The sequence below is a fragment of the Mauremys mutica genome, chromosome 6 (assembly GCF_020497125.1).
Source record: "Mauremys mutica isolate MM-2020 ecotype Southern chromosome 6, ASM2049712v1, whole genome shotgun sequence".
Lineage (NCBI taxonomy): Eukaryota > Metazoa > Chordata > Testudines > Geoemydidae > Mauremys > Mauremys mutica.
In genome coordinates, this window is record NC_059077.1 from 33,816,619 (window position 1) to 33,960,797 (window position 144,179).

The 144,179-nt window shown below is 44.5% G+C and overlaps 1 long non-coding RNA gene across 1 annotated transcript; it reads right to left on the reverse strand.

Annotated features, from left to right (window-relative positions):
- Positions 1-24,578: 24,578 nt before the first annotated feature.
- Positions 24,579-73,867, reverse strand: LOC123372293. Its single transcript, XR_006580192.1, has 3 exons — positions 73,787-73,867; positions 66,167-66,224; positions 24,579-25,434 (listed from the first exon to the last, which is right to left on the reverse strand). It is a non-coding gene; the product is annotated as an uncharacterized LOC123372293 (long non-coding RNA).
- Between the last annotated feature and the right edge of the window lie 70,312 nt (positions 73,868-144,179).

Consider the following 144,179-nt stretch of genomic DNA (forward strand, 5'->3'; position numbering starts at 1 on the left):
TTGTAGCTGGTGGCATATCACCTATTAAGTACATGGTTTTTAAAGGTAGCCTGACCTCTAGCACAATGTGCTGTATTTAAATGTTATGACCAGATTGTACCTAAAAGGCACTGGCCCACAATGGGTCCCTGGTTGTCCCAGGTGCACAAAGGAAACAAGAACACTGCACTCTCCGTCAGACAGATATAGTCTGCTCCACACTCTGCAGCTGGTTCTGCTGGCTGGTGCAAACAGGGAGTGGGCTCCTGCTCCTGACTCTCTCACACTTTCGTGGAGCTCTGGGTTGCTCTCCTGGAGGTGGTAGGACAAAGCAGTCCCTGCACTAGGAAGAGTGCAGAGACAGATTGTGCTGCCTTTGGGGCAGGAGTTTCAAGTAAGGAATCAAGCACTATTTTGACCTTAATTAACTAAAGCTCGATTCTGCCATCCTTACACGGCAGGTCAAATTCAACCCTGGCATAACTTGGCAGAATTAAATAAAGGTATGTCCACTGGCACCAGAGCTGAAGTTGGCCCAGCAGCTTTACGTATTACCTTAGTTAAAAGCACGCTTTACACTTCTGCAATTCTACTTCCAAAAACACAGATACAGGTCTTGTAGGCATCTTCTGCTTTTCCAAACCTTGAACTGCTTTGAGCCTCAGGAGAAGCATTTACCCAATCCTTCCTCCAGCTCAGGCAAAAGAAAGGGAGGATCCACAGTTTCCCAGATACACACACAGGGTTTGTTTGTTTGTTTTATTTCTGCTAAGAGTTTACTACATTTTCAAGGACCAGGCATATTGTTAAAGGCAATGTTGTGTTCATGTAACTTTTTGTCTTCAACTGAACTGTCTCCAGTAATGTCAACTATGTATTCTTTGTAATCAGCGACTGTGAAGGTTCTTGTGTGATATGTATCAGGGAGACAGCTCACTCCACACTACATTCTATCCCTGTCTCAGCCGAGCTGCTGTACACAGTTAGGCAGTCTTGGCTTCAAAACCACTTCCCTAATAATGTCATTGGAAAGAGTGCGCATTTTTTGCCTTTGTCTTAGACCCAAAGGTTGTTTCATTTAAATAAATCATAGAGTTTGTGCCATAATTAACACATTCTTCCTCCTGTGATTGAAGCTGTCTGAAATGAAAAGCAGGGGGTAGGATATTGGGTTTTTTACACTCCCTCCAGTATGATGAAATGGCAAGATGGTTAAGTGTATGTTAACAAGGTAGACTCCACGGGTCCACATGATAGAGGGTGCCCTGAAATCCTTCCCACAGCAACATGCTGGTACTCTTCAGGAGCCCTCTGGTACTCTCCCTCAGCAGCATCCTTCATTCTGAATTCTCATGCAACCATGCATACTGGGGTATATTGCATCCCACAGTGCACTGCACCAGATGCTGCAAACATTGCAGATGGAGGCTGGATGAATGCAGGTGGGAAGGGAGGGAGGAAGTGAGTTGATGTGACCAAGGGAAGGAGGGAGGAAAAGAAATAGAAAGAAACAGATGGTGGGGGGAAATGAAGTGGTAGTAGGTCTGGAGACAGATATATAGGTGAGAAGAAAAAGTGGGAGAGATACATAGGAAGAGTAAAGATGTAGTAAATGGGAAGAGAATACCAGCAAGGGGGAGGAGAGAAGATGAATGGCACTAAAATAAAGTAGCAGAAGAAAAAGGGAAGAGAGAAGGTAAAGAAAAATCAAGAGAAGAATGTTCAGAGTAGTGAATTTTATTATAGGGTTCCATGCTCCAGCTTATATTATACGGGTGCCTCTCAAGGCCAGGATTTAGAGATTTAAAATATATTGCTGACTTGGGGCACATGGCGAAAAAGAAGTGTGCCTTAATATTCTTACCAGTTGCACTAATATACCTATAATTCTGCCCTAGAGTACAGCACACAAATAAATGGTTCAAAGCTTGCTGTGCTGGACTCGATACATTCCCAGAGAATGGAACGGTGGCTGATATACAAAATATTTCCTCCTGGAGTGATGCCATGGAAAGGTTAACTACCGTGCACATACCACCAGTAACAGTGCACAAGTTGCAACTTGTATTTTTAATACACTCCTGAACATTTGCTTCCTGATCACTGCAAGGCTGGAGTCACATTCTGAGCACTGTTTGAATAAGCCAATTAACCAACTGGAAAAGCAGTATCTTTTTCCTAAGGGAAAGGGAGTTTTATTTCTAATCTACAAAAAAGATTTAAAAATGAAAATAAATGACTATTCCATTATGGGGAAGAATGCAAGACCGTGATTGACCTAGTGAACTCATGTTTCCTTTGATGCACCATGCTACTTAGAATACATAATAGGGACGTGTGGCCCCAGTTCAGCAAAGCACGTGTATACATTTAAGCACAGGTTTAAGTCCAGTGAATGGAGCTTAGGCACATACTTTAGTGCTTGGCTGAATTGGGGCAATAATGCGCATCTTCCATTGAGAAGGCTTTAAAAAACCCAAAGGGCCAAATTCATCCCAGGTGTAAGCTGATCTAGCTGTATACAGTGTTGGAGCAGTGGTTGCAGGAGCAGCCCACTCTGCAGCAGACGCTAAAGATCAGCTCAGGAGAGAAGGGATGGGTGTGATGGGCATATGGTTCTGGAAGATGCCGGCAGTCTTGGACCATCTTTGCTGAATATTGGTGCACTGTGGTTCAAAAATGAACGAGCCAGTAGCTATTACTGGGGAGGAGGGATAGCTCAGTGGTTTGAGCACTGGCCTGCTAAACCTAGAGTTATGAGCTCAATCCTTGAGGGGGGCCATTTGGGGATTAGTCCTGCTTTGAGCAGGGGGTTAGACTAGATGATCTCCTGAGGTCCCTTCCAACCCTAATGATTAATTAAAGCTCTTTGTAAAATCAATCACAGCAAGGTTATGCAGAGTCTTGCATAAACTTCAAGAGATCCTGTGCACTAAACATATTTTTAAGCCTTGGTCTAAGTAGTATCAGTGTAAGTGAAATCAACTCCATTTGCTATGATGGCCTGTCACTTTCTTAATGTGCAACTGGCAGAGATTCCATAAGAAGAAAATCATATTTACTTTAAAACTTAAACTAGTTATATTAAAGTAACCATATTGGTAATCCTGCTTGATAAACCTCTAGATGAAAGTCTAATTGGCATTCTAATTGCCTGTTCTTTCCCTCAGTGTTCATATGGGATAAAATACAGTGAAATCAATACTAAAATGAGATTTTTTTAGGGGATTTTCTGTTGACAGTATTGCCTGTAAACATTAACTCATTATTTATCTATCCCAAGGAATGGTATGCATTGGAAGACAATCGGTTTGCAATGGAATGTGACCTTGGCTAGTCTACAACAGTTAAAAAATGCCAACCCTCTGACGTTATATTGGTTTGACAGAAGGGCAAACTAACCAACTATTAACTATATACATTGAAATAGTTTGAGAAAAGCTTCTAATCCTTAAAATGACTGCAGTTCATTTCTGTGTTTTCCATTTAGAAGTACTAATAATAGTTTGTCATCCAAGGACCTTCTCCAAAACATTTCAGAAACTTTAGTTGAAGTCTCACAACATTCCTATGAGATACATATTATTATGGCAATTCTACAGCTCAGTTTTAATTGAGCTGATCAAATCACATATTGAGTCAGTGGCAGAACTGGGAATAGAATGGAGGAGCCTTGACTCCAAATCCCATGCTCTAATCAATAAACTACCCAGCTTAACTCAAACCAGGTACATTAAATGGTGAAACAACCAGAGAGTTTGCCTTGCCCTTATCACTTAGATCTTGGCTTATCACTTAGATCATCATTATATTGGTTTGATCAGCCAACCAAAACGCAAATCCTCAGCTGGTTTTCAACAGCCATCACCTCATTCAGGATGTTATGAGTTGTCCTTACCTCTGGATACGCAGGCTTTCCTGGCCTCCACTAGATTATGCAGTCAGTCATGATTGGCTGATGTAGATTTCTGGGGTGGGAATGTAAATCTAAATACATCCTTTGCAGAGTATTTTAGAAAGCCTCATGTTTTGAAATATCAACTTGCTTTTTCCTGGCAGATATGGGGTAATCTGATATTGTCAGGAGGCTGTGTGAAGTTTAAAGACAGCTTTCATGGATCAGCATTACACACAAGAAAAATTCCCATATGCTTATTCTGTTCCCAGTACAGAGGAAGAATGGAGGCCTTTCCCCTAAAACCCTACCTTATTGGCTGCTTTTGAATGCTGAACATCTATCTAATCATTAGATTTAGTAGTGGCCATGATGCTCCATCAAGATATCTCAAAGCTACTTGATATCCATATTTTTCAAGAAATTAGCTGAGCTATAGTGAATCTTTTCACAGTCTGTAGATTCATGCTCAGAAGCTAACCACAGGCAGAGCCATCCCTAGCTATTCTGGGGCCCTATGAAGCCCCCCCTTGGGGGGGCAGGGGGCCCCAGGCCTCTGTGGGGGGGGCAGGTGAGGAGTGAGCCCCAGGCCTCCATGGGGGGATGGGGGTGGGGAGCAGGCCCCAGGCCTCTGCAGCGGGGGGGGGCAGCGCTGGCTTGGGGGGGCAGGGGAGAACCACCACCCAGCACTCACCAGCTGCACGGCTGGGGCCAGGTCACTGCACTCTCGCCATCAGCGAGTGCAGCCCCAGCCCTGCTGCAGAGCTCAGGGGAGTGGGGGCGGGGCTGGGCAGGGGCGGGAAGAGGTGGGGCTGGGGCAGGGAAGGGGCGGGGTGCAGCATGGGCGGGGGCCCTGGGGAAGAGCCGGAGCTGGGGCTGGAGCAGCATGCAGCTGCGCAGAGCACCAGGAAATTTCCTGGTGCCCTACGCAACTGCGTACTTTGCGTATGTGTAAGGACGGTCCTGACCACAGGTACTCACATAGTCATTGCCAAGCTACCATCACATTATCTCCTAAGTATAGTATCTTCCATTCTTGTAACAGGGAACTTATCTTTCATCTCCCCCTTCTAGATATATCAGTTGCCTCTCTACACTATAACTTAACTGCGGTAATGACGTGAGTTGTGTCCATACAGAACCTGGCTCATTCTCTATTAGTAACTATGAGAGCTAATCTTGTGTAGACCTCACCAGCACTATTGGCTGCCACCGGGCTGTCTTCCTATAACAAAGTAATAACACTTATTTTGCTGTGTAGGCAGAATCCCCTAACTGTGCCTATCCTGGCCAATCTTCCTTCCTTCCAGCTCTCAGTGATGTCAAATATCTCATGACCCAAGTAACATCACCTCACGCACTATTAGTGCTGCCCCAGTGAGCATATAGACTGGATGCTACCCTCTTGGGGAGTCAGTACGGAACAGCTGCCCACAATGCCCTGCTGCAAACACGTTTAGGCAGTGCGCTAAGTGGTGGATGCACAAACAATTGGCATATGGTTGTGTTGTGGAAAAGGCTGCCGTATCAACACAACTTGGTGATGGTTGTTATAACTGGGTCAAATGGGGGTGTCATGACCTAGTTATAAAAATACAGTTGTACTTCCAGCATAGATAGGGCCTGAGGCAACACTTCTAATTTAGAAATAACATTAAAATGCAGCTGCTTAATAGTTTCAAGAATGTTTAATTAGCCAAATATAATTTATTCAGTCATGCATATGTGGATTGGTACTCTCCCACTATGGCCAATAATGGTCCTTTATAGTGAGGGTTCAGCTACATGTGTAGACATAGCAACTTTAGGAATAGTGTCTGTGGTCATTTTACACTTCAGAAGTGGGACCTGTTGTTGGCAATCAAACCTTTGGGCCTAAAACCATATTCAGGTATTTCAGGGGTTCCCAAACTTGGTTCGTGGCTTGTTCAGGGTAAGCCCTTGGTGAGCCACAAGACGCTTTATTTACCTGAGTATCCGCAGGTACAGCTGCTCGCAGTTCCCAGCAGCTGTGGCTCTCCGTTCCCAGCCAATGAGAGCTGCGAGAAGTGGTGGCCTGGCCCGCGCCGCTTCTCACAGCTCCCATTGGCCAGGAACAGCGAATTGCAGCCACAGGAGCTGCGAGTGGCCGTACCTGCGGACGCTCAGGTAAACAAAGTATCTCGCGGCCCACCAGGGGCTTACCGTGAACAAGCGGCAAACCAAGTTTGGGAATCTCTGAGGTACTTGATTTTCAAAAGTGCTGAGCACCCAACAGGTCCCACTGATTGAATGGAGGCTGTCATGTGCTCCGCACTTTTGGAAGTCTGACAGGTGCCCAACTATGGATTTAGGAGCCTAACGTTAGGTTCCTATCTTTGGAAAACTAGGCCCTGGTAATCCATGCCTTGCAAATTGTGATTTTCTACATGTAATCATGACTTTGCTGCTTATGTTTAGTAGTTTTGAAATTATTCTCCTTTAATGCAGAGTAGAGATCAATCAACAATACATAAATGTCTTTGTGAAACATCAATCCTTTTGGGGGATTTTACAGCCATGTATCTTTTTTGATTGTTTGTTTGTTTAAGCAAGTACATGTAGGTGGGGAGTTATCATATCTTATATATGAGGACTCACCCCAGGCCAGAACAAAATATATTACACTTTTCTTTAATTTTTGAATACCTAAGAGACTCCTGGGTATTAAGAGCAATTATTTTTTCATCACTGCTGGAACAAACAGTCTTTCTCCTATTTTATTATTTTGGCTTCCTTCATTTCTGTTTTTCTCTTTTTGAAATCATGCCCCAGGGGCTACAGTTGTATAGATATGTTTGTAGAAGATTATAATTGAGAGACACTCCCTCATAAGGGACAGTATTATGAACATAGGAATTTGTAGATGTGCCCTGGAGGCAGGGGTAGGGAACACCGTATGACCGTGTGCAGCAGTTCACCAGAGATGCTCTCCAGTTTGTTTTATTAAAGTTTTATTCTTTTCTCATTCACTGGTTTGTTATTTAATGAACCCCCAAGATCGTTACAACAGTAATTACTTATTGCACACTGGGCCACTTAGAACCTGAATCTTCATTTTCTTAATTTCAATGGCTCTATAAAAGCCTAAAAATCAGCTTCCTGCGGCAGTTTGTGCTTCACTATGTCATTTCGTATTCCACATATAAACCTATCTATTCTTGTAATAAGGAGTCACTTAGGTCTCCAGACATGATTGAGTTTTAAGCATTAAATCATTCACATATGCATCAACTGGTTCAAACTGTCCTTGACTGCACAGAAAAAAAACCCAAACAATAAGCATTTCTCAGAAGAATTATTTTTCTGGGGAAAAGCTATAATACTTATCAAATTTGTCTATCATCTGTACCCAAGCTGCTTCTTTTTTTACATATATATAGAATATCAAGGGACCTTAGGAGGTCATCTAGTCCAACCCCTTGCTCAAAGCAGGACCAATCCCCAGACAGATTTTTGCCCCAAATCCCTAAATGGCCCCGCAACAATTGAACTCACAATGCTGGGTTTAAGCAGGCCAATGCTCAAACCACTGAGATATCCCTCCCCCCTTCTACTGCCTCCCTTGTGAAAGCATCATATGCCTGCAAAATTGAGGGGGCCTCACACAGGGAAATATTGATGCACTTTAGGTATCTCCTGCAGGCCCCACAACAAAGAGGAACATTTAAAGTTGTTGTTTAAACTGGTGTGATTTTTCTGCAAGGTCTTCTTGCAAATCCAGTGGACTTGGAGAAAATAATTGCTTCAATATAACTTCTGGCTCCATGTAATGTTTAATGAGCAGGCAGGAGGCTGTAGAAGTGTTGGTTGTAGAAGGGACATTACACTTATTCACCGCAGAAACACTCAGGCCAGGATTCAGCAAAGCACTTACGTATGTGCCTAACTTTACTGACCTGCCTAAATCACACTGAAATCTCACTGAAGTCAACAGGATTTAGGCTCATGCTTAAGTGCTTGCTGACTTGGGACCTCAGATCAGATTGAGACTGCTAAAGTTTCTGGAAATAGCTAGTGCCTGATTCTGCACTGTAGTCATTTACAATGAACAGACATGGAAAGTGAACTCTCTCACTCCAAGAGACGGCTTCTGGAAGACAGGCAGGGTTGAGATGCATGGGAGAGAGGGGGGCTGTTTGGAGAAGCTTGGATATCTCCTGCTTCTGCTGAACCTCTTTTGTTTGGATTTTAGCATTAAATACGCTCAAAGAACTGCTCACAAAAATAGCCATGAACTAACAAAAAAATGTTCAGCCAATAATTTGAACATTGAATGAGATAGTGAAAATAATTATCTATTCATGGACAACTTATAAACAGTAAAAAGTGAAATTCACAGAATAAATAATTTGTTACCAATTATTTGCCCAGCTTTTGTCTCTGTTATGGAACCCTTATGGTTGTCTATTCCGTCCAGACAAGTTTCTCTCTAAATGCAATCTGACCTTGAAGTATACAAACTAATGGCAACTGTTATGCAAAAGCTAACATAGACACACTGGGTGGAGTGTCACCGACAAAACAAACGAGGGGCCGTTACTAAACTAACAATTTTAGCTCTTATTCTCATGGGAAACCGGGTTTAGTAATTCTTCATTAATATATATATATTAAACTACATATTGTTTGTTTATGTTTCTCTTTCAGTTGCACATGAGAAATCGTTACAGGTTAATCCAGCTGAAATAGTGTTTCATCCTCACTCAGATTCAGGCTTTCTTAGGAATGGGTTATTTTATTAAAAGTCAAGAAACAAGTGGAAGTGTCTTACACTGTGGCTCCCAGACAGACAATCTAAATCTCAAGCAGCTGCCATCAGAAACCAAAACATACAATGTACAGGTTACCTTTACTGGAATTAAAACATTGTCAAAGAACATTTCAGCTATTTAGATATCTGTCCTCGTTCTGTCTCTCAAGGACTAAAACTGCACTGGCTACAGTAGCAACACATACAGAGGTGCTGATTGAAGAAATAACTATACGGTCACTGTAGTGCCCTATCTGCCCATAAACTTATGTCTCCAAATTATTGGGAGTTGCTTGATGGCAAAAGTTCCTTAAACATCAATGGGAGACTACATCCCATGTAAAGAGGCAAAACATGGGTTATATTGTGCTCCCTTGATCTGAGTGCAGAGGAGAAGTTCTGCTCAATGATTTTCCTCCTCCTGCACTGAAGGGGGTGTCTGCTGTCTCTGTGACACCATCCTTCCCAGGCCCTGCAGAGGGCACCCCTGAGTGAGTCCACTGAGTGCTGTGGAAATTATGAAAAGGAGCACATGATGGGCAATCACAGGCTCTGGTAGAGCTGTGCTGACATGAATGCAAGGGAAAACAGCAAGGCGCTTTGAAACAGGGCAGCAGCACAGAGCTTCCACAGCAATGGCACTATGCCTCCTGCGGATCTATCACCATCTGTGCAGATGTGTGGGATTTGGGAGCTAAATCTTCTGCTTCTTCCAAGGGGGAGGAGGTTGGGCAAACTTCAGGAACAACTGAATTTGGAATTTTCCTCTTGTGGATTTTCCTGCATGAGGGAGTGATCTGGGCCATTTCCTTGTGCTTAAACAGCTCTTATTTTAGCCTTTTACTGTACAAATGCACAGAATTCTGAAAGGAAACATAAAATGTCTTGGAAAGTCAATTTGAGAGATGCATTCTTGAAACCTTTCTTTTCAGTATGTAAATCCAGAGCAATGCTTCTGATTTCAATGGAGTTATTTCAGATTTATACCCGTGTAACAGAACAAGATGTGGCAGATAAAATGCTGCTTTATAATATTTCCCATACAATTTTCAGCTACATTTAAATTATTCCATTGGTTAGCTCAAAAGGATGGCTGTTTTTCAGTGAAGCATCACTCTGTAAATGTTTTCTTTGTTAAACAGCAATACCAGCATTCATCCTGTTCTCTGGGAATGTGGGACTGACAGGTGTTAGGGTTCAAAGATCAGAAAACAATAGTGTTAACTTTGGAATGGACATGGGTTCCTGACCTACAGTGTGATGAGTGGAAAATTCACTCATCAAAGCCCTGGGAAATTAAACACTCCCCATTCTTATGGCTCTTTCATACTGTATTAGTTTTCCTTCATAAGGGTCACTTACCATTGCTGGTTTGTAGTTTAAAACAGAACTAAAGGGTCTGCAGTTGGTATAGCATCATGTGCCTTACTCTGCATGTGCTTCATCTGAACAGAACAGTTCAGATTCTAAACGGCTGACATCCTGAAGGGCTGTATTGATAAACTGGGAGACATGAGGGGTTTTTAGTCAGTCTCCATTAAGATAATACATGTGCTTTTCTAATCTTGTTCTTTTTGGGGGGTTTATGGCCATCTGTATGTACTTGTGCAGTGAAATCCTGCCTCACGATATCAGGAATATTATTGCGCATTGTGGCCCAATGCTCAAAAATGGCTATTCCTTACACTAGAATGACAATAATAAGCCAGTGCCCTCAATGTAAGATTGACATTGCCAGGCATTTATAAAATCCGTCTTACTTTTATGCACAATATTTGCCCTTTAGTTCTTCCACTTTTTCTATATAAGTGTTCATTACATGTTATTTGTACATTCCAGTGCGACAACTCCAGGCATCTCATTTGGCTTTCCCTTTAAGTACAACCTGTATTTATCCACAAATAGTGCTTTTGTTCATAAAGACTGTAATTTACTCACCAGCATTTATTTCTGTTGGTGGAGTTTTTCTTTGATTTACCATTGTGATTGCTTCATCAAACTCACCCCTACACATGACTGAGGCTGAGATCTGAGAATGTGGGTGTACACAGGCAGAGGTCCCACCCTGCTCCAACGGGAGCATTCACACAGTGTATATAGTCCAAACTTGCTTTCTTCCTGGGGCATGCCTTTATTTGTAACTCAAGCAACAATGATAAAACAAAGCTCAGGCAGAGCTTTCTCCCCAAACTTGGGTAGGGCTTTCCTGCAGCACCTGCTCTGTCTGTCCCAGTCTCTCACTGTGGCCTGGTCTACACTACATGGTTAGGCCAATGCAAAGCGGTGTACATAAACCTACCTGTGGAAGTGTCTTCACTTAAATTTGGCTCCTGCCAGTGTAAGTGCCCTGCCACACTGACTTAATAACACCACCTGCCCGAGTGATGTAGAGTCAGGGTTGATGTAATTAGGTTGATGCAGCATCACTGTAGACACTATTACCTGTGTTAACTGTTACTGGCCTTCCGGAGCTGTCCCACAATTCCCCACACTGAGCGCTCTGGTCACAGTTGGGAACTCCACTGCCCAGGACTCAGGTAAACAGAAGCTGCCCCACCCTTCTAAAGCCCTGCAAAATTTTGAAATTCCTTGTCCTGGTTGCCTGGTGAACATACCTAGCAGCTCTCCATTGTTGTGTGCAACTGCACAGCTGACTATGCTGGCGGAGTACCTGTCTGGAGTACACAGGAGGTATTGATCTCCTGGGCCTGTGTGGAGATGAGATTGTACAGGCACAGCTCTGATCCAGCCATAGATATGTGGACATCTACAAGCAGACTGCTCAGGGGATGCAGGAGAAGGGCTACAACAGGGATGAGCAGCAGTGCCACACGAAAGCCAAGGAGCTGCAGCAGGTATACCAGAAGGCCAACAATTGATCTGGTGTGCAGTCACAGACCTGCCGCTTTTACAAAGAGCTGCATGCCATCCTTAGCAGAGACCCCACGACCAACTCCAACATCATCATGAATACTTCTGAGAAGCCCGAGTCACAGGCCCCTGCCATGAATGGCAAGAAGGAGGTGGTGGATGAAGAAAAGGAGGAGGACAGGCAACTGGGAGCTCCAGCTGCGCAGCAAGCCAGGACCTGTTTTTGACTCTAACGCAGTCCAGCCCGTCCTGACAGTTGAGCACAGGCAAGCCTGATGCAGGGGAAGGAGCCTATGGTAAGTGTGCTATTTACTTTGAAATTATAAGGATGGTACCCCCAAAAGTAGCAGGACACATCTTTTGATTTGCTCATTTTTAACTAGGCTAGAAGAGGTATTGGAACAACCAAATGAGGCAGAGTGCTGTCTGCTTTTCATTCCCTTCTAGAGTTAGGCAGTGGGACCCAGGAGGAGGAGTTTGTTTATGTGCATCGGGAGGTCCTGTGAATCCTCCGTAAAGATCTCGAGGAAACTTTCATGGAGATGCTCTGCATCCTCTGCTGAAGGTTTCTGAGGACAGCTGCTTTATTTCTACTTCCTCGATAGAACACTTTCCCACGCTCCTCAGCGATTACTTTAGCAGGCACCATTGCAATACACACGCTAGCAGCATATGGGCCTGGGCAGTATTGAATTGCCAGCAGCAGCTGTGCTCTTTCTGCCTCTATTACCCTCAGGAGAGAGATATCAGCTAAAATCACCACTGCCTGTGGGAAATGGTGCCAGTATTCAGATCCATTGCCCTATAAAACTAGTATCATGCAAGCGAACTGTTCCCTCCTCATGTCCTAAACTTCTGGAGGGCCACACTCATTATGGCTGGTGCTGTGACTGGCGCGATGCTGTATCAATCCCAAGGAGAGGTGAGAATGTGGTGCTTACTACTTTTGGGGAGCAAGGAGAATGAATTCAGCATCTTCAGTTTCTATTTCTGTCATGAATACGCTGACAATGGTACCTCTGTGTGTTGTATCTGCCGCTGCTGCCATAGCGGCCTTCAGGGTTCTCCCCACTCCCTCCACCTCTGTGGAATGCCTGAGCCAGATACGGAGGAGAAAGAAAAGGACTGAAAACCAGTGCTGCATCAGAGAATGATCACAGGGCCTGGAGGATCACCCTTGCAAACAGTATGGACAAACAGAGCCATCTCTAGCGTGCGGCCAGTTGGGGCGACCTCCCACGTCCCACGCTTTGGGGGGGCCTGCGCTTTGTGAGGAGGCAGGCGCCTTGCAGGAAGGTGAGGTGGGAGACAGACGGGCAAGTGGGGTGAGGAGGCGAATAGGGAGGTGAGCGGCAGGCGGGGGGGGTAGGGAGGAGCCCCCCTACCAACCTGCCCCTCCCCCCAGTGCCTCCTGCCTGCCGATCAGTGCCTCCCCTTTCCTCTCATTGCCTACTGCCTGCCATGGATCACTTTCACTGCATCTGGAGGCGCTGGGCGGGAGGGGAGAGAAGCGAGGGCACAGTGTGCTTGGGAGAGGGGGTGGAACTGGGTAGGGAAGAGAGGGGGTGGGGGCAGGAAACAGTGGGAGGGGGTGAGAAGAAGCAGGGCAGGAGTGGGGTCTTGGGGGAAGGGGTGGAGTGGAGGTGGGGCCTGGGAAGAGCCAGCGGGAGCACCTCCCAGCAGATAGAATCTTGGCGCCTATGTCCCAGGTCCCGCACCGCCCAGGGATGGCTCTGTGGACAAGGATAGAATGGAGAGAAGAAAGACACAGGAAAAGGAGAGGGACATGCAGCAAGAGATGCTTGTGATTTTCAGGCAGCAAACAGAGATGCTGCAGACTCTGGTAGTCCTGCAGGTTCAACAATCCCACACTTGTTTCCCTCTGCAGCCCACAGAAAAATCTATATTGTGACCTCTCTACCCTCACCTCAACATTCCATATGATCAGGGCCAGTGCATTACCCCTACCACTCCACCTGGGAGTATAGTAAAGAAAATAACAGCTACACATACACCAACCATGTCTTTCACAGGTTAGTGTATATGTATCTGAAATGGAAATTACTATTTTCATCTTCATAAGTTCTGTTCCCTTAATTTATTACATTTTATTAAGTTCTAAATGTATTTTTTTATTTGCCTGGTTCATGTTAGAGAATTAAATTCTATTTTTTGGAACATAATTCATTTTAATTAGTTCTCAACATATGCTGTCTGGTGATGAGCAGGTCTGATTGCGATCAATTTCTTGTCACTGCATTGTGTCACAGCACCTATAACGTCATTCACAAACAATAGTAATAGCTTCATGAACAATGTTATATTCCTGCATACACAGCAATCACTACAAGAGTTAGTCCAGGCCACACAAGAGATAGGTCAGGTAGAGTATACCATAGTAACACACACAACTGTGGCTCACTATTAAAATGGTCTTTCAAAGCCTCCCTGAGCTGTATGCTCCTTATTGAGATCTTCTTATAGCCCTCTTAACTGGCTGTTCCAATACAGCAGACAGCCACTCCACCTCCACCCTCCAACCTGATGGAAACTTTTCCACCTTCGCTTCACAGATATTATGCAGGACAGAGTGGGCAGCTATAACCATTAGGATATTTTTCTCAATCTTGTAAGCAAACAACACCAGCAACCCTTCAAATGACCAGCGGCACAGTCAACTGTTATTGTGAACCTGCTGAGACTGTAGTTGAAGCAATCCTTGGTACTTGAGGTGACCAGTGTACGGCTTCATGAGCCATGGGAGCAAGGAGTACGCAGGGTGACCCAGGATCACTACTGGCACTTCAACTTTCCCAATGATAATCCACTGGTCAGTAAAGAAAGTCCTTGCTTGCAGCTTTCTGAACAGTCCTGTGTTCTTAAAGATGTGTGTGTCTCATGCACCTTCCCTGACCAGTGCACACTGATGCTGGTAAAGCATCCCCAGTGATCCGCCAGTGCTTGTATAACCATAGAAAAGTAGACCTTTCTGTTGATGTACTCTATGACAAGATGGTCTGGTGCTAAAATAGCTATATGCGTGCCATCTATTACCCCACCATTGTTCAGGAACCCCATCACTGCAAAAGCATCCACTATGTCATGCACATTACCCAGAGTCATTGTTCTCCATAGCAGGAGGCAATGAATGGCCCTGCACACTTGCATCACAATGGCCCCTGTGGTGGATTTCCCTGACTCCAAAATTATTCCCTTCTGACTGGTAGCAATCTGACACTGCAAGTTGCCACAGTGCAATCACCACTCACTTCTCAACTGTCAATGCAGCTCTCATTTTGGTGTCCCTGCAAAAAAGAATGGGGCGAGCTCTGCACACAGATCCAGGAATGTGGCCATGCACATCTGAAAGTTCTGCAGCCACTGTTCATCATCCTAAACCTGCATGACTATGTGATCCCACCAGTCAGTGCTTGTTTCTCAGGCCCAGAACTGGCACTCCACCATATCCAGCTGCTCAACAAACACCAACAACAACCTTGGCTTGTTTCTTTCCATGCCCCACAGCAATCTAGCCTCCAAGGAATTGTCATGTTCCTTCTGGGTCCACAAATACTGCTGTAAGGTCACTGTGTCTCAGGGTGAGGGCAGCCCCTTCAGTGGCATCAGGGAATCGGCACTCACGCCGGATTAGTTTATCAGGCACTCTGGCTTGAAGCTGAGCAAGAAATAGCCCGGGCCTCCTGGATGAGGGCTGAGCAAGTACACAGTCCATAGCTCTGGCCTTCAGGGTGAGGGCTGAGCCAAACAGTCCGTAGCTCTGGCCTCCTAGCCTAAAGGTTAGTGCTCACCCAGTCCCGAGTGCAAGGCCAGGGGTCGGAGGACCCAGGTCCATGCTGCTCCACACTGGGTCCCAATCCACAGCCCTATAAACAACAGATGACCCTGTCATGGGGTTGTCAGGGAAATGTAGGTTCTCTTCCTCACCTCCCGGCAACACAACAGGACCAATGTCTCATTTCCCTGGACTATATCCTACTGGCATCTGCTGGGGCTGCTGTACAGCCAGTGAGGCCTGGTTCCCAGACTCCTTGCCAGGCGGCCCCTTCTGCACTCCCTCTTCGGGTTTCCAGTCTCCCAGGCAGCAGTTAGCCTTCTCTCCATGCTGGCTTGGGAGAGTTGTCATCCTCCACAGCCAGTCGTGGGATCCGCTGGTGGTTCTGCTCCCGGGGAAGGACGTCTGGCTCCTTCCCTGGTCCAGCCCCAAATGAGCTGCAGGGCCCTGCTGTTATACTTCCTGTCTTGCCCCTGCCCTTCCTGCAAGGGAGATGGGGCAGGGTTAGCTGAGCCCAACAAGGCAAGTTAACCCTCTCTGCATTGGAATGAGGCCACTCCACCTCATTACAACTGCAGGATCTGGTGCCCCATACTTGCAATGCTCATGACAACAGTGCAGAGCAGTACAGACTCCATGCTGGAGGGATGCACAGGTTTGTGAGACTGTGAAAAGAAGGTGTGAAATATTATGGGCTGCAGGTAAAATTATGGGATCATAGAATCTCAGGGTTGGAAGGGACCTCAAGAGGTCATCTAGTCCAACCCCCGAGAACACCATATTATGGGAAGTTGACTCCATGCTCCCAGTCACCCCTGCATGACTTGTTTTGGCCCATCAGGCATTGCAAGAACTTCCCAAAAGACCCTGCGCTGAAGGTGGTGAGTTGCACAGTGGGATACCTACTCATGGTGCACTGCATTCTGCACTGATGCAAGAGGATGCACACAGCCGACACAAGGAGCCAAGTATGCACACACACAAGCAATTTAACAACAATGGCGGCTGTGTGCCGACCTAACTTGGGTCAACATAATTTTGTAGTGGCTTGTGTCTCAGAGAAATACTTAAACGCCTCTCACACCCTAGTTGGAGCTAATAAGATCCATCTCCCAGCATGAGATAGCAGTAGTTACTCTGCATTTTTATGCAGGATTCTAGCACCCGAGCAAGGATGGGCTATACAAAGAGGCCCATCATTCTTAGGGTACTAGAAACTGCCACCCATTTACAGAAGAATGTTGAAAAAACTGGAAGGTGATCAAAAAAGAGCTCCAAGAATGACCTGAGGTCTGGAAAACCTTCCTTACAGTGAAAGACTTAAGGAGCTCCGTTCGGAAAGTTAGGAAATGACCATATCATGATCTATATGTATCTACAAAGGGAGAATACATCTGATAACAAAGAGACCTTTAATCCATCAGCCAAAGGCATAAACAATATCTAATGACTGAAAGTTGAAACTAGAACTGGAGATAACATGCACAATGTATAAAAGTATGCAGTAGATTCTCCATCACCTGGAACCTTTAGATCAAAATTAGTTGTCTCTCTAAAATACATACACTAGTTCTATCAGAAGTTATGGGCTTAATGTGGGGATTACTGGGTAAAATGCCTTGGCCTGTGTTATGCAGGATAGCCTAGAAAAACATAATAGTTCTTTCTGGCCTTTGAAATGAAGGTTGGTCTACACCCAACCTGTCAGAGCTGCCATTCTGGAATATCACACAAACAATATAAAGTCCTTACTTTACTCCAGGTTCTCTCTCTAGCAGTTAATGTTCCATTGCTTATCACACTCACCAGTCACTAGTTTAACAACATATCCAGGCTACAAGGAGTAAGGAACAGAATTACAGAGCGAATAAGACTTGTACTGAAGACTTAATATAGACCCAGTTCTAGACTTAATATAGACCCAGTTCTTTCTGGCTACTCACCACTCTCAGCACTGGAAGACAGAAGTCACCATGCTAATGTGAGGCCCATGCTTCCCATAAAGGAACCCTCTCCGAGCAAGTGCAGTCCCTTCCTTTCACATGAAACAGGGGTGAAAAGTGAGTGCTTACAGAGGATGCTGAGGTGATTAAATAGTAAGCCGAGTTCTTAGTTATCAGCTGAGATGCACTTAGGCTTATCTTAGTCCTTTGTAATGTTATTCCAACAACACTGATGGGGGGGGGGCGAGGGGGTTAAATGCTGTGGGACAGGTCCAGGCCTTGTGTCCAGAAAGGTTGTCTCACGACGTATGGCAGACTGCTGCATGTGTGGGTGCGCACATGTACGTGTGTGTTGGGGTGAAGGGGGAGTGGTGCACTGACACTGCTGCTGTGGGGTTAATTCCTTTCTCCAAAAAGTATTTTTTTTTAAACCAAATATCACCAACAGCTGTCCTGTGAGCAGAAGCCCCCGGTTCAGCCATACTTTATTCTGTGGCAGGAAGATGCAGTGCCAACAACACTCAGAGCTGTTGCATAAAATGGTAGATGTTCTCCTGTCCAGGAGGAAATACTCCTGACACGAGAAATTGCTTCCATTAAAAAGTCTGGTTATTTCACATTAAGTTTTAATTTAACAAAACAATTACCCATTTTCTTCAGAGAAGGAGAACATGTTATAGGAATAAAGAATCTCTATAACCATTAACTTTGGCCCCAGTAAAGAAGAAGTCAGATTTATTTTCCATGAACCGTGCCTGCCAGACTTTTTTCCTTGTTCCATTCTACTGGTTTCCATCAGGTCACTCTTGCAATAATTCAACCACAAAAAAAAATTAAAAAGAAAAAGTAATTGAAATGTCAATGTACAAACACAAGAGAGAAAAACATCAGACTTAGGGCTAAAATTCTGTCCTTAAACCATTCAATGTAGGTACTGCAGAAATAGAGTTCTAAGACTCCTGCAATAAGCAAGGAAAAATATGGTAGTTTTAAAGATAATTTATTCCTTTATGTCCTGGCATAAGCCTGGCACAACCCCACTGTAGTCAACAGAGCTGCATAGAAGAGAGGTAATTTAAGACTGATACTTTGGGCCAAACTTTTCTCTGAACACCCTTGATTTTATGGCTTGATGTCAGATCACTAATCCGCTAACAGCATTTTAACACAGTCTTTTGCCTTTTATTTATTTATTTGTTTTGATGGATGAGGGAAAAGGTCCAAGAATATTGCATCAGTGAAGCTGCTGCAGAGTATCTTGGGAATGTGTGTTATAGATACACACCCCAACATATAGAGTAAATATGGGCCCAAACCGGATGGGAAACAAGGGAAGAGTCTGAAAATTCCTCAGAAGGAGGCAGATTGGGGGAAGCAAGAGGGAAGTGGAAAACAAAACAAAATTGACCCCAATACACAAACTGGGCCAGATTCTGCCTTCAGGGGTGTGTGCGCACATGCAGGCAGGTTTAATTCAGCATCCTAGGTGGCGCATCATAACTCATTATAGCTCTACACAGAGTCCGTTTGACTTCAGTGGGCTCTGGATCAGGCTCTAGTCTACGTGGTTGCCAGAGGGCACTTTTGAAAGCACTCCTCGGGGCTGTGTTGCAGCTGACAGGCTGCTCAGTGACGTCTGTGTGCCTTTGCACTATACAATCTCTGACAGTGCGGTAGTTGCCCCATGTCACCTGGAAGAGTAATTCCATTACACTTACAGCTGTGAATGAAAGAGATTTGCGAAGGTACGTTTATTTTGCTCTGATTTTAACATCTCATTTGTATATGAGTGCGGGGGAGGCACAGCTGTTATTGTCAAAGCAGTGCATGGGAGTACAGTTTGGCCCCAAGAGTGAGAGACAATGAGGAAATGGCACAGAAATCGCCACACACTTTACACTTACTCTTGCACCCAAACTACCAGTATGGAGCTGGTACCTGAATTAAGAAATGCTGGAACCTCTGGACAAGCGAATAATGCCCTAGGGCAGGGGCAGGCAAACTTTTTGGCCTGAGGGCCGCATCAGGTTTTGTAAATTGTATGGAGGGCCAGTTAGGGGAGGGGGTGGTGGCCACACCTCCTATCTGCCCCCCCCCACCCCGGACTCCTGCCCCAACCAACCCCCCCGTTCCCTGATGGCCCCTCCGGGACCCTTGCCCGACCACGCACCCCCATCCCTGTCCCCTGACCGCCCCCGGACCTCCACCGCTCCATCCAACCCCTCCTCTCACTCCTGACTGCCCCCTAGGGACCCCTGCCCCATCCAACCATCCCTTTTCCCTGCCCCCTGACTGCCCCTGGAACCTCTGCCCCTGACTGCCCCCTGCCGCGCCATCCAACCCCCACTCCTTCCTGACTGCCCCCTGGAACCCCTGCCCCAATTCAACCCCCTGTTCCCCCCCGACCACCATCCACACCCCCTCCCCCTGATCACAACCCCAAACTCCCCTGCCCTCTATCCAACGCCCCCTGCTCCCTGTCCCCTTACCGCACTGCCTGGAGCACCGGTGGCTGGCGGTGCTACAGCCGCGCAGCCCGGCTGGAGCCAAGTAACGCTGCCGCCACTGCCACCACACAGCACAGAGCACCGGGTCAGGCCAGGCTCTGCAGCTGCGCTGCCCCAGGAGCTCACAGCCCTGCCGCCCAGAGCATTGTGCCAGCAGTGGAGCGAGTGAGCTGAGTCTGCGGGGGGTGGGGGGACAGCAGGGGAGGGGCCAGGGGTGAGCTTCCTGGGCCAGGAGCTCAGGGGCCGGGCAGGACAGTCCTGCAGGCTGGAGGTGGCCCGCGGGCCATAGTTTGCCCACCCCTGCCCTAGGGTCCAACAATGCAAATGAAACCACAGAGGGGAAGTTAGTGTCAATTAGCATAAAGCAGCATGCCTGCTGTGGAAGGTGGTAGGTGGATACAGCAGTGATGAAACTTGTGATATGAGTTTTCTTAGTTCAGTGGTCACCAACCAGTTGATTGCGATCAACTGGTTGATCCTGGAGACTCTTCCAGTTGATTGCAGTCTCTGGCGGTGTAGTGGTGCTGCCGCTAAAGCAGGCTCCCTGCCTGCCCCAGCCCCATGCTGCTCCCAGAAGCAGCTAGCATGCCCCTGCGGCCCCAGGGGAGAAGGCACTTACCTCAGGAGGCTCCCGGTTGGCGGTGCAGTGGAGTTAAGGTGCTGCTCCTGCCTTCAAGCACCACACCTGCAGCTCCCGTTGGCCAGGAACAGGGAACTGTGGCCAATGGGAGCTGTGGGGCTGATACCTGCAGAGAGGAGCAGCGCGCGGAGCCACATGCCCCCCCGCAGGGGCGCGTTGGCCCCCTCCAGGAGCAGTGTGGGGCTGGGGCAGGCAGGGACCCTGCCTTAGCCCCGCTGCACCGCAAACCGGGAGCCACCTGAGGTAAGTGCCGCCTGGTGGGACCCTATACCCCAACCCTCTGTCCCCTCCCGGAGCCAGCACTCCTGCACCCCAACACTTTGCCCCAGCCTGGAGCCCACTCCTGCACCCAAACTCCCTGCCCCAGGCTCAGACCAGAGCCCCCTCCTGCACCCAAACTCCCTCCCACAGCTTGCACCCCTCACTCCTTCCTGCACCCCACTCCCTATCCCAGGCTCAGCCCAGAGCTCCCTCCCACATTGCAAACCCCTCAGCCCCAGCCCAGAGACTGCATCCCTTCCCGAACCCCAACCCCCTGCCCAAGTCTGGTGAAAGTGAGTGACGGTTGGGGAGAGCGAGCGAGTGACAGAGAGAGCGGGGAAATGGAATGAGTGGGGTGGGGCTTCAGGGAAGGGGCGGGACCTCGGGGAAGGGGTGGGGTAGATCCTGGGTTGCCCTTAAATTCAAAAAGTGTTCTTGGGCGTAAAAAGGTTGGAAACCACTGCCTTGGTTGATAAGTTGCAGAATTCAGCCTCACGTCTCCTATCTCAGATGCACATTGCCCTCAGCCATGGGCATGTTTGTACCAATTTCAGTTTGTTTTGTTCAGTTCTGTCTGTTCCTGTGGTTCATTTGTAGTTCCTCTGAAGAGAACATTAACAAAAACCAATGAGAAAAAATGTTTTGCTTTCTGAAAATGCTGTGGGTGAGCACAACTCAATTGTCAACTGCTGGTTTGTTTTGCCATGACGTGGTGTATGGCTAGACATACATATGGCTACAGTTGAGGCCAGCTTTGCCTCATTCTTGTTATTATTCAACTCTCTTTCGAGTTTTGCAAATGATTGGCAGGACACTACACTAGAGGGCTTTTGGGGCATTCTGGTGTAACAAATATTTATTTCCTCTCCCCTTCCAGCTTCTGTCCTGCAAACACACACACACAGAGGATGTGCCCACACCTATATTCCTAAACAGAGGCACCAACTTTCTGCTTTCCCTGGAGGTGCTCCATGCCTGCTCCCACTCTGCTCCTTCCCCCAAGGCCCCACCCTCACTCTGCCTCTTCCTGCCTCACCCTGCCCCTTCCCCCGAGGCTCTGCCCCACCTCTTTCCGCCCCTGCTCTGCCCCCTCCCCCAAGCACACCCTGTCCTCACTCCGCCTCTTCTCACCCCTGCTCCACCCTCCAGCTGATTGGTGGTGGGCAGGAGGTGCTGGAGGGGAGGGGAAGGAGCTGATCGGTGGGGCCTGCCAAACAGCTGATCAGCGCGTGGTTGGTGGGTGCTGAGCACCCACTATTTTTTTTCAGTGGGTGCTCCAGCTCAGGAGCATCCATGCAGTCGGTGCCTATGTTCCTAAATATTTCATAGTTCATTAAATTTGATGGGATTCTTTACCCCCCAAATAATGACACCTTTCTGTCCAGTTCATGCTGGTCAGGTCACATCACAAAAAAACCATCTGTGACAGAATTCATGGGCATTACCTGGTCTCCAGGAAACAAGGGGTTAAATCAAGCCCAGCTTTCCCCACCTCATGAACAGGCGCTCAAGACTAAGATTGCTGTTTGGGAGGCAAAGGGAGAGAATGCCTTTAGGAAGTCAGGGCGCCACACCTGGAGGCCATGGGACTGGGTTGAACCCCAGGGTACAAAAGGGATTCTACAAAAAGTGGAAACCTGGACATATTGCTAAGAAGGAGTACAAAAGAATATCACAAGCATGCAGGGACAAAAATCAAAACGGCTAAGGCACAAAATGAGTTACACCTAGCAAGGGACATAAAAGAAAATAAGAAGTTCTTTAAATACATTAGGCGTAAGAGAAATATGAAGGAAAGCTTAGGTCCTCTACCTAGTGGGGAAGGAGCGCTAATAACTGATGACAGCAAGAAGGCTGAGGTGTTCACAGCCTATTTTGCTTCAGTGTTCACTAAAAAGATTAATGGTGAGCAGATACTCAGCAGAACCAATATTAACAAGGGGGAAGGAATGCAAATCAAAATAGGGAAGGAACAAATTAAAGAACATTTAGAAAAGGAAGATATATTCAAGACAGCAAGACCTGATGAAATTAATTCTAGGGTGCTTAAGGAATTAACTGAAGCAATCTCAGAAGGGTTAGCAATTATCTTTGAGAACTCCTGATGGCCCCAGAAGTCTGGAGAAGGGCAAATACAGTACATATCTTGCATAAGGCGAACAAAGAGTACCAAGGGAATTACAGACCAGTCAGCCTAATTTTGATACCTGGAAAGGTACTGGAAGAAATTAACAACATAGTCTGTTCATCTATGTAGTGGGGCCACAGAGGAAAAGTTTGCTAATGTACATGGAGATGTGTGAGGGACCTGCCTCTGGAATCCTCCATAGTGATCTCTAGGAAACTTTCCTGTAGGTATTCTGCCAAAGGTTCCTTGGGAGAGCTATCTTGTTTCTCTCCCCACTGTAGAAATCTTTGCCGCGCCACCTAGCAATTATTTCTGCAGAGACTAGAGCGGCACACAAGTGAGTGGCATACAGAGCTGGTCTGAAGCCACACGTATGCAGGAGATGCACCCTTGCATCCTCCGTTACCCTTAGGAGTGAGATATCAGGTTCAATTACCCTAGCCTATGGGAAAGGATATCAACATTCAGAATAGGCCCCCTAGCTGCTTATAGTAACCTGCTTTGCAACCCACCCGTTGTCCCCTCCTGCCCTTTCCCCCCATTGCCTACGAACTCACCATAATTGGAACTCATGGTGACCTGTGTGCTAGCCAAAGGGCAGTGAGAAAAAGGTGTGCGTAACTTTTGTGATTCTTGGCTGTGAGCGCCCTCACAATACTTTCTCTGTTCATTGTTTCTTTGCCTTCTGCAGATGTGCCCTTGAGAACACACTCCTCCACATCGGCAGAGTGCCTATATCCGATAAGGTGGTGACTCAGGAGGAGAAAGGAGGGTCTGTTTTGCGAGGTGCTGCAGTCAACAAATGCAGCAGAGAGCAAACAAGAGCATGGCGGGAGACAATAAATGCAAGACTGCAGCGGGATAGCCAAGAAAGGACATAGGGTTAGGGGCAGATGATAAAGCTCCTTGAGGACCAGAGATGTTGAAGTCCCTCATTGGCCTGTAATCCCAGCAAATCTGTGCCCAACTCCCCCTCCAGCCACTACAGAACTCCAGACCCTGCCCTCCCAAAATACCCCCACCACGTTCATTGTGTGTTCTGGGTCCCTCACACTACGTGCACTCCACACCTGGGAACTGGTTTCCCAATGAAAGCTGGAGTTACACCCAGCTGTGAGAGCCCTAACCACGAGACAGTTCTTCTTTGTCATGCCTCCTGTCTGACCAAAAGTTTGGGTTTTATCCTGTTATTAAACTTGAGTCTTTGAAATTAAATGAGTCTTTATTTGTGAAATACATACATACATACATACATACATTGCTCAGTCCTAACACTGAAACACATTGGCTACAGATAGGACTATTTGCTCCTTGCAATTAATGCTCAAGACGCAAGCACATCAGGGGTAATTCATGGTGGCAAGTAAACATTGCTTAGCTGAATGCATCACATAAAGACACATTACTAGGAATCACTGTCAAAATGCTCCTTCAAAGCCTCCCTGATTCAAATAGCCTCCCTCTGCACACTTCTAATTGCCCTTGTACTTGGCTGCTGAAAATCAGCAGCCAGCTGATCAGCCTCAGCATCCCACTCCTGGGGAAACTTTTCCTCCTTCGATTTGCAAATATTATGGAGTGTATAGCAGACCACAATGACCATCAGAATATTTTCCTCATTGAGGTTTAACAGGCCAAAAAGACAGTGCTAGCATCCTTTTAATCAGCCAAAGGCACAGTCAATGATCATTTTGGCACCTGCTGAGCCTGTGGTTAAAGTGCTCCTTGCTACTGTCTAGGTTCCCGGTGCAACGCTTCATGAGCCAGGGGAGCTAGGGATACGGGGGTGGGGTCTCCAAGGATCACTATGGGCACTTGCATATCTCCCCTGGAATCTTCTGGTCTGGAAAGAAAGTCCCAGTGTGCAGCTTTCTATACAGTCCAGTGTTCCAAAATATGTGTGCGTCACGCACCTTCCCTGACCACCCTGCATAGATGTTAGCGAAACATGCCTGGTGATCGACTAGAGCTTGCAAGACCATGGAGAAGTAGCCCTTTCGACTGATGTACTCCATCATAAGGTGGTCGGGGGCCAAAATAGAGATATGCGTTCCCTCCATCGCCCGGCTGCTGTTAGGGAATCCCATTGCCTCAAAGTTATAAATTATTTCCTGCGCGTTACTAGAGTCAAGTCCTTCGTAGCAGAAGGCGATTAATGGCCCTGCACATTTGCATCACTGCAACCCCCATGGTGGACTTTCCAACTCCAAACTGATTTGCGACTGACTGGTAGCAGTCAGGAGTTGCCAGGTTCCACACAGCGATCGCCTCTCGCTTTTCCACAGTGAGGGCAGCTCTCATTCTGGTGTCCTTGGCCACAGTGCTGGGGAGAGCTCTGCACACAGTTCCAGGAAGGTGGCTTTGCACGTCCGAAAGTTCTGCAGCCACTGCTCATCATCCCATACCTGAATCATGATCCAACCCCACCACTCAGTGCTTCTTTCCCAAGCTCAGTACCAATGGTTCACCATGGCAAGCTGTTCCGTGAAGGTAGGCAGCAATCTTGAATTATTTGTTTTCATGGCAGATAGCAGGGCAGCCATCACTGATTCACTCTCTGTTTTGGAGCTCATGAAATACTGCAGGACCAGCCTTGTTGTGTTCATGAGGTTGATCACCACCATGGTCAGTAGCTCAGGATCCATGCTGTGAGACAGAGATGGTAGGTGCTCAGTTTACAGGGGCTGTTGAAAAACAGCGCAAAATGAAGTAGGAAGTAGAAAGCTCATGGAATGATGGGACAGAAAGAACTGCATCACAGGACAGCAAGCACGTCACCATGATGCACTGTGATCCATTCCCAAAGCTCCCAATGCAGTGGCAGATGGTGGCAAGTTGCACAATAGGATAGCTACCAATGATGCGATGCTCTCTCTGTCAATGCAAGATCAATGACTATGGATGCAGCAATGTTATTAAAGCAACTTATGATAGTCGACAAAATTTAAGTTAAGGATTAGAATTCAAAGTGATCGTGACAAATTGTAAAATTGGGCTGAAATCAACAAGATGAAAGCCATTAAAGACAAGTGCAAAGTACTGCGCTTAGGAAGTAAAAATCAAATGCACAACTACAAAATGGGAAATAACTGGCTAGTAGTACTGCTGAAAAGGATCTGGGGATTATAGGCGATCACAAATTGAATATGAGTCAACAGTGCAATGCAGCTGCAAAACAGGCTAATAACATTCTCGGGCATATTATCAGGAGAGTCGAAGGTAAGACATAGGAGGTAACTGTCCCACTCTACTCAGCACTGGTGAGGCCTCAGCTGGAGTACAGTGTCCAATTCTGAGCATCACAGTTAAGGAAATATAAATTAGAGAGAGTCCAGGAAATTTGTTCTCTTCGTACCAGCTCTGTCACTTTTTGGAAAGTACACTGGAGTAGTTCCTCTAAACCAGTGTTTCTCAACCTTTTTGATACCAGGGTCCGGCTTGCTGCCTTCCTAATGGTGTCAGGGAGCTCTCAGGGACCAGCGTCCGTCCAAGGATGGCTGAGAAAAACATTACTCTAACAATTACTGACTCCGAAGGTCTTTAGTCAGGAGTCAGGTCATTTTTTTCTAGATTTTCCTGACCTTGAGACTTAATTAGAAGGCCTGTACTCTATGACTGAATAGCATATTTGCATAAAGCAAATAAGAAAGGAGTCCGGACATAACTGGATTTGCTATAAATGTGAATGTTCATGCATGACCTGATAAGCACAAGGATAACACGGTCATACATTCCAACTTTCTGTATATATTAGTGCAAATCAAATGGCTCCAGGTGATTTCTGAAATGAACAAAATCCTGCTCTCAGTCTCGAACTGTTAATTGTTAACTACTCAGATAGGTTTACATTCCTCTTACTTCACAATTTAATCTGTTATTGATTTCCTAGGTCTAACACTCCTGGAAAGAAAACAGACCAAGGAAGAAAAATAAATCTTTGTTTCATAACCTACTCTACTGTGTGTGCACATTTGAAAAAAGACCTGACAACAGACAAGTGATATCTAACATTACTTCTGCAATGTCCGGGCTGCTATTTTCATTAATGATGATTAAAGATTAGCAGAAAAAAATACTGTTTTGCATTTTGCAGCTTCAGATTAATTAGGATTGGAGAAAGCGACAAAGAGTCCTGTTGCACCTTATAGACTAACAGACGTATTGGAGCATAAGTATTCACCCACGAAAGCTCATGCTCCAATACTTCTGTTAGTCTATAAGGTGTCACAGGACTCTTTGCTGCTTTTTACAGGTCCAGACTAACACGGCTACCCCCTGATACTAGGATTGGAGAGATTTCCCACAGAATCCTGTGAATGTGAAGAGCTCCCTCCCCCGACTCTCAACACAGCACTCCCAGGGTTAGTATCCAAACGACACCAAGCAACAATACAAACTTGGTTTAAGCTTTCTTATGCTCTTGACTTGCTCCTAGGGTTTCCCCATACAACATCCTTTTGTCCCTGCCAGAGTTCCCTCTTACTACTTAGAGACAAACCCTTATATACTCTGGGCTTGGAGATACTGAGCCTTGGTTGGTCAGCCTCCCAGCGTAAACCACCATGAGTCACCAGAACAGTTCTGCTTCTCCCTTCAGAGTCCTAAGCCCAGACATACTATCACTGCCTATAGGCCATACCCACATAATGACAGCAGACTCTACAAAACATCACACAGGTAAAGCTGCCAGGATGGTGGTGTTTGTGCTCTGAGCAGAAAAGGGGCTACTGTGAGCAAAGACACTGGGCGAGTTGTGAGTATGCTCATTGTCCCATCTTCCCAGTGCATCTGCTAGTGTCATTCTGTGGCCTTTTGCAGCATGAAGTAATTATTGCTTCTGAGTTTGTTCCTCCAGCGCCTTGGAGGCATTCTGCATACCTTTGTCCTCTGCAGGCAGAATGCTGATTCCCATGTAAGCACTGCTTCTCTGTAGAATACCACTGGCTCTCAAAGCCCATAGCTTCCTTTCACACATCTTATTTTTGATGTACAGCTATAATTACAGTATATGGTATGGTATATCAATTCAGCTTTAATTCAGCAGTGTGTCAGCCCTCAGTTCTGGCTACAGCTCCCAGTAATAAAGTAAAAGTACATACATATTTTCCTTTCATGAATTCAAAGGTGCAATATTAAAATGGGTAACAGGCTGGGTAGCTTGCAATGTAAGAGCAGCCACGACTAAGATTCTCCATCTCATACCCACAACAGTGATGCAAAGTCCCCTCACTGTGCTTGTTATTTCTGGAAATACTGCATGCACAGCAGATCAGTAAATGAAAGGTAGGAGCTCCCAGAGAGGTACTGCAGGCAGTATGTAATTAATTTAGCTGCTTTAAAAGGAGAATCTCGGGTCAAATTTGGCCCATAATTTAGGTTTTATAAAACTAAGAATGTATTATATCTAGGAGCAATATCTGGAGAAGTCACTGCTGATCTAGTCATTCTTCTGAGTATTTTCATTATCCTATTCCCAGGACCAACCAGAAAAAAAATCCCTACAGGTAAGGAAGCACACTCCTCTTACTTAGCTGCTTGTTTGAAGAAGTTTGTTTTCGTACCAGGTGATAGTGATTTTGGAGACTTAGACAGCAGGACTGGAGACTGGAAGTAAACAACACGGACCCCAGAAACACCAAGTCCTGGGAAATATGGAGATTTCTCCTGCTCCTATCTTCCTACTGAAGGGACTGTTCCTGTTAGTTATTTAAGGTCTTTAAAGGGTTAGACACAGGGGCGGCTATAGCTTTTTTGCCGCCCCAAGCACGGCAGTCAGGTAGCCTTCGGCAGCTTGCCTGTGGGAGGACCCCGGTCCCGCGGATTCAGCATACCCGCCGCCAAATTCCTGCCAAATCCACAGGACTGGCAGACCTTCTGCAGGCAAGCCGCCAAAGGCTGCCTGACTGTCGCCCTCGCAGGGACCGGCAGGGCACCCCCCGCGGCTTGCCGCCCCAGGTACACACTTGGAGCGCTGGTGCCTGGATCTCCCGCTGGTTAGACAGAGGTAACTTGTTCTCTTATTGATAGTGCTGATTACTGAATGACTCACCCTCACTCTGGAAAAGGTGAGTCAGAGAACTTGGCAATTAATGGAATGCTTCTTATGGTAGTTTTCCCTGTTGTGAGTATGACATGTTCCTAGAGTAAGGGGTAGGGATTAATTTCTTGGACTTCAGCCTAAGAGGGCTTTGAGAGTTGCAGTGGATGTGATGGCTTGTTTCTAGGCATACCTTTTGAAGTTAGCCATAGTGCCTTTGGTTTTAACAGAAGTGGTGATTTTTAGGTCTGAGCCTGACACAATCCCAGGACGTCTATAACGGAAGTGCCAACTCAGGCACAGCATAGTGAGACACAACATGCATGATCCGACACGACAGGCCAAATTAGATACGACAGGCCAAATTTTCAAAAATGGAGCTTTACAATTTACCCAGACTGCATGTGCAAGGTGCAAATCAGACAAATGTATGTGAAAGTCTAATTAGGAACTTAGCTAGACAAGTGTATGTGCAATTATCTCCTTTAAGGGTGCAGTAGCTACAGGCAATCATGCATGTTTCTCTGTTTTGAAAATCAGGCCCTAAAATTCCCATTGCCAAAGTTGAGCTCGCGCCTCTCATAGATGTGATGCAAGCATACCTGTTCCACCTCCAAAACCTGTTCATCTTTCTGCACCACATGGTCATTTCTGCACACAAAATGAAGAACTGCGCATACAATCATTTTATGGGCACAAAGGTATGCTTTTCCAGCTGCACTCATTGCACCCAACTTAGGGTATGGCTACACTTACGGTTTGCAGCGCTGGTAGTTTGCAGCGCTGGTCATCCAGCTGTGTAGGAGCAGCGCTGGTGTGTGGCCACACTCACAGCTACCAGCGCTGGTGTGTGGCCACATTTGCAGTATTAGCAGCGCTGTTGGGAGTGCTGCATTATGGGCAGCTATCCCAGCATTCAAGTGCAACAACGTGCTTTTCAAAAGAGGGGGGTGGAGGGTGGTGTACTGTGACAGGGAGCGGGGAAGATAGAGTGGATTTTTGGAGCCAACACTGTTGTGTGTTAGCTTCCTGGATTGGAAAAATCACAAAATGTTCATGAGCCCTTAGTCTTAACTCTTAATTGCATACAGCCTGCCTCCAACACGGACCGCCCCCCCCCTGCTGTTTCACTCCCTGTGGTGTTTGCTGTGATCAGTGTTTGTTTTAGATTAGCAGTTCAACGGAGCTCTGATCGGTTCTGTTTCATTCACTCTCCCTGCCTCTCATTTGATTGTTTACAGCCAGGTACAGATGATCACAGCAAACAGGAGCTCTGTTCGGAGCTCCGATCGGTTCTGTTTCATTCACTCTCCCTGCCTCTCATTTGATTGTTTACAGCCAGGTACAGATGATCACAGCAAACAGGAGCTCTGTTCGGAGCTCCGATCGGAGCTCGTTCACAACAAAACAAAGAGAGGCTGCATAACAAAACAAAGAGAGTAATTTATAAAAGCATTCTGGGATACACCTTATACCCTGGAGGCCAATCACAGCGCTGGTGTGTGGCCACACTTGATGACCAGCGCTGCAGCACCAGCGCTGGAATCCTTATTCCCCATGCCGAGTGAGGTATACGGCCAGCGCTGCAGCCAGGGAGTTGCAGCGCTGGAAGTGCCCTGCAGGTGTGGCCACTTACTAATTGCAGCGCTGGTAGAGGCTTTCCAGCGCTGCAAATCGCCAGTGTAGCCATACCCTTAGAAAATTTAGCATTAAAATATGGGCAGGGGTGAAATTAACTTAAAGGGCTTACCGGTATGCTGGAGTCCTGAGCAGGGGTGTGGCCTCAACCGGAAGAGGTGTGGCCTCAACCGGAAAGAGGCCTGGCCTTTAAAGATTTAAAGGCCCTGGGGCTCCGGCTATGGCTGGGAGTCCCAGGGCCTTTAAATCACCCCAGACCTACCAGCTGCAGAGCTGGCTGGGAGCCCCAGGTCTCTGGCCGCTGCAGAGCTCCGGGTCCTTTAAATCACTGTGGAAGCCTGGCTGCCAGAGCTCCGGCAGGGATATAAAGGGCCCAGGGCTCCCCGCAGCGGCCGGAGCACCAGGCCGTTTAAATGCATGCCCAAACCCGGCTGCTGGAACTCCGGCAGTGCTTTAAAGGGCCTGAGGCTCCCCGCAGTGGCTGAAGCCTTGGGCCCTTTAAATCGCCGCCACGGAAGCCGGTCCAGTCCGGCACGGCGTACTGGCTCTTGCTGGTACGCCATACCGGACCATACTTGTTTACTTTCACCTCTGAATACGGGACATGAAATATATGGCCCATGTGCATTACACCTTCTTTGAAAGCCTTTAACGCTATTTATTGATACATAGAGAGAAACTGTTCACTGGCCTTGCCTCTTTACTTGTACAAGCAATAAATCCAACTATAGTCAGATATTGTTTATCTGTGCACAGATGGGGGACAGGAATATAACATTTGGCAGAAGGAGGGACATCAAAGTTTTTGACACACAATGGGAGACATGACCTTTCTTCAGAGAGACAAAAATTATTGCTGATCAGGTACTTTGGATAAACAGCTTCTGACTATACTTTTTTTAAATTGAAATGCTTGTACTAAAATAAACTCATTAGAATACACAATGAATTAGTTTTTAAATATGGTCTTTGCATTGACAATCAGACTGTACAATATTTTATACAGGGAAATGGAATTAGTGGGTTAATGTTTAAATGCGAACAGTGATCCAATTGTTTCCACTCTCTTGATCTGCCCTTGATGTCAATCTCCACTAAAGAGTGGAACAGAAAAGCTAATTACTGTACATATTGGTCTGTCATTATCTGGTAAGTCATTCTTATTTCTGTCTTTCCTTGTGAATTGCAGGGGCAAGCTCTGAGTTCCCAACCCTGAGGAGAAGACAATTGCAAAGGAAGCTCACCAAGCCCAGCTGTGTCCTCTGGGGTGCAGTTCCTCCTGAAGGTTAATTTACTAATTTCACTGTTTTGAACTTGCTCTGGCACAAAGGGGGAAGCTCACAGATGACTTCCGAAATCAGTAGGAGTCTAATGAAAATAGGAATAACACCTGTGGGGAAAATGCCTTGGTCTTGATGCTGATCTCAGTTACACCAGTGTAAATGAAGAGCAGGGGTGGCTCTATGGTTTTTGCCACCCTAAGCACGGCAGTCAGGCAGCCTTTGGCGGCGTTTCTGCGGGAGGTCCGCCGGTCACACGGATTCGGCGGCGGTTCTGCGGGTGATCTGCTGTACCCGCCACCGAATTGCTGCCGAAGCCGCAGGACCAGCGGACCTCCTGCAGAAATGCCGCTGAAGGCTGCCTGACTGCTGCCCTCAGGGCGACCCGCACGCCGCCCCCCAAGGCTTGCCACCCCAGGCACACACTTGCTGCGCTGGTGCCTGGAGCCACCCCCGATGAAGAGTTATTGAGAGGAATTCAGTGGGCCGGATCTTCATCGCTCTAAGTCTGCATAGCTCCATTGACTTTAATGGAGCAACACTGATTTACACTAGCTGTGACTCTGGCCCAATGGCGTTAAACTGGTGTAAGAGACAGAAAAGTTAGAAGTCAATCTTATCAGAAATAAATCACTGTTCAAAATTAAATTACAAGATCCTATTTCCTGTTTGTTACTCATGTCATTAACAATGTTAAGACTCTGGCATTTCTATGAAACTTTCAGCTTATGTCTGTAGCATACTCTGACTGGACCACAAATTTCTATTAACGATAATTTAAAAAAAAATGCATTTGTTAAAAAATAAAAGGTGTATAACTCTGTGTAGAAAGTTGTCAGCTGCTGCATATATTTGATGGTCGTATTATAGTACTTCCAGTGGTCAAGTTTTCAGATGTATTTTTCTCAAATCAACGTATTAAATGAGGAAATGGAATTGGCATTTTGATTATGACCTTAGAAAGGATACACTGGGGTTATTGAGGGACTTCGAGAAGTATAATTGGACTCTCTCAGCATGCAGGAGAGACAGTGCTCTGGGAATGGGGGATGTGTAGTGAATGAGGCTATTGTCTTTAGGACCCCTAACTCATTTGTTGCAGAAGTTGGGAGGTGTGTAGTGAATGAAGCAGCACATGGCAGGAAGAGAAGGGAAGGTCTCATGGTTAAGTCAGTTGAGTGCTGCCCCAGGAAACTGGATTTTTCCCTGCTTTTGCCATTGACTTTGACCCAATGAGAGTAGGATGGAAAAGACCCTCTGGAAGAGCTAAAACACGATGGTTAGGTGGCATGAGATACTTGTCCTTCCTACCCCATCCTACCTCATAATGTGCCAGATTTGGCACAGGACAGAACATCACAGACATGCGTAACACATTTGATGGCCTCTATGCTTTCCAAGTGACAGCATAAGAACCAGCCTAACCTCCGCCTAGGTGATGCTGGACAAATCACAAACAAACCAAACTTTTCACAGGAGGTCACTAATTGTGTGTTCCTTATTTCCTGGGTGCCCAACTTGAGACACAGCCTGATTTGCAGAAGTGCTGAGCACTCTCAGCTGCAACTGAAGTCAATGGGTGCTGTGCTTTCAACATTTAAAGTGCTAAAATGCTAAATACTTTAAAACCTCTCTGTAAGAGGGCCTTGAAGACAGTCTTTCCACCATAATATTCACAACATAAACACCCCTTTTATTCTCTAACCCCTATCAATTCCCCCCAAAACCCCAAGCAACTAACATCTAACCCCATAAAGGAAGAAGTGCCAGACACTCCATGAAATCTACTAGAGTCTTCGCTATTGCTCTCAATTTTATTGGAAGGTATTCAGACACTACAGTGATAGGTGGTGGTATAACACTTTAAGATAGATAGGAAGTAAAATGAAGCACTAGGCATCTCAAGGAGGAAACCCAACTTTTTTTTGGACACTTCTGATCTTAACCTCTCTATGCCTAAATTTCCCTTTCGTAAAATAAATCTAGAGTGCATATATGCTTCCGTTACTTAGAGTCTGAACACCTCATCTTCAATGTATTTAGCCTGACTAGGGTGACCATATGACCCGTTTTGGCGGGGACAGTCCCCTTTTTCAGCTGTTCTAGCCGTCCCTCCTTTTTCACTAAAACTGGGCATTTGTCCCTGATTTCTGCAGGCAGCGCTGCCTTCAGAGCTGTCCCCCTGCTAGGGTTGCCAGGCATCCAGTTTTCAACCAGACCACCCAGTCGAAAAGGGACCGTGGCGGCTCCGGTCAGCGCTGCTGACTGGGCCGTTAGAAGTCCGGTCAGCTGTGCAGCGGGGCTAAGGCAGGCTCCCTGCCTGCCCTGGCTCCTTGCAGCCCCCAGAAGTGACCGGCATGTCCCTGTGGCCCCTCGGCGCAGGTGCGATCACCCCGAGCACCGCTTCCGCAGCTCCCACTGACCAGGAACTGTGACCAATGGGTGCTGCAGGGACGGCGCCTGCACAGAGCTGCCTGGCCGTGCCTCCACCTAGGTGCCAGACATGATGGCGACTTCTGGGAGCAGCGCAGAGCCAAGGCAGGCAGGGACCCTCCCTTAGCCCCGCTGACTGGGAGCCGCCTGAGGTAAGTGCTGCCCAGCCAGAGCCTGCACCCCAACCTGTCTCCCCAGGTGGGAACCCCCTCCTGCACCCAAACTCCCTCCCAGACCCCCAACCTCGCATCCACATTTGCCAACTTTCACGCGGTAAATAAGCACCCCAACTTTCACAATAAGCCAAAAATCAAGCTAATCCCATTTCAAAACAAGGCCAAAACAAGGCCAAAACAAGTCCCTAAGAACCCCAACACTCTATGTGACTAAATCCCCCCGGTGTGCAGTCTGGGACTGTGGTGGGCCGGCTGTGCACCCCCGACTCTCTCCCCGCTTGCCCCTGCTTGCCGGGAGCCAATCAAAAAAAGAAGCAACAAGCTACAAGCAAAACAAGCTACAAGTTACAAACCAAAAACTAGCCAACAAGCATCTCACAAGCAAATTAAGCCAAAAACAAGCCCAATTTCTGCATTTTTTTCTGGGGGTTTGGCATGTCTGCTCACACCCCTTGCCGCAGGTTGGAACCCCCTCCTGCACTCCAACCCCTTCCCCCACCCTGGGCCCCATCCTGCACCCTCTCCCGCACTCCAACCCCCTACCCCAGCCTTGAGCCCCCATCCGGAGCCTGCACCCCACACCCTCTCCTGCACCTCCTCCCACATCACAGAGATGCTGATAAAAGTAAGTGTTTAACACCAAGTGTTTCATGATTTTTTCCTGAGGCAAGAACAGAAGCTGAAAAAGTTTTTGCCAATGGGGCAGTGTTTGCTTATCACTCAGTGCAGCACGGACACGGTTTCCGGTCTAGTGACTGTACATCTCAATTAATTAGGAAACTGTACCAACCTATGTTTTCATCTGCTCGTACAAAATCTGAGGCAGTCGTTTGCAACATCTTAGCCCCTTTATCTATTGAAGAAGTGCAGCTTGAGTTGGACAAGTGTTCCTTTATTATGCCTAGTGTGGATGCGTCTATCAAAATGAAGCAAAAACAATTTGCTGTTCTTAGACGGTATTTTTCTCCCACTGAGTGGAGCTTGCACAAAAATTATTGACTTTACATCTCTAACTGGAGAAACATCAGATTTGTAGTGTGCATACATCCAGCAAGTGATTGAGTAGTACTCTCTTAGTGACAAAATTGTTGGAATTTGTGCAAACAACACCAATACTAACTTTGGGGATGCCAGACATTGTGGGAAAAACAATTTGTGGCAAAAGCTCCAGGCCAACTTAGTAAAAGAGATATTTGGTATTGGGTGTGGTATACATATTGTGCATAACTTCCTCCAAACTGCAGTTGACTGTCTTCCTTTAGATGTGGAGAGCTTTGCTGTAAAGGTTTACAAATACTTTCCTATCTACAGGATGCGTGTTGAAGACTTCAGTCGATTTGTTGAAATCAAGTATACCAAATTACTAGAGCATGGCAGCACGTGATTCCTCTCATTGGGACCAGCAATACACAGGATTTTGTTCATTGTCGATGGGCTTAAAGCATATTTTCTCTCTCAAGATAAATGCCCGACACTGCTAAGGAAGCTCTTTGATGATCCTGCCACTCAACTGTGGGTTCTATTTGCCAGCAAACAAACTGCCATGGTCCAAACCATAAGAGAGATGATAGAGAAAAATAATTTGTCAGTGACAGAAGTTGCACTGCAAATACGTTCCTTGCACGTTAACTTATTGGAGAGGCTTGGAGAAAGATTTGTCACAACAGAAGTGAAGAATCTACTGCACGCTCTTGTAGAATGTGGGCAAATGAAAGAAAAGGAGTTTTATGATATGGCTGACAATTTTTACACAACATGCCTATCCTACTTAGAGCACTGGAGACCTGCCTTTGACTGCACTGAAAAGTTTGAGTGGGCTCTGGTGAGGAATATGCCGCAGTGGGAGCAAATGCAAGACAGCCTCATTGCATGCCCCACCAGAATACCCACTTTAAATATGTTGGATGAGAAGCGTCTCTTTCATGAGTAGTCCAGTGCAAAATCAATTGTCTCCAGTTGTCTTTCAGACTGGAACGATCAAAGAACGCCCGTCACTGAAACTTGGCAAAAGATTTTTCAAGAGATGGACCATCATGCAGTAGAATACACAGATCGCGCCAAAGCTGTGGAATTTGTGCTGTGTCTGCCTGGTACTACAGCACCTGTTGAACATCTCTTTTCAATTATGAATGATGTGTAGTCTCCTGAAAAATCACGTCTGAACATCGCCACCATGAAGGCTGTCTTGCGTGTGCAAGTTAACTTTTCTCTAGACTGTACTGCATTCTATGATGAGTTGCTGAAAGACAAGCAAACCCTCAAAAATAGCATCTTCAGAGAAATACAACTGGTATCAAGCAGCTTCACACCCTGAAGAACAGCAGGACATGGAACAATACCAGAAACGACTGAGTTTTAAATAAAATATATAAACCATGAAATATATGAACATATATATAAAATACATGAAACTGTCTTATCTTTTTTGCATACTGTAAGTAAACTCCCCTGAGCACTGACCATTTCTTACTCAGTGTCCCATTTTCAGTTTAAGGAAATATGGTCACCCTAAGCCTGACAACAATCTGTGAGGTAGGAAAGCACTATTATTCCCATTTTATGAGTGGGAGATAGAGGCCAAAGAGACAAAATGACATGCCCAAGGTCACACAGGCAGTCTGTGGCAGAGGAGATAATTGAACCAAAGACTTCCAAGTCCCAGGCCAACAGACCATCCTTCCTCTCTGGGGGATAACAATACCACCTTCTCTCATAGGAATGTTACTTGTCAGATCTGTGTTCTTGGGGAACCAGGGCACAGTATCCAGCCTGTCTGACTCATGAAGGACCCATCCTCCAGCCTCTGCTTGAACCAAAACCAATCAGAAGAAAGACTTACAAAAAACAATGAAAAGGCAGTGGGAGACACACCTAAACCCTGTAGGACAACAGTGACAAGATTAAGGCAACTCCTCTAACCTCATTTGCATTGAAGCTGGGACAGGGAGGCATTTCCATTACCATTACCACAAGAACCGCACTGAACTCTGGGACCAGAAAAGCAGGGAAGCACTGCATGATGGGGGATCTCTGCTCCAGATGTTTATGAACCCACGCATGCACACAACCAGCTCAGTAGTTATCAGACCAATTCTAGTAATAAATCCTTTATTGGTATCCAAAATACTGAAACTCCCTAGTTGCATTGTGAGCTCCCTCGAAGGAACACCGCCTATAGCTAGGAATGATCAGTTCCTGTTGTCTAGCCTGAACAAAACAATTTTGGTAAACTCCCTTGAGCCATCAGTTTACCCATAAACAAATCTAGTGTTCTCCCTTGAACCATTGTTCTTTCCCTGCGAAAACCCCTACCCATGCTCAAGTAAGTGTTCTGATGCCTGGATCCAAAATCTGCATCAGTTCCATTGGGACTTCATCTTCTCCTGACTGATCGGGCTGGGGGCTCTGCCTGTCTCCAGCACTCTGGACCCTCAGCTACCACCACCACCTAGGACCCCCGTTCGATTCAAGCTTCATGGAACTCAGCTCTCTCTCTCTGTTTGTTTGGGTTTTTTTTCTATTCTAGGTATAACTTTCTAACCCTGACTTGTGTGATCAGTTATAGTTTTCTAAAACTGACTTTTGTAATCAAATATAAGCAAGATTTAATATTGTAACTGTTTTGTTTGTTTGGCTCTCCTTGTATGGTTGTTACCTGGCAATAAATAACTTTTATGATTAAGCTGGTTGCTTCCCTCCCGCTCTCTTTTGTGTTTTGGGCTTCCACATTTGCTCTGCAGCAACACTCCTCATACCTAAGCTAAAGATCCCTATACCATTGAAAAATCCTGTGGGGTTTGCTCATCAAGTGGGTTACTACCAGAACAAGTGTAACGTGAAAGTGGGGATAGGGACTGTGCTGAGCCTGTGGCATAGGAGGGTGGCAGCTTGGAAGTGCTGCTCAACCCAACCTGCAGAGTCCAGGGGCATATAAGGGTGGCAGCTTGAAAGTGCTGCTCAACCCAGTCCACTCAGATGCGTTGTGTGTGTGTGTGTGTGTGTGTGTGTGTGTGTGTGTGTGTGTGTGTGTGTGTGAGAGAGAGAGAGATTCTGGGGGTCCACCGGAGCCGCGGGAATGGCGACCGGCAGAGCGCCCCCCGCGGCATGACGCCGTGCTTGGGGCGGCGAAATGTCTAGAGCCGCCCCTGGGAACCTAGATCCTGCAGGATAGCTCCACTGGAAGGGAACTTGCAGAAGGGAGAAGTAGAGCTCCATATGAAAACACAAGTGACACAAGCAGTACATTGATAGAATTACAGAACACCCCGCCCCAGAAGAGTAACCATAATAAATGAGCGTACTCCAAAGTAACAGGAAAATCTGGTAACAGGAATGCTGGGAAAATAAATACATTAATATTTGTGAAACCCTCAGATACTATGGTAAAAGCATGAGGACAATAATCATTCTGTCTTCAGGGCATGGTTTTAATAGTGTGCAGGAAATAAGGCCTGGGGCCACACACTGAATGATAAGAAAAAGAAGTATTGAATAGCTATCCATTCAGGGAGCGCTGTCCATCCTGTGCACTGAATGAGGCAGGGTGTATGTGGCAAAAATAAAATGTGATCATGTAATCAAAGACTACCATAAAGCATACACATAATAGCCAAATGAAGACAATGGACTTCAAGAAGGCAGACTTTAGCAAACTCAGAGAATAGGTAAGATCCTGTGGGAAATATGTCTAAGGAAAAAAGAGTTCAGGAGAGTTGGCAGTTTTTTAAAAGAGACTCTATTAAAGGCACAAGCGCAAACTATCTCAATGCTTAGGAAAGATAGGAAGTTTGGTAAGAGACCACCCTTGTTTAACCAGGAAATCTTCAATGACCCGAACCTCAAAGAAAACAGAGTCATACAAAAAGTGGAAACCAAGTCAAATTATGAAGGATGAATATAGACTCAGACTCATAGACTTTAAGGTCAGAAGGGACCATTATGATCTTCTAGTCTGACCTCCTGCACAACGCAGGCCACAGAATCTCACCAACCCACTCCTGTAATAAACCCCTGACCTATGTCTGAGCTATTGATGTCCTCAATTTGTGGTTTAAAAAGGAAGGCAAAAAACCCCCAGGGTCTCTGCCAATCTGCCCTGGAGGAAAATTCCTTCCCGACCCCAAATATGGTGATCAGATAAACCTGAGCATGTGGGCAAGACTCACCAGCCAGACACCCAGGAAAGAATTCTCTGTAGTAACTCAGATCCCACCCTATCTAGTGTCCCATCACAAGCCATTGGGCATATTTACCACTAATAGTCAAAGATCAATTAACTGCCAAAATTAAGCTATCCCATCATACCATCCCTTCCATAAACTTATCAAACTTAGTCTTGAAGCCAGATATGTCTTTTTGCCTCCACTGCTCCCCTTGGAAGGCTATTCCAGAATTTCACTCCTCGGATGGTTAGAAACTTCATCTAATTTCAAGTCTAAACCTCCTGATTGCCAGTTTATATCCATTTGTTCTTGTGTCCACATTGGTACTGAGCTTAAATAATTCCTTTCCCTCCCTGGTATTTATCCCTCTGATATATTTATAGAGAGCAATCATATCTCCCCTCAGCCTTCTTTTGGTTAGGCTAAACAAGCCAAGCTCTTTGAGTTTCCTTTCATAAGTCAGGTTTTCCATTCCTCGGATCATCCTAGTAGCCTTTCTCTGTACCTGTTCCAGTTTGAATTCATCCTTCTTAAACATGGGACACCAGAACTGCACACAATATTTCAGATGAGGTCTCAACAGTGCCTTGAATAATGGTACTAAAACCTCCTTATCTCTACTGGAAATATATCGCCTGATGCATCCCAAGACCGCATTAGCTTTTTTCACAGCCATATCACATTGGCGGCTCATAGTCATCCTGTGATCAACCAATACTTGGAGGTCCTTCTCCTCCTCTGTTACTTACAAGTGATGCCTCCCCAGTTTATAACAAAAATTCTTGTTATTAATCCCTAAATGCATGACCTTGCACTTTTCACTATTAAATTTCATCCTATTACTATTACTCCAGTTTACAAGGTCCCCAGGTTGGTTGGCACGATCTACCTTTTGTAAAACCATGTTGTATTTTGTCCCAATTACCATTGACCTCAATGTCCTTAACTACTTTCATAAAAACACCACAAACATGTAAGGACAAAAGTATAGAGGCCAAGGCAAAAAATGAGGTCAAACTAGCTAGGGACATAAAGGGTAACAAGAAAATGTTTTACAAATTTATTAGAAGCAAGAGGAAGACCAGGGCCAGGGTAGGCCTTTTACTCAATGGGGAGGGGAAGACAATAACAGAAAATGCAGCAATGGCTGAACTGTTAAATGCCTTTTTTGTTTTAGTTTTCTCAAAAAAAGTCTGCTTTGATTGGATGGCTAACATAGTCAACATCAGTCTACATGATAGGATCTGAGGCTAAAATAGGGAAAGAACAAGAATTACTTAGGGCAGGTCTACACTACAGGGCTAAGTCGACCTAAGTTATGCAACTCCAGCTATGTGAATAACTACGACGTAACTTAGATCGACTTATGCGGTGTCTACACCACACTGGGTCAACAGGAGAAACTCTGCCGTCGACTTACCTTATGCTTCTCATTCTGGTGGAGTACTGGAGTCGACAGGTGAGCCATCGGTGGTTGATTCAGCAGGTCTTCACTAGACCCGCTAAATTGACCTCCGGTTGATAGATCGCCGCAGCATTGATCCATGGTAAGTGGAGATAAGCCCTTAGACAAGTTAGATGTCTTGAAGGTGACAGGGCCTGATGAAATACATCACAGAATACTTAAGGAACTGTCTGAAGAGATCTCTGCACCATTAGTGATTATTTTAGAGTGCTCATGGAGGACAGGAGAGATCCCAGAGGACTGAAAAAGGGCAAATGTAGTGCCTATCTATAAAAGGGGAATAAGGACAACCCAAGGAATTGTAGACCAGTAAGCTTAACCTTGGTATATGGAAATATAGTGGAGAAAATAATCAGTTTGTTAAGCACTAAAAGATAATAAGGTGATAACTAACCCTCAACATGGATTTGTCTAGAATAAATCATGTCAAATCAAGCTAATATCCATACAGGGTAACAAGCCTTCTGGATGTGTGGGTGGGCGGAGCAGTAGATGTGATATATTTCAATTTTAGTAAGGCTTTGATACTGTCTCACATGTCTTCTCATAAGCAAACTAGGGAAATATAGCCTAAATAATCCTACTGTAAGATGGGTGCAGAGCTAGTTGGAAAACTTTACTCAGAGTATTTATCAATGATTTGCAATCAAGCTGGATGGGCATATCAAGTGGGGTCCTGCACAGATCTGTCCTGGATCTGGTTCTAGTCAATATCTTCATAAATGATTTGGATAATGGTATAGAGAGACACTTATGAAGTCTGCAGATGATACCAAGCTGGGAGGGGTTGCAAGTGGTTTGGAGGACAGGATTAGAATTTAAAATGATCTTGACAAACAGGAGAAATGGTCGGAAATAAACATTAAATAAAGACAAATGGCCTCTATTAGAGATCAGGGATGGTCTAGATAATACCTAGTTCTTCCTCAGTGCAGGGGACTGGACTAGGTGACCTACTGAGTTCCCTTTCAGTCCTATGATTCTATGACAAGAAAAACATGCAAGGCAGGCACCCAACAGCAATCTGAATAAACACTACATCCCCAGTGATTATTTGCTATTGGTAATTGTCCAAGGAACAATTTTGATTGATTTTAAATACTTTCCAAATGGCTGGATTACAACAGGAATCTAATATGAATCCAAGATTCATCACATCCTTATTTTGTGCCCATTCTACATTCTGAAACCACATCCCACATGTACCCTTTCTGAACCTTTGTTGAACTGCAGCACCTTGACACATCTGTATTGTTACTACCAAGCAAGCTAAATGTTTCTATGCCATAATAATTTGTAATAGTTGCAGTGTACAGAAATAGCATTTCATGCCTGTATTCTTTTAATTCAAGGCAGAATGCCCTTGGAGGCATGCCAGCTAGTCACCATGGCCCCAAATCCTAAATTGCAACTCAGCTTCTGCATATACTATCCCACTGATTTCCACTGAAAAAATCTCTGTATGATAAACATCAGTCTGAACTTAAAGGCAAGTTTCCTCTTCTCCACTGACTCAGTCTCTTTGTGAAGCACAGAGGAGTGTGCAAAGAGGTTTTCATCTTTGCGTTTTCTAATCATGCATAAAAAGAAATAGCTTGAAAATCCATGAGTTTTTGCTGGAAGCACAATACTAATGTGTAGTTGGCAACATTAGTTCAGAGAGATAAACTGACTGTGTCCCAATTGTTTGGAGCCTTGAAGCTATTTTCAATTAGACTTGCAAGTCACAACGTGCGTCAATATAACTGTTGAATCATGTGCTTACAGAATGCAGCTTCTGTGGATATGATGTGAAAAAGGCAAGTGGAACATATACCTTTTTGCACCAGATTAGCTACATTTAAAATAGAAACAGTTTCAGGAAGCATGGATCAATTTTTATAAATTGTGTAGAATCTCTGCAAAAAATAATTTCACTCTCTGAAATGTACGCAGTATGAATACATTAGTATTGGAGATGGGGGGATATAAAAAGATGCTGAGGGTATGATCTGCTTTTGATGAACTTTGAAAGTTTATTCCTATCACTTTGGTCTTGTAGTCTGCTTATCTTATATCCATTCACTATCATTTCACTCTTACAGTGCATGTCAACATCTTCAGTCACTGTATGTTGTCAGCAGAATTCTGAAATAAACCAGAGGCCCTGCACTCCGTACATCATGTTCTTTAATAATGAGATTAGTGGAGCTCTAGAAAAGTTAGTCTAAAATGTAAATATATACTGAAACCTCTACAGACTAGATCTCAGTCATTGTAAGCAGCAGAATCTCTACTGATATTCTGAAACATTCTCCTGCTGTATATACAATCTGGATGTGATCATTTTGATACCAATTTACATATGATAAGAATTGAAGTGCTGTTGAAAGTATTGGAGGCTGAGAAAGGCAATGTACCTATGCTTTGGGCTTATGATTTGGGCTTATCATCTGCTGGAGAGGAAGAAGAGAGTGGGTTTGTATTTTCAATTTTCAGAATAGTAAATTGAAGACCCAAATGTAATCATGTGCAAGGCAGTACTTGCTTTTGCCTGAAAGCTCTTCAAGTTGGAATATGGCAGATTTTGCCCCCAGCTAAATATACTACAGTCCAAAGCATGAGTCTCCAGTTCTTAGCATGAAAGCATGTTGCTGATATTGATGCCATGTTCAGTATGTCTGTTTATCCCATGGCAAGGAGACATTTTTCTTGTATCCCTGGTATAATTATAAAATAAAATCACTGAATAGTTTACAACAAGCCAATCATAAGGGAGCTTATTCTCCTCTTGATGTGCTCCCAAAACTCAACAACACCAGTGGGAGTTAGACATGTGCACCAAGAGAAAAATATACAAACTTGTATTAATATGAATTATAAGGACTCACTAAAAGGAAATTCTATTCGCTCCCATTAATGTTGTTGAAGGTTATACAGTTCCTAAAGATGAGAATATAGCCTTAAAATGTTATATCAGCATGTGACAATACACATCTCATTTTGGCACACACTGCAGATGTTCTGAATAATTTGCAATTCTAGGAACAAAGACCCGAGTTAAAATCAGTGTTTTCATTTATTTGGAAAGTGCAGCTACCGTACCTGCAATTGCGATATGTGTGTTTACTCATCACAAGGGAATGCCAACATTCACACAATACATGGGCCCTGATTCTCATCTCCCTTACACCAGTATAATTCCACTGACCAGTGTGAATGAGGGGAGAATAAGCCCCATGGAGATTAACACAAACCATTAAAAAAAGGATACCATACACTTAACTCAAAAAAAAAAACCTCTCTCCTTCCTCTTACTGAAGAAATGGAAATACAACAAAATCTAAATCTAAGGAAAGGCTGGTCTATCTTTCAGCTGTCAACACAAACAGCGAAAAGAGTGTGTCATTCAGAGGAGAGCTTATTTTGTGTCTTTCCTTTATATAAAAAGGTTCTCCCATGGCTGATACCAAGGAGAACGCTGTAAAATATACAAGGTTTAAATGGGGAGAAGGGGGGTGGGATTCCATTTGCATTTGTCAAATTGCAGTGCTGCCTCCGAGGGGGTTCTGTTTAGCTCCATGTAAAGATAGAAAATAAAAGCAGTGAGGTCTGATTCTGATCTCACTTACACCAGGTCGTTGACTTCAGAGGAGTTACTCCTGATTTATACCAGTGTCATTGTGAGCAGAGTGAGGGCCTGTTGTGAGGAATGACCCCTCAATTTAGGACTTGGTGGGATTACAGACCAAACATATTGCATCACTCTTGGGACACTGATGACAGTGTTTTAAAATATAATAATCTCAGTGTAAACATATTGACTGAACCAGAAAGGAACAAGGTTATCTGTGTTGAAATAATCAGAGGACTCTTTGGAAAACCTTGATTTGGTTCACATTTTCTACCCAATTTCTGTAAAGTTTGAGAGTTTGGAGTCCAGAGAAGTATGTGCTCTAGTCACCCAGCCTTCTGTGGATGTCATGCCCTCTAACACATGCAGACCCCTTATCAAGTTATCACAGCGTAGACTTTCAAGGACTCTGGGAAGGCAGCTGCCACCCACGATGGCTCCTTGCTTACTGTAGCATTCCAGGCACTCACACCTCACTTAATACAGTAACAAAGACAGCTTGGCTGCCACACAGCCTAGAATGTGCTATTACAGCTGTGAAGTAGCTAACTTTGGCAGCCATATATCATTAAGGCTTTGTTTAAGAAACTCTCAGAATAGCTTTTCACCATGAAGTCGTTAACATTATGGCAGTAAACTGGCAAACGGAACAGAATATCCTGGTTATTATTACAAGCAACAGACTAATTTAAAAAAAAATCTGTATTAAAGTGCCACATTAGTTATTTAACAATTCTTCTTTGGACTCCAGCATTTTGCTATTGTTGAATCAAAGGAGTTTTCAGTTTATGGCAAATGGGAGCTCAAAAGGAGGTGGCTGACTCCTTTAAGTTTGAGATGTAAATAAATGATTGGACTAAACTACACTAGCTGTTGAAAGTTACTAGGCTGATGGGGAAATGTTCTGAACTGGGGCAAGGGCACCACATGTTGAAACCTGGATCCGTTTTCACATCACAGGACTGTGTCAGTTACCGCCTTCAGAGCATTAAAAAAAAGTGACAGGGAAAGTAGGTAGTCAGCAAGGGAAAAGTGGGGCAGATAACACAAATCACATGCAGATACTAGTAAAATGCCAATCACAGTGAACACCCTGAGCCCTGAACATAAAAAGGCTCAGAATTCTGGTGTTTCTTTGCAGGACAGTTTGCTTAAAAGTAGACAATTTGATGGTAAGAATAAGGACGCATAATTAGAGCGACTATGTGCATCTGCTACCAGGGACTTGCTTCTCCCCGTAGAGATAGCTTTTCAATTTAGAAGTGGGCCAGTGAGAGGACTCTTGTGCCAATCTCCCCAAGCTGGGGGACTCATGGCCATGGACTTTGTGGGCCCCATGTGTCTGGAAAGATGTTGCACTGTGGCAGAGGGAGGACAGTGAATGGCCTGTGATTGTTGGGGAAAAAAATCACCTTAGCACGTAGGGTGCTGGAACTAGGGGGTGCTGGGGATGCAACAGCAATGTATGAAGTGGTTTCCATCATATACAGGGTTTACAGCTTTGTTCAATGGCTCTCAGCATCCCCAACTGTACAAATGGTTCCAGCACCTCTGCCTTGACAGACTTTCAAACCTAGTAAGCACTTTACAGTTTCAGGAATGACCTTCACAACGTAAGGAGCTAGAAATGGAGGACCTAATTGGTTTTAAGATACTGCCTGTGCTGAAGAGATGCGTGCGGATGAACCGTATTGTAATGGAGAAGATCTGGCTGAGTTGCATCAGAGTTTTTATGAGGCAAGCATTCCAGAACAGCCTCTCTGACACCATTGGAAAGATCACGGCATGCACTGTCTTCCTCACAGGGCCAGGTCTGCTGCTTGGTATGTAAGAGTCTGTCTATACAGCAATTAAACACCCGCACTTGCCTGAGTCAACTGACTTGGGCTCATGGGGCTCAGGCTACGAGGCAGTAAAACTGTGGTGTAGATATTTGGTGTGGGACCCTGTGAGATGAGAAGGTCCCAGAGCCCAGGCTCTAGCCCAAACCCGAACATCTATATCATCATTTTACATCCCCACAGCCAGAGCCCCACGAGGCCGAGTCAGCTGACTTGGGCTAGCCATGGGTGTTTAATTCCTGTGTAGACATAATGAGGTGAGGCCCCATGATCCCTCTGCTCCCCATCCCCTTTTATTGGCTAGCAGCACTAGCTAGGGGCAGTACTTCAATGGCTTCACCCCACTGCGATTAGCCCCTCTTGCAAGTGAGGGAAAGTTGTATGTATGTATGGCCAGCCACACTCAAACCCAGACCTTATTAGAAATGACAACTGAGATTAGCGTTGAACAAAAACAAAACCAAAAAAACACCCTATGGAACCCAAGGTTGTAGGCATCACCAGACTCAGAAGCTGGCCTTGCTCCCATGGATCTGAATCACAAGTGTCAGGGAGGGTGGACACCCATTCTGAAGTTTAACTAAATGTCCTTTACATTGATGCTTTATGCCCCTCATTACTGCATATAGATAGCGCTGATGAGATAAATATTTCATGTGAACACTTCACTGTTGTCCTCCCCCTATTCTCTATCCTGTATTACATACAAAAAAAGGTCATGTTAAAAGAAAGCTAAGGTTGCAAAGTCAAATGCAGAAAAGTTAGGAAGTGCCAGAATTAAGGCTGCCCATACACAGTTATTTCAGCCCCATTCATAGAATCATAAAAATGTATGACTAGAAAGGAACTCAGAAGGTCATCTAGTCCAATCCCCTGCACTGGGGCAGGACTAAATATTATCTAGACGAGAGGTGAGCAAACTTTTTGGCCCGAGGACCACATCTGTGAATAGAAATTGTATGGCGGGCCATGAATGCTCACAAAATTGGGGTTGGAATGCAGGCAGGGGTGAGGGATCTGGTTGACAGTGCAGGCTCTGGGGTGGGGCCAGAAATGAGGAGTTCAGGGTGCGGGAGGGGGCTCCGGGCTGGGGTGGGGGAGTAAATGTGGGGGAGGGGCCTCCGGCTGGTGATGGAGCTCTGGAGTGGGGTTGGGGATGAGGAATTTGGGGTGAAGTGGGTGCTCCGGGCTGGGACCGAGGAGTTTGGAAGGTGAGAAGGGGATCAGGGCTGGGGCAGGGGGTTGGGGTGCAGGAAGGGGTGCAGGTTCCGGCTGGGGGTCGGGCTCTGGAGTGGGGCTGGGGCTGGAGCAGGGAGGGTGGGGCACGGGGAGAGGCTCAGGGGTGCAGGCTCTGGGCAGCGCTTACCTCAAGCGGCTCCTGGAAGCAACGGCCATGTCCCCACTCCGGCTCCTATGTGGAGCTGTGTCCAGGTGGCTCTGCGCGCTGCCCCGTCCGCAGATGCCACTCCTGCAGTTCCCATTGGTTGTAGTTCCTGGCCAATGGGAGCTGCAGGGGCGGCGCTTGGAAGCAGCATGGAGCAGCCCCCAACCCTGCTCCCCGGCTGGAGCACCAGAGCAGGGCAAGCCCCAGACCCCGCTCCCCAGCGGGAGCTCGAGGGCAAGCTTAAAATGGCTGGCAGGCTGGATCCGGCCCATGGGCCATAGTTTGCCCACCCCTGATCTAGACCACCCCTGACAGGTGTTTGCCTAACCTGTTCTTAAAAACCTCCAAAGATGAAGATTCCACAACCTCCCTCGTAATTTGTTTCAGTGCTTAACTGCCCTTCCAGTTAGGAAGTTTTTCCTAATGTTTAACCTAAATCTCCCTTGCTGAAATTTAAGCCCATCACTTCTTGTCCTGTGCTCAGTGGATAAAATTTATCACCCTCCTCGTTATAACAACCTTTTATGTACTTGAAGACAGCTATGGCCCCCCTCAGTCTTCTCTTCTCCAGACTAAAGAAACCCAATTTTTTCAATATTTCCTCATAGGTCATGTTTTCTAGACCTTTAATAATTTTTGTTGCATTTCTCCTTATTGAATTTCATCCTATTTATTTCAGACCATTTCTCAAGATCATTTTGAACTCTAATCCTGTCCTCCAAAGCTTGCAATCCCTCCTAGCTTGGTATCAGCTGCAAACTTTATAACTGTATTCTCTCTGCTATCATCCAAATCATTGATGAAGATATTGAACAGAACCTGACCCAGGGCAGAGACCTGCAGGACCCCACCCTGATTGCAGCCTAATTAGCTGACTGGGCCCACCTGGTCCAATTCAGCTCTTGAAGGGCCAGTGTGGAGAGCACTCCCCATCACACTGCTCCATTCTGAATGTGTGTGGGTAAGGCATGAACAGAAAGAGCAGTCTTCTGGGATGTTTTATATACATATATATTTTTACAGTCTGTGGGGAAATTCCTTCTTATTTGCTTCCTCCTCTCCCCTTCGTTGGTGGCTTTCCCTTCTCCATTCCCTGACTTAGCCAGGTAACTATGGGAAAGACAGATCCATGGTGGTTTGTTTTCTGTCTAGACATAGGCATGGAGCAGAAGAGGGTCTATAAAAAGTTACATGTCAATGGGACATGTATGATTCACAGACAGGAATGAGCTGCAGAGACTGAGACAGAGACTACAGCCAGCCTAGGCTAAAGAAGCATCAGTACTGAGTTTACTTTGTCTTCACCTACAACTATTTCAGATTTGGGGATGATTTATACCTTCAAGTCAGTGGCCCTGCTATGGGTACCCGCATGGCCTCACAGTATGCCAACATTTTTATGGCTGACTTAGAACAACGCTTCCTCAGCTCTCGTCCCCTAGTGCCCCTACTCTACTTGAGCTACATTGATGACATCTTCATCATCGGGACCCATGGAAAAGAAGCCCTTGAGGAATTCCACCAGGATTTCAACAATTTCCACCCCACCATCAACCTCAGCCTGGACCAGTCCACACAAGAGATCCACTTTCTAGACACTATAATGCAAATAAGCGATGGTCACATAAACACCACCCTATCCTGGAAATGTACTGACCACTATACTTACCTGCATGCCACCAGCTTTCATCCAGACCACATCACATGATCCATTGTCTACAGCCAAGCTCTGAGATACAACCGCATTTGCTCTTATCCCTCAGACAGAGACAAACACCTACAGGATCTCTATCAAGCATATTCTTAAAACTACTATACCCACCTGCTGAAGTGAAGAAACAGATTGATAGAACCAGAAGGGTACCCAGAAGTCACCTACTACAAGACAGGCCTAACAAAGAAAGTAACAGAATGCCACTAGCCATCACCTACAGCCCCAACTAAAACCTTTCAGGCGCATCAAGGATCTACAACCTATCCTGAAGGACAATCCCTCACTCTCACAGACCTTGGGAGACAGGCCAGTCCTCACTTACAGACAGCCCCCCAACCTGAAGCAAATACTCACCAGCAACTACACACCACACAACAGAAACACTAACCCAGGAACCAACCCCTGCAACAAACCTTGTTGCCAACTCTGTCCACATATCAACTCTGTCTACACCATCATAGGACCTAACCACATCAGCCACACCATCAGGGGCTCATTAACATGCACATCTACCAACGTGATATATGCCATCATGTGCCAGCAATGCTCCTCTGCCATGTACCTTAGCCAAATCGGACAGTCTCTATGCAAAAGAATAAATGGACATAAATCAGACATCAAGTATTGTAACATTCAAAAACCAGTAGGAGGGCACTTCAATCTCCCTGGACACTCAATAACAGATTTAAAAGTGGCCATTCTTCAACAAAAAAACTTCAAAAACAGACTTCAACGAGAAACGGAAGAACTGGAACTAATTTGCAAACTTGACCCCATCAAATTAGGCCTGAATAAAGACTGGGAGTGGCTGGGTCACTACAAAAAGTAATTTTCCCTCTGTTGATATTCACCCCTGCTTGTCAACTGTTGGGAATGGGCCACATCCACCCTAACTGAATTGGCCTTGTTAGCACTGACCCCCCAACTTGGTAAGGCAACTCCCATCTTTTCATCTGCTGTATATTTATATCTGCTTACTGTATTTTCCACTCCATGCATCTGATGAAGGGGGTTATAGCCCACGAGAGCTTATGCCCAAATACAGTTGTTAGTCTCTAAGGTGCCACAAGGACTCCTCGTTATTTTTACTGATACAGACTAACACGACTACCCCTCTGAAACCTGAGTTTACTTTGTAAGTCATTGGGGTTGGTCAGATAAAAAAAGTTATCCTAAAACCTTCCTCAGACATCACTGAGGCAGAGGGCAGGGTGTGCATTGGGGGCACTGGGCCTAAAAAAGAGGCAGTTTCAGGACCAGAAAAAAAAAAGAACATGGAGAGGTGGCTATCCCCACTGATGTGCTGCTCTTGTGTGTAGCTGCCAAGGGAGCACTGAGAGACTGAAAAACAAACAGCAAGAAGGAGCACTTTTAAGAGTTTGTACATTTTTAGAAATTAATATATGTTTGAAGAATATGTTCTGAAGAACTCATTTCTCTCCGTTTTTATTTTGTTTTCTAGATGCAGTGATTGTGAAAGGGGCTGAGCTGAGAAGGCTGGAGAAATAACTATGGGGCTTGAATTTCAAAAGTTACTGATCTGCCCCCAATCCAAATTAATTCAACACAAACAGTAAGTGCTCAGCCCTTCTTGAAATCAGTCCCATGGTGTAGATTCTTACAGTGAGGCACTCAATTAATTCTACAGGAGTAAAGCTTCAACACAATAACATTACTGATAGCCACCAGCCATTAACATGATAGGCCACTGTGGTAGAATAGTCTGCCCCATAAAAGCAGTAGCGCCTAGTGGTCAGCCCATCTTGGCACGTGGCATGGCCCATTGAAGGTTTGAAAGGTCCAATATAAGGACTTAAGGGGACGTGGAGAAGGAGGACGTGATCCTGGGAATGAATGGTGCTTGGAAGGAAATCCTGTCGCTGTATCTTTAAGGGCCTGGGGCCAGCAGCCTTGCAGGCAGGGTAGTCAAGGTGCCCACCTCCCCTGCCTTCCAACCAATTGGGAATGAGCTGGGAGAAGGGAACCAACATAAATGGTGCCTCCTCCCGCATAGCAGGGGCAAATGCCTGCAGATACTGCAGGGTCATGAGTGCACGTCTGCACCGCAAAAAAACAAAAACCAAAACAAACCCACAGCAGTGAGCCTTAGAGGCTAGGGAAGGCGTGGGCTTCAGAGCCTGACCAAGAACTTCTACACAGCTATTTTGAGCACTGTAGCATGAGTCCAAATCTGTAGACCTGGGCTTTGAGACTCACAGTTGTAATGTTTTTGTTTTGTTTTGTTTGCTTGGTGCACTGTGGACAGGCCCTGAGTTAGCCAGGAGAAGACAGCAGTAGGGGAAGGTCTGCCTGCTGAACGCTCCCAGCGAAAGGGTGGAAGGACTGATTGAGAAAACAGCCAGCTGGAGGAGAAGCTGCCCGAGGCGCTACAACTGGCCTAAAAGTACAACTCCAGCTGCACAGAGGAGAGTCAGGAGACTCCTGTCTTAAGGAGAAGATGCCTGAAGTGCAGCCCAACTCCAGGAGGAGGCCTGGGGCCTCCTGAACATGGGAAGGAAACTAACAAGGATTCTTACATGGACCCAAAGTGGGAATGAACTTGAGTGGCTAAATAAGTGAGTTATTCTAGGGTTGCCAACTTTCTGAGTGCAGAAAACCGAACACCCTTACACTGTCCCCTGCCCTGTCTCGCCCCTTTCCTGAGGCCCCGCCCCTGCCCTGCCCCTTCTCCAAGTCCCCACCCCCACTCACTCCATCTCCCCTCCCTCTGTCGCTCCTCTCCCCCACCCTCAATCATTTTCACCAGGCTGGGGTGCGGGGGGTTAGGGTGCGGGAGTGGGTGATAGCTCCGGCTGAAGGTGAAGGCTCTGGAGTGGTGTCAGGGATGAGGGGTTTAAGGTGTAGGAGGCGGCTCCGGGCTGGAGTTGAGGGGTTCAGATGTGGGAAGGGGCTCCAGGCTGGGGCAGGGGGTTGGGGTGTGGAGTGCGGGAGGGGGTGCGGGCTTCAGCTGCGGGTGCAGGACCTGGTTTGAGGCAGGGGGATGAGGAGTTTGGGGTGCAGGAGGGGGCTCTGGACCAAGGGGTTTGGAGTGCGGCAGGGGGTGTGGGCTCTGGGAGGGAGTTTGGGTGCAGAAAGGGGTTCTGAGCTGGGGCAGGGCATTGGGGTGTGGGAGGGGGTGTGGGCTCTGGGATGGGACTGGGGATGAAGGGATTGGGGTGCAGGAGGGGCTCCAGGCTGCGGCAGGATGTTGGAACATGGGAGGAGGTGCGGGGGGGGAGTTCTGGGAGGGAGTTTGGGTGCAGGAGAGGGCTCCAGGCTGGGGAGGGGGTTGGAGTGCGGGAGGGAGCGTGGGCTCCGACCAGGCAGCGCTTACCTCAGGCGGCTTCCGGAAGTGGCCAGCATGTCCCTGCGCCCCCTAGATGCAGGGGTGGCCAGGTGGATCTGCACGCTGCCCCTGGCTGCAGGCGCCACCCTGCAGATCCCATTGGCCATGGTTCCTGGCCAATGGAAGCTGCAGAGTTGGCACTCGGGGTGGAGGGCAGCATGCAGAGCCTCAGCGGCCACCCCTGCGCCTAGGAGCTGGACATGCTGGCCACTTCCAGAGGCTGCGCAGAGAGCCTGCCTTAGTACCGCTGTGCTGCTGACTGGACTTTTTAACAGCCCAGTCAGCGGTACTGACTGGAGCCACGAGGGTCCCTTTTCGACCTGGCATTCCAGTTGAAAACCAGATGCTGGCAACCCTACCTCTGTACAATGAGTGAAGAAACCAGACTCGACAAAAGGGGGAGCTGAACTAATCTAGTCTGGGTAACTGTCTGAAAGGACCCAAGGGGTGCTGAGTGCAATGCACCTGCAGGCCCACAAGGGCATGTGCTGGAGAGGGTCACCCCATGACAACCACTGATCTGATCAGCCAACAGCAGCACTTTTTGCAGTGGTCAAACATACTTGTATTGTGAAGCCATACTTCATTCAGATCTGATTGTTTTACATTAACTCTCTAATGGGAGATTTAAATGGATTTCAATAAAAATTGTGTTCTCTCTGTACTGTACATGGCATTGATTCTAACCACCGAGGGTCAAACATGCTCCACTTCCTTAACTGGGAGTTGAAAAGGCACTCAGAACCTTACAAGATTAGACACAAAGTCAGAGGAGACACTAAGGCCCAGTTCCTCAAAGCTGCCTACCTCTCAATGGGCACCTAACCACCTTTGAGGAACTGAGTGTAAACATATTGTAGGATCAGTTTTACTGATACTGAATTTTAATGCTATCCCTCCATGGTCAGACAATACCTCATCTTCATCAATGATGCAGATACCAACGACTGTCATTTTCCCCATGTGCTGAATGTTTAAAAAAGTGAAGGGTAAGGAACTATAAGGAAGTATAGTGTTAACATAAACATGAACAAGGCTTCAAGGGATTTTGTATTTAGTTTAAAATAATGGACTTTTAAACTCTGACTTTCTAAGCTCATGGGTGGTCCAGTCCCATTAACTTGTCTAAGGAAAGATGTCAGCATTCAGATAAATAGGGAGCCTCTATCTTTGTTTTCCCAAAATGCTTTCTGTTCACAGCATCAAACTTGACAAGCCAACTGTGTTTTGATGGGACTTCAAAACATTTACATTATCAGAGCCAGTCTAATTTTATTATAACTATTAATTGTGTAAACCTATTTGTATCTTTCTTAATGTACCTCAATGTATTTACATTTCAGAGACTCTAGCTGGATTCCAAATTGTATATTTATTCTCAAATAACAGAGGAGACAAGCACAGTTCCACATGCACCATCACATGTTAGGGACCACTTCACACCAGCTCCTTATTTTTTTAAAAGCAGCTTGTCAAAGGGTGATACTTTCCTTTTAAGAGGGAGTAGGGCCATTGCGCCTGTGCCTTATCAGCACTCTCTAATTTGGCCAACTAAGAGGACACCTGGGCGTCGAGCAGAAAAGAGACCTGGTGCATCTGAGTGGGAGTCAGGGGCAGATAAGAGCTGTCAGGCACCAGGGAACTGTGGAAAGTCCTGGAAGGAGGCAGAAGGTGTTTCCCAAGGGAAGGCTGAAAGGCAAGGAGAGTAGCAAGAGAGGTTTGCTGGCTGACATCCCCAAGCCAGAGCCTCAGAGCAACAGCACTGAAGGCAAGAAGAGCAGCAGAGGGAGTTGCCTCCTGCCTCTAAGCTGGAAAGTTGGAGCCGAAGGCTGAAGGCAGGGGACCAGAAAAGGGGCTGATCCACTGACATCTCCAAGGCCAGAGAGCTGAACCCAGAGGAACCATGAGAGGGCCAGGAAGAGTCAGGGTTGCTTCCCAGACAAAGATGATCTCCCAGTAGAAGAGCTGTGGGGTAGAAGATATCCCAGTAGAAGAGCTGTGGGATGATCACCCAGTAGAGGGGTGGCTCCAGGCACCAGCGCAGCAAGCACGAGCCTGGGGTGGCAAGCTGCGGGGGGCGGCGTGCCGGTCGTCTTGAGGGCGGCAGTCAGGGAGCCTACAGCGGCATTTCTGCGGGAGTTCTGCTGGTCCCACAGCTTTGGCGGCAATTCAGCGGTGGGTACCCTGAAGGCGCAGGACCAGCAGATCACCTGCAGAACCGCCGCCGAAGCTGCGTTACCAGCGGACCTCCCGCAGAAACGCCACCGAAGGCTGCCTGACTGCCGTGCGTGCTTGGGGCGGCAAAAAACATAGAGCCGCCCCTGGCTGTGGGAGTTCCTGGTGGGAAGAGCAGGGTTGCATTCCAGTTGGAAGGGCTAGGATGGCTGTTCTGGTACAAGAAGAGGAGAAGACTGACAGAGTCCCAGGATGGGTGAAGGCGCTGTTATGTGGAGCATCGAGGGATGAGATGTCTTGAGCTTTAATGACTGGTTGCACTGGGCTGGGAAATGGACTTTGGATTATGTTTTTGGATTTACACTATGTTTTGGTAATAAATTGACCCAAGGAGGGGTATTATTGAGGCAAGAAAGCTCATTTGAATTTACTGGGGACTCTGAAGGAGGGAAAATGAGGCAGGTTTACCTGTCATGCCATGGCCTGCAGCAGAAAGGCACTTCAGTGGGGGTGGCACTATGACACAGCTGCTCTCACCAATATAAGGGTTTTAATTGCTAGAGATAATGTCCAGGCAACAGCAAGCCTAGCCAGTTCTATGTGACATGGTTCCAGAAAGTCAACAATTGTATTAAATTGTATTTAGAATTCAAACTGGCCAAATTCTTCTTGCACTGATACACCAGTGTAAATGCAGTTATTCAGCTGAGTTGTGTGGAGTTAATCAGGATAAGAACTGTATGGGAATGGTTTCCCCATCCCAGGATTTATTTATTTTTTGAAATCTAGAAAACTAAGTAAAAATCTCAAAAACCTCCCTTCCTACCCTCTCCCCACCCCCTGTCACAAAAAATTGGATTGAGTCAACACCTATAATCCCCAATAAATATTTCAAATCATTTAATTTTAATCTTTTTAGTAAAAATTGATTATAATTTTGAAGCAGTCACCTGTGAACCAAAAAACCTGAAACTTTTCATTTGAAAATGTCAAAATGGGACAAAACTTATTTTTCCTCAAAAAAATTCAAATCAGGATATTCATTGAAATGATCATTTTCCATGAACAGTTTTGGTTTCAATAAATCAGTATTTTCTGACAAAAATATGTTGTTGGAAAATGCCCAACTAGCTTTATTTAGGACCTACTTCAGCAAGAGATCAGAACCTGGCCCAATCTCTTGATAAATATACTTGCAGTTGCACGTGCTGTACAGATATAATGGGCCATATTCAGCACTCATTTCCTTTTCAAAAGTGGATACATGGTAGAATGTCAAAGCTGGTACAATCTTTGCTATACTGCCTCCATAAGTGAATGGACAAATATGATCTTCAAGAATCCTGGACATCAGCAGGGATAATGGGCATTTCACAAAGATGTACAGAAGGATGAGCCCATAAGCAGAGGCGAAAGTAAGCCGGTCCGGGCCGGTACAGTGTACCGGCAAGAGCTGGTATGTCGTGCCGGACTGGACCGGCTTCCCCAGCTGTGATTTAAAGGGCCCAGGGCTCCAGCCACTGCGGGGAGCCCCGGGCCATTTAAATCACCGCCGGAGCTTCGGCAGCCAGGCTCGGGTGGGGATTTAAAGGGCCCGGAGCGCCAGCCGCTGCAGGAAGCCCCGGGCCCTTTAAAGCGCCGCTGCCAGAGCTCCATCAGCGGGGCTTGGGCAGAGGTTTAAAGGGCTCAGGGCTCCCCACAGCGGCCGGAGCCTCTGGCCCTTTACATCCCCACCGGAGCCCAGCAGCCGGGCTCAGGCATGGATTTAAAAGGCCCGGGGCTCCTGCCGCTGCGGGGAGCCCCAGACCCTTTAAATCACCGCTGGAGCCCGGCTGCTGGGTTTGGGTGGGAATGTAAAGGGCCCAGAGCTCCAGCCGCTGCAGGAAGCCCCAGGCCCTTTAAATCACGGGCCCGGGGCTCCCCACAGTGGCCAGAGCCTCTGGCCCTTTAAATCACCACCGGAGCCCAGCTGCTGGGATCGAGCGGGAATGTAAAAGGGCTGGCCACTGCGGAGAGCCCCAGGCCCTTTAAATCATCGCCGAAGCTCCGGCAGCGGGGCATGGGCAGCGCTTTAAAGGGCCCAGGGCTCCCCACAGCAGCCAGGGCCTCTGGCCCTTTAAATCCACACTGGAGCCCAGCAGCAAGGCTCAGGCGGGGATTTAAAAGGCCCAGAGCTCCGCGGCGGTCGGAGCCCCAGGCCCTTTATTTTGCCCCACAGCTCCGGGGCTCCCAGCCGCCTCTGCAGCTGGTAGCTCCGGGTGACTTAAAGGCTACAGCCACTGCCAGAGCCCCAGGGCCTTTAAATCTTTAAAGGCCCCACATCTTCTGGTTGAGGCCACGCCCCAACTCAGGACTCCGGCGTACTGGTAAGTCCTTTCAGTTACTTTCACCCCTGCCCATAAGTGAAGAAGTTATGGAACCTCCAACAAGTTGGTGGTGGTTTTTCCAGAGAACAGCTGCATTAGCTTTATTTTCCAGTATTCTGACAAAGTCCCAAGAGCCCCCCCGGAATTTGGAGAAGTGGCAATTACAGTTGCTTTGTATGGGCTTGTGCCAAAAATAACTTTTACAAACAATTTCTAAATACTGTCTTTAGAAGAAACAATGCTGCAACAGTCTGGTGGGCTAGCTTGATGGGGGAGATTATGAAATAATGAGGGACATTGGGACATAACATAAAAGGGACAAAGGATATAGGAGACAAGACAAAGAGGGAATTTCAGTTTGCTGAATCAGGAAGATAAGGTCATTCTATCCAGAAGGAGTCTGAGGGAAGACAAAATGGACAGTTTACCATCATTTTATTCATCTAGGTCTGAGGGTGGTTTTGAGGCACATAAGATGCTCAGCCCAAAACAAATTTTGTTGTATCATGACACTTGTTTTGTTTGTTTGACTAAACTAATCTTGGTGACTGGCCTGAAATTCACTTTGCACTAACAAAACATCATTCACACCAATGTTTGCAAAGAGAGAAAGGTGAGGTGCAAATGTGGTCAAAGCAAAACTCTAATTAGAAGTCTCCCAGATGTTTACAAATGTATTACTATTCTCCCAGCCCTACTTATGATAAAGCCACTATGACTATAACACAATCTCCAGAGTAGAATAAGTTACCCACATATTTTTATGTTTGAAACAACATTAGTTCATCTGGGAGACTTTCTTTATAACGTGACAGTCAAGAAAAAGCCCTCCTGTGCCATGAGATACAGCTTTGTTCCCACCATCTTGTGGGACATTGATGTTCTCTGTGTTAAATGTACTTTATAATGCTTCACTCTTCTCTGTTGTACCTTTCAGCTGATGAGCTAAAGGTGCTTCACAAACAAGCAGGAATTTAGCCTCACAACTGTGATGATGTAGATAAATATTGTCTTCGGTTTTGCAGGAAACTGAGCTATAGAAGGGTGAAGTAAAGTGCCCAAGGCCACTTAGAAAGCTAGCAGCAGAGTCAGGAGTACCACAAAGCAATGCTTCATGTCCACTAAACATACACAACACATACAAATAAAGACCCAGCTGTGCCCCCATTATTCATGCTGAATAGTATTGTATTCTGTAAATAATCCTACTGAACCAATGGGATTACTCAGGAAGTTGGGCAGATTCAGGCCTAATATAAATACACGTTTGCTATATATTTTAATATAATGTCAGTCTCTCTTGCCCACTCAGTTCCCTCAAAGATACATATATCCTGTAGATTTGTTATACTTACTCTAAGTTGCACTTAAGTCTGAAAATGGTCTTATTATGTTGCTCATTTGTTTTAGTATTATGAGCAGCATTAAACCTTGTTACAGGCTGAGTTAAAACCTCATTGAAACTGATTTGTGAATGTGCCCTTCATTTAAGATAGCTGTAAGAGGCAGCTAAGGGGACACACCTAAAACAAGGCCTAGCAGAAACTGCTAAGAAACTAGCACGTGAGCTGAGGGTTCCACTGGGTGTTGTTCTGATGACCAGGCATTGGGGTGGGGAGGTGTACTCTGAAGACGGCAAGAATGCCAAGCAGCAGCCTGCAAGCACAACATGACCATGGGAGAAGTCTAGAGAGAGTTTTTGGGTCTGTTGGGGCTAAAGCAGCGTGGGGCTGTAAGCAAGGAAGATCTGACATGGTTTTAGTTCCTCCTGCATTCAGAAAAGCAGGACTTTGTAATTAAGACTGCATCAAAGAAAATACCAGAATCCAAGCTTCTGCTCCAAAATAGGCCCCCAACTTTGACTAGCTACCCAGGTTGAAAAGAGGCAACATTATTATTATTAATAAAAAGGAAATGGATGTTATGGAAGAACATTCTTTCCATCCACAGTATCCTGGGCTCACTGAAACCAATTAAACTCCTTAGAAAGCCTAATCTACACTAGAAAATGTTTGCCAGTATCATTATACTGATCTACCAGCAAATCCTATACCAGCAAATCCTTTGAATGTAAATGCAGTTTATACTGGCAAAAATGTACTTTTGGCAGTATAGCTTATACTGGCCCTCTGAGCAAGATACTTTTATGCCAGTATAACCATCTCTACACAAGGGCTTATGCTGGTATAGAAATGTCAGAGAGGAAAAAAAAATCACACCCCTACTCACCATTACTCTGCCAGCAAAAGTTCCTAGTGTAAACCCAGTCAGAATGTTACAAGCAGCAGTGCATACGCAAAAAGTACGGGGCCAAAGCTGGTAGAATGCAACTAAGCATTTATGTTTATAGGTCTGTCATGGAGGTCAGTTCACCACTAGTGGCATCTCTTCCTGGCTGCTCTCGGGACTAGCTGGTTCTAGGTCTCCCACCTCCTTCCCATTTCTCACTGCACAGTCTGTCTTCTCTTCCTGGCTCTTGGTAAGGCAGAATATTCTGCGTTCATGGCTTAGCCCTACAGCCAAATCACATGTCCTCCCCTTCCGGGGTATCAAGGTCTCTTCTTACGGACTAGCTCTGGCAACCTTCCCATTCACTGCCCAGCCAGTGCCACTTCCCCAGTAGCTTGTTGGGGAACCCAGTCCACCCTCTATGACAACTCCAGATCTGGTACTATCTAGTCAACAGCCAATGTCTGTTCCATCCCAGACCTTACTGCCTTTTCCCGGAGCTTTTCCTAACCTTATGGCCCTCCCACCTTCTCTGGGTTTGCCAGCCCCAAAAATCCCTCCTCCTGGGGAGTAACAGTAGGCTACTTGCCTCTGTGTCCCCAACACACCTCCCTTCTCCCTGGGAGTGACAGCAGACTACTTCCCTGCAGCTCCTGTCGGCTACCAACTTCCTATCTTTATCCCTGCCTGTTTTTCCTCTCCTGGGATCCATCATTATTCATTCTGGGGATTACTTACACCACCTAATTCCCCTCAGCTGTGGCCTGCCTGGTTAATTGTTTGACTATAGATAACCTATTTAAAGATGGGCATTGAAAGCACCTTGTAATTAAGTAGAAAATGAGAGATCATCATATTTCAAGTATGTAGTAACCATGGCAAAAGAAGTACAAGGGCTCGTCCTCAAACAGTACTTTGCGGAGGGGGACGGGGAGGGGCAATCTTATTTCACAGCTAAAGTGAGGGCAATTTGTCACCTGGACATATGTAAGTAAGCAAGCTCCATTCCTCTTTGTCTTTGACTTTTTCACAAAAAGGAGGGGGAGAAAGATCATCTTTACAAGTAACAACTCTATTTGCCTTGTAACTATATGAATGTCACCAAGCCAAGAACCTACTCCCAAGAAAGTCTGGCCAGAAACTGTCAGCTTCAAGGGCCCTGCAGGGAAAGGAGGTGGTCCAATCCTGTGAGGAGATGAGTACCCTCAGTTTCCATGAAAGACAACCGAGGTTTAGGATTCTTAGCACCTCGCAGAGCTGGACACCAGATGAATAATATAACTCTTACACTGCTTGATACCTAAAAAAGGCAAGATAATGAAGGAGTGTGATTCATTTATTACATATTACAGCTAGCATGCAGGCGGACAACATGCATTTTATGGTGTGTTTGGTTTTGTATTCATGTATGTACAATAGATGGGGTGGCAGGTCCATTCAAATATAAACACTGCTGCTAGGGTCACCTTCCTGGCCTGTCACTGTGATCTCATCAGGCTCTCTCCCGACTCTTTTGACTGCCTATACTGTCTTACCCTTCTGCACCACAGCCAATACAAGACTGGTTACTTGCCTAACTATTATTGGAATGATATCGGATTGGAGGGAGGTCTCAAGTGGGGTTCCACAGGGACCTGTTCTGGGTCCAGTGTTGGTTAACGTGTTGACGTGGATGTAGATATAGAGAGCATACTGATCAAGTCTGCAGATGACACAAAGCTAGGGGGGGTTGCCAATACTTTGGAGGATAGAGCTAAAATTCAGATAAATTGGAGAACTGGGCTATAGACAACAAATGACATTCAACAAAGACAAATGTGAGGTGCTCCACTTAGGGAAGAAAAACCAAATGCACAAATACAGAATGGGGGGGAAACTGGGTTGGCAGCTGCATTGCTGAGAAGGATCTGGGAGTTGTAGTGGATTGAAACCTCAACATGAGTCAGCAATGCGATGTTGTTGCAAAAAAAGCAAATGCAATTTTAGGTTGCATTAACAGAGGCATAGCATGCAAGTCACAGGAGGGGAAAGTACTGCTCTACTTGACACTGGTTAGGCCTGAGCTGGAGTACTGTGGTGCCAGTTTTGGGCACCAATGTATAGAAAGATGTAGAGAAAACTGGAAAGGATCCAGACATAGGCACCGACTTCCCCTGTGCCCAGTGGTTGCTCGACCCTGCCCTGGCCCTGCTCCTGCCCCGACTCTTCCCACCCCTGCACCACACCGATTTAAAGGACAGGTTACAAACCATAGTTAATAGTTCCGCAATTTCACATTTGAGTTCTTTCAGAACTCTTGGGTGAATGACATCTGGTCCCGGTGACTTGTTACTGTTAAGTTTATCAATTAATTCCAAAACCTCCTCTAGTGACACTTCAATCTGTGACAATTCCTCAGATTTGTCACCTATGAAGGACGGCTCAGGTTTGGGAATCTCCCTAACATCCTCAGCCCTATAACTATTCTGCAGATACACACCAAAACCTACAGTAGCCACTGGTCCAAGAAGAAGCTATACCTTTACAAATCACGATCTTTGTATAGCAGACAACAGACAGAAAACTTCACTGAATGAGCAGCAGTTTGCCTACTGCTACAGCTAACTCATACGAGACTACCAGCGTTCTTCAGGGCAATGTCAGTGTTGTTAAAATGAGACTTCTGCTTCCAGTGTGAGATGATTCTGCACTGTGTCTTAATTTGAGGCAGGCACATTCAGATCTCTGGCATAAACTGAAGTTCTCCCAGGTCTAGTCTAAGCTCTCTGTGCAATGAAACAAGAGCTGTGCATATCGCGGTGTATTAAAGGTTCTGAATGCTATGAAATCCAGTTAAGGAAATTTCTCACAGGTTCTCCATGTTTTTACATCCAGAGTTCTAGAAACCCTGCAACGGTACAAACAGTCTGATTAGCAGCACAGTTTTGATTTCAGTTACCACAAGGAACAGATGTGTTAATGTAATTTACTATTCTTTAAGCACATTTAGCAGATTGCTATTGTTTGCATGATAGTCGTGCTTAAGAGCCTCAAATCAAAGATCAGCAGCTGTACAGTTAAGAACTACTGGTACTGAAAACTCTTGCCAAACAATTAAAGAAAAAATGTTCAGAATGAAACTGCATGAACAGATTACAAACAATTGGGTACAGAGAGTTATCTTACAGGTTGGTGTTGTTGATAGTTATGGCCACAAGCCACATCTCTGAACCAAGGGGAGGCTGAGCCAATGAGAACTCCTCTTCAATATTTGCTATTGATTAACAGCAGAAGAAGTAGAAAAATTATATTTTTCTGAAATCCGTTTTACCTAGCTGGATGAGACCAATGTGAGTTACAGGATGAGTTCTCCATTTCAGAATGCTTTCATTACAAATGATGCAAGTACATTATCACACTGGTGGTGAGTTTTCTAATATGTTATCTGTTCTACTTCAACCTCACATGCTGATCCTTTGTATTTTATTTTACTTATTTATTTTTGCTTTGGCAGAACTTAGTGCTCATTAAAAGCTCTGGAATGACAGCTTTGGAAGCTGAAGACCTTTATGCATACACGGGGATAGAGGAGCAGTGTAGCAACATCTGGTCGGGACTGCCCCGTCGACGTGTTTCTAACTTGGCTTGGGAGAACAACGTGAGGGAGATGTTACCATTTTGCAGTGTCCATTTAACCCTTGGTATCTCTGCTGAGACTGCCAAGATGGTGGATTTGTAAAGTAGACCCTTGTCCACCAGGAAATAGCCAGAAACCCCCAAGTCATTGCACACAGGCCATGGAATAGCCGTGTGAGGTGGCTAACGACTTTTAATCGCTTCTGGGTTCAGAGCAGTGATACTTGAGGTGGGTGGCTTCCTATTTTACTCCTGTAAATATCCATCAAGTAGTAAAGAACTGCAGAATTTGAGAATTGTATTTTTTTCTTCATCATGTATCTTAAGAAAGGCTGGTGGCCTGTGGTAACTTCAAAGTTAACAGACTTTGGGTTTCCTGTGGAAAGGGAAAATGTGTTCTTTCCGCTGGGAGGTGAATCACATTCCCATTTAGCCAAGGTAGGAAGCGGTATGTGCATTAATTTTGGTTTCTTATCAGCAAGATAGATAAACCCAGCACTCACATTAGAGAACAAAGTGGCAACTGGAATAATGCATTAGGAAAGTCCAACAGACCCACTGCTGTGCTAACTCTGCAGAGCCAGTGGGGCAGGTGCTCATAGCTCCATTGACTTCAACATTGACGTTATGTGAGGATCTGCCCCAGAGCTTTTTAGATTAAGACACTCTGGTTTATTCTCGTAAATTTTAAAAGGGAAGGAGAATTAAGCTTGGAAATCTTGTCAGCAAGGCACCAGACACAGGAAAAAACACTTTTAAAGTGATAAGATTAAAGAATAAATAACTGTGATAAACAAAAATTGAAGAGATAAAAGACTTCCTCTATATAAGGTAATAAATGAGATGGTGAATGAATTAATTCCATTTCCAAATATACTTAGAGAGAGTTGCTGTAATAATGCCACACATTTGCCAACATTTTATGATTAGCTTGAAAGGAAAAACAAAACCTAATAACTTTCTCACAGTAAAACGTCTTTTCATAACATCATCTAAAATACTTGAGACTTGTAATTAACGTAACTATTTGGAAAGAACCAATTGCTCTTTAAAGGAAACACTTATTGTTTGGATTCCAACAAACTCATTCCTCAATATTGTTTAATTGTCACCCACTGAGGAACCAACAAGATGTGCTGCTAAGGTAAATAGTCAGGGGATTCCAAACTCAAACATGTTTGAACTTTTTAAACTACATCCTTTTAGCAATATTTGAGGCTCAGAATAGAACTGCTAAACCTTTTCATCTGAATATGATTAAATGCTTTTCTTTTTTTGTTTAGTCTGGAGCAACAAAAAATACACAGTTGCTAATGCTCTGTTCTTTCTCACTTCAATATTGTGTGATTCTGAGAACAGCCAAAAGACAAAAGCCAGTCCTAGAGTGGTTCATACTGAATGGATTGTTGCACATTAAACAATACATTATATATTATTACTTGCTAATGTAGACTGTGAATAAATATGAGGGCCAAATCCTAGCACCTTACTCACGTGAGTAGGACTGATTTCACTAGAACTATTCCTGAGTAAGCCTTGGCTCAGAATAAGGAAAGAATTAGTGGTGTTTTGTCAATTGGGGCCAGACCCAAAGCCCATTAATTGGATGATAGCAGGGGTGGCCAAATGTACTGACCGTCCGAGCTGCATACGACAATCTTCAGAAGTTCGAGAGCCAGGGCGTGCCTGCTGGGGCTCGGGGTTCCAGCCCTGCTCCTGCTGAACCCCTGGGCCCTGGCAGGCATGCCCCATGGGACTGAAGCGCCACAACCACTCTCCCAGCTTGGAGGAAGCTGGGGCTGACATGTGGAGGGAGGCACGTGGGGTCATGTGTCCCCCCCAGATTTTTGCCAGGGTTTGCTGTCACGGCTGTCACATAGTGCGGCCAGGCCCCCTCCCTGCATGGCAGCTGCTGGAGCTGTCAAGCTGGGAGCTGTGGCCGAGGCAGGGGCAAACAGCTGGAAGCTGTAGGGTGAGCCACTGCTTTTGTTGCTGCCTCTCCCCTTGGAGCTAAAGCAGCCGGCCCTCCCTGCAGCTCCCAGCAGTTTGCCTCTGCCTCTCCAGGCAGAACTAACACTTGGGAGCTGCAGGGACGGGCTGCTGACGGTAAGGGAGGCGGAGGGGGGATGTGCCCCTTGGGGGGCCATGACTCAAGCTGCTGGGGGAGGGAGAATCTTTAAATTGTGCCCCCCCCCTCTCAGCAGGCACCAGTTATCTCTCACAGAAACCCCAAACCCTACGAGCCTGCCGTAGGGCAGAAGCCCCATGCCTCCTTCCCAACAGTCTGGTAGGCAGAGAATGAGGGGAGCCTGCAGGGCTCTGCGAGCCGCACTTTAACTGTAAAAGAGCTGCATGTGGCGCACAAGTTGCAGTTTGGCCACCCCTGGACTATGAATCATATTCTGCATGAATCATATTCTGGTTGTACCTCACACAGGCACTATTCAGCCTAACAATGACATAGATGATAATATTTAGCATGTAGCTCTTAAAAAATAACCTTCACAAATATAAAACTTCACAATTCCCCATAAAGTAGTTAAATATTATCACACTCATCTTATAATGAAACTGAAGTAGGGGTTAAGTGACTGGCCCAATCCACAGAAGGCATCAGTGTCGGATTCATGACAAGAAGTCAGGAGGAGTTCCTGACCTTTGCTCAAGTTACTTGACCAGACCTCCCTCTAATATTGTTAAATATTCTTTGTTTACCATTGTCATTCTGTGACTCCAAAAATACTGAAAAATAGCACTAATGAAGAACACAATGTAAAAGCATTATAACATAGATTTTAGACAAGCCCATCTTCATTTAGTTCTAACCCACATCACCAGCTTACTCCAGACATAGCTTGAATCTCTTATCAAATATTGTACATGAAAAGAAGTTGCACAACACACCTTTTCCATCTGATTAACACATTGAGATCTTCATCTGCACAGAGTTCTCACAGTCTATCTGAAAAAAAGGAAGAGAAAGGGGTTGAATCATAGTAGGCAGATTCATAAACAAAGACCTAAGAACTTTTGTTTCAAAAGGCACAGAGCAGGAGCTAAGCTTGCCCCAGGAATTTGTGCAGCCAGTACTTATGCATCAGATAACCCCAGCTGACCTTTCTAGCATTCAAAGGGTAATAGCTTCACCACAATGAGCTGATACTGAACAATTTTTCCAATGTGATTAGGCAAAACAGACTCTGTTGACATCAGTTTTGTAAGTCTTTCTTCATGTATGTTGCTGTTGGCAGAAGCATATTTACTGAGACCATTTGCAAGAAAACGCCACATTGCTTTTGTCTGAATTCTGCTACCTCCCTCTGTTGTTGTGAGGCTATACAATATCTTGCTCTAAATCCACATCTAGTGGGGGAGGGGGAAAGCAGTTCAAAACTGCAATGTCATAGTCATAGTGTAACTGCCTTTCATGGCCATCCCAAACTCATGCCAGTAGAAGCTTTCCACCATACCAAGATATATTTATAATCTGTTCCAAACCCACACTACTTCATTGTAAAAACCAGGTAAGGTTGCTAAATGAAAACAGTGTAGTTGCTTGTTTACCACCACCCCAGCATTTTAAAGCAAATAAATCAATAGTTAAAGACGTCATAAATCTTATATTGATTAAAAAATAAATATTACATTATATGATTAGAGTATATTTCATCACAACATAATAATCTGTACTATGACCCAAAATAGAAACCATTATTTCTCTTGTAATCTGGAAAATATAAACACAACAAAATATTCTTCTGAAAAGAACTATATGTACACAGTGGTCAGCCTCAAATGCAAGTCCAGATACACACGGAGCATATTCCTTTAACTATTTTATTATTGCTCTTTTCAGTATTTTTGTACAGTTATAGATGAGAGTGGCAAACAAAGCAAGAATGTTTCACAATAAATCAATAACATTCCATGCTTTCACTGGCAAATCACTGATGTAAACACTGACGTATGAAAGTAGTTCTATTGACTTTAGCTGTATATGGAGAATACTGAAAGAACCATAGAAACTTTCAAACTAGTAGAAACTTAAGTGCATCCAGTGTAGAAGATTAACTGTTATCTGACATTTACTTAAGGGCCCAATCTTACAGGCTGCTGAGCATTTCTGAAAAGTGACTTCGCTGAGAGCTAAGCTCATCCAACATCTCTCAGGAGATGTTCAGTTCCTTACATGTCTTTAGGGCCCAACTGTTCCATGCAGTACATAAAACATTCCAGGAAAAGATGTACTGAAAAGTGTTCAGAAGACAAGGGGACAGATCACCAGCTGATGGAAATCTGAATAGCCCCCATCAACTTGAGTCCATCAGTTTACACCAGCTGAGTACCTGGTTCGAGAAGTAGAATGGAATCTTTGAGCAGTCAATAGAGTTCACTCAATAATGCATGTGCACAATTAACCATAGCTAGTGCTAAATGGTCTGCATCATGTCCCTAAAAATGTCTGGGGCAGTGATGCAAGGCTCACAAAAGTTGATAGAAAGGTGTCCTAAGGAAACACCCAAAGCAGGAAGGGGTGTTTTACAGTGCTAATCGTTACAGGTACTGACCTGCCCCAGATGCAAAGGCAATAAAGAAAGTTGTCACATGCGTTGTGTGAGTGACAGCAGCCCAAAGTACGATGTGATGGCTGAGATGGGCAGCCATAGAAGTATATACCTCCTAGGGCCATGTTGAAACATCAGCATGTAGCAATTTCAAAAAGATAGTAATGTAGTTGGTGGGCACAGACAGAACAGCGGCTTATCACTGTGTCACACAGTAATGTGCAGTCATGATCACTGGGACAGTGGCTGTCTTTTTGTTCTGTGTTTGCACGGTGCCTAGCACAATGGGGTCCTGGTCTATGATTCTGGTTCCTAGGGGCGACGGTAGTACAAATAATTATTAATAATACCCATAGCACACTGGTCAGAACTATCTTACTTGTCTGCCCATATGCAAGTACCAAGACTCACAAACAGAATTCCATCATGCCGGGGCTATCTATTGAGAATAATGGCCTATAAAGTTCATACATGGGCCTATGCTCATCTCCTACATCCTCCCTCTCTCCACAGAAATCTCTGACATATGTCGGGGGAGAAGGAGATCAAGGTTCTTTGCTCTTGAAGTGTTCTTCTGTGGTTTAACAACTCCTGGTCTCTGGTTCCCTATCTTCCCTCACCATGACTACTATTAGTAATGGAGCATGACAGCAATCTTTTGTGTGAACCATGGCCATTTTCTCCCAGCCACATTGGGGGTCCATCTCAGAGGCTGTAGCTTTAAACTTCCTAAGACTACTTTACACAAGGAGTTCTCAACTGGGAGTCATGGACAGGTTCCAGGGACCCTTCCCATGTTGCTAAATAGGTGGTGGATCCTGGTTCGATCCCTGATAGATGGAAGGGGAATCCTGCAGTGGTCCAAGTATGGAAGAGAGGACTGCAGTATGGAAAAGGCTGGGAACCCTCGTTTCACACTGGTTTTGAGGAAATTTCAGTAATGGGGCTGAGGGGGAAAAATATACAGTGCTGGCCTCTCATGGAGAGGCCTCCTTTTTCGTTAACGCAATCCCTTTGAAGCTTGTGACCTGTGCTCGTAATGCACACTGTGCTGCTTGCCCTGCTTTATAACTGGCTCAGGATATCTTGCATTTCTTTAACTGAGCCCCTTGCAACTTGCCCTTTTCCATGTGTGGACAAACCACACACCTAAAGAGGAGATGATTGGTCCCTAAGTTGTTTCTACAGGGTGGGGAATACAGTTCCATTATTCTGCTAGAAGTGTTTTTAACTCAGTACAGTTATACCATGATGCCACAGCTGATCCTCTCATCTTCCTTTCTCTGCTGAACTAACTGCATTTTCACAGCCCTGTAACTGTTGTTGTTCTCACGAAAACCATGGAATAAACCACATCATTGAAGCCACAGAAGTGCCAAATGTCCTGTGTCCTATTCACCTGCTCTTCCTGCCCTAGGAAGGATGTGGGTTGATCTTGAGAGGAAAGACATTAGATCAGTTTTGTTTCTTTCTTCTTCCAAAATCAGCTGCTAAGTGAAACAACAAAGTGTGCACAGGAATACTAACAGAGCTTTGTTTTTCCTCCTCGTTAAAAGCCAGCAGCTGCTTAGTGTTTCACAGAGTAAGATAAGCAATGTGACATTTGTGGCCATTCACATGCATTGATTTGTTTTAGTTTATTGTGTTCTCAACAGAATTTCTTAGTGCTTCGGGACTGGAAAGAGGCCCAAAAAATAGCAGAATGATGAAATTGCTAGGAAGGAAAAAAAATCGAGTAAACAAATCGCGAGTTAATAGTTCTGTAAAGTGGCTTTGCTGACCAAAGAATTAAAGCAAGATGATCTTGGCAAGCTTTATGTTGTGTTAGCTGCACAAACTTTTTCTTTCCTCAGAATCTCTCTCTTAATAGTTGGGCGGGCTCTCCTTTCCACATTTTATGAGAGATTGATTCATATGTTCATAAGCAGATTTTTTTTAAAAAAATGCATAGCATTTTAAAAAAATCATCATAATACTCAAAAGAATTTGTATTTATGTTTCTTTAGAGGCTAAAACCAGCTACTATATTTCTATTTGCATCAGGTTCTCACAATTGCTTGTGTTATCAGATCAGAATCCCCCTTTTCCTCTGGTTCTTATAAATTACTTGGAAGGAGAATTATTTTTTTCCAGTGACCTTTGATTAGTGGCTGATGTCACGTCCTCATTCATGGGTTGCCTTTTTTAGTATCAGAAATGTCTCCTGACCTCATACATTCTAGGTAGCGTACATGATACAATGCCTCTCCCCTCAAACATATCATCTCCCACCTTCAAACACAAAGGCGAGACAAATCTTCTTTGGGACTTCCATCAATGCTACTGCTTGAATCAGCCACTCAATGCCCTAGCAGATATACCAAGAGTACAACAGAGTAAATCACTTCCTTTCCCCCCAAAGAAAGAGACTCTTTGGGTTGCTTCTGAACAGTGGTGCAAGTAGAAATCATTTCTTGCTGTACTGCACTCATGGGGGGGGGAGAGGCAGGTGACCTCCCCACATGACTCTCCATGTGATTCCTCTCTGCCCAGCCTGGAGCCCCCATGCTCTCCCCGTCCCTTCTGACACCCCCCTTTGTATATACAAACATCAACAAGTTTAACTACTCATTCCCCCCCCACACACACACACACGTAGTATTCAGTTTGTTTATATGGAATATGGGAGTTGTGTGAGGAGCCATTTCAGCATATGTATGACTTATTAAAAGAAAATTTTTAAGTAGCACTGTATCCTAAACTGCTTTATGGTACTGTACCCAAATATTGCATTTCAATGGGCGATTCAACTTCCTTTATAGGAACAGAACAGACTCCTGAAACCTTACCACAAAAGTGGTCCATACTTATGCAAATAGTCCCATTGTCTTCAATGGGATTGATCAAATGATTAAGGGTTTACAGGATTAGGTTCCGAGTTTGTAAATTGTTCTGGATGAAACTGACAATGCCTGAGCTGTCAGATCAGAAGGAGCTTCATTCAAATAAAGGTGGGCAGATGTGTGATAAGTCTTAGCTCCGTTGCTAAGATGAGGAACATATTTTCAGCAAAGTTCTTGGCAGATTCCTGAGGCAGCTGGTTTAAGGTTGTCAGTGTCGGGCATTATAATCTTCACTTATAGTTCTCTCACCCACAAAGCTGGAAAATGAGGCATTTATTTTATTTGTTTTGCTGCTCCAGTTCCAGTTAACAACATGCATGTTAAACTAGTTTGGCTGCAAAGAAGAATTCTATGTACACTGAGGACAACCCCCGATTCCCATCAGGCTGCAGAAATGGGCTGACATCATAATCCAAACATCCTCTGGTCAGTGCAAGCAGAGGTATTCCGCTGATGATTTGGACTTGATGTGATGCAGTATGGATGTCATGGATAATTCAGACCGAGGGGGAGGAACAGAATCAAAAACACTGTTTAAACACCTTCCGTCCGTCCCCGCCTCTTGAGGACTCCTGACCAACGTAACAGCACAATACATATGCTAATAAACTTAAACAAAGTATTGTGCTGTTAAAGTCATATAAAGAATTAATGCCCTCCCTAGCCATATTCTGCTCCTTTAAGAAGCAGAGCGCAGCCCCACCCCCACCCCCTCCGGAGGGAACAGGGGGCTAGCTCCAAGTCTTTCCGTTACCCCAGACCTGCTAAACATTTCTTGCTGGTACTGCGTATTGGAGGGTAGCACCCTACTTGCATTCCTGCTTCTAAACTCACTTCACCCAGTAAATGCACAATGAAAATGTCGCTAGCAGCACCAGTCTTGATGGCATTTGCATCCACCCTGCATTTGCACCAGGGGAGTCTTTAGCCTTGGACAAGCAAGCCCTTAAGCAAATGCTTAACTGCTTTGTTAGACTGGGCCCAGGGTGCTTCACACAGGGCATGCTCAAGCCCCATTTCTACATATGTTCCTGTATCCGCAGGGGCAAATTTTCTGGTGGACACATAACCCTTTTTCTCTCAACAAATCTGAGTCATTGTAATTAAGAACGGCCAATGGTCCCTCTGTCCCAGTATCCTGTCTTCTGATAGTGTCCAATGCCAGATGCTTCAGAGGGAATGAACAGAACAGGGAGATCATTGAGTGATCCATCCCCTGTTGTCCAGTCCCAGCTTTTGGCAGTCAGAAGTTTAGGAATACCTACCCAAAGCATGAGGTTGCATCCCTGACCATCTTGGCCCACAGCCATTGATGGACCTATCCACCGTGAACTTCACTAATTCTTTTTTTAACCTAGTTACACTTTCGGCCTTCTCAACATACCCTGGCAATGAGTTCCATAGGTTTAATATACATTTTGTGAAGAAATACTTCCTTATGGTAGTTTTGAACATGCTGCCTATTAAGTTTATTGGGTGACTTCTGGTTCTTGTGTTATGTGAAGGGTAAGTAACACTCGCTAATTCACTTTCTCCACCCCATTCATGATTTTATTGACCTCTATCATATCCCGGCCTTAGTCATCTCTTTTCTAAGCTGAATTGGGATGTGCTGAAGAAAAAAATTCACTAATATTTTCACAAATAAAAGCAAGTTCAGGTTAATATAATTTGTGATTATCACATGTTGTTTGTTAGTCACAGGTATTCAGACAACCACTGGGTATTCATGAAAATGTTTGTGAATGCCAAAAACTTTACAACTGCTTAGCATAGATTAAAAAAAACAGGAGTACTTGTGGCACCTTAAAGACTAACAAATTTATTGTAGCATGAGCTTTCGTGAGCTAAAGCTCACTTCTTCGGATGCATAGATTGTTATTTGGCTGAATGTATTCACACAGACCATCAAGCCCTGGGGTGAGACAGTGGCTCCTGGTCAATTCATCCTTAGGGCAGAAGGTTTTTTACACAGAGATATAAAGTGCAGATGTTTTCAATAATGCTGCATTCTTACTTAAGAAATAGTTTTAAAACTCCCGACGTAACTCCCAGGGTTTTCTTATCAGTTTTCTGTGAAGTCATGTTCAGTAAATGCACTGGCCCAGCCATTATCTATAGCTTTATTTAAAAACTTCCAGTTTACAATAGCAATCATGACTTCAGGCAATGCATTTTGTGGGTATTATTGCTCTACTCAGGTAGTTCAAGTCACTCAGCTTTTGGACTCACGCTTGCAGAGAACACCAGCTGAAGCATATCAGAATAGACCAGAACTGTACTGCCTGTCATGTCTTATTCCAAATGAACCTGTTGAAATCTAAAAGACATGATGTGAGCTGTGATTTGTTATAATACGGCAGGAATGCAGAGTCCTCCACTAAGTGAGGTGAAGGGGGAATCCCTTTCACCTTGAGCTGAGCTAAATTTTCTCAAAGGGTGGCAATTTCCACCCTTACCATATAAAGATGTTGCTGTTATTTATTTGTATTGCAGTAGATCTAAAGGCCCTACAGGTGGGCCTTTGCACTGGGCATTCCACAGTCACAGAGAGGAGGAGAAAATCCCTCCTCTGAAGAGTTTACAGTCTAACGAAAGACCAACAATGATTTTAACAAAGAGTAGGAAGAAAGGATGAGGTAACCCACAGTGAAAAACTCACATTACCATAGCCCAGACACATGGCTTTGAGTCTTATTATTTAATTTTAATTCTGCTTTGTTATAATCTGAATTATGTGACATACCATCTGGCCATTTACAAGGAACAGTGCTTATAATTTTTTTAGCAAAAATTTTATCCAGAATTCATTTTCCCTCATTCCCTCTGCCCCCCAAAAACACAACTGGCCACCTGTCCCAATACATATCATAAGTATATAATTTTTCTATCTAAATATCCCTGTCAATAACTTTTAATGTATTCAAGAGACGGTTCATGTGTTATAAATGAAACAGAAGAACACCTCATATTTGTATTTTGAAGTGCCCACTTTAATACCTTTTGGCATTCGGTAATCTGGCAATCACCTGTAACTAACATGTAAATGTAAAAATACTGTCAGCTTGTCCACTCACCCTCTATCCTCCATCTGTTTGTTCACCTGTTGTGTGTTTTCAAAATTCTAGATTGTGAGCTCTCTGGAGCAAGGACTTTTTATGTTACTTGTTTGTACATGGCCTAATACAAATAGGGCCTGATCTCTGTCTGGGATCCTGTAATAGAAATAAACAACAACAATGTGCAGTGCAGCAAAGTTTGCTCAACTCTGGCAAATGAAGGTTATAAGGGCGCCTTTGGTGGGCAAAGCAGCTTCTTCAATATCCAGAAGCAGGTGGCGGAGGCCATATGAGCATAATGATTCTCAAGTGACCACACAAGCACAAAGATTTTGTAGTGTGCATTCTGGGCACACAGACAAGACAGATACATGTATATGCCAGAATTGGGGACAGTGGGTGCTTGGCAAACACAGAGGATCCAGCTCTGAGAATAGGTGCTGAGAGAGAGCTGTTTTAGCTGGGGTTATCAAAGCAGACATGGCTATGACTACTGCTTTAGCCATCTTTATTCAGTGTGAACAGACACTGAATATCCTGAGCCTGTGCAGACTTGTTTCCCTTCCAACAAGGCACCTACCCACTTTCAGAATTCCAACTGCTCAGAAGCCAGGACAGGAAGATAAAGTAGCTTTTATCTTTTGAAACCACCTGGCAAGGAAGATCATTTCACTGTTCTGTTATACTTTTCATTTTGCCTGCATTATCTACTGCATACTAGTGCAGCTGCATTCCCAGCTGTCAGAAACTGAACTTTCAAAGGGCATATCCGCATTCCTACAGTGATTCAAACAATGACAAGAGTGGCCACTTGAATTAAGGGGATTATGGGACGTTTCTGGAGGCTGATCAGAGCGCAGTAATGCAACACCTCGTCCACACTGGCACTGCGGCACTCCAGCGGGGGCGCAGCAAATGCTATTCCACTCGCCGAGGTGGAGTACCAGCAGCGCTGTAGCCTCGGAGTCAGAGTGCTCTACGTGCCTTGCCAGTGTGGACGAGTAGTGAGCTAGGGCGCCCGGGGCTCACTTGCAAGTATAGCCAAGTCCTCAGTGTAGTGGGCGAGTTACATCAGTGGGAGCAACATTTTAGTGCAGACGCTTACAGAGTTAGGCTGCCTTACACTGACCTAATTCTGTAGTGTAGACCAGGCCCTAGGTACAGAGGTCAAACTGGGCTGTTTTGTGGTAGCTTGATGAGCCAGTGCATTCTCACAGGTTGACATCTCATGCTCCACAATGTAAGCTTTCATTTGAAAAAAAAAAGTCTCTAACCCTTATGGATTTGAATAAAATTTTCAAAATGCTGAGTGCAAACCAATACAACATTGTCTTCCTGAATCTGCGGGCACCCTGGAACAATAGCTCTGAGAGGTGTGAACTGCCTCATTCATCTCAAAAGTGGGATACTACAGGAGCCTAACAAGGATCATTTAAATATCATCATTTACAGTTTTAATTCTGATCAAAGCACACAAGAAAGATTATCATATTATGAACATCTGAATATCCTATCATGTCTGGCATTTAATTTGGGGGTCATGAATGGGTGAGTATAATTGGGAGAGTATAATTAATTTTTCCAGTGCATCCTTTGGAGCCAATAAGCCAGAGGGGAGGTGTAAAGCTTAGAGAGACATCTGAGACTCTCAGGAGGGAGCCAAGCCCAAGGAAAGTCTAAACAATCTGCTGCAAGTGGCATCTTATATTCACATTTCAGACTGATGGAGCTTAGTTTATGGATAGAGCTTGGAACAGTACCACTACTTTCTATTTCTGCCTCTTCCTCGGAAGGAGACCTATTTGTTATTGTGGACAGATCAATGGAGACATGAGCTCAATGTGTTCAAAATAGCTGTCCAAAAAGTAAAATGTTAGGCTTTATTAAGGAGTAGCTAAAAATAAACTAGCATATTTAGGTTAATATCATTGTATAGCTCAATGGCAGACCCTTCTTTTGAATATGGATCACCCCATCTAAAAAAGTGGCAGAGCAGAAATGGAAATGGTCCAGTGAAATGCATAAAGTTAGCCACATGTGAGGTGGGATGGGGAGAGATGAATGATGATCTTCCATTAGATGAGAAGTTAAAAAGACTTATCATCAAGGTATAGCTGTGTGGAAAAGATCACATAGGTCACTTAATGGTTTGTTCCCTACTGGATTCTTTCTAATATTTTGTCAAGAAGAGAAAAAGTTTGTGTGAATGGCAGGGGGGGATGAGAGGGGGTGGGGGGAGGAGGATATGTGAGGTTAGGGTGACCAGATTGCAAGCATGAAAAATCGGGAGGGAGGGGAGAATAGGCACCTAAATAAGACAAAGTCCTGAATAGGGGGACTGTCCCTATAAAATTGGGACAAAGAGGGTTGCAAATTATGACAAAATCCAAGAGGAAGCGTGTGGCTATTTCCTAGCCTCAGAAGATATAACACTGAACTTGTTTCCCTCTGGTGTTACACTGTACACATAGGAGTCTCTGCATGGCATACTTAGCGCTATGGGTAAAGAGAGGTTCAAGATAGTGCTAATAGGGAAAAAGTTCTTCAGCCGCACGGAGTGACAAGGACTCCATCTTCCCAGGCTGGAGTGGAGGTGGCTCAAGGGCTGGATAGGGGAGCAGTGTTATCAGTTTATCTTGGTGAAGAGCTACTGGGTTGACTTTACATGGAAGGTGCTCAGATAGCACAGTGATGGATGGCGGTATGAAACCCTGCTATGGGCAGGTTATAAAAGTCAAGATCTGAGAGAGAAGTCAGGTGAATATCCCATAATGAGGGCAGAGGTTTGTAGATGACAGCTGCCAGGAGCAAGAACTCAGGATAGCTGAATAACCCAGGAGTTTTAGGGAGTCACCATGACAAACATGCAAGACTAGCTGTTGGCTCTCACTTTAAATGCTGTTATTTCAGTGAAAATGGCTGAAAAAAAATCTACTGACATAAAAAGTAAGTACGGAGCTTATAGCATTGGCAAGGCCTCTGATAGTTGCTCCAACCATGCCAGGTCGCCTAAAATACTCCTATTCTATCTTGGAAGAAATTGTTCTGTGTGCTAATTCTTACAAAGGATTGATGCACTTTCAGAAAGTGGGAAAACATCAATTTCCCCAAAGTGTAATAATTTAATTCACACACTTGAAGGGTTCAGTGGGTTTTTAAACACAGCTCTTGCTTGTTGCTATATTTTAGTATGTTGTTTCTATATTTAGTATGTTGTTTAGTATATTTTAGTATGTTTCAGAGACACTTTTTCATACAAAATGTGTTGAGATTTCAAAACAAGAACAAAAAGCCCAAGTTTAATTAAGTTTAAGTTAAGGTTAACTTTTCATCATGACCTGAAACACCTCAGACACTGAAATCCTTTAATGCATCAAACAAACAAACCCAAGGTAAGGGAAAATCTCCAGCATTTCTTACCACTTTCTCATCACCTAGAATGCTGGTGGTGACACAGTGCATTGTTCCACAGGGCATTCACTTCCATCTCTTTACATATACCCCAATATGAACTCCAAGTTTCACCCAATTCACTCTTCCATGCAAAGCTTCAGAGTATGGGATCACCATAATACCAACAGATCAGCACATCTGACTCACAAATAATACATTTGGACAGGCATTTTGCTTTAAAGTTACTGAGGTCACTGCTACCACTCCATTGTAATTATGGCGCCATAGAAGAAACTCTGCTTTAGAGTCTGTGTGGCTCCTACTGGACGTGCAGCCCAGAGGGGAAGTGGCAAAGGTGGCTATAAGCCACTTCTGCATCCTGGGGGATTCTGGGCTACTCTTGTTTACAGCTGCCTATAGGATGCTCCACAGTCTGGAGCAGTCCAGAACTTCCACGTCACTGTGGTATGGAGATTGCCACCTTCCACCGCCCCAAGGCTTGCGAGGGGCCTACACTGGGAAAATTCTTTCTTTTGCCCCTTGTGGCACAGTCTCACCCATGCACACTGTTACAGTGGCAGATAGGGGCAGGGGCTGGGATGGGACAGATTCTTTCCCTCTCCAATTGCATTTGGATAGAGCTTCCCCAGCCTATCAAAGGGCCCAATCCTGCAATATACTGACCAGCTCCTGGGAGGAGAGAACTCAAGCACTGTAGATGAACCTGCAGCCATTCATCTTGCAGGACAGGTTTCTACCATTCAACAGAAGTCAGATGAGAATTCAGTATTTTTCTCATGAATCCTTCACAGTGCTCACTAACACCTTGTTTCCTTTGGGTGCTAACTTGCATCATATGGCATCCATGCTCTGCAAAGAAAGACAGCTGTAATTGGCAAGTGATCCAAAATGCGTTCTGCTAGTGGCTACCTTTTAAGTATATTCAGCCTTAGTTCATGTGCATATGTGCACAGAGAGAGAAAAAAAATGGTCTCTTTATGGCTGAAGTACTAACTTTTCATTTGAATTTAAAATAAAACCAAAGTTTCTAACTTCTGGCTCTTTTTAGAAAAGCACCAGTGGTAACAGCAAGTAATAAGAAGGCCAAATCTACTGAACTTATTTTCAGTGACTTAAAATAAAAATAAAAGAAAAAAAGAAAGAAAATGCTGCTAATGCATTTCACAACTGTTGAAAGCTCCAGTCTAAATTGTTGCTTGGCAAGACATTAGGCCATCACTGTACTCAAAGAAATAGGCTCTGCAATTATCACTAATTAACCACCCCCTAACAGTTGGGAGCCAGTTGGAGAGGGCTTAGCTGAATGCAAATGAAGAGGGAGGGACATGCTGGAATGAGATTGTGTGGCATATTTGTTTTGTTTTGACTTCTTTCCAGACATATTTCAGTTTACATAAATATTTGAAGGTCGGATTAGACAGGATTTGCAGCACAATAGTATCAGGAATGCCTTTGCAAAAACTTTGATATGGTCTACATGAGGTTCCGGGGAGGGGGACAGAGCTTTTTCAATGTATAAACTTGTGCCTTACCAGAACCACTCAGAACCTAATAATTTACAGATTATAACTACTCTGAATGCTCCTTCTCTCTTTGAATCATGATTAGCAAAGTGAACTGCATTTTAAAAAAAAATGACTGACACTATCTGAAACTTTTTGTACAAAGAAAAAATTGTCAAATGACTGAGTTAAGCAGTGCACATATGACGTCAAGTTATAAGTGACCTTTCACTGACCTTGAGGTTTGAATTTAGAGGGTTAAAGTTGTCTTTTGGCATTTTTGTCTATTCCCCGTCCGCACCCTGCCCCCAACATGTTTATAGAAACTAAAGAGGACCCCACCCTTTGAACTAGGCAAGCTGTTTCCTGCAGAAGCAAAAGTTTGAGACTCTCCCAGTTAATGCCTTGTGAAAAGCAGTCAGTTAGGAGACCCTTTCCAGGAGAATGTTTTTGTTACTTTTTCAAGTATCTAATTTTCCAAGTAAGCAAAAGCTTTCTAAGGTAGCAGTCAGCTGGAGATAATGCAAGAGAGAAAGAAACAGCAAAACAATGGAAGCAGAATTCTATATGTTCCACTGCGAAAGATTTCTTCAAAAAGCAAAATACCAAGGGCCACATTTTGATCTTGTTTGCAGTTATGTAAATCTGGAGTACAGAAGTCAATGGAATTACTCCGGCCAGACACAGGGATAAAGGAGATCAGAATCTGGCCCGAAGCTCTTAAAAAGCTTACCCTACAATTTTCCCCAACTCTGTACTGCTGGGGGAAAATGGATTCTCTCACACATACTATTCGTTCAGAAATACATTGTATTAATTGGATCTTTTGATTAGGGTGTGTTCATAAAAAATGGAGCAAGTGAAATGTAAGAGCCCATTGCTGAGTGAAGCAGGAAAGTGTTTCACAGAGAGATTTTATTGTTGCCATTCAATGAAAGGAAAAGTCTGATTTGAAGTACTCAGATTTAATCTCAGTACAGATTAGAATAGCGCCATTGTATTCTGCTGGGGCTATTTGGAAAGGTGAACCAAAGCCTTTGCACAGTTGTAGTATTTCAGTACGTGCGTGAGATTTACATGCAATCAAGCCAGTCAATAATGTTAAATTGTTTGCATAGGAAGCCCTTCAGTGTAGGCAGCACAAACATCGCCTTTCATGTTTTGGGTCAGGTACAATATGATCTTTTACCTGCTTTTGTAAATTGGCTCTGAGCATCAGCTACTTCCTGATGTCTCTCGCAACCCCTGGTTGTTTGCAAAGGTCTGTGGTGTGGTATTGTAGGTTTATTTTCTTTTAGGGATAGAGAACAGAATTACAGTTACTGCCCTAGCCATTTCACAACTTCTATGGAATTAGGCAGTGGGTGTGATCTTTAGCAGCAACAGCCTTAATAAAAGAGTTAGCTGAGAATCCCAAGGGGTTGATCATAAACACATGTGGGACAAGTGCAATAGATTTAAAGTCAGTATTTGCAAATTGAACCAAAATTGAGCTTAGAAATACAACATAAATGTGTTCTGTTATTGCTTTCCTGTTACATGGTTTCCTTTCAACTTATGACACATGCAATATACTGTAATGTGAGGGGGAGAGAGCTAAATTTCATGTTGCTTCTAATTAAACCTGATAGACCTTTGAGCATGAATTCAATTAATATAAATAGTTGATAGCATAACAGATTTTTTAGCTACCTACACTATGGAATTTCTGTTTGGGGGAACATATTTACTAGTGTACACAGGCGTAACATGATATTTTTACGGCAAATAGGATGTATTAGCAGAGAGTTGTGTAGTCTAGTTTTCTGAGGTCTGGATGTGGAATTCTTGAGTTTTAATTCCAGGTCTGATTCTGACTTCCTGTGTCTTTGTGTAGGAACCAACTGGCTAGAATGGGGCATTGCAGGGGTCGAGGCAGGTGCCACTTCCTCCTTGCAACTGAGGCCCAGGCAGGTTGCCACCAAAAGGAACTGAGAGGCTAAACTCTGCAGGAAGTCCCACCCTAAGTGGCATGAGCAACAGCCCTCTGTGATTCCCCGACTGGCTGGCACTTCCCATATAAATCAGGAAACCATTTCTGGGAGCTGTCTGAGCAACACAGACCTCCTGTGTGTTTCTGCCTTAGATGCTGCTCATTTCTGCAACTTGCTTTGACCCAAGACTCCCAGCTCTCGACCTAGGCTAGGCTCCCAACCCTGATCCTGGTTTACTGTCTCTGGTTTAAGACCATAGCTAACCCCAGTGAAATACCCTGGCCTGGCCCAACCCCGCTTCTCGCCTTATGCTTTTAATTTGGTAATTGACTTTGGCACATGTGCCAGCTTCCTCCTTTCCCCGGGGGTGCTCAACCCCTGCTCAGCCCCAGGCTCTGCCCCCACTCCACCCCTTCCCCCAAAGCCTCATCCTGCCCCACCTCTTCCCGCTCCTGTTCTGCCCTCGCCCCACCTTTTCTCACCCAGTTCCACCCCCTCCCCCGAGCACGCTCTGTCTGCTCCTCCCCCTCCTGCACACTGTGGAAAAGCTGATTGCACAAGGTGAGAGGGCCTGGGAGGGAGGGGGAGGAGTTGATTGGCAGGGGCTGCCAGTGGGCGGGAGGTGCTGGGGGAGAACAGGGGAGTTGGCTGCCGGTGGGTGCTAAGCACCCACTAATTTTTTTCTGTGGGTGCTTCAGCCCTGAAGCACCCATGGAGTCGGTGCCTATGGACTCTGTTTTTGACCTGACCTGGCTCTGGATTGGTCTCTGACCTTCAGCCTCAATAATGGAGCAGCTCACTCTGTGCCCACAGGCCACCCATGACCCAGCCCTGATGCTCTGGGCAAATCATTTACACCTCTCTGCCTCGGTTTCCCTGATTGTAGGATGGGGTTAGTACTTACCACCATGCAGGGGTACTGTGAGGATTAAATATTTGTAAACCACTTTGAAGATGAAAAATGCTAACTCCTGATAACAAAAACAGGTGATCAGTAGTACTAGCAAAACAAACCATGTTTTCTGAGTTTTACAGAACAGAGCATAATGTCAGTGCTTAACAAATAACAAAATACCACAACATTCCCTGCTGTGCCACAGACTTCCTGTGTGACCTTTGGCAAGTCACTTAGTCTGTGCCTCAGGTCCCCATTTGTAAAATACACAACACCTCTCCCAGGTAGGGAAGTAAAGATAAGTACAAGATTGTGAGGGGCTTAGATACAGTGGTACTGGGGGCCATGTAAGCATGACAGACAGACAATTATGATATTAAAACATTTAGCTTTCAAATAAATACTGTACTTTTGAACAGGAGACATGCTTGGACTAAGAATTATAGTGTATACATTTGAGACGTGGATTTCCCTAGACTGAAAGTATGAAACCCGTCTCTAGTACAATAGTGCATCTTATCCTGATTGGCTCTGAAATTTGATGATGCAGCCTGGGTGGATTTGGAATATTCCTGTCAGCCACAGTTCATTTTCTTTCAGAGCAAATCAGGGAGAAATCAGCCTGGGAATTAGACTCCTGGATTCTCCTTCCTGCTATGGCCTCCCCAGGTAAAAATCCCTTTGGCCAGCAAAGGAGAATTTCCCCAGGGAAGGCACTGTGTAGGCCTCCTCACCAGCCCTAATACCAGGGGTCAGGAGATGTGCTGTGGGTGAGGCACAGAGGGGAGCAGGGGCAGGAGAGACGTCCCCATAGTGTTTGCTGCTATGGAGATTCTCTGTTGCAGTGGAGCAGCACATGGGAAGCCCTGCAGGTGGGTGGGGATATCAAAGTACATAAAATAGAACAGCTGCTGCTTCTTCATCTACTTTACACACTGACCTGGAGCAGCCTAGAATAGGGAGGATGCAAGGATAGCAGAAAGCCACCTCCTACTTTCACTCCCTGGGGGCTGCACTCTTTGTGCCATGCCTCCTGGAGGCCCAGCACAGAATCTAGCCATGGTGCAAATCCATTTCAGTCAAAGGAGTTGCATCAGAATTTAGTCTTGTGTGTCAACCTTGAATGTGGACTGACTCTCTTTTGGTTTATGTGTTTTAGGCTTTTGGGGTCCCAGGCTTCCTTATGCATGGGACCATGATGGCTGCCTGATTCCTCTAATTGTTGTTTGCAGTGTTGTTGTAGCCATCCTGGTCTCAGGATTTTTAGTGAGACACGGTGGATGAATTAATATCTTTCATTGGACCAATTTCTGATGGTGAGAAAGACAAGCTTTCAAGCTCACACAGAGCTCTCTCTTGAATACTTGTCTCTCTCGCCAACAGAGGTTGGTCCAATAAAAGATTCTCACCCACCTTGGCTCTCTGATGCGACTAATGGCAATTCACCTGAGACCACAACATCCAGTATCTGGGAGAAAAATAGCTTAGAAGGGAACAATGAGATTATTCTCTGGCATTATGATGAGATGAGACTGATCATCAAGACTTGTCTGAGATGTATAAACTATTAAAACCAGGTAGCAACACCTTTTCTGTGCTACGCCACAGGAACAAAGAAAAAAATTAAAAAAGGACAAAGGATGGGTACCACCTTTCCCTGAACATGTAAGGTCTTTGTTTCACTGAAATAGCCTTTAAAAGAAATAAAATGAAAAGGAAAGAATATAGGCTGCTTCTCTGATTTCATGCTCAATGAAATATGGTTATGTGCTCAGCAATCAAGAAAACAGCTGTCATGCCAAAAGCTAGCAGCATTACAATGAGACTTGCCCAATGCAAATGCATAGAAGAGGGATACATTTGGAAAACACACAGCCCAAACTAATTTTAACTTGTTCTGGGAATTATTCATATGTTACTTAAGTATGTCCATAAGTCAAAAGGAGGGTCGCTAATCTAAAGCATGCAACCCAAGTTATAGCTGATTTGGCATTGCACTTCCTTTTGCTGTGCCTCTTGTTTTATCTTAACTGTAATGCTTAGCAGGACAGAGTCAGGTCAATTTGTAGACAGTGCTCATGACTTTGCACTGGATTCTGCCACTTTGCATCCTGTCAGAAGATGTCATGTCAAGTCACAATTCACAATCACAAAAGAAGCACCAAGTATCCAGGTCTGATTGCATCAGACAGACATATACAGGGCCATGAGAAATTCTCCAGATTGCTTGCCAGCAGCCAATAATAATCAACTTTAAAAATGAGAAGGTGGAGCTAAGCATCCACTGAGCTGACTCATCACAGCATGAAGTTCATGGTGCATTACAAGTTTGTCTGAAATGTAGGCCTGTCTGAAGAGTGAGTTCCCCACATGCACTTATTCTAACTTCCCATTTTCACAGTTTCTTTTCATTTTACTCCTTCTAAGCTGAATCTGAAGTATTCTTAGTATCAGCCAAAATGAGAGGAGAAACACACATTAGGTTTTGTTGTTTATTTTTAAAGGGCTTTAACCCAACTCCCTTTTGATACCCACAACATTTTGGGCATGAATGAGAGTACGTGGACAAAGGGCTACCTGACTTACAGGCACAAACAGGTAGTTAATAGTCCTTGTGGCCTCAGCTGCAGCAGCAAAATTTTGTGCTTAGTTATTTGAGGGTGCATAGGCCTATTAGGTCAACTTATTAATTCTCCTTGCTAATGCAAGATTGTTCCCTGCAATTTAATAGTCATATACATGAATCAATGCTAGTAATTTCCACCTTTAGGATTCCCAGTGTCTCTGGTCTTGTTTAGATTAAAAGTTCTTTGGAGATAGGACTGTGTGTTTTGTGCCTTAAACAGATTCAAGCATTTAAGTGAAACCAGCAACAGAGAATATTCTTCAGCAATTTGCCTGGTCTAGTTCTGAAATGAGTTTTCAAATAATATGTTCAAGCAAAGTAAAAACTGGTCTCACTTCCTCCCCCAGGATTGCCCCATATCTTCTCCCTAGTAGAGGACCTAACTTAAATAGGATTTAAGCACAGGCTCTAGCATCTGGCTCCGGCTACCATCAGAGACAGGACATTGTTTCAGTGTGGAATTCCTACATTCTTTACTGAATCAGGGCCTAAATAATTAAGTGTCTGCTAGTTCTCACCTTGCTGCAATGTATCTTTATTTTGAGGGACACAGTTTAGGTCAAGGGGGCCAGGGCCCTCCCACTTTTTACCAGACCATAAGGGCAAGTGATGGGGGGAGGGGGAAGAGAGGAGCAAGTGGGAGTGGGGTTGGGGGAGGGGGGAGAAGAGGCAGTGTGACCGGGTGGGGAGCTTGCAGAGAAGGGGCGGTGTGAGGGCAGGGCTTCAGTAGGAATGGGTGGCCTGTGGGCAGGGCTTTGGGAGGCAGCGGGGCATGGGGACGGGGCCATGGTTTGGGCACCTGTGCCCCTCCCCCCCGACTTTTAGCATGCTTCTGCTGCTCCTGGTTTAGATGCACTTTACTCCCATACCCTGCTAAATTCAACCAATTGCTGCTGCTGCTCACATTCCTCCCTGTCCACTGAGAGATAATATCCATTCCCATACTCTTCCTGCAGCTGGAAACCCCCGCAGATGTTTGCTCTGTAAAACTGCCCTCTGTTCCAGCAGCCAAACGCCTGCAGCTATGCTGAGAATCATAAATAAAAATAATCTAGGAAGGCAAGCACACACGGCAAGTGCTGCAGGATCACAGAAGTTGTCTTTAGAGAGATGTGACTGCTTTTGTTATGACAAAACAGATTCTGTAGCTGATTGAACTTCACCCTGTTGTGGTTTTTGATACAAGATAAAGAACAGTTTTCAGTCAACGTGATTTTTTAAATTAGGAGAACAATAAAACAAAATAGTTCATTATACATAAGAGTGAAGACATTCAAGGGACTGAATGGGTGCTGTTAAACTCCCAAACTCAACAGGAGCTCTGGGTTCTCAGCACCTCTGAAGCACAGGCCCCATATGACTAAATATGGATTTAGGTGCCTAATTTTAGGCACTCAAAATTGGAAATTTTGGCCAACATTAATTCTTATTGGAGCGGGGCCCGAACTAGAACCGAATCCCCTGATCCAAAACCATCTTTACAGTTCTGAATCTGAGTCAGAGCCACAGGTGGAAAGGACCTGTTTCCTGGATCCAGTTTCAATGAGTTTCCAAGAGGGTGGAAATCTCAAGGGATCAGGTGATCTCTCTCAATCTTTCAATTATTTTGGGCTGAAAACTCATGAGAATAACTATCAAGATTTTGTCACCATTGAAACGGAACCTTAGCCCTTGAAGACATGCACTAAAATGCAGTCGAGAGTTGCCATCCTCTGCAGACTTGCCAATGACTCCAGGGCGCTAGTGCTGCAACCTTATGGACATCTACCAATGCCCTAATTATTGCACCTGCCAATTAGTGTGTGGCAGCAGGGGACTCCAGTCATCATTGTGGAAAGTTGGACTCAGCGATCAGCTCTGCCCTTCATACCATCACTGGTGCGACCCAAACAACTCCAGTCTCCAACTTTCCAGTCCAGACTGGCAGGGCTTCTCCAGCAATTCGGAGTGAACGCAGGGTCCTGGCCATATGACTGTGTGCTCCCAACTGTCAGGACAGCTTACCACACAATTTCATCTCAAAGCCAGCAACAGCTAAAGTCAACTCGCCCCTTTTCTGAAATAGCTGAGCCTCTCAGACTGTACATCAGATACAATCCTTGCTAGGGAACAATGACAACAGGTGGTATGGGGCTATATTTTGGATTCCTGGTGCATTTCTTGGCAGATAGACAACTCAGATCTGTGTCCCTGAGTCTCCATGGATCAGTTCTTGCATGCCCCTCAGAACCGCCATATGAACTAAAAGATCCTCCTTTGTTACAACAGGATACATTGTCATCATGGGCAGCTTAACTCACACCTTTACCTTTTAGGGCTTCTTGAGCTCCCTGTCATGCTTCTGTGGAGCTCAGGAACAACCAGCATGCCATCTGGTTACGGACTGCCCTCTATCCATCCACCATTGAGATGAGAAAATGCTGCTGTGATAGAGTGGCTACTTCACTTATTCAACATCTAATTCATTGTTTGTGCCATCAGAAGCCATACACATAGGGTGACCAGACAGCAAATGTGAAAAATATGGACGGGGTGGGGCAGTAATAGGAGCCTATATAAGAAAAAAAACAAAAATCAGGACTGTCCGTATAGAATTGGGACATCTGGTCACACTACATACACAAGAAGCAACCCTGGAATGGTTTTAAACCCAGATTTTGAACCTGTAAGAATAACCCTAAACTGGATACAAATTTGGATTCTAAACCATCCATGGACAATGAGTAACTGTGAACTACAAACATGGAGTCATCCCACAAGCTTCTCACCTGCTAATTCTTTTCAGATAAAGAAAGTGTGACTAAACTCTCAGAGAATACACATTAAAAAATGTGTACTTTCTGAAAATTACACTGTTTCATATTAATTCAAACATCCCATAAAGAAGCAGGGTACTTTACAGACAAACAAAAGAGGACATCTGTGTTCTGAAGAGCTCACAACATACTTGTGCATATTGAAATTCAACAACAACAAATGCTAAAGTAGGGCATGGCTGCCCTGCAGCATTCCTTGTACTCAGTAGTACAATTTATTGTCTACTATGTAAATTGGGGGTAGTACTAATTTATCGCTACAGTGCAGTAAGTCTTCACAGTTAAAAGATTTGTGCGTTCCTCAGGTAGAAGGTGCTATAGATGTGCAAAGGGTTATTTATTATAATCTCTGGGTGATCATATGACTGGACAAGCTGATGGCGAAGCACAAGGAAATCTGTAACATTTAGAACATTTGTTCCATACGGAAAAGCCAAGAGCATAGTGTTTTTTGTGCAGAATTCAGACTAATATATAATTGCCAAGACTAATGGGTCTATTTTTGGAGGCTTACCAAACTCTGTACAATGGTGCAGAAGTGTATTTTATTTAAAGATTGTTGTCACAATGGTGTTTATAAAGTGCCCAGGTAACACCTCGGTAAAAAAAATATATTCATATCAAGCGCTACGAAGACGTCTGCCTGCATTTCTTTGGTGTGTTGTTTTACCCCATTTCTAACAAGTCTGTACAAAATAACAAGTTCCCAGAATTGGGATTCTGCCAGTGCCATCTCTGTTTGTGAAGAGATGAACAAGACAGAGTTTCTGCATAGTAATATTATGAGTTACACTTCAATAGTAACTAGTTGCCCCAACATAGATCAGGGCCCCATTGTGCTCTGCACTGTACAAACACAGAGTAAGAGGCAGGCCCTTCTCCGATAAATTTACAATCCAAAACAAAGTGTGGGAGAAAGGGAGTATTATTATTCTCACTTTACAAATGGAGAACTGAGACACAGAAACACCACAAAGTCAACGGAGTCTTTCCAATGACTTCAATGGGCTTTTGATTAAGTGACTTGCTGAAGGCCACAGAGGAAGAGAAGGGTACTGTGGCAGAGAAGGGTACTAAACCCAGATTTCCTGACTCTCAGTCCAGTGTCTGAACCATCAGATCATCCTTTTTCTCTGTAGAAGGAAAGAGCCTGCATGCAGACAAGCAGAAAGCTTTTACTGGACAAGCTGTGACTTTTTCTGCAAACTTTAAAATATTTCATCTAATGAAAGCCAGGACTAAGTTGTGTGGCGCTGAGTTTACAAAATGCTGTCAAGTTTCATGCTGAGACTTGTATGCAAAATCTCTCTTTTCTCTTGACAACCTAGCCTCTCCCATTATCAGATGAACAAACAGATTATGGTGGTTCAGGCACAGAAAGAGTTGCTGGGCTTAACAGCATCTCTTCCGATCATGTCTAGTCATGTCTTTCAAGTGCATTCACAGATGTATAATATTTTGAGCCCTTTTCATATACAAGATTTAGTTTTACCATTCTCACGTCAGGACCCTGACCCAGGAAAGCTGTATACACCTATAACAGAAAGGTGTTTTGTTTGCTTTCTTCTTCTGTCTCTTTAGGCTTTCTCCCATTCCCACCCCCCAAATTTATCTATTTTTAAATGGTTGCTCCTGTTTCTCACCTCATCCCACTTGGCTCATAGTATCGCAGTAAAAGAAACAACTCAGCGTCTCCTCTAACATCAACGGAGAGGACTGTTTTGAAATTGGTACAGACAGGAAAGTTTAGCTTATGTTTCCAGATATTTAGGGCCTAATCCCACTCTGAGGTACATTGTGAAACACCATTGACTTTAATGGGTTACACAGCTTGTAAGGCAGGAATGGGTTTCTATGATGAGTGAATGTGTATGAGCAGAAGACAGGGGCTAGGTTAGAAAATAGACCTGAAAATAAGCAGTTACACATATTTAAATGTGCTTACAACTTTCCACTAAAATCCAAGCATATACCACCATTTTTATTTTAATGAGGCATACTTTGTCTTGCTCATCACGATAAAATTTCATAGCTCTAATTAACACATGGGGAACTCATTCAGACAGTAGCTATATCTGAGCCACAAAGTAATAGTGACCATAATATAATTAAAAATTCATCAGAGAAGGGATCAGACCAAAAACTAGCACAGAGGCACTAAACTTCAGAAAGGAGATTCAAAAAAAGTTAGGAAGTCAGCCAAAGACCTTGAAGTCAAAACTGAGAATTCTTAAGACTCCACCATAGAGGTGTCTTACCTATCCCAGACCTACTCTTTTCAAGTAATAAAGATGTGATACTGTCAAAGATTGAAATGTTATAATAAAAAGGGTCAGAACAAACTGATAAATTAAAGAAAAAGTCACCAGGATCAGCCGGTATTCCTCCAGAAGTTCTCAAGGAGTTTAAGAATGAAATGATTGAGCTGCTAATAATTATGTGCAATCTGTCATTAAAATTAATAGATTTTTAAGACCACAAGGGATCGTTATGATCATCTACTCTGACCTTCTCCATAATACAGGCCACAGAATTTCATAAAGTGATTCCTGCATCGATCTCACATAGTCTAGCTCAGGGGCAGGTCCGGCTCCAGGGTTTTTGCCACCCCAAGCGGCAAAAAGAAAGAAAAAGAAAAAAAAAAGCCGCGATCGTGATCTGCAGCTCTGCCACCACCGCTTCAGAATTCGGCAGCTGGTCCTTCGCTCCGAGAGGGACCGAGGGACCCACCGCCGAATTGCTGCCGAAGACCCAGACGTGCTGCCTCTCACCACTGGCCGCCCCAAGCACCTGCTTGCTGGGCTGGTGCATAGAGCCGGCCCTGTAGCTCAACCAGAAGTTACTTATCAGATATGCAGTGGTGATCAAAGAAGTAAACTAAATCTTTGATGATATAAGGCATTGGACAAACAACACTTGATTAAAATACCATATTAGAAATCAGTGGTGCTCTGGTCACTATCTCAATAAAGATATAGCATACAAAATAATTAATGGTAAAAGGTAAATCAGGTGCTGTTTACTCTCTCTTAACACAAGGGAACATTCACTTCTATTGAAAGGCTACAAATTTAAAAGGAAATTTCTGTTTACATGACACTTAAATAACCTGTGGAACTCATTGCCACACTTATCATGGAAGCCAAGAACTTAGTAGGATTCGAAAAAGGATTAGGCACTTCTCTAACCAAGGAGAACAGCCAGAGTTACACTGTATAGCAGTGGTTCTCTAACTTTTTTTTCGCGGACCACTTGAAAATTGCTGAGGGTCTCAGTGGACCACTTAATGATCTTTCCAAATGTTGTTTGTACCATTAGCTAACTACTGTAAAGTGCTTTGGATAAAAGCACTACATAAAAAAAACCTTAATTATTAACTTTTTGGTTATACAAATAAAAGCACATAACTCATATTTTAATATCACTAGTCTTACCTTTCTAATGAGCTGGGGCCATGAAGGTAGGGGGGTCTCTCCCTCTCTCCCCTGCCGTGGCAGCCCCCATGCTGAGGCTGGGAAAGAGGGGGGGGTCTCTCCCCCACCACCGCAGTCACAGAGATGGGGCTGGGAAGGAGGGGGATCTCTCCCCAGCAGCCACAACCCTGGAGCTGGGGAAAGTCGTCTCTTTCTCTGGCCACTGCAGCCCTGCACGTCCCAAATTTCCCCCATCCCCTCTTCTCACCCCACTGCCCCCTCCCACCTACCCCCTATTCCCGCCAATGCCACCACCTCACCTTACATGTGCATCTTCTCCAGGGTCCAGGCACCTAATTAGTGGTGCCACTAATTAGGTGGATGGCCCTTCATTCTCTTGTGTGCGGCCGCCCAGGTGTGCACCTTAGAGAGAACTATCCGTGGACCATCTGAATGGAGCTCATGGACCACTGGTGGCCCATGGACCACAGTTTGAGAACCTCTGCTGTATAGCATAAAAATAAACAAACTAGAAAGATAAACCCTCATGCTGCAGGGCATAGGGGCGTGGATCGTTTTGGGAAGGAAGTATCCCCATGCATAGATTATTCAACAATTATCTGCTATGGGGTTTCTTGCACCTTCTTCTGAATTATCTGGTACTGGCTGCTATCAGAAACAGGATGCAGGACTAGCTAGGGAGTACAGTTCTGGGATGACAATTCCTACATTCTTATGTTCATTGGCAAAAAATACAATTTAGAACTACTTCAAACCTTGAGGCCTAGAGATAAAGGAAGGTGTAGCAGCTAATGACTACAGTCTATTAATTACACATCTAAGTAAATTTGTAAACATAACCCTGAGATCATGAGGCAGAATGACACTCCTAGTACCACAGGCCCTGAAGTCACGTTCTGAAGTCCCTCAAAAGTCCATAAAAGCATGTGTTTAAGCGCTTTCTTGAATACAGTAATTTCTAAAATCAGGACCTTCCTTTGGAGCTGCTGTTCTCAATGTCTTGCAGTAAAGTAACAGAAATAGTAAGTTATTTACATTTCAGTTAAACTATTTTTTTTATTTAAACGTTCCCCTACAGTGTTGCAACCCCTTCCAACCTGGTGTTATTGTGTTGGAAGCAAAAAGTGAAATTATCTGGAAATAAAAGTGGAACAAGCAAACTAATCCAGGTTCATTATCCCAGCTAAGTCAAATGTAAAAAATAAACATATAGACAAAAACGTATAATGCAATTTATGGGCAAAATTCTGCACTCCATTAAACCTATGCAAACTCACTCACTTTACATATTATTTTGTTTTAAACAATCCAGGACCTACTACTCAAATTCAATGTGAGTTGATGGCCCTCATCACATCTCAGGAAAAGGCCAATAAGCTGCAATTAGCAAGGGCCACATCCATCTCTATTCAGGCGGAACTCCCATTGAAGCCAGTGATGTTGCACAGCTATAATTAAGGGCAGTCTTTTTTTCACCAACAAATCATTTTGTAAAAAGTTAAACGGGGAAGGCGGGAGGGGGAAGGAGGGGAATCAGGGTCATTGGGACTACTCATATGCTTAAAATTAAGTACATGCCTAAGTGCTTTGCTGGATCAGGGCCAGAATGTGCTCAGCACCTTGCAGGATCAAGACCTTATATACTAGCCATTCCTAAAAAGAATTTACTCCAAATCACTATTATCCAACTGGAATGTCACATGATGCCAAGACAAGATAAATTAACTTACCAAGGTATCTGGGTTACACCAAACTCTAATGACATAGCAAGGGAGAATAATTTTGCACCATTAATCAACAAGACCCCCAGTTGCACAGGGCTCTCCATGTCCAATTATCATTATGAACATAAGGGCAACTAAAATGATTAGAGGTTTGGAGAGGGTCCCATATGAGGAAAGATTAAAGAGGCTAGGACTCTTCAGCTTGGAAAAGAGGAGACAAAGGGGGGATATGATAGAGGTATATAAAATCATGAGTGATGTTGAGAAAGTGGATAAGGAAAAGTTATTCACTTATTCCCATAATACAAGAACTAGGGGTCACCAAATGAAATTAATAGGCAGCAGGTTTTAAACAAATAAAAGGAAGTTCTTCTTCACGCAGCGCACAGTCAACTTGTGGAACTCCTTACCTGAGGAGGTTGTGAAGGCTAGGACTATAACAATGTTGAAAAGGGAACTGGATAAATTAATGGTGGTTAAGTCCATAAATGGCTATTAGCCAGGATGGGTAAGAATGGTGTCCCTAGCCTCTGTTTGGCAGAGGATGGAGATGGATGGCAGGAGAGAGATCACTTGATCATTGCCTGTTAGGTTCACTCCCTCTGGGGCACCTGGCATTGGCCACTGTCGGTAGACAGATACTGGGCTAGATGGACCTTTGGTCTGATCCGGTACGGCCATTCTTATGTTCTTATGTTTAAATCATGACACATGTTCTAAGCATTTTCTTTGTATTAAGTCAATCCAAAGGGGAAACTCCCTTACCATCTACCACACTAACTACAGTAACATTCATTAGAACAGCTAACAGTAGAAATCCCTGTACACAACACCACTTTACCTCAGAGGCCCTATGCCCAAAAGACTCGTATGATCCATGATCATCATAAACACACCTAATAAGGAGCTTTCTTAATTTCTTTTGTTTGCATGAGCTTAGCAGGGCTAGGGCCTGCTCCTGCTTCCATTTAAGTCAATCGGAGTTTCACTTTAATAAAAGAAGCCCGTAGTGTCAGATTGCATTTGTTGGTTATGTATCCCTGTTCTTTCCTTAATCATTACAAGAATATAAATTAAGCAGCCAAGTCCTCACTTAGGCATGTATTTAGCTCTAAGCACCCGAGTAATTCCACCGGCTTCAGTGAAAATACTCAGGTGACTAAAATTTAAGCACATATATAACATCAAGTTCATAGGATCAGAGTCCCTGTTTCTATTTGTTTTATCCTAGCAAATACAGCTAGCAACCTCTGAAACCATCCCCATGTCAAATAAATGTTCCAATATATTACATCTGTACTGCATGTAAAATGCATGCAACATGTACATAGTTTACTTGACTTAATAGCAAAAGTCTAGGAACTGGAGGTGTTAAAAATAGAAATCCAATCACATTAAATCCATTGACTTATTTACATTCAATTTGCAACACACCTAGGTTTGTATTTCTGTGCTTATATGGTGAACAAAACAAGCCAGTGTTGTTTATGTTGAATACATTTCTGCATACATGTGCAATGTATGAAGTCATATGCTGAATATAGGAAACATATGTTATTTAATACGGTGACTCACACTGAGTGATGTAGTCTAAAGGGTATATTCTCTCTAGGCGAATGAAAGTACTCTCAATAATGCTAATAATCCCCTAAATCCCAGAGGGCCTTGACTATCTGCGAGTATCTGCAGCCTTCTGAGCTGTGTAATCTGTGCAAGGTGACAGATGCTAGCTGTGCATGAGAGAAGAGTCAGTTCACTTCCCTTTATGCCACTTACCCTCCAGCTCAATGGCAGGCAGTTACTGAGCTACCTAGGGGTAAAGCTCCCCACCATGCACACACCACTACCCCCAGTTCTCAGGCCAGTCCACTCCAGCCAAGGTCACTTCAACTGCCACAGAGCTAAGGCAACATCCTTGCACAGGCTCCAGAAGACTGACTGTCTCTCAGGCCAATCTGAAGTTGGCTGATCTGCCAAGCTAAGAATCCTAATCTGTCTGGTGCAGAAGGGTGACTACCTGCAACAACCTTTGGAGGGGGTGTCCCTCTCTCTTCCTCATGACTGCCGTGGATGATTTTGGATAACAGGGAATGGCAGATTAATATAGTCCTCCAAGACAGCGTGCTGTCAGCCAAGGAAAGCCTAAGTATATGGGCATGTTAAAATACTAGGGAACACAAAACTCCAGCAATTTGCCCATGAGCTTCTTTGTCATATCTGGACGTGGGCTGGACAATCTGGGGAGGGATCATCTGTGGAATATCTAAGGGCTTGTCTACATGGAGAAATAGTTATTCCTCAATATCTGCTCTGCACTACTTCCCCTTAGTGTGGACACTCTTAATGTGGAATAAAAGCGTTCACATGGGGAGTTAGCATGGAATAGCTATAATGCTTTAAATTCACACACTTGCTTATTTTGCAAGAGCTTCCCCATATAGACATGCCCTAACATAGCATTTAATGACTGCTAGAGAGGGGGATATTTTCCCCTTCTGAACAAAAACAACCTCCTCAGCTTCAGAGTGCTAGAAAACCACAAGTCATCGGCAAGGCAGCGTGCAGTCTCACCTGTCCAGACCAGCAACGTGGTAGACTGGAACCCAGTAACTCTTTATATGCTGGAGCTCCTTCACATGTTGTCACATTATCCATGAGCTATGAGCCACATACAGGTTATTGTCTGCAGGGGAAGGTCTTAAATAAATAGGGACAAACGAACACTTTTAAAAATGAGCCTGTTCTGATGCATAGAGGCAGCTGAGAACTGAAACACACAGCAGCCATAGTGCCCGTGGCAGAAGTCCACCGTCCCCCAATGAGGATGGAGGGGATTTCCAGGCCTTAAAGATTGCCCCGTATGGTTGGAAGAGGTGGTTTGTGAAAAACTAAGGATTTTTTTTAAAAGGTCATCATGACAAACTTTCAAACTTTTGGTCCTGCAGCCTGAAAAATTCCACCAATCCTGCAAGAAGGGTGGGTGGATTTTTAAACAGGAATATAGCAATATCCCTTTTGCAGGGCAGGGAAACATTAGAGTGAAGGTAAGAATGTTAAGGTTCCAGGGCTGCAGTGATTGTTTTACATTTTCAAAGATACATTCACAATGTAAAGGACTACAGGCTTACTTTTTCAAAGTTGAAATTAACATTGACACTTCCCCCAAACCAGGGAGCCCATGACCAGGGCCTTTTTCAGCCTCTCAGTTTACCCTGCTTCTGAAGTCAGCATAAACATTGCCCAGGAGTCTCTGCTTCACACACACAATACCAATTATTCTGTCATAAAAACAACCCTAAATAATCAGAGAGTTTCCCTTCTCTCTAACATCTAGAGCCGGTTCAAAGGCCACCGGAGTCAGCCATGCTGCAATTAACTTCCCTTTAATTGGTTACACAATTGCAGTAGGCCTGCTGGTATAAATGGTCAAGTCTGAAGAACAACTTTGTGTGTATTTTTGGGCCAGAGGTTGGGTTGAGGGGGTGTGTGTCTGAGAAAAGAACCATTGCGGCATGAGAGAGAATGTTGATTACAAACCCACAATTTTCTGTAATTGGGCCTCATTAATAAATTCCTCAGTGTTCCAAAAGGCAGGAGAGGTAAAACAAGTGCCACGGGGATCAGAGCAACAGGAATCTGTAAGGATTCTAGACTACAGAGTTAATTACACTTAATCAGCTCAGAGAAGCTCTGTATTCAAAGAATAAAAACTATGATTCACAAAATACCCCCACCGGCAGGGAACCAGATTCTCTCCATTTATAGTCATATCGTCACCTATTTTGTCCTCTTTGATACCTCTATTTTGAGCAGGAAGTGACCCTCCCTACTGAAACCCTAAGTGCCCTGTGCTCTCCTTGACCACTGCAAAAAACTTGCCACAGGAAATGTGCACATCTTTGTAAGTTTGTGAGAAGATCCCTGATGTGAAGTGGAAAAACACTTGGGTGCATTCCATTGCAAATATTTCTCAATGTGGGTCCCAGACTGAGAGAGGTTTGGAACAGTTTCAGGTGCACAGAATACATATTCATTATTTATTGTTATTTGAGGTGACCTAGATAGCACCATACTTTTATAAACAGTGCAAGATTCCTTCCCTGGGAAAGATTGACAAAAGAGGTGGGTTTTAAGGTTTCATAGATTCCAAGACCAGAAGGAACCAATAATGATACAGGAGGTCAGACTAGATGATAACACAGGCCATAGAACTTCCCCAAAATAATTCCTAGAGCAGGGGTGGGCAAACTTTTTGGCCCGAGGGCCACATCTGGGTATAGAAATTGTATGGCGGGCCATGGATACTCACAAAATTGGTGGTTGGGATGTGGGGGGGTGGGGGAGGGCTCCAGCTGGGGGTGCAGGCACTGGGGTGGGGGTGAGGGGTTGGAGGTGCACCGAGCTGGGACCGAAGGGTTTGGAGAGCGGGAGGGAGATCAGGGATGGGGCAGGGGGGTGGGGTATAGGAGGGGGTCAGGGGTGCAAGCTCTGGGCAGCGCTTACCTGAAGCAGCTCCCAGAAGCAGCAGCATGTCCCCTCTCCAGCTCTAGGCGGAGGCACAACTAAGCGGCTCTGCACGCTGCCTTGGCCGCAGGCGCCCCTGCAGCCCCCATTGGATATGGTTCCCGGCCAATGGGAGCTGTGAGGGCAGCGTGCGGAGCCCCTTGGCTGCCCCTACGCGAAGGAGCCGGAGGGGGAACATGCCACTGCTTCTGGAAGCCACACTGAGTGGGGCAAGCCCTGGACCTTACTCCCCAGCAGGAGCTTGAGGGCCAGATTAAAAAGTCTGGAGGGCCAGATGTGGCACCCAGGCCGTAGTTTGCCCATCCCTGTCCTAGAGCATAACTTGTAGAAAAACTTTCAATCTTCATTTAAATATGGTCAGTGATGAAGAATCCACCACAACCCTTGGTAAATTGTAAAGGTTAATTACTTTCACTGTTAAAAATTTACATCTTACCACCAGTCTGAATTTGTCTATCTTCAACTTCCAGCCATTGGATCATGTTGTACCTTTCTATGCTAGATTGAAGAGCCCATTATTAAATATTTGCTCCCCATGTAGATACTTATAGACTGTAATCAAGTCACCCCTTAACGTTCTCTTTGTTAAGCTAAACAGATGGAGCTCTTTCAGTCTATCACTATACAGTGTATTTTCTAATCCTTTAATCATTCTCATAGCTCTTCTCTGAACCCTCTCCTATTTATCAACATCCTTCTTGGATCATGGACACCAGAACTGGACATAGCATTCAATCAGCGGTTGCACTAGTGCCAAACATAGAGGTAAAATAACTGCTCTAATCCTACTCGGGATTCCCCTGGTTTATGCATCCCAGGATCGCATTAGCTTTTTTGGCCAGAGCATCCCAATGGAAGCTCATGTTTAGCTGATTATCCACCATGACCACCCAGTCTTTTTCAGAGTCACTGCTTCCCAGGATAGAGTCCCCCATCCTGTAAGGATGGCCTATGTTCTTGTTCCTAGATTTGAAGAAAGAGAAAATACTTAATAGGCAAGAATAAAGATTTTTAGCAAGGAAGGTAGGAACAGTGAAGGCCAAAAGTGGAATAAAGAGAGGAAGGGAACAGAAAGTTCTGGAGAGAAAACAGAGTGGAAATATAGATTGGGGAAAGATTGAGGACTTTGAAGATGCTTGAATTTGAGTGGGATAACATTTTTCCTCCCAAATGTTTTTTCTCTGAAAAATTCAGATTGGTGTCAACAGACATTTTGCAAACTCTGTCAGTTTTGATTAATAGTTTTAGTTGCGGGGGGGTTGGTATTAGATTCACAAAGCAATTTAGGTGCCATTGATAAAACCAAGAGGAGTAGACAGACCCCTTATATTCTATAGTTCAGCGGTTAGGGCACTCACCAGGGACATAGGCGACCCTGGCTGGAATCCCCATTGCAGCGCCCAAGTCCTCCTGTGAATCTAACCTTTTGTTTTAATTTTTTTAAAGGAAAAAGATGTCCTAAATTGGAGTTAAACATTTCTTTCAACCCAAAACAAACAATTTTCCAACTTTCTGGGTCACTGAAAATTCCCCCAAAATTTGGTTTGGGGTTGACGCGAAATGATTTCCCTTCCCCCACCCCCAGAATTCCTAGTGTACTGGGGGAAAAAACAGTTATTCTCACAGCTCTAGATTCAAGGAGGGAGGTGACGTGGTCAGAGCAATAGATCATGCTTGTTATGCACGTCATAAGAGGATTAAGCAGAAGATGAAGTTGGAATTGTATAATACCCATCTACGGGTTACCACAGTGTCACACAGTGTCACACAGTGTGTGTGAGACACAAACACACAGAGAGAGCGCACGCCAGTTGTGCCTGGCCCACAGAGGATAAAGAACTGTTAGCCAAATATCTCAAGCGGTAGAAGTCTGTGTTTTTAAGATGAAGGGCTACAGGTCTCCTCCAAGCTCTGCTGATGTGTGTGTGTCTGAATCCTCTAGTAACAGTATTTGCTATGTGCATCACATGGATCCATTAAGACTGTATGTAATGGGGTGAGGGCAGGCAGAACAAATATATAGTCAGCAGTAAATGGAAAGTGAGTAAGGAAAATGTGCACCGCCAAAAGCACTGGGTTTTTGGTTAAATGCTCTGTTTAAGTTTTCCCCAGTGTAAAAGTCTCTCTTTACATCTGAAATCCTGATGTCACATGTCATAAGTGAAAACAGAAAACCAAAAGTGAAAGCAGAGCTCCAATGATCAAGCCCCATCTGTTCCCCTCTTTCTCTAGTCTGTGACTTGCTCCCTTATATCTGGGAATCCTCCAGCCTCAGCATCTATTTATTTAATTTTAATTTTATTTTTATAAGTGACCCTTGAGTGTAATGGAAGAATAAACATTTCAGTTTTCACAGACTTGCCGCTTTTCATGGGAGCTTAGCGGCCTTCGGTGTGTTTACAAAACATGGCTGTGTCATCTCATCTGTGAGTGTGATGATTCTTGGCTTATCTGAATACAGTGCTGCCAAGTTCATACTTAAATGCAGAATTCATGACGTTTTGATAGTCCCCAAAGGAATTTTTGATGTAAATGTAGAGTCAAACAGGGTTGTTGTACAGTCCAGCTTTATAATATAGTATTATCAACACTATCCACACTTAGACCAATAATGGGCACTCTAGCACACGTGAGAGTGTTGGTGTAACCCACACACCTGCTGGGTGTGGTGTTCTGTCCCATCTAGTAGCACTGAGACCACTTAAAGAGAGAGAGATTGGGTCTGCTACAGCCTTAGCTAACAGCCAGTTGGCTTTTGGCTCATGCACTAAGCTCCGGAGATCCCCAGTTCAATCCCGCTGACGACTGGGCTCTGTCAGCATTACATTAGCATAGAATAAGAGCTTGCTTGCATTAGGTAATGGCCTTGGTCCACTCTATACATTGATCTATTTAGTAACAATCTCTGCCCTTCTTCATTCTCTGTGTAATTACTGTGTTTTACAGACGAAGAGAGCTTCAAGCACACTGATTTTTTTTTTTTGATTTTTTTTTTGGATGGGTCAGGCAAAGTAGTCCTGGAAAAAGTTTGCAAGTTTCCTGCTGTTTTTGCTGCAGCACACTAGAACCTGCCAAACTATGGGACACCAAACAAGCAATAAGTCAAGGAATATCAGATTTACTGTTGCTAGTGCAGAAACCAGCTGCAGAGTTATCAAGAATTAAGGTAACATTTCAAGTAAGATGGTTACAACATGGCCATATTTTGAGCGAATGTGGGAGGCGAGTTGGCAGCCTGGCTGTTGGCTGCCCCAAGGACATTGAGGCCCGTAGGCATCTCTTCCTTTTTGTGCCTAAGTCCCATGGATCTGTTTCTAACACCAAACGGTGACAATGTTAAAAGGTTTTGATTAGAGAGAAAGCTCTTCTTTTGTTGAATGAAATGGCTCCTGGAAGGCAAGCTCTGCATGCAGGATAACAGCTTTAACGCACTACACTAACCTTCTTAAGCCTCTTGGTTAAGGTGTTGGGCAAGATCCTGGCCCCCAATGGGCCTGATTTGAACCGCACCAGGAAGACAATTAAATCAGCTGTTTGGGGATTTCCCTAGCGTAGAAGGGATGTAGATGAAGCACTTCAGTGGAGTTACCCCAGACTTACACTAGTGTAGGCAACAGGAGAATCAAATCTCCTGTGCCATGCGCTGTTTTCCTATGTATATTTTAAATTCTTTATTCTGCACAGTACTCTGGTGAAGGTTTGGCATGTAAATATTCCAGGCTGGTGGGTTTTTTTGACTGGGATCCACACCATTGCTTGCACTGTAGATTAACTTTAGCATTTACCCGTGAACCTATTTCACTCAGCTGTTAGCAAAGGCAGTCTGAAGCCAGAGAATACAGGGAGCTTGACCTCCTTGCTGCCTGTTTCCAAAGAACAAGGCCCTGAGCACCCTTACTCCAGGGGCTCTTTCCCTAGTCATTCCATTCACTCCCATAGAAACTACAAAAAACAAATAGCAACACTGTCCCCTGTGTTATGTGGTTCTGAGGAGACCCCTGCCACTCAAACACCAGCAGAATTATGAGCTGATACTACATACAGAGTGCAAAGGTGTTGCTGGCTAACCCCTCCTTTTTAAAGTCATTTTGTCCTTCCCCTTCTCTACATCCACCAAGCCCAAGGCTATTCTATCTGGTATGCACAGACTGATCAGCTTTAATCAGCGTTTCACTGCATTTTGGCTCATAAACCTGTTCGTTCCAAACACCAACTCTGCAGTCACAGCGTCAAGCGTCTTAATCTAGTCATTGACTGACTCTGCAAACTCCTATCTTAATCTCTCAGGCTCTCATAAGCTAGCACTTTGGGGGCATGTGGTGGGGTGGAGGATCCCCATTCAGTTCAGGGTGAGTGCACCCCAGCCTTCAAGCTGTCCTCTGTCTCAAGACAATGAGTCCCAGTGGATAAAGTCAATAGGGTTGCCCTTGTCAGCAGAGCAGTGAGGCTTAGTGGCCAGAGTCAACAGGTTTGCCCTGATCCGCAGAGTGATAAGGCCTAATTGCCAGAGTCGATGGTTTTGCCCTGATCTGCAGGGTGGTAAGACCTAGTGGCTAGAGTTCCCCCCCGGGCTCCTTCCTACCATGACTCCTTCAGTCTTGCTCTAGACATCTTCGGGATCTCTGGTCTCCTCAGGTTGTGCTATTCCCAGGGGCTCCAACCTTTGAGTGGCATCTTCAGGTACCTGGGCGTCTGCCTGGGTTTTGGCGCTTCCAGTTCTCACAGTCTATGGTTTCAGCAGCTCCTGGGCTGTAGCCTGCGGCGTGCATCCTTTCTCTCTGGTGGTCAGCCCAGACTGAATTGGGCTACTCCCTTTTATAGTAGCACTACACTTGGTGCATGCCTGGTAGGGCTGTGGGGGCGTGGCTTCTTCAGCCCACAGTGAGAAATTAACCCTTCCCTGTCCAGTGTGGAGTGAGTGCACCCCATCACAGGGAGTTAATTGTAATACATGTGTGTGAGAGAAACAAAAGGAAGAAGAGGATATCAAAGCAGATCCTGCAAACCCTGACTCTAGTGAGTAGTCCCATTGAAGTCAATTGTCCTCTATATGTGTGTCCTCTTGTGAAAAAGAGTTTCACCAAAACTCAATTGGAGACTCCAGCTGAAGGCTAGATTGTACGTGGCCTTGAATGGGTGCCCAAGAGTATGATGGGGAGAGACAGGGCCCCATTACCCTCTCTTTGCACATATGCAGTCTCTGACCCCTGGAAACAGAGAAGTTGCACAAAACCAGAGCCCACAGCTGCTGCAGTCTAGCTAAAAGGAGTGGAGAAAGGGTGGCTCTGACAGCTGGGTCCAGGGGGAGTGCACGCTACTCCCTGTAGTAGGATGTTCTCCAGGAGTTCCAAAGGCATCATGTCAGCACTATCTCTGACACAGGGCTGTGCTTTAAGCACAATAAAGCCCATTAAAATTATAAGGTAAAACTGATATTTATTTCACTTTAGCCCATCATAAGACACACCAAGCTCCCCCTGCCTTCAAAGAAAGATACCATCCATAGATAATATAACCACAGCTTGGCAAAACAACATTCAACCCACCTCCATAAACAGCCCAAAAATATTACACACAAAAATTCTCCTCAGCCCTCCTGTTGCCCAAGGAAACCCAGCTCCAGATGCCAGATTTTGTTTTCTAATAGCAAAAATCAAAAGAAGGATTTTTCAATCTCGGTTAACTTATTTCAGACCAGGGAAAAATGAGAGAGAAAGAAAGAACAAATATGAAGTCACTATAAATAGAGAGAGAACACAGAGACCCACTCGCTCTAATATTCTGCACCTAAAGTGAAGCCCAAAATGGCAGCAGCTCATGCAATAGGCTGGGGGACTGTTCTACATTTACAAGATGCAGTACGCAGGTAACAGAATGACAATACTTCTCAGTGCCATAACTACATGCAACACAAACATAACCCATACAGAGGGAAAACCAGGGCCGGTGCAAGGATGTTTCGTGCCCTAGGCGAAACTTCCACCTTTCGCCCTCCCCCCCGCCCTGAGGCGCCCCCCCCCCCTGCAGCAGCTTCCCCACCCCCATCCTGAGGCACCCCCCTTGCGGCAGTTCCCCACCCCCCACCCTGAGGCACCCCCCCCACCCCAGCTCACCCCTGCTCCGTGCATGAGCACGAGCACCCTGAGCACGCCGTGGCTGCTTCACTTCTCCCGCCTCCCAGGCTTGCAGTGCCAATCAGTATAGGCGCCACAAGCCTGGGAGGCGGGAGAAGTGAAGCGGCTACGGCGTACTCAGGGGGGAAGCGGGGCAGGGGTGAGCTGGGGCAGGGAGTTCCTCTGCGTGCCGCCCCCCCCCCCTTACTTGCTGCAGGCGGCCCTCCCTGCGCTCCCCTGCTCCAGCTCCCTCCGCCTAAATGCCGGCGGTGACCGGGGCAGCTGAAGATCCGGCCACCGTGGTCGCTGCCGAAGAAAATGGTGCCCCACAAATGCTAGCGCCCTAGGCGACTGCCTAGGTTGCCTAAATGGTTGCAACGGCCCTGGGGAAAACTGGTTGGTTCTTCAGGTTAACCTGCCACACCTGAGTTAGAGGAGGCCTGCTACTTCTCTACTGCATTTGTTAATGCAATCCTCTGTGTACTAACCACCAAAATAAAAGCTAATTAAAAGCAGCATGGTGTCAATGCTGGCTACCAACCAAAGAAAAAACAGTTATGCCATTGAGCAGCCCCAGTGGTGGCATTAGATGCCTGGTTCTTCCTTCCTCTCCAATGAATGAATTATTTATAGTGATAACAAGAGCTAAGGAACTTGCAGCATGTCTCATGTATGGAGGCACCAGCTGCAAGATTCCCATGACAGCACAGTGCTCACACCATGGATTCTCTGAATACATCAGGAAGGACTGCTGGACTGGGAATACGCTACTGGGCTCTGTAAAGGAATCAACAGAATTAAAATGCTCAGGAAGCTGAAAAAGAAACTCACCAGCAACTGGGAGTGTGAACCCCAAACTCACCCAGAGTCCTTAAAAATCTGATGTGTTAGACTTTTCCTGCTTTGAAGTGGCTGGTTGATTATTCTACAACACTAAATTGTGAGCTTGGAATCCATCCTGGCACTCCTCTACCTAGGCACCATCCATGGTAACAGGTTGCTGATTTCCCTGGTCACCGAAATGATAAATTATACAGCACATCAACAGAGAAAGCTCCAAACACCACAACTGTCCAATAATCCATCAGGTCCAGCCAATCTATCTGGCTTTGGCTTGTACTGTTGGCAGAGGAAAACAATGTCCTTCCTCTCCAAGTTCATAACGATCCTAGACCACTGTGCACTCCTATACCATGGGGAAGAGAACTTTCTTCCTGACTTTCGTGGACACCACCAGTATACACCAGAAGCATGAGGATAGTTTATCTTTCTGACTCTCCTCCTAGCAGGCAAAAATCTCCATTATACACAGTCGAATAACTTCTACCCCTCCTCTAACACTTTCTATGACATTAGAAAATCTGTTGCAGGACTACTAAGAACAGCAGAATTTGGAACAGATGGCACTAACTAGGGTATGTCTACATTGCAACTAGGAGCACATCTCTCAGCCTGGGAAGACAAGCTTAAGCCTGCATGGGTAAAATAGCAGTGTGGATGCTGCATCTCCAGCAGAGACTTGGACTACCCTCCTGAGCTCAGTTCCTTGAGTGCCCACGTCTCCACTCGAGCCGCAGCATCCACACTGCTATTTTTACCACGCTAGCTTCAAGCCGACTTAGAGCAAGTCTGTCCACCTGTGCTGGGAGGCTCACTTCCAGCAGCAGTGCAGATATGCCCCCTGAGAGGTATTCATTTAATTCAAGCTCAGGATATCTGCGCCCCACCAAAGGAGTAGAGTACAAAGTGCATAACCGATTATAGGAAGGGGTCCTTTAACATGCATAACTCTTACAAGCATGAATGGTGCTTATGGAAAGTATACCTGCTTAATATGATTAATTCTTGACTGAGACTATGGCTTTGAGGGGGATTCCTGAGCCTCTTAAAAAAATTCAGGGCTACCAGTGTCCCCATGACATACATGATAGTGAATAGAACAGAGAAGGGAGCAGGAGATGGGCCTGGTCCAGGCAGGTGGCCAGGGTGATACCGGAATTTGAGTCCCCGCTCTCATCTGGATTCTCTTAACAGAGGTGATTTCTTTTTCTGACTGTTACAAATATTTGGTGTCTGTTTTATTTATTTATTTTGAAGGACTGTATTGGTGGAAACAGCAGAGAAGAAGCTCTTGGAATTTTTACTTTCCCCTTAGAAGCAGTTGTATAGTATCCCCGTTGTTCTGGGCCTCCTGTGGAGAAGGAATGTATCTAGTGCCACCGTACTTGAAACAAATCTTTCTATGCAACTGGGAGTGCTCCTACAAAATAAGTCAGACCTGTTAAGTCCAAAATCAAAGATCTGGATCATCCTAGCTAGAGCTGAAAAAGATCATAGATCATCCCTCTGCTAAGGTAGGATATAGTCCTCCAATGGATGAGCATTTCTCTGTTGAACTTCTTGATCAGGCGGTCAGACTAGATGATCATAATGGTCCCTTCTGACCTTAAAGTCTATGATTCTATGATCTAACTGCAGGATCCATGCCATCAATCCAGAGGAGGATCCACACAAGAGAAATTACAAAACAGCATCAAGGAACAATATGCTTTTTTCTTGCTTCCCTTATTCTTTCTCTCATATTAAACAATTCGTTGACTTTAATTGTGCCTGCCTCAGGCAAAGAAGCTTGGCAAATTTGAAGACCATTTTTATTATTTGCTAGGTGAGTTTTTTTGCCAAGCATATTTTCCCAAGTTCCCAAAACACTCTAGTCATCAATGACTAACAAAGGCCCCATTCACACTGGGGCTACCAAACTGGTTTTGAACAGGGTTTAAAACTGGTCCAAACAGGGAGAAGGCTTTTAAACCTGCCCCACCTGCAGCTTCTAGAGTCATCCACTGCTCTCTCCTCAACATGGATGGCACTGAGCGGGAGAGAGGCATAAAGCCCATCTGTTCCCTGAGACTTTTAGAGGTGTGCCACAGCCATTATGCCAGTGAAGCAGGCAGCCTGTCTGCACGCGGTCACACGGCTCTGCTGGAAAATACCTCTGGGGTAGGGAGTAAGAAGGGTGGAAGTGGCAGAATGAGAGTGTAATTAGGGCACACCTATGCCCTCACTTTTCTCCAGCTGTCAACATGCTCAGAAGAGTTTTTGTAGCCAGAATGAAAGTTAATTACTTTACTAACATATGCCAGGGGCAAACACCAGTGCCTCCTTACTTAATCCCTGTGCAAGGCTCAGTACTGGATCGAATTTGGGCCTCAAAGCCTGATTCTGCGCTCTCTTGTAGCTGGTGTAGACATTTACACCTGTGCAAAGGGAATACAAAAAATGCCACCAAAGCAGAATGGCAACGCTTTGCCCCCACTTTTACATAAGACAATGGAGAACCAGGCCCTCAGAACTGAGCCAGTGGAAGGTTGAGAAGAACATACTGCATCCTGCCCAAAGTGGCTAAGATGCAATTCCAATCTTCACAAGCCCACAAAGCCGTACAATATTGCTGGCTGAAAATTTGTCACTGAGATCCTTTTCTTAAATGAAAAATGGCTTTTCAAAGGAACTTCCAAAAATTTCCCAGGAAAAATCATTGGAACTTTTCAACCAGCTCTACCCTGGGGGTATTTTGGTTCAGTCAACCACAGAGCAACATGTTGCTGTCTGGCCCCTCTACAATTCCCTCCCCACAACACCAGCTGTGTTGTAAAAAGCCACAATATCTCCCTTCATCTGTATGTACCACAAGGAGCTACAAGAGGTGGAGCTGGTAGTGCAGGAGGTCATGAAATGCCATCACACTGGCATTTTGAAAGGGAATCCTGGAAAAAAAAAAAAAAAGCTCACAATATGGGTGTGGAGAAATATCCTGCACTCCATCAAAGACCTGGCACACAAAGTGAGTTGTGTGGGTAGGACTCAGATACAAAGGGAGAGTGGGTTTTTCTTGGCATTGTCACAATAAATGTGCTTGTCCAAGGAAAGCGTGGGGGGGCGGGGAGGCTGAGGGGTAGGAGAAGACGGGCATGTTACAGGAAAGTGTGTTCCTACATAATAAGACATTGTAGAATATGTAAAAAAAAGGAATCCCAGGGCGGCAAAGGATTTTCCCAGTGACGATGCCAAGCAGAGCAAAATCTTGGGTTATTTATATATCATGTTTAAGAGGCATGAATCACATACATTGATCCTGCCCTTGTATCAAGTCTAACTAGAAAACCTCACTTCTACATACTGTCTGTTGCTCTTGAGTGAGCATTGGTTTGTTTGCACCCATGCTACTGCTACTGCTTTTTTAAAAAATGAGCTCTGTTTTATTTTGACAAATGTACCAGCAACTGCAAATCTGAACGGTCCTCTTTCTCTGTCTCTCACTGACAGCACAAAAATTGGCCAGTGTCAGGTACATTAGGTCTGTACATCAGTGTTGTTTAACATTTTTCAAAGCATATAAGTAAGAATTATGTCTGAGGTTTTTTTTTTAAAGAAATAGTCAATGAAAAGTATTGCATTTGCACTTAAATATTTCCTTGTAGTGTTTAAAAACCAAAAGTTGCATCCTTGAATTAGAGCACGAGAACCAGAAAGTGAAACTTACTAAAAACAAAAGTGAAGCTGACCAAGGCCAGATCTTAGAAAAAAAATTACTCACAAGTGTTTTCATATGATGATTTGTCAGTTCCTCAGAAATAACAGATGGGGGAATCAAAGAAAACATAACAGGAATCAAAAATACTTAACTTCCTGAAGAGAGGGTAGAGCTCGCAGGTGCAGATGAAAAATGGCAACGTTAGGAGTGAAACTGCTGGTCTTTTCCAAATTTAAAGGACCAGCTACCAGCTGAGCATGCTGGGAAAGAGGTTGACTATGCTGAAGTCTTGGCAACAATAGAGGAAGTCGTTTTTTTATTGGAAGGGGTTGAATCCCCACTTCTTCTGAGGGCAAGTTACTGTGATTTAAGATACCTCAGAGATTTTTAAGCTGAAACCTGCTGTGTTTAAGATCATTTTGTTTTTCTTAATATGTTTTTATAATAAAAATCTTTATGTTTTTATATAAGCTTTTACCTGTATTTAAAGTTCACTACCATGAGAAACCATACTGTCTTAGTAAGGGTTTTCAGGAATGCAAGTCTAGCTATGAGGCTACTGACACCACACTACTAACGCCTTGGCTACACTTGAGAGTTACAGCGCTGGTGGTGGCTTTACACTGCTGTAACTCACTCTCCGTCCACACTGGCAAGGCACATACAGCGCTGTATCTCCCTGGCTACAGTGCTGGTTGTACTCCACCTCCACGAGAGGAATAAAGAGAATAGCGCTGCTGCTGCAGCGCTGGGGTGCCAGTGTAAACAGGGAATAATCTTACTACGCTGTAACTGACCTCCGGAACCTTCCCATAATGCTTTTAAGTAAAGATAACTCTCTTTGTTTTGTTGTGATGCCTCTGTTTGTTTTGTTGTGAACTGGAGGCTCCTGGAGCTGCTTATCAAAGAAACAAACACAGCTACTGTTTGCTGTGAATGAGCTCCCTTTGGAACGCCCACAGCTAGTGTTTGCTTGAAGAGAGGGGAAGGAAGGGGCTTGAGGAGAGAAGCAGCACAACGTGCGGGAGGGAGGGAGTGGTGGGTCCGTTTCGGGGAGGCTGCTTATCTGGTCTGTGAGGAAAAAACCAAAGAGGGCTATTTGCTTTCAGTGAGTGGGGGGTGGGAGAGGGGGTCGGAACTTGCAAGGCAGCTGCTGACAGAGTGTCGGCTCCAAAAATCCACTCTCTTTCTCCCCCACACTCCATCACACTCCACCCCCCCCCTTTTGAAAAGCACGTTGCAGCCACTTGAACGCTGGGATAGCTGCCCATAATGCACCGCTTCCAATGCCGCTGCAGATGCTGCAAATGTGGCCACGACAGTGCGCTGGTAGCTGTCAGTGTGGCCAGACTGCAGCGCTTTCCCTACTCAGCTGTACAAAGACAGGTTTAACTCCCAGCACTGTACAGCTGCAAGTGTAGCCATACCCTCACTGTGCTTAGCTCCTGATGTTTCCCAAAGTGTGAGCTGAGTGATCATGCAGCGTAATGAACAGTTCTGTGCCTTCTCACCAGATAAACCAGATATTGAGCTTTATCTGGTGCTCATTAAACACTTTGGATTAGATTGTGAGTTTAGGCACAGCTAGGGAGGCCAACTTTCTAATGTCTGAAAACTGGACCCACCCTGCCCCACCTCTTCCCCCAAAGCCCTGCTCCTGCCCCTGCCCCGCCTATTCCCTCAAGGACCTGCCCCCCACCCACTCCTCTCCCCTCCCCCCCCCCATTGCTCTCTGATCTCCTCCTTCAACTCCAACATGAGCAGCCTCAAGGGACTTGCAAACCCCAGCTCCTGCAGGCTGCCTGGGAGTGCAGGTCAGAAGAGCGCTGCAACCTCACAGAAGCAGTCAGGCTGGCAAGCTAGGACGTGGCCCTTCTGCTTGGCAGCCCACCCCCTCCCTTTGTGCTGCCTGCCCGGCAGCCCCCTTTCCAGCCCACTCGAGCCCTCCCTGCCCTGGAGCTGCCTGAGAGCATGGCCCGAGGAAGCACTGACTGGCAAGGCAGCTCATGTTCCTTCCCTCCTGGGGCACGTTCTATGCCAGCTGAGGGCCCCTTACCCTGCTTGCTATGTGCCCCTGCACTCTGTCCTCCACCGCAGCCCTGCAAACCAGGCTCCTCAAAGGGGATGCCTGTGGCCCAAGCCAGTGCATGCGTGCTGCCGTGGGAGCTGTCACATCAGGGCTGGGTGACAGGCTGCCACATCCCCCACAGCCCGCAGTAACTGGGCTTTTAGTGTCCAGTCAATAGATCTGACTGGATGCTGCCAGATTCCCTTTTTGATCGGATTTTCCTGTCGAAAATCGGACACCGGCTGGCAACCCTACATGCACAGCTCTGAATAAGGGGTGTGTGGAGAGTACAGCCTCAGAAGGCATTGTGACTCTGAAACTCACTGTAACTCACATTTCTTCCCCTACTTTCTCCTTGCTCCAAGGTGATAGTAATTTGATGGTGGCTCATACCAGCAGCACCTCATGGCACCCCTGCACTGGCTCAGCTGTGCTAGCCAATGAGAAGAAGGTGGAGCTAAAGCTTTGCTTATTCCCCACCCTTCCTATCCACCTGCTGTAAGGGTGGCATCACTGATAGTGCCTGCTTATTCCTAGGTGGCTGGATCCAATGTAGCTTGCAAAGGTAATTCTTACTCCCTTGTGTGGGCATGTGGTCCAAGCCACACTCCAGCTTGTATCATCAGGCCCTAGTTTCCTTTATATTCTTTGTCTAACCACCTAACCTACAAAAAGCAAAGCAATCCCATCAATGGGCTAAATTTGATTTTTAACATTCTTTCACGTTTAATACTTGGAAGTGTTCAGGGGCGGCTCTAGCCATTTCGCCGCCCCAAGCACGTCGGCACGCCGCGGGGGGCGCTCTGCTGGTCGCCGGTCCTGCGGCTCCGGTGGACCTCCCGCAGGCACGCCTGCGGATGCTCCACCGAAGCCACGGGACCAGCGGACCCTCCGCAGGGACACCTGCGGGAGGTCCACCGGAGCCGCCTGCCGCCCTCCTGGCGACCGGCAGAGCGCCCCCCGCGGCGTGCCGCCCCAAGCATGCGCTTGGCGTGCTGGGGCCTGGAGCCGCCTCTGGAAGTGTTATTACTAACGGAGAAGGCTATTTCATTTTTTTTAAATGTAGATTTTAACCTGAGTGTTCCCTTAGGGATCAATCCTCCCTTGTAGGCACTGGCCTACACAGGAACTGTTATGGACTGCCTGAGCGGGAGCTGTGGGAGGATTCATGTGAATTTTGCTTTCATGCACACTTTGCACACAATTGTGAAAATCTCTGTTTTTCTCTCAACAAATTTTGCAAATCCAAACTGATTTCGTTCAGACAGCTCTACTGCCCTTCCTAGACAATCTGCACAGGCACACTCCCTTTACTCCCGTGGTCAATAAAATTTACTTTGGAGATTCCGCCTTGCAATAACAAGCCAGTTCAGCCCAGGCTTAGCCTTTGCAGCTCAGGCCATATCAGAAAGATAATCCTAAATCTCAAATCATGGGAGAACCAAATAAATATGCTTTGCTCTCTAAACTAGTTGTTTGACTTGGGTTCTTCTGGTACCAAAAGAGCAATAAGAGAAATTAAACATTTGGGGACCACGGGCCAGCTCAAGCTAATGATATGGGTGGGTTAGTATTCACTTTCTTGGGGGGGATATCTTTCCTGTTTTTTACTAAAAGTAATAAAATTGTGTAGTGCATTCCAGGCGGCAGCTCCTGAGAAGCACAGCTCAGATAGGGCAAGGTGTAAAGATTGCTCAAAGCTTTCAGCCAGTGGTCCCCAACGTGGTGCCCGTGGGTGCCATGGCGCCCGCCGGGGCATCTATGTGCACCCGCGTACTGGTTGGCGGACAAGCATCTGACGAAATGCCACCGAAAAGTGGCGTCATCAAGAGGCGTCGCCGCCGAAATGCTGCCAGAAAGCAGCGTCACCAATAGACACCGATTTTCGGTGGCATTTCGGCGGCAACGCCTCTTGACGTTGCCGCTTCTCTGTGGCATTTCGGCGGATGCTTGTCCACCGGCCACAGTCCTCAGTGGCTCGTCATCTGGCGCCCGCCACCCGGAAGAGGTTGGGGACCAATACTTTAAGCTACCCTTTGCCCCACCCATATAGGGGCCCAACTCATCTGTCCATGACTGCTTCCATGTTGTGCCGCAGCCCTAAAAGCACTCTGAGCATGCCCCAGAGAGCTTACAGCCTAAGTCAAGAGACAACAGATGGATACAGACAGGCTGATGGAGGAGTACAATGAAACAATGGGACTTTATTGGTCAGCACGATAGGCAGTGGTCTCAGCTACAGATTCCCCTTCTCTTCCAGTCCTGGGACAATCAATCATACAAACAATGGGGCAGCAGCAGTCAGTCCTATGTCATGAGGATCCTACTTTAATGTCTCCAATCTACTTGCTGTGAGGTTTTGGGAATCACCCAGATTAGCAAAGGATTCTGTCATCTGACTATGACTCCCTGACACCAGTAGCCTGCCCACAAGCATAAGATCTAACCCTGGCTCTCACCAAGCTAGTCACTCCTTGCAGGGTGACTCCAACACCCCCTCCAGTCCAAAGTTTTCCCCAAATCCCTCATGCCCGAGTTCTTAAGCACTACATACATTTCCCTCTGGTTCATCCCCCCCGAAGGCATGAAACTACCCCCCCAAATACCAGCTTACTTTGGCACTCACACTCCATACAGTTTGCACACAAGAGACCTGCTTGGGGTAAAAATAAACAAAGATTTTTTTTAATAGGGTTGCCAAGTTTGGTTGGATGTATTCCTGGAAGTTTCATCACATGACAATCTTTAATTAAAGATTAATCTTTAATTCCTGGAGACTCCAGCACAATCCTGGAGGGTTGGCAACCCAATATAGAAAACCACTGATTCAAGGATGACATAATGAGGGAAGCAAACATCTACATGTTACACAGAAAATAAACATCCAGACGTAGGCGTTACATTTCCCTTTTCTAATACATCTTAGCTATTGCCTTTGAACAGTTTCCCAGCATACCCCCTAGCCAAGGGGGAATCCAGTGTTCGCAGACAGCTTCCTGCCTAGGAGCTGGCCCTCAGTTTCTAGAGAGACTTCACTTCAAATAACTTCCATTTTAAAAGGGTTTTCCCCCCCTTCAATCACTATAGATATTCAAAGTGGGGGAAATTCCCAGTTGTCTCAATGTCTTTCCATTAACTTTCATAGTCCACCATTGTCCTTTCCTGGGCTGGACAATGGATGGGTACTTGAAGCTGGTTTCATGTAAAAGATTGGCTGGAGAGGTGCCCCTCCCTGCCTGACTACTCCCCACACTGAAGTTTATGAGCAGAGTTTTCTATATACACAAATGCATAAATTCATAAGAATGGTTTGTATACATATCTCATCATGACTACCACATTCAGAACATTGCTAGCTTTCATAAACCAACTTAATATATTTGTATAATATCATAGTGAACAAGCTATTGATTTAATAGTTTATTTGGGGGATTTAAACCTTCAGTTCTCCCCCTAAGGGTGGCTGGCGCTGATTGTCACACCTGCATTTCTAACATGGGAATAAGGACACGTGACAGGTACCCAAGACTCAATTCAATCTGACCAAAGACTTGTTGATAGATAACACCCAGGCAATGGTGCTTCATGATTGAATTAGTGATAATTTATAATCAGTATTGCATTACAGAATCATCTTCTTGCTGCTTTGGATAAGCCTTTAGTTCCACCTCCCTGTGATTATGCTCAAATTCCAATATGACCTTTGCAAAGTCCATTTGACCTTTAGGAACTCCAACTAATATGAAAATATGTAGGCATGGAAGTATTAGATTTTTATTGGTAAACACTGATTTCACTGAACACGCTCATACTAATGAAAAAATATTTCCATAGATGATAATGGAAATATACAGATAGGCAAAGGAAGAAAAATACCGATTGGGAACTTATGAGAGTTTGATCTGAGAATATTTACTTTGTATGTTTTGACATATGATGTTCACAATTTGTGTTTTAATAGTTATTAAACTTAAACTTTGGCTGCTGTCATTAAATAATTGTCTGACCGTCCCATAGTTTCTCATAACTGGTAAAATGTAAACTGATACAAATAAAAATGTTTACAAATAAACATTGATATTATCTGTCAACATTTTTTTTAAATCAAACTCTGCCAAGCCTAAATATAAGTATTAAATTTAAGCTATTTCTAAAATTAATTTTTCTGTGAAAAAGTTGTGTAATTGCAATTTTTATTGATACCTGATATTCACAGATATGGATTTTTTAGACTATGATTTGATACCAAACAGAATATGTGCTAATTAGAGATGGCAGAATATATTGATTTGTAGATATTTGTACGGCTAAAAGCATTGTGTTCGGCTCATTGTTATTTGAAGGCGTGTTGTTGTAGCTGTGTTGGTCCCAGGATATTAGGCTATGGCTACATTATGTTGCCCAGGGATGTAAATTAGCCACACCCCTGAGCAACATAATTTATGCAGACATAGTGCTGTCCACTCTGGTGCTTATGTCGGTGGGAAAGCGTCTCCTGCCGACATAGCTACTGCTGCTGTCAGGGGGCTGGAGAGATTAAGCTGAAGGGAGAGCTCTCTCTCTTTGGCTTAGAGCGGCTGCACAGAGAGCTGACAGTGGCACAGCTACACCGATGCAGTTGTGCTGCTGGAAGCCCCCAAGTGTATCCACAGAGGCAGAGGTGCTGGAACAATTTGTATAGTGGGGGTGCTGAGAGCCATTGAACCAAACTGTAAACCCTATATATGATGGAAACCACTTCAAGCCAGGGGGTGCGGCAGCACTCCCAGCACCCTTCGTTCTGGCACCTATGCATAGAGGAGAGTTCCAAGCCATGAAGCAACACTGACCAGACTGAGCTGCTGTTTCACCTGTGAGTCAGCAGGCCAGCTCCTGGCTTATGGATTGGCTGGAGCCTAACCCAGGAATGACTCATCCCCACATCAGGCTCTAGTAGTTCATGGATGACTCGTCACCTCACAGTACCTACTAATTTAATTAAGATACCCTATTGTATTTATCCGTCCTTCTCTGTCCCTTTTTATGAAAAACTGAAGTAAAAGATGAAAGACCAAGGCTATGGCTACTTTACAGCTTAAGTTGACATAAATTATGTCGCTCAAGGGTGTGAATTCGCCATTTCCCTGAGAGACAAATTATGGTGACTGGACACAGCTATGTCGGTAGGAGAGTGCTGCTGCCACTCGCAGGGGCTGGAGCAGTTAAGCTGATGGGAGAGCTTTCTCTCACTGGCGTAGAGTGGCTACACTAGCAAACTTGCATTGGTGAAGCTGCACCGCTGTAAGCTCTCTAATGCAGCCATAGCCTAAATGTCAGCTGAGATGGCTGCACCATTTCAAATCCCTCTGTCGGGTTATCTGAAAACAGAGGGGAGGGAATAAAAGGGAAAATATAAAGGACAATATTTATGTGCTGGGTTTATTCATTTTACTAGATATCTAATCCTATTAACTAAAGTGCAAAGAGCACCTGCTTAACTTATAGGCATTGAAACATCTACCTTGTTGAGACATGCAGTTCTGTCTTGACAGCTTATGTTTGAGAGAGCCGTGGTCTTAGAGCAGAGTTGGAAATAAGAACTCCAGAATCTGGCCCAGCTCTGACAGCAAATCCATCTGTGGCCTGGGACAAGTCACTTAGGCCAACATTTCCACCAGTGACCTCTGATTATGCATGCCTCCTTATTTTGAGTTGCCATCTTGAGACACTCTGGGCCTGATTTTCAGAGAGAGTGAGCACCAACAGGTCTAATGTCAATGGGAGTTGCTGAGACTCAGTGCCTCTGAACATCAAGTCCAAGGGTCTATTCATTCTAGTTTTTATACCCCTATTAGCACTGCAGTACCTGAACGCCTTCCGGTAGTGCAGTAAGTGGCATGACTAACACCAATCATGTGTGTGATTCATTGTCTCTCTCATCCTCTCTCCAGTGGCTCAAAGCATCTGAAGTTGGGCACCCAAAAATAAAGCCACCCATTAAATGGGTGTGTTTGAAAGTTTAATTTCAACCTCTCTGCCTCAGTTTCCTTGTGTGTAAAATGGGGCTAATACTTACCTGCTACAACGGGGTAACATGTAGCTTAATAAATGAATGCCTATTAAATGCTTGGGAAAGGAAAAGTGCCATTAATGAGTTGGATAATGGAGTGGAGAGACAAAAATCTGCAGATGACACCAAGCTGGGAGGGGTTGCAAGCACTTTGGAGGACAGGTTTAGAATTCAAAATGACTTTAACAAATTGGAGAATTGGTCTGAATTCAACCAGATGAAAGTCAATAAGGGCAAGTGCAAAGTACTACACTTAGGAAAGAAAAATCAAAAACATGACAACAAAATGGGGAATACCTGGGTGGTATTGCTGGAAAGGATCTAGGGGTTATAGTGGATCACAAATTGAATATGAGTCAACAGATTGATGTAGCTGCAAAAAAGGCTGATATTATGGGGTGTATTAACAGTAGTGTTGCATGTAATTCACAGGAGGTAATTGTCCCACTCCACTCGGCACTGGTGAGGCCTCAGCTTCAATGCTGTGTGACCCGGGTGCCACAGTTTAGAAAAGATGTGGATAAATTGGAGAGAACCAGAGGAGAACAACAAAAATGATAACAAAAGTTTAGAAAACCTGTGAGAAAAGGTTAAAAAAACTGGGCATCTTTAGTCTTGAGAAAAGAAGCCAGAGGGGGGAACCTGATAACAGTCCTTAAATATATTAAGGGCTACTATAAAAAGGACGGTGATCAATTGTTCTCATTGTCCACTGAAGGTAAGACAAGAAGTAATGGGCTTAATCCACAGCAAGGGAGATTTAGGTTAGATATTAGGGAAAAAAAACTTTCTAACTATAAGGCTAGTTTAATGCTGGAACAGGCTTCCAAGGGAGGCTGTCCAATCCCCAGGAGGTTTTTAAGAACAAGTTGAACAAACACCGTCAGGGATGGTCTAGGTTTACTTGGTCCTGCCACAGTGCAGGGGGCTGGACAAGGTGATCTCTTGAGGTCCCTTCCAGCCCTACATTTCTATGATTCTACATATTGTAACTGCTAAGTACATTCATTTCTTAGAACAAAGATACTGTAAGAACACAGAACTGGCCCCATGTACAGCAGACATTTTTGGCATAGTTTTTACTGAGGTTAATATAATATTCATAACACTGCTAAAGGACCATTTGTTGAATAAAATGATTTTGCCATTGGCATTTATTATCTATAGAAAAGTTTTTCTGTTTTATACCCACATTCTAGCATATAATTATAGTAATAAAGTCTAGTCCCTCACTCGGAGTGACTGCTGCCAGTATTATGAAATCATGGCAATGGTTGTAAAAATAAAAGAGGTCATAACCCTTCCACACACACACACACCCACTCTGTAGTTGATATCAAATAGCTTTGGTGGGAAAATGCAGACCTTTAAACTTTCTCTACCAAACTCAATGCATTCTGTATTTAACTTATCCTCTAAAACAATTTGTGTTATAGGAATTCAGAAACTGCATATAACCATGGAAAAAGTCTGTACTTAATTAGCTACTGAATCCAGCTTGATTTAGGCAAAATAACAATCATTTCTTTGTGCAAACTATTTTTAATGATATGCATCACATGCATCAACCTGTCTTAATACCAAGGCCATTCCTGCTCCACTGCTTTACTTTTGGCAAAGAGAAGTATCAGGAAATGTCTGCATGGAGATGCTTTTTTCATCTCCATATGAGTAAGCAACTCTTTCTCAGTAACAAAACCAGTTCTCTTCAATTTAAAACCACAATGACATTGACCAAAATGTGCTACAAAGAAAGGGGTTAATCATGGGTGGTGGGTGGAGCCCCCATTTCGGGGAGGCTACCCCCTGGCTCTGCCCCTTCTGCCAATCCCCCACCCCAAGTCTGAGCCCCAAGACCCCCTTCCCTCCCCGACAGCCGGAGCAATGAAGCCCCCTGGCCGGAGGAGCCCCAAACACCCCTCCCCTCAGCCAGAGGAGCCGCTGGCTGGCCAAAGCCCTGAGTTTCGCTTGCACCTGCCTGGAGGATCCCTGAGCCCCCACCCCCTCTTGTCTGGAGGAGTCCTGGAACAACTGCAGCCTCTCCTACCCTACCCTCCTCAGACCCCAAGCCACCCAGGAAGAGCTGCAGTGTCTCTTCCCGAAGACAAACCTGAGATTTTGATATGCCCCATGCAGGTTTTGGGGCGGCTGAGGAGGTGGTATCTGCTACTGAGCTTCCTGGGTTCATCAGTAATCTCTCTGGAGTCCATGGAGATTACTGAGGAACCCAGGAGGCTGAATAGCACATACTGCTGCCTCCACTGCCCCGGAACCTGCATGGGGCATAATAAAGCAAAAAACTTCCCCTGCCAAACCTGCAACCAGCTATCCGGTGGCAGCGGCACCACCAGGGGAGGCACCACCTGTGGGGCTAATCCTATAAGCTTCCATGTGCTTTATGGGAAGGCAAAATAGTGAGTTGTGGGGTGGAGGAAGAATAGGCCCAGATTACTTCTGTCCCTGAGGGTTGCAGGTATTCTATTAAGTATCTATGTGACAGGTGCCTGTATTTGGCCCTTTGAGATTAAGGGGAAGAAAAGGTATAAGAAGAAATGTGCTTACAACGTGAAAGAAAGGGGAACGGAGGAGATGATTGAGGCCATGTCTACACTACAAAGTTAAGTCAACTTCATGTAAATCGACATCGAGCCTCCGATTTAAGCAAGTCAATCTTGCGTGTCCACACTACACTCAGAGTGCATCCTCACTAGCAGGGCTTGCTTTGATGCACGGAGCACTGCATTGTGGGTAACTATATCACAGTGCACATAGCCGAGTGGAATTTTGGGTTGGGTTTGCAAATCATTGGCGCAGGTGGTTATAGGAACATGGTGTTAGCCTCCCATGATTCACTTACCTCCCTCCCTCCCTGAAATCAACAGCAAACAAACCAAGCCTTTTTTGCACCTTTTTCTGTAAGCCTGGGTTACCTGTGCAGATGACACAGCATGATAAACATGGACCCCGCTCAGTTGTACACTGTTGTTGTGAGCATTACAAACACCTCACGCCTTATCCTGCAGTATTTACACAGCCGAAACAGGAGCTGCTGCACAGAATAATGTGATGCCATGCAAGCAGCTCTGCTGGAAGACATAGAGCGGAGGAATTCACAGTTGCTGATGACAGTCACGCATCACTTTGACAAGGTTGAGCACCATTTCTGGGCCCGGGAAACAAGCATTGACTGGTGGGACCACATTGTTATGCGGCTATGGGATGGCAAGCAATGGCTGCAGAACTTTCAAATGCGTAAGGCTTTTCCAGTGGTTTGAAGGATACAAAAAAAGGGATGCAGTACACCATATTGCAACACGTGCACCGTACCTACTGTAATGTCCAGTGTTATGAACGTTTTGATTTTACGAACTCCTTAATCCCCAATTTGTTCTTAAAATTGCAGCTCTACTGTAAAGAAAACAAGGGCAGGCATGCTGTGTGTGATGGCCTACTCCTGGTCTCAATTCCTTATGTTGTAAAAAGAGACAGACAATTAAAGGCATACAGTGAAGACAGTTGAAAAGTACAATTCCCAGCAGGACCAGCAGTGAGCTGCATTGCAAAGTATTGTTTGCTTCACTGAGGGACTTTCAGAGCCAGTAAAAAATGCTCATTTTTTCAGTCTTCTTCGCTGGAATATGAAAAATAAATGCAACAAAGTGAGAAGTGAAAAACAATGTGGATTAAATAATAGTGAGGCGTAAGTGGGGGAAATTGACAGCAGGTGCAAACTGCAAATTGATGGGTAAGAAACAAAACGGGCAACGGCAATAGGAGTAAAACAGGCAACAGCAAGTAAGAGCAAGCAAGACCAGAAGAGAATAAAACAAGTTTACAGAGCAAAAGAGGAGAACCAAAAAGATACGGGAAGAACTAGAGTCTGCTGTCATTTACATCAAGATAAATCCAGAATTATTCCCTTGGGGTTGTTCTGGGTTTACACCAGCATAACCGAGAGCAGAATAAGGCTCATTCATGGGTGGCAGGTATCATAAGCTGGGGGACGCTGTGCCTCCCCCAACAGCCTGGCATGGCCCACCCACGCTCCGCCCTCAGGTCTCCTTCTGCCATTCCCAGCTTTCTGCCCTGGGGGCTGGGGCTGGGCAGCCTGGCGCAGGGACTCGGGGCAGCTGGTGCTAGGGCCACGCTGCCAGCCCAGCGCTGCGGCTGCGCTGCCCAGTACACCGGGGAGGAGGATAGAAAGGGACGGGCCAGGCCTCAGGCACAGGGGAAGGGGCCCGGGGGTGCTCTGGGCTACTGCAGGGTGGGGAAGGGGATAGAAAGAGAGGGGAGGGTCCTCAGGCACAAGGGGAGGGGCTGGGGGCTAGCCTCCCCAAAGGCCAGTTCACTGGCTGCCTATGAGCTCATTCATGATACTGCCACATATACATTTTATGAAAGTGTGACAGACTCAAAGAGAGCACACAGACAAATTCACCCCTGGTGTAACTCCACTCACTTCAATTGACTTACACCAGAAACGACCTGACTTTTGGCTCATGGAGTTGTTGTTTTGGTTTGTTTGTTTTTTTTTCTTAAATAAAGAGCACATCAAATGGTACACTTACTATAGGAACCCCTGGTAACTCTGGAGTTTGACACCAGCAGGCAAGTCAGAGATAGAAGGGTGCCTTTTCAAGACGGGCTAGTCCTGGGAAAATGCTCTTAGTATATAGGACAGCAACATTTTTTCAATCTCCCACCTAATCTGCAGTCTGCAGATGCAACCAAAAGCATGTGAAGAAGCAAATATCTTCTATGTGCCTCTCGGGCATCATGCCAGTGCTAGATAAGGGAAAACAGAGAGGTGATTATTCATTATTCTACCCTCAACTGCCTGGTGCAGGTGGATGTAATTTGCTTTAGCTGTCTGCTGTATGTCTCTGGCAGTATGATCTCACTTTGTCCAAATTCCATGCAGTTTCTAAAGAAGCCCAGAGATATAGATAAACTACATCATTTTACACTCCCCAGGCCAAATTCTGACCTTGTGTCAGCAGATGCTCAGACACTATGGAGATTGGGGCAATATAGGTCCCTATTCATACAAACGGAGATACAGGGTTTGATTCTATCTATTTCCATGGACTTGCAGCTGCTTATGCCAGGGACTAGATTCAGGGTGTAGGCTGGCAGAAGCTGGCACAGAACCTGGTGGAAATCGAAAGATTAGTGGGGGTGGGGATAGTTATGGTGCAATGCTAACACAACTTCCCCTTCACTGGGGGACTATAGGGGTCCAACATCACCCAAAGCAGGTGCTGCTGGCAAGAGTGGTAGCATGGCCAGGGCAGCTGGGCAATATACCAAGATATATAGCCCAATATGTATTATAGCATCCTCTATTCACAAAGTATGCTACTGTATGTCACCCTCCTTTGGGTCATATATCTAACCTTTAGGTTGTTACATTTTCCAGGAAGGGGTTGTATATTTCTCTGCTTTCTGTGAAGCATCTGGCACATGCTAGGATATTATAAGTTAATAAATGTCACCAGTGGTTTGATTTTAACCATATCCTCCCATCTGCTCTTTCTTTACTCAAAGTCTTCAGCTGTTAACATAATACAGGAAAAACTCTTCTCACCTCCCAGCTCGTTTAGCCATGTGAACCGCTTTTCTAGAAGTAATGGCTATTGCAACTCTAGGGCCTGACCCAGTCAGGTGCTGAGCATCTTCTTGAAGGTCCTTAAAGTTCATTTGGCTTCAGTAAGAGTTGAGGGCTCTCAACACCTTAACTGATGTTCTCATCCTCTCCTAGGACTGGGCAAACAGTCATGACATGTATTTATTAGCTGAAGTCAATGGCAAACTTCTGTTAACTTAATTGGGAACAGGAGTAGGCCCACGTATTCTAGATCTCTTTGCTGAATGGCAATAAACCAGGGCATTTCCCTAATGCATAATAATAATAAACTGTGGCATATAGAACATCCCTGAACTAACTTGCACCAGTTTCCTGATGTCAGATGAGTAGTCTTTGCAAGTGGCACATGCTCAGAAGTCTGAAGATGGTCTCCTGCACACACCACCATGGCATTTCCTCCTGTTAATCTGATGTCTATTTTGTTTTGTAAGACTGGTATTCAAAATTATCAAATCACAATTTAACACTGGTTTTATCTCCTCTGTTATTTTCACAAGGCTCCATGTGGACATAGGAGCTCAGACAGTTCTTCTGAGGGGGAGGGATAGCTCAGTGGTTTGAGCATTGACCTGTTAAACCCAGGGTTGTGAGTTCAATCCTTGAGGGGGCTGCTTAGGGATGTGGGGCAAAATCAGTACTTGGTCCTGCTAGTGAAGGCAGAGGGCTGGATTCGATGACCTTTCAGCATCCCTTCCAGCTCTATGAGATAGCTATATCTCCATATATTGCTGTACCACTCCCCACCCTTCCCTGGATGCTGTGAGCCAACAGTCCATAGAGGGGTGTGTGTACAGAAACAGCATGTGCCAGGAGAAGGAGGCAGTTTGAAAGCAATGCCTATTTCTTCCCCTTCTCTGTATTATCTGTTCTGGAGCTCCACCCCTAACTGGTTCCAGTGGAGACATGGCCAGGGTGTGTGACCCCTAGATAGTGTGTCTCCAATGGATCAGTGGGAGCAAGGAGCTAAGGCTGATGCCAGAGGCCAGAATCAGTGTGGGAGTATGGGGTCTCTGTGCAGATGGCTCGGGGCCCTTGGCAGGTTCTCCAGGACTTGTGTGGGCTCATTTAGGTGGTGGCCCCAGGGCCTTTGCCATGAGAAGGCAAAGGGAGGCGGTCAGAAAGTTCTAGGTAGCTGGCTTTGAAAAGGAGCAGTGTCTTCCACTAACTCTAGCTAGATGAAAATGGATTATCAGCTTTGGGTAGATGCAAAGGTCTGCAAGAGCTATACAGTTTTCCATGGAGACTAAAGGTAAATGCTTCAAGATGCAGAGACTTCAATAAAGACCTTACTTACTGAGGCAGAATTATCTTCCAGACTTCAGTTAATTAGTGCCTCCACCGTCTGGGCACTGTAAGCTGAAAATGTACACAGGAAACTACTGTAGTGGTCATTAATTTGGGGGACAAACGTATTGTGTTTGGGGGCGGGGTCTGATTCCACCACCCTTACTCACATAGCAGTGCCCTGCACTGAGAGGCAGCATGGTCATGTGAATAGGACACTGCAGCAGGAATGAAGAGTTTCTATTCCCAGCTCTGCCACTGACATTCCGTGTGACTTTCAGCAAGTCACTTCATTCTCTGAGCCCCCGTTTCCACTCCCACCCTTTGACTTAGAATTTAAAATGCAAAATCTTCAGGACACAGACTGTCTCTTACTGTGTGTTTGTACAGCGCCTAGCACTCTGGGGCCTCAATCATGTTTGGAGTCTGTACAGGCAACTGTAATATAAATAACGTCAGGATTGGCTAATAGAAACCAGTCTGACTACTGAACATACCTGTGACTGAACTGAATCCCGAGTGAGCATCTGCCTTCTCATAGTCTTGGAGGACAGCAGCAGCAAAGTCACAATTATTTAATACCTTTGCCAGATGCCAGATGGATGGATTGCTGGCACAATAAGAAAAAGAACTGTCCCCCTTGGGCATAGTCAGTACATGCACAGCAGTGAGGCAGAAGAAGTATACAGCACTGCCTGTGGCCACAGTATACTTCTCAGAGAAGCGTTCATTAAACAACAATAGCAGCCACCCTAGAGCTGTGAGTCGTCCCAGGAAATTATGACACTGATTATCTTAGGGCTAGTCTACACTGGCAACGCTAAAGTGCTGCCACGGCAGCTCTTTAACATGCCTCGTGTGGTCACGGTGCAGTGCTGGGAGAGAGCTCTCCCAGCGCTCTAAAAAACCCACCTCCACGAGGGGCGCGGCTCCCAGCACTGGGGCACTGTCTACACTGGCGCTTTACAATGCTGAAACTTGCTGCGCTCAGGCAGGTGTTTTTCACACCCCTGAGTGAGAAAGTTGCAGTGCTGTAAATTGCCAGTGTAGACAAGCCCTTAAAAGAAGTTAAAATCACGATAAAATGGTTTGATCAGTTCTTGTTAGTAACTGAAAGAAAGGCAGGTGCTGTCCTATATGGTAGAAGAATAGCTTACTTTTAAAAATAACTGGAACAAAAGGGGTTTTGTTCCCTGTAGTTGAAGTGGTTAAATCTGCCAATCTATTTTAATAACAACTTTAAAAAAATATACCCCATTCCACTTTGAGTTGGATGTAAGTGCTTTTTTCCAGGGGTGCGGGGCATTTTACCCACATTTTGGGCACATGTTAATGATTCTCACATAAAAGAGTAGAGCCTAAAACTATGGTCTAATTATTTATTTCTGATATTTTCCAGCTTCTCTTTAGAATGTTTGGAGATTGATTATCTAGTGCGGGATAAGGCTTGTCTGCATACCACATTGTAAGAAAGATACTGTCTTGACCTGAAATTGACCTTCATGTGTACAAGCTTAGCAAAATAGTTATTGTACAGGAACTGAAAGCAGCAAAGCTTAGCAAAACAAAACCAAGCAAGCACAAAGAAACAATCTTGGGAGCAAACAAATTCTACTATAGACAGATGGGCCTGAACCAAAACACTGGATAACCAGAATTTGCAGCAGCTTGAAAACTGAACATCAATGCAAATTTACAAGTAACACTCATTAACACCAAATCCAAACGTACAAATGCTGGATTTGTTTAATATCAAAAACCAGATCCAAAACTGTTGTTTCAGCCCACATCTATTTTAATTCTTCTTAAGAAACTACACATATTAGAGTGAGATGGTTTAATATTTGCTTGGTTTCATCGTCCTGTACAAAGCATATTCAAAGCAGCCTCTCACTGCCCAGAGATTGTGACTAAAGAATTTGGACTTGCAGGAATTTTAATTTTTGCCCATCCCCTCAATCTGAGCCACTTTTATTTGCATGGAACCCCTAACTACGTTATCCTACAGAAGCCACTCTAAATCTGTGCTTCTTCCTAGATGATCCATGCATAGTTTTGTAACAGGCCAAGTTATGTGATAAGAGGATTATGGCCGGGATATGGGATATACTTTACACTGCTGAGTTTTATAGCTCCTGCTCCTAAGTTAATGACGCTTTGAAACAGTTGAAGGAACAGCTGGCCTTACCCTTTCTCATTGAAGATGGAGTTACAATTCTATTGTTTTAGAATAGCGAGTTGGAAAAAAAAATGTATGACAGAAGTGGAAATTTTTCATTTTTTTTTAGAAAATTTTAATTGAAATTTGTCAGGTTTTTGTTGACATACCCAACAATTTTAACAAAAGAATATGGCCAAGTCTTCCTCACCTGAGTTGCTCTGAACCAAATTAGCCCCACTGACTTCATTGGAATTGCTCATGTGAGTAAGGTGAGCCGGATTTGACCCATAACTTGCACCACAGCATATCAATATTTCAGAGATTTTAGCTGGGTTCCATTAGCTACGTTTATAAAAAACCCTTAATCAAAAACAGTTTCCCTCACAATACACCTCTACCCTGATATAACACAACCTGATATAACATGAATTCAGATATAACGCAGTAAAGCAGTGCTCTGGGGAGCGGGGCTGCATGCTCCGGCAGATCAGCGCGTCAGCGTGTCTGGCTCCTACACGCTGCTCTGAGCAGTGTGTTAAGGGTGGGAGGCAGGCGGGAGGGTAACTGGGAGGGCGAATGGGGAGATGAGCGGCAGGCAGGAGTGGGGTGAGGAGGCAGGCGGGCAGGAAGACGGTGAGCAGGAGAGCGGCGGGAGGGGGAAATGGGGAGGTGTGCCAGACAGACAGTGAGGAGACTAGCAGAGAGGCGAGCGGCAGGCGGGTAGGTGGGGTGAAGAGGCGAGCGGTGGCTGGGCTGGCAGGAGCGCTGGGTGGACGGTGAGGAGGCTAGCGGGGAGGCTGATTTGTCCCAGGCCCCGCACCCCTTTAGGGACAGCTCTGACACGCTGCTCTGAACGGCGTGTTAAGGTGCCGGACCGGGGCTGAGGGGTTGGATAAGGGGCAGAGGGTCTCGGGGGATGGTCAGGGGACAAGGCGCATTCCCTACCTGATATAACGTGGTAAGATTTTTTGGCTCCCGAGGACCGTGTTATATTGGGGTAGAGGTGTATTTTACTTGCCCTTCCAGCGCTCGCCAGACCCTAGAACCTCTGAAACACATCAGTATTACCCGCCTAACCCCAGCCCTATCCCTTGTAACTAATCCAACTTTTTCAAAGCTCACTAGAGCTGTAACTTGGGTTCAGTTTGAGTTTTGGAGGAAAGTGGCTCTTCCTGTATCAAAAATAATACACCTAGCCCCATTAGTAAAGTATTAACATGTGGTATTGATTTTTAGGTGCTTCCTGAATGAACTATATTTTACTTTTATCAGCCATCTGTTTTTCAGACTTGACATTGGCTGTTTCAGTTCTGGTGCTAAAATGCACCTTGCACTCAACAAAATATTTCCTGTTCTGGTTCTTTTCTGGTGGCTCACAGAGACTGTGAGAGATAAGCTAGTTTTGGAAACTGTAACCACGTCCTTTAACTGATTGATGCCAGAAAAGCAGAAACAGCCCACCACTGTCGCTCAGAAAACACTTGCACATTGAAGCAATTCCAGAAGAAAAACGAAAGAGAGAAGCTAACCACAGTGATCTTTATATATTAGTGTGCAGCCTATGAAGTTTGTTAACTTAGCACCAGACTGGACTCTGCTTAGGCTGAGAGGCAGCATAGTATAGCGAGTAAGGCACATGACCAGGCGACATGGGTTCTACTACTGCTGTGTAACCTTCTGCTTGTGTCACCTCTATTTTCCTTCCCACCCTTTGTGCCATTTTGTCTATTTAGATGACAGTTTCTTCAGGGCAGGGCATAACAGAGCCCCAATCTTGTATTAAGTGCTACTGTAATACAAGCAATAATAATAAAGGAGGCTTGAAACTCAGATATACCTCTGAAAAGGGTACAGTTTCCACTCCCTTCTGCAGGGAAGTCGTAAGGGGAAGAGGGCTGTGGCCCTGGCTCCTCCATAGCCCCAGATCTGTAGTTCAGGTGAACACGCAGATTGTGATCACACTCAGTCCCTCTGCGGGAGCATGCGACAAGTGCCCACCCCACTTCATACATCTAGGGGAGTGGTGGGAGAGCAAAGAACAATCTAGCTCTAAGCAAATCATTAGATGGCACAATTTGTAAAGCATTTTCTGCTCCTGAAGGGCAAAAGCTTCTGTATGAATGCAGGATACAAATCTGTTGAGAATACTCTGCAGTTTTCCTTTACCAAGAAAAGAGATAGAGAAAGCAAGATGCATTGGTTGTAGCTGCAGCAGCCCGTTTCTCTAGTTCTTAAAATTGCCTTGGATTATATTGTCCTTTAATTATCAGAATCTGTGTAAACAATGGGTGATTTCACACTTGACTCAAATGTAGCTCCCACTAATATTTTGATCATGTGCACAAATGAGTCCAAAGTACAATTATTCTCCTCATAAAGTTTAATTAGAAAGCAAGGACTTGAACTTTAATCCATACAATAAGGATATTTAGCAATGGGTTGGCAGGAGTTGCATGGGAAGTTAGATAATATTGTATAGTCTGACTCAAAAAAGATTAAGATGCGTCTGCTACATTGCTGAAACATCCGTATGTTCCATTTCATTCAGATCAACACCACAGATGCTTCATAGATTATAGTAGAATTAAATGTAAAAAATTACCCAAATAACTTAAACAATTAGCTCAAAAAGATGATGGAATACATTACTAAACAAATGCCATTTGACAAATTTAATAGAGATGGACAAATAATAAGAACTGCTCTTTGCCAAATAATTTAAGTTGAGAAAAAACTGCAAAATGTGTCGACGCAGTTTGACAAATATTGTTTGAGCAGCTCTACTTAGCAGGTAGTGCAAAGTATGTGTTGTTTATTTCTTTGTCATATTTATGCCTCAAAGCTGAATGTGTGTGTGTGTGTGTGTGTCCGTCCAATGAGTACACACACACACACACCCCAGAAGCATTAATATAAGATTGAAGTCAGGCAACCTAGCACTCAAAACTGTCAGGAGATTCAGTGTTAAAGTTATAGGCTCAACCATCACTCCCCATAATCAGGCAGGTGTCTAAAATCATATGGTCTGATTCCCTTCTCTCTTACACCAGTTTTACTTCTATTGACTTCAATAGAGTTACTCCTGTTTTACCCCAGTGTGAAATCAGGTGAGGTTCTAGAGCCTGTTTATGTTTCATATTATATGTCAAATAATGGACTATAGCATGCAAACTGCAATTTTACACACACATTTAGGTACAGTAGATCTATGGGACCATATTAATTCCCAGTGCTACTTCATTAAGTTCAGTGGAGTTAAATTAAGGATAAATTAGATACAATGTTCCCTGTCCTGCAATGGGCACAGATGATTAGGACTCACAGTGGCCTTAGCCACCTGCCCCTTCCCCCAAAATAATTTAGGGATTGCATTCATAAAGGAAACACTGAGTTTGGAACAGAAGCTCAATTATGTCATTTTATTAATTTTTCACGGTATAAACCTACTCATTGAGGCAATATTCAATAGGTACCATTATTTTTAACTCTAGCTCCCTTCCCCAAATAAAACAAAGCTCTCTATGCCACTGCCTGCAGAGCACTTAAACATGTGAGCACAGACGTCTATACTACATATGTGCTGACAATTAAACAAGTACTTAAGTGCTGGTTTGGAGCCACAGTGCTCAGCAGCTAGCAGGATCCAGCCCTAATTGAACAGGGCATTACTTTCTGAGCCAGGATACAGTTCCAGGATTGCTCCTGAATGACCAGATCAACCAAGCATGTTTTTCTTTCTGTGCTTGGCAAAGGTTCACCCTTTTCTTTTGAATATGTGGAATTGCCATGGCTGATCCTGCTCTTTGTCTCCTTGAGGTTAATTTTCTGTAGTTTACTGTTAGTTTACTACATGGAGCTACACATTGGGAGCATTCAGCATTGGAAGAAGGCAAGCCATCTGATTACTGAGCAGCCCATAATACAGAGAACACAGTACACCAATGCTCCCTATTTTCCACTGGCTGCGGGTCAGGTTGCAGGTGGTGTTCAAGGTAATGGCTTTACCTGTAAAACCCTAAATGGTTTAGGACCTGGTTACTTAGGAGACTCTCTCTCTTTCCCTCTGACTCTGTCACAGTTGAGCTCAGTGGTAGTGCTCAAGCTGGAACCCCTTTGAAGCAAACAGCAAAGGGCCTTCTGACAAGGCATTTGGCTTTGGAATCTGCCTCCCCGCCACCTTGTGTTGCTAGCCTTCTGGGCACAATGGGAAGCCTACCTCTTCTGCCAGGCCTTTGGAAAAGAGGTGATTTGATGCATTGATGAGTTGGATATAGAGGGCTGGACTGAGGTTTTAGACGGCTCTTCAGTTACTAGGTTGGGTTAACATTTTTTATATCAAATATTGTTAGCTCTCTGTGGCAAGAACTTTGTTATGTTTGAAGAGCATCTAGCACAACGGGGCCCTGATCTCTGATTGGGACTCATAGGTGCTACCCCCAGTACAAACACTAAATAGTAATAACGATCAATGAATCATACATAAATCACGACCATTTCTCCTAAGTCATTTGTAAAGCGCCGGGTACCACTTACACAGAGCTCTGTAAAGAGGGGCTGATCATAATGACAGGAGTGTATTAAAAAGGCAGCACCTGCATGACACTAAGCTGACTTATACTTGCATGTACAGGGAAAGAGCACACCTTGCTTTGCAGGAATCTACAAATTACAATTAATTGCACTGGTATGAAAAATTTGAAGCTCTATCATCCCCTATATCTCCAATTACAATAATTGCGAGAGAGAGCTGCAAATTAAACCCCAAACAACCCTGAAGGACCTGGTTCTGTAGTTCTACTGTACTACCAATTCAGAAGTGCTAACAAAAAAGTCTTTATACACAGCTCAAAAAGCCCTGTAAACTGAAAAGACAGACCTGTATGTTCTTTGTGGAGCCAAGCAATTTCCCAGAAAGGTTTCCAGTTTTACAGTTGGCTTTTGTACTGAAAAGAAAAGAAAGATAGTAACCTTTAAAGTGAGTGACAGCCGCCCGCAAACCTAATACTGTGTGAAAACATATTCTATTACATATTGCATCATACTGTGGTGTAATTTATTGTACAATATTAGTTTCTGTTGACATGAAGTATTTTTACTTTACCAAATCAAATAACGGACAGTTTCATAATGAGAAAACATTTTTCACTAGCAAAAAATATAATTGTATTTTAACGACTTGGCCCTGGTTCTTGGGTTCAGCTGAGCAGGACTAGTGGGGACAGGAGAGGAGAAAGGTGACTTTACATCAGAGCGACATCACCTGGGATTTCCCTGGCAGGCAGAGAATTCCCAGATAGCCCATTAGACTGGATTTATGACCCCTCTGCAGCACTAGAACAAAGGGGATGTAGCAGGGCTGAGAATCTGGTCCTCTATCCTGATCAGTATTATTTGCTGGATAAATATTGTGATCCAGTGGCTGGGGAAGGGATTGGGAGACATAACCCTTGGGTTTTAGTCCCATTTCTGCCACTGAATTGTAGTATGAACTTTGACATGTCTCTTAACCGCTCCGTGCCTCAGTTTCTCCTTGTGTAAAATGTAGATAATATTTACCTTAGACCTTTGTAAAAAGCTTTGAAATCTATGGATGAAAAGGGATCTCTCAGTGCTATGGATTATCATCATGATTACTATTACTGCAGATATTAGATATGACATAGACAATAAGTGAGTTATCGGGACAGAAACCTTAGAAGCTCACATGTGAGATGAGTCAACAGTGGTCACAAGGGAGAGGAGCTTTTGCAAGAAGCCATTTCAGTAACATATCACATGAGGAAAAAACTTAAATTGAGGTGGAAGAGAAAGAATGTAGAACAATATGAGAGTGTCTGGACTATTTTATCCTTTTAAAAAAATACTCCAATACCTGAAAGAATTAATATACATTTATCGTCACAATATTTGAAGCTTTAAGAAAGACACAAATAAACTGAATGTAGTTGTCTACAACTATTTATTTATTTCATCCAACAGCATGTGCTGGTAGCTCATGTTTCTACAACACAAGTGCTGTCCAGCTGCAGGCATTGCATGAATGTGAATATAGGGTCAATCAAATTCAAATGTAAAGTTTACTGCTGGAAATGGACTGGTCACAGTTCAGAACTAGCTCTTCCTCTGACCCCTCTCAGTCTGAGTGCAATCCCCACAGACGTTAGGCCTCCTGTCTTCACCACCCTGAGGTGGAATCTCATGATTCTCCCACTCTCAGACCAAGGCCCCCGGGTTTGCTCAACAAGCCCAACTGGATTCAGCTGCACTGCAAGACTTCCCTTCAGGAGCTATGACCAGAGTGAACCCCAAAACAGCATCTTCAAAAGAAAGTATTGTTTAATCTTGAGGAAAAGAATCAAAGCATATCAAGACAGCAGTTCTTAACACAACAAGCAGTCTACATGACTATGTGTTACCTAAACTTAGGTTGGCCTAGCTAGTCGCAGGTACCTCACTTCTGGGTCCAGGGGGACAGTCTGAACCCCTGCAATCTCTGTGTCTCTCTGTCCTGAGCTCAGGTTTTCATTTGCTCCAAAGTTCTTGTTACAGTTTTCCCACCTGAATTCCACCTCCACTTCCCCTGAACTCACCAGGGCCAGAAGTGAACTTCAAAGGGATTGACACTGGCATTGACCCATTATCAGTGAATGGTACTATCCGAAGCATATGGTTTCCCTTCCCATTTGTTGTCCTCTTCTGTTGGAATTAGCTCTTTTGTAATCATGTACTCACCAACACAAGCATAACCAAGCAAATAGATGAACATATAATATTCATAAAATACAGGCATCTTTCACATCCTTCATAGACTGCATGTGAGATTCTTATGTGTTTACAGTTATTTCAGAAATAGGTACTAAAAGGTAAGCTCCTAAAACCATCCACATTTTCAGAAGGCCTGAGTATCCAGCAGCTCTCATTGACTTTGGGCTACGTGATCTGCTTACCCACAGTCACACAGCATGTCAGCGGCAGGGGTGGGAACAGAAGGCAGAACTCCTGACTCCCATCCTGTGCTCTAACCACTAAGCTGTCATTCCTCCTCACAATAGAAACTATGTAACTTTACAAAGAGAGGAACTTCCAAATGAGACAAAAGCATGGACACAGGAGAACTTTAGGTCACTCCTGTCTTTCCCAGCTTTGTATCTCGATATTTTATAAACAGTCTAGAACTAGGCAAACATTTTTAGCCAAAATGTTTTGTTTCACTGAAAAATGCAGATTTGAGTCTACCTCCTATTCATGTCAAATTTACCTATTGTTTCAGTCAAGCTCAACTTCACCCACAAAAAAAACCCAAAACAAACAACTGGAAACATTTCATTTTGATTTTTTTCAGTTTGAAATGAATTATTTTTTAAATGTACTTCAATTTTATTTTTAACATTTTTTAAATTTTTTTAAAAAGTTTGAAAACTGAACATTTGGGTTGACCTGCACATATCTGTAGACATTTTGGTTCACCAAAAATTGAAAAAAAATGTTTTTGAAACAGCCATCTAACTGAAAAATAAATCAGTTATTCACTCAGATTTCAAACAGCCTGGCTCAATTTCATTTGGTTCATTTTCATTTAACAATATGGAGCATTGGATCTAATTTATGCTATTGGCCAACATACCTGTGATGTGATTGATTCTGCACTGCCTTTTGTAGTCAGGATTGTAAAAAATCTGAATAGCAGAATTTTACTCCTACCTTGCACAGAGGTGGGTGATTACCCAAGGTGCAAGGCAGTTGCGAATCAGGGCCTTTTTCTATAATATACTACTTGGAAACAGTGGGGATTTATATCTGTCAATAGTGAAAGTAAATAATCTAGGTTGTGCTGCAAAGTGCTGCAGGTGAATACATGAAATTCACATTTTCTGCTACTAGAGTCAGCCATGGATAAGTGTAGTTTCCCCATTCCATTCTAGGTATTAAAGAAGAAAGACATACAAATAGAAAAACAAAAGGAATGTGCTTTTTTAGGATAATACATTACTGCTAAAAGCCACTGGCTCCACCCTCTGCTGAAGACCTACTGAAGACTTCAGCTGAGTCAATAAAGTCCTTTTGAATAGGTTCTATTCTTATGCAAGCAGAACCCAATGCTCTAAGCAGCATATCCCATTACACAGGACCAGATTGTAACTTGCAACTTTTTTTTTATCAACAGGAGCAATTAGGCATTTGCTATGTACCTTTTTTAAAAAAATGAAAGCTGTATGTAAACCCATCCCAGAATTGCAAGTGTGACATTGTCTTTCATCAGTTCATCAATGTTAATTGGTCTGATCTGGAACCACTGAAATCCTTTTAGGGTTGGACAAATACTTTGAGCCTCCCTGAACCCAGGGGTTTCCTCCCAATGTTCCCATCAGGTCTGAATATAGACGAGATTTTTAAAAGAAACCTTCCACTTCATTGGATACTCACATAGACTAGTCATGCTCTAGAGGGGACTAGTGGACTATTGCAATAAAATTTTCAAATGGCTTCTTATTACTGCATGTGCAAACTACAAATTATTCCATGAAGACTGGGCAGTTACACATGCAAGTACATATTTGTACAAGTGAAATGTGCATGAAACCAAGCTGAGCCTTTTGTTAATTTGACCCAAGAGTCTTTCCTTAGCATGTTTGTTCCTCCAACCTTGCTGTTACTGGCATCTTGATCATTCCTGCAGTATTTAGGAGAACCTGACATGCTCATCAAACCTGTAGCATGTAATTAACCTCACCTAGGAGAGCTGACAGCTCAGTGTGCTTTAGGCATAACTCAATAGTGATAAGAAAAGCAAGCCTTTGATTTTGTTACTTGTCTTACTCTAAAGCAGGCTTCTCTCTGATGCTTTAATATAAAAAAAATCTTGAGCTCAAAAAACTAGAGCTTGTTAGAAAATGGAAGACATTTTCCACTGATTTCTTTTCCGGGGGGGGGGGGGGGGGGGGGCGGTAGAGGCGTGAGCTCCAAATGACCCTTTTGAGATTTTCCAAGTGACTCTGCCATCAACAATGAGGTAGCTTCTTAAAACAAGTCATGCTACCTGCACTTATAGATATGGTTAATTCATAGACTTGGAAATTAATAACAAAGTATAATACTATTTAGAGAATATTGCACTTATTATTGACCACTGACCAGAGAGTTGGGTGTGGATGGGGCTCTGCTTTTCTCTATTAATAATATATAAATCAGATTTCTGTAATATCACACAAGGAAAAAATGTAATTTAACCAGCTCTCATTGTCACCTTTCACCAGCTGTATAGTTGCTGTGGTTTGTTAGAGGGGATTACTTATCACCTTTTGTCACATCTATAAAATAAACGGCTGAGGATGTTAGGGAGATTCCCAAACCTGAGCTGGCTTTTGTAGGTGACAAATCTGAGGAACTGTCACAGATTGAAGTGTCACTAGAGGAGGTTTTGGAATTAATTGATAAACTCAACATTAACAAGTCACCGGGACCAGATGGCATTCACCCAAGAGTTCTGAAAGAACTCAAATGTGAAGTTGCGGAACTATTAACTAAGGTTTGTAACCTGTCCTTTAAATCGGCTTCGGTACCCAATGACTGGAAGTTAGCTAATGTAACGCCAATATTTAAAAAGGGCTCTAGGGGTGATCCCGGCAATTACAGACCGGTAAGTCTAACGTCGGTACCGGGCAAATTAGTTGAAACAATAGTAAAGAATAAAATTGTCAGACACATAGAAAAACATAAACTCTTGAGCAATAGTCAACATGGTTTCTATAAAGGGAAATCGTGTCTTACTAATCTATTAGAGTTCTTTGAAGGGGTCAACAAACATGTGGACAAGGGGGATCCGGTGGACATAGTGTACTTAGATTTCCAGAAAGCCTTTGACAAGGTCCCTCACCAAAGGCTCTTACGTAAATTAAGCTGTCATGGGATACAAGGAAAGGTCCTTTCATGGATTGAGAACTGGTTAAAGGACAGGGAACAAAGGGTAGGAATTAATGGTAAATTCTCAGAATGGAGAGGGGTAACTAGTGGTGTTCCCCAAGGGTCAGTCCTAGGACCAATCCTATTCAATTTATTCATAAATGATCTGGAGAAAGGGGTAAACAGTGAGGTGGCAAAGTTTGCAGATGATACTAAACTACTCAAGATTGTTAAGACCAAAGCAGATTGTGAAGAACTGCAAAAAGATCTCACAAAACTAAGTGATTGGGCAACAAAATGGCAAATGAAATTTAATGTGGATAAATGTAAAGTAATGCACATTGGAAAAAATAACCCCAACTATACATACAACATGATGGGGGCTAATTTAGCTACAACGAGTCAGGAAAAAGATCTTGGAGTTATCGTGGATAGTTCTCTGAAGATGTCCACGCAGTGTGCAGAGGCGGTCAAAAAAGCAAACAGGATGTTAGGAATCATTAAAAAGGGGATAGAGAATAAGACTGAGAATATATTATTGCCCTTATATAAATCCATGGTACGCCCACATCTCGAATACTGTGTACAGATGTGGTCTCCTCACCTCAAAAAAGATATTCTAGCACTAGAAAAGGTTCAGAAAAGAGCAACTAAAATGATTAGGGGTTTAGAGAGGGTCCCATATGAGGAAAGATTAAAGAGGCTAGGACTCTTCAGTTTGGAAAAGAGAAGACTAAGGGGGGACATGATAGAGGTATATAAAATCATGAGTGATGTTGAGAAAGTGGATAAGGAAAAGTTATTTACTTATTCCCATAATACAAGAACTAGGGGTCACCAAATGAAATTAATAGGCAGCAGGTTTAAAACAAATAAAAGGAAGTTCTTCTTCACGCAGCACACAGTCAACTTGTGGAACTCCTTACCTGAGGAGGTTGTGAAGGCTAGGACTATAACAATGTTTAAAAGGGGACTGGATAAATTCATGGTGGCTAAGTCCATAAATGGCTATTAGCCAGGATGGGTAAGAATGGTGTCCCTAGCCTCTGTTCGTCAGAGGATGGAGATGGATGGCAGGAGAGAGATCACTTGATCATTGCCTGTTAGGTTCACTCCCTCAGGGGCACCTGGCATTGGCCACTGTCGGTAGACAGATACTGGGCTAGATGGACCTTTGGTCTGACCCGGTATGGCCGTTCTTATGTTATAAAGAAGCCCTTTTCCCCCTTGACTTTCCAAAAGGGGCAATATTTATATTGCACCTGATATATTAAAGATTCAAGGGAGAGGATAAACTTGGCCAGCAAGTCTCCACAAATGGTTCATCACCCTTGCAAATGGTTGGCAAATTTCCATACTGTTCCCTTTGCAGTGAAAAGTAACTTGCTTTGGAGCAACTCATTGTGTTTGCCGCCTTCTTCACAGGAGGGAATCAAGAACTCTGAACAAGAAGAATCAGAGTAGTTACCCTCTATAGCTGCATACATCAAAGGTAGTAGTACTTAATGATGCATGGAGGTACAAATAGTAAATATCATAAGAATCCAAGAATGTCCATGCTGGATCAGACCAATGGTTCATCTAGCCCACTATCTTGTTGTGACATTATCTGATTAAAATATGAGCATATAGATCATTGTTGCAACTATTGTTATATATTTGCAACAAATCTTGTATAAAATGTGGCATGTAAGATGTCTATGAAAAGGTTATGATTTGCTGGTTATGATTATGCTATCTGTCTGCATGTATCACTTTTGTATTTGAAGTTATGAATATTGGCTCTATACCTGAATTTCAAATGTTTGCTCCTGGAGTAACACCCACAAGGTAGTTAGCCAGCACATCTTGGAGGGACTATTCAAATTGAGTGGCCCATCAAAAGGACACTTAACTCACAGTGGACTGTGGGAGACACCCATCTACCCTGAGTGGACTGTCATGTAAATGTGCTGTTTGGAGTATGTTTAATGACTGAGCAAGATTGGGCATAGACATGTGACTCGCCCATGTGACTCCAAACTCCCATCTTTTACCTGTAATTTTCCACTAGCTGTGCTGAGGTTTTTGTTTGAAACAATGGGTTTCCTTCCACATGGCAGAAGATATAAAAGGCCCTGGAAACCCCTCTATTTTGACTCTTTCCTGCTCAAACTTCTGGAATATGAACCTATACTAATGGAAGCATTTTAACCAAGGAACTGAGGTCCTTCCAATGATTTGGAAGCAACCAGAGACTTATCAAGCCAGCAGTTTATTCCATCACTGCTACAAGCCTGAACCAAGAACTTTGCAATTACTGTATGTATTTCATTCCTTTAGCCAATTTTAACTCTCACCTTTTTTTCTTTCTTTTTATGATTAAACCTTTAGGTTTTAGATACTAAAGGACTGCCATCAGCATGATTTTTGGGTAAGATCTACATTATATATTGACCTGGGTGTGTGGCTGGTCCTCTGGGATCAGAAGAACCCTTTAGTTGATGAGACTGGTTTTAACGAACCCACTCACCTTTAAATTCAGTGTTTTCAGTGGTAATACAAGGACTGGAATGCCAGAGAAAACTGCTTTTATGACTTCTTGTTAGCCAACGTGGTGAAACTGAAGTTTACTTTTGCTGCTGGTTTGGTATATGCTCTGGGGGATTAGCCACCAGTCTTGGGATATATCTGCCCTATTTCTCAGCAGTCCATCCTGAATTTGGCATCCTCAGTTGTGACTCACTGAGGCATGGTTACACTTGTCTTCCCACAATGGCCAGTGCCAAGTGCTTCAGAGGGAATGAACAGAACAGGAAAATTATTGAGTGATCCACCCCTTGTCACCCAGCCCCATCTTTTAACAGTCAGAGGTTTATGGACACCTGGGGTTCCATCCCTGACTATCTTGGCTAATAGCCATTGATGGACCTATCTTCTATGAACTATCTAATTCTTTTTTTAACCCAGTTGTACTTTTAGCCTTCACAACATCCCATGGTAATGAATTCTACAGGTTGACTGTGCATTGTGTAAAGATGTACTTCCTTATGTGAGTTTTAAACATGCTGCTTATTCATTTCATTGGGTAACCCCTGATTCTTGTGTTATATGATGGGGTAAATAACATTTCCCTATTCACTTTCTCCATACCATTCTGATTTTATATCTATCATATCCTCCCTTAGTTATCTCTGTTCTAAGATGAACAGTCTGAGTCTTTTTTAATCTCTCCTCCTGTGGAAGCTGTTTCATACCCTTAATCATTTTTGTTGCCCTTCTCTGTATCTTTGCCAATTCTCATATATATATTTTGAGATGGAGCAACCAGAACTGTATGCAATATTCAAGGTGTGAGCGTACCATGGTTGTATATAGTGGCATTATGATATTTTCTTGTCTTGTTATCAATCCCTTTCCTAATGGTTCCTAACATTGTTAGATTTTTTGACTGCTGCTGCACACTGAGCTGATGTTTCAGAGAACTATCCACGATGACTCTAAGATCTCTTTCTTGAGTAGTAACAGCTAATTTAGACCACATCATTTTGTGTATATAGTTGGGTTTAGATTTTCCAATATGCATTACTTTGCACTTACCAACATTGAATATCATCTGCCATTTTGTTGTCCAGTCACCTTTATAACCCTTTGCAGTCAGCTTTGGCCTTAACTATCTTGGGAAATTTTGGATCATCTGCAAATTTTGCCTCCTCAATGTTCACCCCCTTTTCCAAATCATTTATGAATATATTGAAAAGGTACAGTTCATTGTGGGACCCCACTATTTACCTTTCTCCGTTGTGAAAATTGACCATTTATTCCTACCCTTTGTTTCCTATGTTTTTTAACCAGTTACTGATCCCTGAGAGGACCTTTCCTTTTATCCCATGACTACTACTTTGCTTAAGAATCTTTGGTGTGGGACCTTGTCACAGGCTCTCTGAAGGTCCAAGAATGCTATATCAATTGTATCACCTTTGTCCACATGCTTGGTGACTCCCTCAAAGAAGTCTAACAGATTAGTGAGGCATTATTTTCCTTTACAAAAGCTGAATTGACTCTTCCCCAACAAATCAGGTTCAATTGGGATAATTCTGTTCTTTACTATCATTTCGACCAATTTGCCTGGAACTGAAAATAGGCTTACTAGGTTGCCAGGATTGCCTCTGGAGCCCTTTTAAAAAAATCAGCATTACATTAGCTATCTTCTAGGCATCTGGTACAGAGGCTGATTTAAGCAATAGATTATATAGCACAGTTAGTAGTTCTGCATTTTCATAGTTCAGTTCCTTTAAACCTCAGTTGAACACCACTGGTGACTTATTAGTCTTTAATTTATCAGTTTGTTCCAAAACCATGGGCAGGGATGGTGTCCCTAGCCTCTGTTTGCCAGAAGCTGGGAATGGGCGACAGGGAATGGATCACTTGATGATTACCTGTTCTGTTCATTCCCTCTGGGGCACCTGGCATTGGCTACTGTTGGAAGACAGGATACTGTGCAAGATGGACCTTTGGTATGACCCAGTATGGCCGTTCTTATGTTTTTATGTTCTCCACTACTAAATCTGGGACAGTTCCTCAGACTCATCACCTAAACAGACTGGCTCAGGTGTGGGAATATCCCTCATACTCTCTGCAGTAAAGACCAATGCAAAGAATTCATTCATCTTCTGTGCAACAGCCCTGTCTTCCTTGAGTGCTCCTTCAGCACCTTGATCGTCCAGTGGCTCCTCTGATTGCTTGGCAGGCTTCCTGCTTCTGATGTACTTAAACACTCTTTTGCTGTTAGTTTTTTGTGTCTTTTGCTAGTGCTGTTCAAATTTTTTTTTGGCCTGACTAATTACTCTTTTATACATGACTTGCCAGAGTTTATGTTCCCTTCTATTTTCCTCAGTAGGATTTGACTTCCAATTTTTAAATGATGCCTTTTTGCCTCTGACCACCTCTTTCATTCTAATATTTAGCCATGGTGGCATTTTTTTGGTCCTCTTACTGGTTGCTTTGATTTAGGGTACATATTTAGTTTGAATTATGGTGTTTTTAATAGTTTCCATGTAGCATTCAGCTGTTTCACTCTTGTGACTATCCCTTTTAATTTACAGTTAAGTAATTTCCTCTTTTCTGTGTAGTTCCCCTTTTGGAAGTGAAATGCTATTGTGGTGGGTTTCTTTGGTAATTCCCCCCACCCATGAAGGATGTTTAATTTAATTACATTAGGTTGCTATCGCCAAGTGGTTCAAGTATATTCACTTCTTTGACCAGATCCTGTGCTCCACTGAGAACTAAACCAAGAATTGCCTCTCCCATTGTGGGTTCGAGGACTAGCTGCTCCAAGAAGCAGTCATTAATGGTTTTCAGTCAACTAAATTCTCTTTGCTTTACTTCCATGTAATCCCATTTACTTCAGCAGGGAGTATATGGGATATAATAAGAGAATATTTGGCCCAAGTAATTCAATTTAATATGGCTTGGTTCTTGAATACCTAGAAACCCAAGATTTGTTTCTGTGCCACATACAAGACATTGTCAAGCCTTTATTCTCTGACATGACTAGGATAGATGCTCGTCTGTAGCAGAAAACCAATAACGTGCTTCCCCCCAAAAAAGAAAGAAAAATATTTCTTTAAACTGCTGATGCACTATGACATTGTGTCATATTGCATTAGGGAACTTTCCATAAGCCACTTCTTCATGCATGTTAGATCCAGTCTGCAATAGGCTTGGAACTAGAATGGGCCACATACTTCGGAGCATTGATTTCAGTTCCATGTGGCTTTTCAGTATGACCCAGTTTGTACCCCTGAGTCCTGACACGGACAGTCATTTGTGGCATAAATATTTGGGAAATGGCTGGTCTTTGTACACATATCCATGTGAGTACTTGTGTGCAAAGAAGAGTAAGCAGAGCCAGATTGTTATTTGAAAGCTGTTTTAGAATGTAATAAGTGATTGGTATTCAAAAGATAGCTGAGTCAATCGGGGATGGAGCAGCATGTCACTGATGAGACTGAACTGAATCCCTCCAAACTCTTTTCTTACTGTGAGGGTTTCTTTGGGGGTCTTATAATCCCTCATCTGAGGCCCAAACCTGCTCTCAACCAAATCAAAGGAAAAACTCCTACTAACTTGAATGATGCAGGATCAAAATGCCATCTGCTCTAGCATTTAAACACCTGGTAGCTGGAAGGAAAGCAACCAATCACTGTATTCCAGGATGCTATAATTTTTCTACCAGCTGCCTGCTGTTTATGATAATGTCAGAATATAAAATTATGACACCTGGACTTATACTGAGTGTAGAGAAAAACATAATAAATATAACCCATTGCAGTTTTACATATCTTTTTGGATTTTAGCAGTGAATATGAGTGTGATCATTTACATTCATGAAATTTTAGACTCCCCTCTGTGAGAGGTATTTGTATGGGCCCCTTTAATGTAGTATGTGAATACCTCACAGTCTTTGCATGATCATCCTCTCAACACTCCTGTATAGTCAGAAAGTGCTATTCCACCCCACCCCAACTCAACACATGGGGAACTGAGGCACAGAAAGGCTAAGTGACTTGCCCAAGGTCACACACAAACTCTGTGGCAGAACAATGACTTGAACAAAGTCTCCCAATGCCTAGGTTAGTTCCCTAGCCACTAGACAATCCTTCTCTCCTAGAACAGAGTTACAGTGATCAGAACAGGCTCAAAAAGGTTTTTTTGGTATCTAGAGAGAACAAAATCTTCAAGGGACAGCCTTTGTTCTTGCCAGAGCAGACTATCATAATAGGAATGATCCCAAAAGGCTGGGAAAATGTATTTTATAGGAGAATTAGTAAGTAGTTAAACACAGGTACGAACATCATCAAGTTAAAACAAGATGATGCTGTTACCAATGCCTGAGGCATTTCAGCTGGACCAAGAGAGTCATGCAAAGGTGACAATTAAAGAAGCTGATATTAAGGAAGAACAAACACTTTAATTTTAAAAGGAGAAAGTGTCTCCATAGAACATAATTTGTAAACAGTGCATGTAGATAATGTGATTTAAAACCATGGCATGACTTTTCTGTAGCCCATGCTTTTCTTAATAAATATAAGACCAGGTGTCACAGTTTTTTATTCTGTAGTTATCATGAACAGCAGGCAATTAGTAGAAAAAGTCTAGCAGTGGCAGTGATTAGATGCTTTCCTTCAAGTTACAGGACTCAGATGAGAGACCATAAGACCCAAAAGAAACCCTCATGCATCTCAAAACTAAAGAGCCAGATTCTCCATTCCCTTGCACTGTGTATAATCATTTGCACCTGTACAAAGTGGGTGTAAATGGTATGGCAGCATTTGACATTCATTTTGCATCGGAGTGAATGGACAACACAAGGTGCAAGGTGGAGGAGAATGAGTAGCTAACTGCTACTGCAATATTTATAACACATACTGGCTGGTTATTTCTAGAAACTCATCTTATCCAGCAATTCCAAAGCTTCCTAGAACTGCTCTATTGATAACATGATGGCATTGCAAGAACCGCTGCTTTATGTTATAATGGCACCTGGAGAACTCTTCCCTTGCTATCATAGGAATACCACAAGGGCAGCATATGTACACAACAGAATCTCAAAATGCACCTTATCTTGAACTGAACAATCACTGAATCAGAGACATCCCAAACTAGGCAGAATCTGGGGGAAATGGTTTAGTTTCAAAACAAAACAGAATTTTTTTTCCTCAACGAAATGAAAAACAGAAAAGATGTTGTTTAACCTTCCAAATGTTGACACGCAATGTTTTCTAAACACAATGTCCATTCAAATCAAAATGTCAAAACAGTTTGTCATGGCTAGCCCTGCCTGGGTGCCCTCCACTGGCAGGTGAAACAGAACAGGTGCATCTCCTCATTTTTCCCCCTTCAGAGTCCCCAGTTCCTCCACAGCAGCTTTCTTGCCTAATAATACCTCTGCTCAGGGCTGGTTTATTACCAAAAACATAGTGCAAATCATCCATAATAAAATTTCTCAAACATAATTCATTAACACCCATTGTGCAGGTACTCCTTAAAAAAAATCACACATCCTCTTGTCCATCGACATAGCACACACCACATTCAGGCATCTTTCACCATATCTAGCTCTACGTTGAGTCTCTTCTGTCCTCCTGCCAGGACAGCCATCCCAGCCCTTCCAAATAGAGTGCAACCTTGTTCTTCCTAGTGGGAACCCCCAAAGCCTCTCTGCTGGGAGATCAGTCTTACCAGGGGAGCATCCCTCACTCTCTCTGGCCCTCCTGTTCCTCTGGGTTCAGCACTACAGCATGGACATGTCTGCTGTTCCCCTGCCTTTAGCTTATTCCAGCCCTCAGCTTCAGCTCTCCCATTTCAAGTCAGCAGGCAAGTCTCTCTGTTGCTCTCCAGCCTTCAGTCTTCTCTGGCCCTGGCTCTCTGGCTTGGGGAGGTCAGCTAGCAAAACTCTCTTGCTGCTCGCCTGCCTTCAGCCCTCACCTAGGAGACACCTACAGTCTTCTGGCTTTAACAGCCAATCTTTCACTTTCAGCCAGCTCTCACCTACCCTTCTCCGGACTGATTCAGATAACTCTGACTCACCAGGTCTCTCTTCTCTCTAAGGCCCAGGTGCTCTCTTTTAAGCCCAACTGAGGTCAGTTGATGAGTTACAAGTGCCCCGGCCTCCTCCCTCTTAAAGAGCCAAAGACAGTTCATTTCAAAAGTGTTAACATGGACTTATTTTAAAAAATCAGCTGAAACTATTTGCCAAATTCAGCCTGAATTTGTGAATAGTTTTTTGTAGCCCTGAAAAATGCATTTAACAGCAATATTTACATTTGTCGGAAATAAATAAATAAATAATCACCCAGCTCTATTCTTAAACTTCATTTTAAATTTAGAGGTGTATGTAATTGCTTGTCCCAAATAAAAACTGGCAAAATATCTCAGCTGATTACAAGGAATACATGATTTAAATTCTGACTGTTCACAGAGAAATTGGAAAGTATGTTGGGGAGAGAAATTCTTAGAGGTAAATTATCTCCAGAGGAATACTGCCAAATTGCTCTTGTCTATTGCCAATGGTGTTACTATTGCTAAAGGTGTTGTTATCAGTGTAATTTTTTTTTCCATTCAGAACTAGATAAGAGTTATGGGAATATGCTGAAATTAGTCATGCTCATCCCTCACAGAATGGAATGAGTGCTCTTTTTCCGAGAGATATAGCCATGAAATCTCACAGGTTCTCAGATATTACCTCTGTTTGCTTAAATTGTCATAAACGTGGAAGAGAAGTATGAAATGGGCTACTGAATAATCCACAGCTGCATAATCCACCTATCACAACCATGAAAAGAAAATATTAGAAGTACTTGTCCTCTGTGCTCCACCTGGGAAGACCTATGAATGTTTCCAAAGCCTGTCTAGCTAAAAGGAAGTTATACTATCGATTCCAGTCCCTTGAAAGTTTGGCCAGGAGAATGACAAGGAGTTTGGAACACCACCACAGTGGCTCTTTTGTGCCACTGTTTCACATCTCATTGTATATGGCCACACCCTATAATTATGTCTTTCGATACTTTTCTGAGTTATTAGGAAAGTTACTGGATATTAGGAAACACTTTTTCACTAGGAGGGTGGTGAAGCACTGGAATGGGTTACCTAGGGAGGGGGTGGAATCTCCTTCCTTAGAGGTTTTTAAGGGTTAGCTTGACAAAGCCTCGGCTGGGATGATTTAGTTGGTGTTGGTCCTGCTTTGAGCAGGGGATTAGACTAAAT